The sequence below is a fragment of the Pteronotus mesoamericanus genome, unplaced genomic scaffold (genome assembly GCF_021234165.1).
Source record: "Pteronotus mesoamericanus isolate MK-2021 breed Mesoamerican mustached bat unplaced genomic scaffold, CSHL_Meso_final contig_752, whole genome shotgun sequence".
Classification (NCBI taxonomy): Eukaryota; Metazoa; Chordata; class Mammalia; order Chiroptera; family Mormoopidae; genus Pteronotus; species Pteronotus mesoamericanus.
Genome location: NW_026555251.1, coordinates 1,469,322 through 1,605,505, shown reverse-complemented (window position 1 = coordinate 1,605,505; position 136,184 = coordinate 1,469,322). Strand labels below are relative to the sequence as shown.

General features: G+C 42.4%; 1 protein-coding gene and 1 pseudogene across 8 annotated transcripts; both read right to left on the bottom strand.

The window, feature by feature from the left end:
- Positions 1 to 67,233: 67,233 nt before the first annotated feature.
- LOC129079087 (glyceraldehyde-3-phosphate dehydrogenase-like) lies at positions 67,234 to 69,591 on the bottom strand (annotated as a pseudogene).
- Positions 69,592 to 93,049: 23,458 nt separating this feature from the next.
- On the bottom strand, positions 93,050 to 129,507 carry PGBD2 (piggyBac transposable element derived 2). 8 transcript variants are annotated; one of them, XM_054584050.1, is made up of 6 exons: positions 129,371 to 129,507; positions 127,947 to 127,997; positions 127,032 to 127,134; positions 126,434 to 126,557; positions 97,785 to 97,848; positions 93,050 to 95,938 (listed from the first exon to the last, which is right to left on the bottom strand). In XM_054584050.1, the coding sequence occupies exons 5-6, from the start codon at positions 97,799 to 97,801 to the stop codon at positions 94,183 to 94,185; spliced, it is 1,773 nt and encodes a 590-aa protein (XP_054440025.1). In that variant the 5' UTR covers positions 97,802 to 97,848; positions 126,434 to 126,557; positions 127,032 to 127,134; positions 127,947 to 127,997; positions 129,371 to 129,507; the 3' UTR covers positions 93,050 to 94,182. The 8 variants fall into 8 exon arrangements, 7 of the variants coding, with proteins under 7 accessions (XP_054440025.1, XP_054440026.1, XP_054440021.1 ...); XM_054584051.1 differs by having other exon boundaries at positions 127,032 to 127,094; XM_054584046.1 differs by lacking the exon at positions 127,947 to 127,997 and adding an exon at positions 98,914 to 99,050.
- Between the last annotated feature and the right edge of the window lie 6,677 nt (positions 129,508 to 136,184).

Genomic DNA, 136,184 nt, shown 5'->3' with positions numbered 1-136,184 from the left:
AGATTCTATATATTTTTAAATAGTTATGTGTCATATTATGTTAATTAGGTACTTGATTATTTAAGAACAGATACTCTTTTTTGTAAGAACTAAAGTTTTGCTAGCCTGTGTTTATGTTTAATACCTTTATTATCACTTTGGGAATTGTGACATAAATAAATATTCATAATTTAACATTCTTTCATAATGATATATAATCTTTTGGTCAAATATGTTTGACAACCTTCCTAGGGTTTACATTTAAAGACACTTTTTCTTGGCCTAAAATTGGCTTTGGGTCATTTCAATGAGTTCTGGAATGCTATGGTGATTTGTACTTTCTTCTTATGAAGAAAAATTTTTGAAGCAATTAGGCCTATTTGATATGCTTATAGTACATGGGAGCTTCTTCAAATGAAGAAATAATAACTATGTTATATATATATATACACATATTTTTATTATTAAAATGGACGTTTAGAGATTATATAAAAATCTCTAAGCCTATAAAGTCCAGGTATAATTTCATTTGTAATTTGAAGTTATCTTAAAATGTTGTTACAGAAAAAAAATTTCTTTGTTAATCACATTGTAATCAGACCTATAACCATGTCATTTTGAACTTTTTTTCTGTCATTTAGGAACAGTCATTGTTTGATCCTGATGCATTCACAAATACATTACATCTTCAGAAAGACCCATGGGAAGGACTCTGACTTATTCTAAATTACATATTTCTGAGAATAAATTTTAAGATCATATTTTTTAATGGGATAAGGGTTACTAGAACTATGTAGTATAACTGGATTTATAGAAATACTGGCAAATAATCAGCACAAACAAAATTGATTATGGGACAATATGAACTGAAGATGATTGTAGATTTGTAACTTCTCTTGAAAATGTTGCTAATTCTTAATCATTTTGTTTTTGATTGTAAGAAAACTTGCATTTTTATTAAAGCAATATGGTAAGTTATACTTTCATAAGCAATAATAATGCATTTATGTTTTTCTCTCTACATTGCCTCTCCAGAATTTGGAAACTCGTAATGAATATTATTATTTGCATAGATCAAGCAGGAATCTGATTGATTCATAACAGGATAAATAAAGCCAGTTTCCAATTGCAGTTTTATTAAACAAGACTTTGACAGGAGTGTAATGTCTGAGAGAGACATGCCTAGACTCTAGATGAGAGCAAAAGCTTTAAGCGTTGAAGAATGACTTTAAAATTGTTTAAAAGTCCTGTGCAGAAATGATACCTTGCTTATTCAGAAGGTTCACAACAGTTTTTCCAAGCAAGGAGTAAAGATTGCTTTCCTGAGCAATGACAAAGAAGAACCTCAAGATATTTGGGGGGACCTTTAGAGCTTGAGGAACTCACCCAAAGTCATAGGTATTTCAGGCAAAGCCTAGTAGCAACTGGGTGGCTTGGCTTCACCACTTTATTGGACTAATTAAAGCTCAGTCTGGAAATTCCTTTTAAGATTCCAGCAAAGCACGTTTAAGAGAGGCTCCATGATCAATTGTTATTCTCGTTATGTTTATGCAAATAATAAGGCCGAATTGAAACTGGACTTAATGCAGTAAAGAATTAGTCTCACTTTGGATTTTTGATAAAAATGAAGTTGATTCTCTGGGAAGAAATCATGTTTCAATAGACTCTATATTATGCAGCTATGGGCACTAAACTCTGGTTCAGAAAAATTGTCTTCAGGGTTTAATTTTTCACTTATGAACAGAACTAGGTCCTGAATTTTTCTAGCTTTTGACTCAGTGATAATAGGAAGATTTGTAATACAATATGTCTCTATCAAGATACAATCTCTATTCCTACTCAGGGAACATCCCTTCAGCCACCATCACCACCCTCTTCTGTGACCAGACCTCATCTCCCCTGACATAGAGCAAGGCTCTCTTGGCTCAGAAGAAAAATGGCATCCCTTTTCAGCAGGAAGCAGTTACAGAAAAGACCCTGTGCCCCTTTTCCCTGAAGGATTCAGAGTCAAGTTTCCTGAGGTGGAAATATAGTAGGCGGTTAGACAGACAAAATCAGAGCAAGGATGAAAGGCGAGGTAGAGAAGGTCACCAAGGCAGAAAGCTCAGGTGCCCAGCAGCAGGCACACGGTAGAGAAATGAATGAAAAGAGGCACATAGACTGGTGATGAACTGGAATGGTGACTCAGATCATGGGTGAGGGGACCCAGGTACTTCTCTCAAAACCTCCAAGCACATCATTATTTCCTCACAGATGCCTTAGATACAATTGACAGTGGGAAACAAGTTGATAGACTTTGAGTTGACATGGGACCCATGTACTCTGTATCAAACACCAAATTGACTTTAAAAAATCCACATCAGTCTTGGACATAAGGGTCATGAGACAAATGCAGCAACAGTCCTCTCTCCTGCCATTAAAATTCCAGTTCAGAGATCTAAAGTTATCACATGGCTTTCTCTACTTGCCTGATGTCCCATCCCTCTGCTGGAATGGGACTTGCTCTGTCAATTGCCCACACAAGTAACCTTTTCTCCTGAAAGGCAGCAGCTTTAGCTATAGGTCCCACAGAACAGGCACTACAACCCCAGACTCTTTTAACCTGTTCAGGGGGACCCAGAGGAGAACCATGCCCTCCTGAGATCCACAAGCGAGTAAGTAAAACTGTTTGGTCAGATGGGACTCCAGGGTGAGGAATCAACATTCACCTGAATGGCCTGTGATCTTCCCAGAGAAATCCCAGATGAAGATGAAGACTTCCTTAGATGGACTCCATCACCCTTGGGGGAGCAGCTGCACATCACCATGTACTTCACAATCTCACCAAGATTTTATTCACCATGGACAATAAAACTGCCACCTCAGTTGCTCACATTCAGAAATACCTGGAATTTCTAGCTAAAGTTGAATTAGGTAATCAAATTGCCTTAGACTATATTCCAGGAGAACAAAGAGTTTGCATGACCATTGGCACCTGTGGTTGTACTTCCATTGACATTCCAGCTCAGGTGAAAATAAGCATCAGAAAAAATCAGGCAACAGGCTATATGGCTTCAACAAACATTGGACCATCACACCCCTCCTTTTGAGGGAACTGGAGGTTGGTTTATGAGTCTAGTTTCATGGACACAGCAGGGACCTAGATCTGTATGAGGGGGGATTTTTAGTTTAGGTTTAATATTCTTTTTTTTATAATGCTTGTTTTTATAATTTTAAAGCTCATTGACCTTTTTCCCATGCCAGAAAAATAAATATGCTTGGCAGGTGCCTCTAAAAAATATATCTGCTTTTAACTCATGAGATTTTGCTTTATAATAGGCTCAGAATATTCATTCCCCCTAAGAATCAGAGGACATCAATATCTCCATAGATATAAAGGAAGAATTTACAGTGAGGAATTGTAACAGGGAATAAAAGTTTTATACTACTCTGACTTACTGTGAAATAGAATAAGAGGCACTAACAAACTTTGTGAGTGTTAAAACACTCACAAAATGACAGGTTCTTTGTAAGCATATGGCATGTGCCAGCAGTTCCAGTCCTGTTTGTAAAGAAAGGGCCTTCATTATGATTTGGGGAGATGCAGATCCTCCAATTGCAGGAAGTCAGCTGGCGCCAGCCAGTTCCATGATGGTGGCATTAGAGATCTGTGTCAGAACCAGCAAGGACGCTGCCTGTACATCCATGGCTTCTCCCCACAATGCCTTTGTCCTCTTGCCAACCTCATGAAAAACCTTGCACACACTGAGATTTTAAGAAGGGGTTTGATAAGAGTATAAGAGTCTCTCATCTTCCAGGTTGCTGGTACCGGAATAAAACCACTTTTCTTTACACCGACACCTGTCTCTCTAGCATTGGCTTTTGAAGTAGCAGGAAGCTGGGCCTGCATTTGGTGACACCAGCATGGTGCCTTCTAATGAAGGACCTCTTCCTGGTTCACATCAGGCAATGCTTGCAGGGTTCTCATGGGGTGGAAGGACCAGAAAGCTCTCTGGGCTCATTGAGAAAGGCACTAACTCTTTTCATGGGGCACTCTCATGACCTAAGCATTTCCCAAAGCCCCACTTTCTTCTACCATCCTCTTTAGGGGTGAGGATGCCACTTGGCCCTGGAGATGGCTGGTTAGTCAATGACAGGGAAGACCCCTCAATGGCAGGGGCAACCTAAGACAGGCACAGTCACATAGGGGCCATCAGGGATGAACTTGGGGAACATAGAGAAGGGGCAAAAGACCCCCACCCCTCAGAGTCCGCATTCTCTCTGAAAGAAGGCTCCTTATCTCTTGGCTGCTCTGCTGCCCCAGTCTGACTCAGGCTTGAAACAATGCTAGAGGCAGGTATAGCCCTACACTGGATCAGGCGGTTCCCAGGGGCAATTGGGCCTGGAAAAGGAATGCCAGCCTTCCCTCCCCAAGCAGACCTTGAGTTGGGCACTTTCATTTCATCGGCGATGCTGGGGGACACTGTGGGATGGGGCTCCCCCTTCGCCTCCGTGCAGAGCGTGCATAACCACCAGTCGGGTTGATCCACCCCATCCAGTCAGGCCCACTCCTGGGGCCTGTCACACCCAGTGCATCTGACAGCTGGTGAGGGTGTATCCAGGAGCCTTGCAGGAGACCTTCACTGAGGCCCCAGACTGCACCTGCTGCACCTGGACATGGAATCCTGAGGAGGGGAGGCAGGAGTGGGTGGAAATCCACTGTGACTGTCCTTCGTCCCCTCCTCAACCCAGGGACTGGAGAGCCCCTTACGTGTAGCCACTGCCACAAGTGAAGGGGCTCTTCTGGCCAGGCCCATGGTGAGGGGCTGCGCCATCAGGACTTCTGTAGGGGAGGGTGTGGCTGCAGGTGATGCTCTCAGGGCACAGACAGACCCACGCTTAACAAAGTCTGCCTCTTCTCATGTGCATAGTCACGAGGCGTAGCGTTTTATAGCTGAATACTGTGACCCCACCTGAGAGAAGGTAGAGGACACAGGGACTATGCTCACAATGGGTCTGAGGGACCAAGTCCTAATTCGTGTCCCCTGCCAGTTTCCTGAGCTCTGTGCGGACATAGCTCTGCCACCGAAAAACAAGCACCAAACACAACAAGCTCCTCACTGTGAGTCCACCTTTGAGTGACATGGAGACCACCGAGACCAGTTCTGGGCTTTATACATGAATGTCTTATTGCTGAATCAGTGTGTCTCCAAAATGCTGCACTTAGTGAATTAATAAAACCATGCCTTTCCCCAGCTCCTTACAATTCAGATATAAAGAAGCCACAGAAATACCCACATTGACTGTGGTTCTCAGGTCTAATTGAGTTTGTTAAATGCCCAGATGGACTAAGATATTTACAGTGACGCCACCCCACCCTTGTTTTGGATGTTTTCACGGAAGAAGGAAGATGTAGGCCCTCAGAGGAACTCCCACCCCAGCGCCTCCCTCACCTGCTGCTGCTCTGAATTCATCATGCTCCCTCAGGGCCACCATGTGATTTGACATCTCTGGACACAGAGAACTCACCTTAGTAACCCCCTGTGATTTTGCAGAGAACCCAAAAGCCAGGGCTCCGTGAAGCCCCCTGGGATCCCATTCTCTAGAGCTGCCAGATGCACTGACACAGACAACACTCCTGAGCCCAGAAGCTCTCGGGGGCTCTGGGGGCCTCTGAGGTTCTCAGGATCCTTGGCTTGCAGGTCCCTTCTGAGTATCCCCGCATGTGACCCTCATCCCACTGCACTGCTGCTGCTCCAGAAATGGCGCGCACACTGTGATGATTTTCATGGTAATGTCTGTGGGTTTCCCTTCTTCCCTGTTCCTAGCACGTGGGCAGGGCCTACGCACTGACCCAAACCCAGTGAGTCGCCTGCTGTGACAATAGAACAAAAGCAAACACGATTGACACGAAGACGGGAGGGCGCCTGCCCTGGTGGTTTCCTGTTCTCGCAGCAGCTGGAACCTGCAGAGCCTGGGGTGAGGAGGGTCCTGGCTTCTCCTAGGAAGGGTCAGATGCAAGGAGCCCTTTTACAGTCAGTGTAGCCAACACTGACCTGACATGTAGAGGGCACAGTGATCTACAGCCCACAGGTCCCCATTCTCAGAGCTCACGGCCAGGAGCCCTGAGGGCAAGGTCATGGGGGAGAGTGGATGGGTGTCTCCCCAGTAGCAGAAGCAGGTTCTGGCATGGGAACAGGGAGCCTAACCGGCCAGGACCACTGTTCTGGTCCTGGCCGATTAGACTCCCTGCAGTACAGTAACTGGGTTGTTTTTAACTTTGGCCCCTGGAGTCCTGAGCGCCCCTGGCAGTTCAGCCCTTTTGTCTTTGCACAGGGAGGTGTGTGTCTGGGCTCACACTGTCTTTATTTCTCTGAACCTCTCACACAGTAATACTTGGAGGTGTCTGTCTGCACATTGACAATGTTCTGAATCATCCCTTTAGGTGAAGAACCTGCCTGTCACGGATCCACATAATGTATCACATGACTTTCCTTCTAATAAGACCTACCCACTCCAGTGCTTTTTTTTCTTTTGGAGCCTGTAACATGCAGTTGGGATAAAGCCAGTTAACATAAATCTAGAACATTTACAGGAGAATCTTAGAGACGCAGGGGGACAGAAACAGCAGGATATACACAGCACAGACCTGGGCACCTTTCTGCCTAAGAAAAAAGTTCAGTCCAAGGTCTGAGAATAATGCTGTCCCAGTCCCACCAGCACACTCACATCCGTCCTGTAAGAATAAGGTTGGGATGCAGCTGTCCAATCAGGAGCAGAGAGGTGCTTTGCAGGGAGGTCAGAAGGTGCTGACCGTGCTGACCCTATGCCAAGGAGGGAACGCAATCAAGGATTCACTGGAAGAATTGAATTCTCTGGAGCCAATGGCACAAACAAACCTCTGTAATGGTCTCCATGAAAACAAATCCTCCAGAAGCAGCCCTCACTGATTCACAGAGACTTCCACAGTGGAGATCTAGTGGGAGGAAGAGGGAACTCATGTATCAGCTGAATTAATTAATTGTGAACATGAAGGAATGACACCTGACCATATGCAATAGGCCCCCGATGGCTACTGTCTTTTCTGGCAGGTCTGGGTGCACCAGGAACTATGGGAATAACAAAGAGAAGGACAAGACTCTTAATGGGCATACTTTCAAATGACATTCCTGAGGGACTCAGGTATTGGGATTGTCTAACCATAAATTTAGAACAACTCTGATTACTTGTTAGAAGCTAATAGAAAAAGGTGGGCAGACTTCAGGATCATAAAGGTAATAACTGAGGTGAGTGATAGAAATGAAAGGAAAGAACCAAATGGAGAAAATGACAATGACACAGACCCAGAAATGAACACCACTATCAACAAGCCAACAAGCAGACCCCTAGTCGTTAGGAACTCAAGATCAAAGCCCCAGCAGGAAATCCCCTCACCCCTGGCAGGACAGCCATTGTAAAAGGACACAAGACTAAAGTGAAACAGGCCAATTGCTGGTGAGCGTGTGGGGAAAGGGAGCCCTTGCATCCCTGGGTAGTAAAATAAAATTGTGCTGCCATATGGAAAACAGTATAATTAGTTTTTCCAAAATAATAATAATAATAATAATAATAAATACTTGAACTCCTGCTTGATCGAGCCATGCAGCTTCTACGTGTGCATTCAAATAATAAAGACCAGGAGCTGGAAGTGGTACTTGCACTGCCCTGTTCATTGCAGCATCATTCACTATAGTCAAAACCTAGAAGCCATCTCAGTGTCCATCAGCGGATGAATGTAAATAACAGGTACTCTATACCCACAACAGAGTATTACTCAACCTTAAAACAGAGGAAATCCTGCCATAAACCACAATGTGGTTGAAATAACCTCCAACTTCATCTGCTCCTGGGATGGTCCTTGTGTTCAGGGACCCAGTGCCCCCCTTGTGGTCATGGCCCCTCTTGCAGGTAGGTTTGTGTCTGGGTTCATGCTGAATTCCTGTCACTGTGTCTGCTGTACAGTAATACATGGCTGTGTCCTTGGCTCTCAGGGTGTTCATTTGCAGGTGCAGCATGTTCTTGGCATTGTCTCTGGACGTAGTGAATCGGCCCTTCACAGAGTTAGCATAGGATGTGGTACTTCCACCAGTATTGATTTGGTAAACCCACTCCAGCCTCTACCTCACAGACTGACAGACCCAGCTGATCCAGGTGCTCCTGGACGTGAATCCAGAGGCTGTGCAGGAGGGTCTCAGAGACCCCCCCACGCCCAGGCTGCACGAAGCCTCCCCCAGACTCCACCAGCTGCACCTCACACTGGACACCTGCAAACACAAGGACCACCTGGTCAGGAAACTGTCACACGTACACTATCCTCTCAGTAATATCCACTCCCTTACTCCGTGTCTCTCGTTCTCCATAAATTACCTCTTAAAACAGCAACAAGGAAAACCCAGCTGAGCCCAGACTCCCTGGTGAGACGCCTGTGGTCTGTCCTGAGCAGGGACTGGGATCACCTGGGGACCCCGGGCTGGGCCCCCGTCCCAGAGCTGCAGGGTCGGGGCTGGGCTGCTTTTCATGAACAGAGGGGCCATATTTGCATGTCCTCCTACCATATAGGGAGCTCTGTGTTTGGACGCTGACCTGAAGAACATGGTCCCAGAGTGTGACTTGTCAAGGGCACATGTGTGTTAGGAATTACTCCCAGCCCAGGCTGGTTTGGCTCAGTTGGTTGGAGCTTTGTCCTATACCTGAAAGGTTGCAGGTTCAATCCCATATCCAGGCACCTATGATCTCCAGTCTGGGCATGAACAGAAGGCAACCAATATTTCCCACCCCCTCTTTCTACCCCCTTACTCTCCCTGAAAGCAATGAAAAATATGTCCTTAGGTGAGGGTAAAAAACAATGAAATAAAAGTGAAGAATTACTCCCTACATGTGGTCCTTTGCCGTCCCCAGAGGCCCAACTTCTCCAGGATATGGGCATATTACATAGGAGAGTAAATTGTCATAAAAATAAAGGGATTTAAAATGAGAGATGCCTTTGAAAGTCACCAGTAATGAACAAAATAAGAGTAATCAACCCTCATGAGCAGAGGAAAAATTAAAAGTTCAGGAGGTTCATGGTCAGGAGGTGGGAAGTTCCATCTGACACCATTGCCCCTATGAAGTGATCAAGCATGAACTAGATCAGAGTGTGACCATAGAGTATGTGGACCAGTGTTGGAGGAGGCAGAGCATCGGTGTGGATCATTGAAGGACAGAAACGTGGACCCTACAGAGAAGCTGACAGAGCTCCCGGGTCATGTTCTTTCAATGAAGTTTGATGCTGAAGGTGCAGCAGCCTCACTGCCTCATTTTTGTTTTTATTCTCTAGACTCTGTGGTAAAACCTGGTTCAAATACTGGGGATACAAAAGAAGCTCAGTCATGACTAGATCTGCTCAGATAGTGTAAGTGGAAATTGCCAAGGGAGTGTGTTACGGTTATAGAAATTTCATGATGGAAAACCTTGATGCCAATCGCTAATGTGAAATGACAGAAAATAAAGCCATAATTGATATGAAGAGCATTATTTTTTAATCACCAATTGAATTCACAGTGAATAAATCATTTAGATAACCCCCCATCCTGGGCCTGCTTGATCTAACTTGCTGTGAAACTGGTCAGCCACAGTGGGTCAGCCTTACTTTCACCATCACTGTCTGTGGCTCTGTGGACTTGTGACGCAGTTCTAATCAGGAATGCAAGGAGCAGGTTCATCCCTGGTTCATCAGAAATAAATTTCAGAAGCTTTGTCTCCTTATTCTTTCATCCATTTTCATGTCTGCACATGAGACTCCAGAATGCCGTCCCCTGGCCCACACCAGATGTGCATCACCTGCGCGTGAAATCACACGCTGCGTGAATCAGTGTGCAAAACTGGAAAGAGATCCTCCCAGATACATGGATGGTGGGAATAAGCAAGGCTGCAGCCAGCACTTCCAAGGCTCTTGTTCCTTGTGTTGTGATTTTCATCCTCATGTAGGAGGTTCAAGTTTTCTTATGTCACTTTCCTCAGACATAATTTCACATATAGAGTCATCTAGTCATTAATATATTGAGTTGGCCAAAATGTTTGTTTCATTTTTTTGTAAGGTACCTCTAGTAACTTTCTGTTGTCTTTAAATTCATTAAAAAACTATTTTGTTAGATTGTATTGTAACAGCTGTCATATTAGCATGCTATTAAAATGATCAAAATTGGTGAATTTTGTGTAGCCATTTTTATATTGAAGATGGAAAAAAATACACATTTTCAGCGTATTATGTTTTATTATTTCAAGAAAGATAAAAATGCAATGGAAACACACACCCACAAAGATTAGTGCAGTGTATGGAGAAGGTGCTGTGATTGATCAAATATGTCAAAAGTCCTTTGCAAAGTTTTGTGGTGGAGATTTCTCACTGAAATTTGCTCCAAGGTCAGGTAGGCCAGTTGAAGTTGATAGCGATGAAATAGAGACATTAATTTAGAACGACCAACATTATACCACATGGGAGATAGCCAAAATACTCAGAATATATGAATGAATAAAGTTATTGATGTTTCTATTATTTTATGGAAAGCATGTCTTTTATTTTAAAGAAAAAACTAAACAGACTTTTTGGCCAAACCACTGATATAAAAATGAAACCATCTTCTTACTCAGACATAAAAAAATTAAGTCTTACTATTTGGGACAACATGGGTGGACCTAGAGAGTACTGTGCTGAGTGAAATAAGTCAGAGAAACACAAATACCATATGATCACACTTACATGAGGCATCTAAAGAACAAAATAAAGTAACCAGAAGAATTAGAAACAGACTCATAGAACCAGAGAACAGACTGGTGTTCTCTGAATGGCAGTAATTTAAGAGCCTGGTTTAAAAAGGGAATTAAGAAATACTAAATGGCAGTTACAGAATAAACGCAGGGATATAAAATACAGCACAGTCAATAAAATCAATAATATTGTAAACTATGTGTGGTGCCAGGTGGGTACTGGATATATTGGGCCACAACATCACAAATTGTGTAAATGTCTGAAGACTCTGCTATAGGCTAGAAGCACATATAATATATAGAATGTCAAATGGAATTGGAAAGAAGAAAATGGGATTATCCCAAATTCCTGGGAAGCAAAGGCAAGGGCATGGGACAGAGTGCGACAGACAAGAGACAAGGCTGAACTCAAGACTGTGTTCACACATTTCATCTTTACTGGGAAAATTCTGAATATCCTGTAGGTTTATTAGAGATTCCCACTGAGGACCTCAACCTAATATAACTCACTGGTGGTTCGAACCTCAGTAAACAAACCGGGGGCTGCTAACCAGGATGTACTCTAATAACCTGACTTGCTGAAGGTCCTTTCCTGTTCCTCCCAGAGATTTCAACTCCCTGCAGGATACACATTGTGTCCCATTCGGGTGTGCAATTGTCATCAGCCTGGACAGACACACCAAGTTGACACGGGTCCCCCTGCCTCTGCGAGGTAGCGCCTGAGCTTGGTGCTGTGAGCATGATGCCAAGTCAACGACCATCATCTCTGGGGATCTTTGTCCTTGGAAACTGGGTTCACATGTCTCTGGTGCCCGATGTCCAGCATCACGTGTCCTGCTGCTTCCAGGCTTGGACACTGAGCTGTGTGGGCCTGGGCTGACTGTTGGATCCAGTCGTCTTCCGGGTAGATTCAACCAGCGTGGGTCAGAAGTTTTGGTGATTCATTGGACTTTGGCATAAGAGTGTTGGTGAAAGACTCTGCCTTTTGTCCACATGAGAATATTTTCTTCCTTTAAAACAGATTTTCCTCAGAGACTTCAGAAGTGAGTATAGATTCATGAATCCAGAGAGGTTTTCTGAGGGAAACTGTTACAGGAAGAGGAAACCATTACAAAAAGAGGAAACCAAACAGGAGACCAGCTGAAACCTCCAACTGCACCTGGTCCCTTGCTGGCCCTTGTGTTCAGGAACCTTGAGCTCTCCCTGGCGGTCACAGCCTTGGGCATGTGCAAGAGGCCACATCTGGTAACAGCGAGCCCTCTCCACTGTTCCCCAGTGCTCCTCTGACCCTAATCCAGGGCAGAGTGGAGCATGGTCAGTGAGGTTGTAGGACACCTTTTCTGTACTAAGAGCATGAATGGTCGTCTGTATCTAGTGTTACCCACAATCCAGGGGTGTATATACTTGTGGACTCAGAGTCCTCAGTACAATGGAGAAGCTTGTGCATCACCTGTGACATGATCCTAGATCAGCCAAAGTGAGTGAGGTTCACCTAGAACAGTCACAGGCAACTGCTGCTAAAGTCTGTGTTGGGCCCGGGACCACTACGATGGATCTACACAGTCCCTGTTCTGTCCCCTCTGTTATTAGGGGCCTGAAACAGTCTCAGACACTCATGTAAATGGATATCATAATGTGAATGATAGAAGGTCAAGTGTGACTATCACAGCTGCAGGTGGCCCTATGATCAGGCTTGTCATCTGTCATTGTCCCCTCCCATGCACACTCTGGATCTCCTAAGTCTGTTCCACACTGTGAAGGGTAGCTTTCCACGTGTGGCTTGTTTCTTGAGGAGACCCAGACCCAGAACACTCAGGGGCTGAGGACCTTGATTGCCTGACCTTTATTAGGCATTTGAATGATGCATGTTTTCTTCCTCTTGTTGAAGGCAATTAGAGAGAGGAATAGACTCTGCCCTGGCCAGACTGACCACTCTCTGTAACAGAAGCTGTCCAATAGCAAAATCACACGCTTGTGTAAATAAGGTCAATTCTGTTAAGGAGCAGTTTCTTCCTTTCTGTGGTGGGCTGAGTCTGAATTAGTTGATTCACCTTGCAATGACTGGTGGGTAGCCCACAGGATGGGACCCTGGCAACAGGTGGGTGTGGTGTCCATTCTGTGTCAGCTCGGGCACTGAGCGGGAGGAAGCCCTGATATGAAGTCAGCCGCAGAAACACTGGAGCAGTATTGGAAGGAACACGTCAGACCCCTGAACTCTGATCTCCCTTGACCTTTGACCCAGCAGAGCAGCCCCCCTTTACTTGGGGCTGTGGACTAACTCGAACATTATTGCAATTGAATTGGACTTTACAATGTTAGTTACTTAAGAAGACCAGGGTTGGCCAAAAAGTTCATTTGGCATTTTCTGTAAGATGAGTCTAGTAGTGCTTAGTTGTCTTTAACTTTATTTGAAAAAATTTTGTTAGGTTGTATTATGACAGCTGTCATAATACATTGACTGCGTACTTGGGCTGTGGTCACTGGGGACATGGGGGACCGTTGGAGTTGGCAGTCTACCTGACTCTTCATAGGCTGTCTTCTGCAGATACCACCCATAGGCTTGTCCATCGGGTGCTCTGCTGCCAGTCAGACCACCCAGTCAGCTCTGAATGAAGGTGTATGATTTGTTAGAGGTGCCCTGGGGTCAGCGGCTTGCTGGACTCACACATGACACAGGAGTCACCTGCATCAGGGCCTAGGACGCATGCCATCATAACTGATACCATAACAAACCTGATAGGGGATTTAAAGACAGGCCACACACTCGGAGAATACATATTCGAATTGCTTATTTGGTAAGGGACTAGTGATAGGAAAACACAATAGATTTGCAAAAAGAGAAGAAAACCAAAAACCCAACTAAACCTAAGCCAGTCATCAGAACAGACACCTGTTCAAATAATGCAGCCCCTTAGAAAGCATCATGGAGTTTCCTCCAAATCATGAAAACCAAAGTACCACATGACCAGCAACCCAGTGTCCAGGGCTCTCTTCCAAAAGAATATAATCAAAGTCTGGAAGAGAGAGTTGAGTCCCCTCGTCATTGCCACTCTACCTTTCATGGCTGAGGCATGGGAACCATCTGAATGCCCATCAGAGGATGAGTAAATGATGTGTGTTATATACTCACAATACCAACTCACTACTCAGCCTTAAAACAGAAGGGATCCCGCCATAAACCACAATGTGGATGACACTGGAGGGCCCCACGCTGTGTGCACTAAGCCCTCAGGAAGGATCAGCTCTGCGTGACCCCGCGGAGGTGAGATCTCTGAGTCAGCACAGCTCATAGACACAGGCAGCAGGATGGTGCTTGTGGCGCTGGAGGAGGAACTTGAGAAGCGGGTGTCCCTGGCTGGAAGCTTCCATTGTGAGGGTAAGTCAGGGCTGGGGGTCTGTTGTAGAGCCCAAGGCTGGAATGAGTCACACTGTGTTGTATGCTCAAGGATTTGTGGTGGACACATCACATGTGAAGGGCTCTTACTGTGAGAAGGTGACAGGAGAGAGGCTGTGTTAAAACATAGTGTGGGCAGCTGTTCCAGACAAACCACATGGCACATCTTCCTTCTCTAGCCTGTGCAGGGCTTGGACTCGGCAAAGTCACCTTGTCGCTGGGCCCCCAACACTGCATTTCACACGACTGTGTGCACAGCTAACAGGGAAGAGGCATCCTGGCTACTACGAGACTGAATATTGCAGACAACCTTCAGAATTTTCACCACCACATGCAGCTAAAGAATAACTTAGCTTGTCTGCAACGATAGCAGTTTCTCACCTCTAGTTCTATAACTACATCTGTCCCTTTCCCAAAAACGTTCCTTGCTTTCACCCCCTAGTCTGAGCAGTATTAGGGCTTCTGCCTGAAACCCTGCTTCTCAAAGAGCATTTCTTTTAGATGTCAGATAAACATCAGTTACTGTTCTTTTATATTTACAGTATCATTATAATAATTAAAATGGAATTCTTTTGCACATGGCTACATGGATGAACCTTGGGGACATCATGTTGAGTGAAATGATACAGCTGCATCTGAGCAAGCACTAAATGGTTCTTCTTACATGGGGACTCACCAGACACAGCAGCAGAGGTCAGTGTTTGGTTCCATGAAGCTGGTGGGAAGGGCACCGGGAGTTACCTTTCCAGGGAAGAAGTATCCTGTTACGCAGGATGGTGAGGTTCCAGAGGTCGGCTGCCCATCACTGTACCTGAGGTTTACAAGCAGCATGTGAATTTGGCTTGTGTCAAGTGTATGTCACACATGGATTTATCACCACAACATAAAAAGGGCAAATAGGAATTCAAGTCCAGCATGAAGGCATGAAGAGTTATAAGGGACTCAGTCCTAGCCAGAATACAGAAATCATTTGTAACAGTCTTTACCATGACTGGAGATGATCCTATTGGAACACTGACAATGAAGCACTTACTCCAGAAAAGATACAAACAATGGGTACAGCTGGAAAACAAACGAAGGTACACGCCCTCCCTCCCCCATCCTAGCACAGCAAATGAAAACTCCCCAGATGGGTGCGTTCAAGACCACCAATTCCCTGATGCCAACTACTGGTCACACACTCCCTTTCCAGAGGGGAGAACATCAGTGTCCCTCGTTCAGCCCCAAGCTGCTGGCTGCTGAGGTTGAGCTCCATGCAGGCTGCCACCAATATACAGGACTCACTCTGTCCAATCCACGCCACTCCTGGGATGGAGGCCAAGTCCTGGGCACAGCCCCCTGTGACACTGGGTCCCTGACTGCATGGCAGGGTTCATCCTCCAGGACAAGCAAGACATGGAGACAGGAGCTACCATACACTCAGCTCTGAACACTCAGCTCCCTACTGAGTGAGGAGTACAGCTGTCTTTGTCCTCAGTAGTAGCTGAAGAACCTGCCTTAGAATTTTGTCAGGAAAAGGGCTGGAAATCAGCCATCAGGTAGAGTCCGGATCTACTCCCATGTAGAGGACATCGTTTCCAGCAGTGTGTGGAGGTGCTGGAGGCCTGGGTGTGGTGAAAGGCGATTGCAGGAGATGGGGAAATCTGAAGTGTCAGCTTCTCCGGAGTCCTGCGCCTGTGGGAGAGACCCAAAGACAGAGGCACTTGGAGGAGACAGCTGTTGGAAGACAACATCAGACCAGGTCGTGCACACTGTGTATTCCCAGGAGCCTGGAGATGTTTGTTTCCCTGTGTGGAGATGCCCATTCATCAGGCCCTGCTGAGAGTGGGGGAGTGGTCAGTCTGCACAGAGTGCAGCTTCTCATCAAGACATGGGGAGAAAGAGACAGAAAGCTCAGCCTCCCACTGTCAACATAGGGTGGTCCCGTGAACAACATAACAAGCCCCTTGGCGGGCTCTGAGCCTGGCTCCTTCCATGCTGAGTGATCACTGAGACCCACCTGCATTGATTTCTATGTTGTCTGATTCTTATTTTCATTGCTGAGTAGAATTCCATTCGTGGATGTTCCCTAATTTGCTTATCTTAAAATTAGAAGGACTTTTGGGTTGTTTGTAGCTCCTAACACAAATAAAGAGGCTATAAATATTTGCATATATTTTTGTATGAACATGGAATTTGTTTTTCTGAAGCAGACACTCTTAGAAGACTGCTAAGTATATATTTAATTTTACAAGAAACTGTCAGTCACTTTGTCAAGAAAGAACAGCAGGACACAGAGGGACTCAGTGAAGGAGAGGTCCCCAGTCACTGCTCATATGCCATCTACTAAGACACAATATATCTCTTCGACCGTATTCTACACTGAGAATCTGATAAATTAGATTCATAGAGAAGAAGGAAGAAGTGTTTCTGGAAGCAGCTGAGACCTTTGAGAAAACATTCGTGCTCCCAAGAGGAAGCCCCTTCCTTCCCCATCCAAGTCGACACTTGCTCTTGTCCTGTGTCCTGTGCTCGGTGTATCCTGAGCACACCCTGGTGTTCTGGATGCTCCCGCAGCCCAGCCCTCCTGGCTCCTGCAGAGAGGTTTTTGTCTGGACTCATGCTGACTTCCTCTTATTGTGTCTCTCATCAGTAACACATGGCCATGAACTCGGTGGTCACAGAGCTCAGCTGCTGGGAACCCTGGCTCCCGGACATGTCAGCAGTGACAGAGACCCGGCTCTGGAAAGCTTAGCTGTACCTTGTGCTTTCTGCCCAGGACTTCATTCACTCCAACTCCTTCTGTGGGCACTGACAGATCCAGTTCCAGTAGTTACTGCTGGTGACTGATCCCCAGAGACAGAGGAGGTGAGGAAGAGGGTGTGTGAGGGCTTTACCGGTTCTGGGCCCAACTCCTGAGCCTGGCACAAGACACTTAGGGACAAGGAGCATCAGGCCCTGTTGGACACATACAGTCACCACCATCCCATAGACCCATGTGTGATATCTGAAATACTCACCCGGGGGGCTGTCACCAGGCACAGGAGGAGACCCAGCAGTCTCATCTTCTTCTAGAGCACAGCTCTCCCTTCCCCAGAGACCTTGGCCCTGTGTGAGGAGAGAGCTGGGAGCCCCCACTGCCCAGGGAGCATTTACCCTGGAGCTGGGAGAGAAATTTGCATGTGGGCCAGATCTTCTGATATACGTGGGGTGGGACTGAAGTCAGTCACCCAGATCATTCTGGGACCTCTGTGGGGACATCTCCTCTCATTAACTCACTCATGATGTGGACCAGGGATAAAGGACCCCCTGGTTTATGAGACAAATTGGAATTAATTCAAAGGACGGCCTTGCCTTTCTGACCATAAGAAGAAATGGTGGACTAGAAGAGTTGGTGACAATTTTTAAATTTTCATGCAACTTTCAAGCATATTTAAGATGTTTTAGTAGCATGTTTTTCAGATACTTCCTGGATCCCAAAACTCTAGATTGTCCACAGTTTCCAAATATTTATATCATAACTTAAATACAAATAATATATATTTTGGCATATAAAATAAAAAATAAACCAGAGTCATTTTCAAAGTCTTATTCCTCTTTTCATTTATGACACCACTTTGATCTGAGTAACTACCTCCCAAGCACAGGCAGGTGGGACATTCTTTACTATTGACATTGGAAATGGCATGGTTGTGCCTACAGCTCCCTGTGCACACTCCTCCGTCATGCAAGCCCAGGCACCATGCAGAGACTCCAAACTAATCACATCAGAAATAACCACATTTTCACATGCAGAAAAGACTGGAAACGAGAAGAGTGAGTACATATGTGTACAACTCAGAAGTCTTCATGTCAAAAGATAGTGACAACGGATTAAATGACCTGTTTTCTCAGCCCCGGCACAGATTGGCTCACAGGAAAAGGAACTTCAACCCTGACAGGAAACCCTCACTCCCAGCCTCCCGCAGCCTTGTTTCTGTGGATGGTCACTGTGGTCAGAGGGTGCTGGGCTCTCCCACACAACACATAACCTTCTTAATGTATAATAAGCATTTTATCCCATCAGGCATGTGATTTGGAAATACATTCTCCATATTCACATTGGTCTTTTCAATGGCTTAATGGGCCTTTGTTGGGACAAATTCATTTAATTTTAACAAAGTCTAAGTTATCAATATTTTAATGGGTTCTCTGCTGAGTGTTTTTACAAAAACTCCCCAGAAAATGACCAATTTCCATTTCCCACGCTGATTGGTTATAACAGTTATAGGGACCAGGACAGGCTCTGGTACCAGGAGTTGAGTGCTGCTGGAAAAATTACCCACCCACAAATGTGGGAGTGACTTTGGAACTGCGTAGGGGGAGCATGCTCTAGTTTTGTGTCACATGACTGATTTTCATGAATAGAGTGTTACTAGACATATGCATTTAAAGACTTTTTAAATGAGGACCCAGAAGGAAGTACAGGGCACGATAGAGGCAGGTTATATAATCTAAAAATACCTAAATATTTATGGACATGAGTTATTTAAAAATAGAAACTTTAAAGATTCTGCAGGTAGAAATCAAGGGAAATAAGGACCATGTCATTGCGAACAGGTGGAAAGGGAATTTCTTGTTATCTATATTCTCATTTTCACAGTGTTTCTGTTGTATTTGGAAACAATATCTCATGCCCACAAAATTAGGGGTTAGACGCCTTTGAAGTCATTACTCATCTGGTCACACTATGAATCACCGAAGCTGCATAAATCACTGGGGCCTCATTTATGAAATCTCTCAACACTTACAGGGAAGAGAGGATGCCCCTGACTGGTGGAGACCTAGTCATGGTGTGTCTGTGAGAAGAGCTGTAGTTTCATGGGACCAAGAGCCCTGTCTCAGTCCATTGTCATCATTATCATCACCATCAAAATCACCATCGTAAACATCATTCACTTACTTATAATTGTTCATGTCATTTTCTGTATGTATGGTGGCTGTCCACATGCAATGACCCTTTATTTGAAAATAAAGCAGATGTCTCCTCTCTAGATGTCATTGGAAGATTGCATTCACAAATGCCCTACCTATTGGTTGGCCCAAGCCCTCCAAAAAGCTTATGACCCTGAATAATGATCTGATTCAACCCAACAGGTTGAATCAAGACCACTTGTACAATTCTATTGTTATCATATTTTTACCTATAAATATTACTTTCATTTTCTGTATACAAGATTGTTATCCACTCATAATGGATCATTATCTCTTGATTTTTTTTTTTGGCTAATTTTTATGCTTTTAAAGTGGAATAGGTATCCAGACTATTTGACCTTGTGTTTAACTGTTGACAAAGAATGGGTCACTCCACCTCTTCTCCACCTGACCCACTCAGGAAATCCTTTAAGAAAGGCTGGGTCTCCTCTTTAGATGCCATTAAGAGATGGAAACCACACAAAGCCCTCATAAGTAGAACCCCCACCCCCACCACCTTGGCAAAATAAAGCCCTCAGCCCTTCTCCTTTCCTGGTTCTGTCAAAGTGCATCTGGCTTGCTGCAGGGCCTCTCCCGTTCCTCTGAGACATTTCAACTCTGTGCGCTATCAACACTTTGTGTCCCTTTGGTGTGTGTGTTTGTCATCACTGTGCAAATCCACACCAGGCTGTCATGCATCCTTCTGTCCTGTGTGGGGTCACCACCTGTAGGTGCTGTGAACATGATGCCAAATGACCATCACCACCAGAGGTCTTTCTCCTCAGGTGTAGAGTTCCTATGACTCTGGTTCCCCCTGTCCAGCATGTGCATGCCCTACTGCTGGCCAACTTGGACACTGAGCTGCGTGGGGTAACTGCACTGTTAGGTCCAGCAGAGCCTCTGGTTGGATTCACCTGATGTGGGTCAGGAGGTTTAAAGATTCACTGGAATTGGGCACAAGAGTGTCTGAAAGAGACTCTGTCCTTTGTTTATTTAATAATGTTGTCTCCCTTGACAACAGACTTTTCTAACTCAGAGACTTCAGAGGTGAGTGCAGAATCAGGAATCCAGAGAGGTTCCCTGAGGGGAACTGTTACATGAAGAGGAAACAAGACAGGAAATCAGCCCAAACCTCCAACTGCACCTGCTCCTGAGATTGTCCTTGTGTTCAAGAACTTTGAGTGCACCCTGGTGGTCACAGCCCCTCCTGCAGGGAGGTTTGTGTCTGAGCTCACACTGATGTCCTGTCACTGTGTCTCTGGAACAGTTATAAATGACCATGTCCTCGGCTCTCAGGTTGTTCATTTGCAGGTACAGCATGTTCTTGCTGTTCTCTGGATTTGGAGAATCAGCCCTTCACAAAGTTGGCATAGAGGAGAATCAAGATGGCAGAGGAGTGAGTGGAAGTCACACTGACCTCCTCTCAGGACCAACCTGGAATTACAAGTAAATTGGGGATAAATCACCTGGAACAAACAATGGAACAATAGCTAGAGAGGAGCCTTGTAACTTTGGAGACAGAAGAATCAGCTTTAGCGCCATCTAACAGCCACTTACCCTGGCCTCTGGCAAAGACGGGGACAGAGTGGGCTAGAGATGCCTGAGGAGAGACTGGGACAGGATGCTTTGGGGAGAGAACTGAGAGAGTAGCTGGCAGGATCTCAGTGCTGACTTATCCCCCATGTGGCAGCAGCCATCTTGCTCAGGCAGAGACCGCTCCCTCTGAGCAGCACCAGTGTCCAAGGACCCAATAGCCCCACCCCAAGGTGGGAAACCACCCCACCTGGTGCTGTCTAAGCTGCCTGCTGAGTGCAGAGTGGGAGCCACAGACAGTAGATCCCTGGATAAAGAGGGCACAGAGAGGTTTGGAGACACTTGAGGAGAGACTGGGGACAGAAGCTTTGGGGAGAGAATGGAGAGAGTAGCCAGTGGGATCCCAGTGCGGACTCCTCCCCTTTATGGCAGAAGCATGAGAGGATCCAATAACCTCACCCCCAGGAGGGACTCCGCCCCGCTCTGAGCTGTCTAAGGCAGCCTGCTGAGTGCAGAGAGAATAGATAAACAGCTGAAGGAGACAGCCACAAACAGTATATTCCTGGACGTCATGAACAGACTGCCTCAGGTCAGACAGGGTCAACATCTGACATCGTCAGAGGCAGATCTAGAAAGTAAAAACAGTGGTTTCCAACCATAGAAGTTCACACCACAAAGTCAGGAAATCAAGACAGATCAACTTAAGAATCAGAAGCAAAAGAGAAGAGTCTCACAAATAATGGGAAGACAAAGAAATATGCCCCACTCGAAGGGAAAGGAGGAATCCCCAGAAAGAGAACTAAATGAAAGAGAGTCAAGTAAACTATCAGATACTGAGTTCTAAACAATGGTTCTAAGGAAGCTCAATGAGCTCAGTGAGCTCAGAGAGAATTACAAAAAACTACAGGGAAACTACAAGGAACTTACTGCAAACTATATCAGCATGAAAAAGGACATAGAAACTATAAACAAGAGACAAAAGGAAATGAAGAATACAATTCTTGAATTGAAGAACACAGTAGAAGGAATCCAAAGCAGGCTAGATGAAGCTGAGGACTGAATCAGTGAGCTGGATGATAAGGTAGAAAAAAGCTCCCAGAATGAGCAAGAAAATGAAAAAAGACTCAAAAAGAATGAAGAGGCATTGAGGGAAATGCAGGACAACCTGAAACATAATAATATCCATATAAAAGGGATACCAGAAGGAAAAGAGGAGGAAGAAGGGATAGAGAACCTGTTTGAAAAGTCATGATGGGAAACTTCCCTAGCTGGAGAAGAGAAAAAGTCACACACGTCCGGGAAGCACAGAGAGTCCCATTCAAGAGGAACCCAATGAGGTCCACTCCAAGACACATCATGATTACAATGGCAAATAGCAAAGACAAACAGAGAATCCTAAAGGCAGCAAGGGAGAAAGAGGTAGCAACATACAAGGGACCCCCCCCCCCCCGCAACCCTGCAGTACAGCTAGCAGTTGCCTTATCAACAGAAACACTACAAGCCAGAAGGGAATGGCAAGAAATATTCCAGGTAATGAAAAGCAAAGGCCTACAATCAAGACTGCTCTAACCAACAAGGCTCTCAATTAAAATGGAAGGCAAAATAAGGAGTTTCCCAGACAACAGAAGGCTAAAAGAATACACCTCCACCAAACCAGCACTGCAAAATATGCTAAAAAGACTGCTTTAAGATGCGGAAAAAGTTTCTATGAATACCCAGTTCCTTTCAGAGTTGCCAATACTTGATATTACCAATATTTTTAATAGTCATTAATATGATTGTGACAATGATGTTATTTTAATTGTTCCTTTATTATTTGTTGAAACGAAACATGTTTTTGTATATTTCTTTCCTATTTCTATTATTTTTTTTAATAAGCTTTAAATGACTTTTTGGTATTCTTTATCCATTTATTGACTAACAGTTTGTAGAACGTTTCCCCTCCCCCCCAAAAAACAAAAAAAATAACCTATTAACCATGTTTTAGATGTGCTGCAAGTACTTTTCTTTTCTATTCCTTGTCCTTTAACTTTTTTTATAAGTATATTACTATATAGTTACATGTTTAATATAGTCATATTGTCAATATTTACTTTAAAGCTTATGGGTTAGAATATTTTTTCAGGTCATGACAAATATTAGTTCTATTTTCTTCTAAAACTCCTTAGATTCTACATATTGATTTTTAACCCACCTGAACATATCTTATATAATGTGTGAAATAGGGCTCTATATTTGTTTTATTTCAAGTAATAGTGGTCCATGCATGTTATTTGTTGAATAAGCCTTATTTTACCCATTGATTTGAAATATCAACTTAATCATGCATATATTAATCAGATATATATGTTTGTCTCTAGAATGTTCATTGTATTTCATTGATCTACTTGATTATTTCTGTGCTGGTGTCATGTTGGTTTAATTGCTGAGACTTTATAATGGTCTTAAATTTTTTTAATATTTTATAACTTTTGTCATTTAAAAAATAAATAAAATCAATCTGCATTTAAGAAAGAAAGAAAAAGAGAGAGATGGAACTCCTACTTATTGCCACAACATGGATGGAACTGGAGAATATTAAGCTAAGTGAAATAAGCCAGTTGATGAAAGACACCTACCATATGATCTCACCTATAAGTGGACTCTATTGAACAAAATAAACTAACGAACAAAATAAACCACAAGCACAGAAACATGGAGCAGACTGAAAATGACCAGAGGGGATGGGGAAAGAAGACAGCGGTGGGAAAAAAGGGAAGAGACTAGACAAAGAACATGTATGAATGATCCATGGACACAGACAACAGAGTGGGAATTGACTGTGGGAGTGGGGGGTGGGGGTGGGATGTGTGAGGGGGTACAGGGGAAAAATTGAGAAACTGTAATAGGATAAACATGATTTATAATTTTTTTAAAAAGTTGGCATATTATGTGCTACGTCCAACAGTATTGATTTGATCAACCCACTGCGGCCCCTACTCTGAAGCGTGGTGGACTCATGCATCTAGTTCTCACTGAAGTTGAATCCAGAAGCTGTGCAGGAGAGTCTCAGAGACTCCTCAGACTGCACCAAGCCTCCCCCAGACTCTACCAGCTGCACCTCACACTAGACACCTGCAAACACAAAGATGTCAGGTCAAGGAACTTTTAGCTGTCCTCTGGTTTTCTCAGTAATATCCACTCCCTTACTCCGTGTCTCTCGTTCTCCATAAATTACCTCTTAAAATAGCAACAAGGAAAACCCAGCTGAGCCCAGACTCCCTGGTGAGACGCCTGTGGTCTGTCCTGAGCAGGGACTGGGATCACCTGGGGACCCGGGCTGGGCCCCCGTCCCAGAGCTGCAGGGTCGGGGCTGGGCTGCTTTCCATGAGCAGAGGGGCCCCATCTGCACGTCCTCCTGCTCCATCGATAGGGAGGCCTGGGGTTGGAGGCCTGCAGAGGGGGCTGTGCCTCGCTGCAGGTGAGCATCTGGCAGGGGGTGGTCAAGGCAGCATTTCAATAGCTAAACACAGAACTCTGAGCAGGTCTGGGTCATGTCCAAGAGTCCACATTTGGTAACAGTGAGCCCAGCTTCTGGGCCTGTGCCCTCCCCAGTAGTCTGACTGCTTCCTTGAACCTCATTCAAGGCAGAGCAGGGCATGACCCATGAGGTTGAAGTACCCCTTTTCTGTAATGAAAGCATAAATGGGTGTCTGTGTCTAGTGTTACCTACACTCCAGGGCTAGAGACAAGGGCGTACCTTGGGGAGAGACCATAGGCTCAGGTCTGGTGGGAGAGAACCTTGTCTACTTGGTGATGTCAGTGCCCTCAGTCCTGAGTGACTCTGGCTTCCCACCTTCTAGGAGACAAAGCAGACTGGTGAAAAGAAGCTTTTCTATCACTGGGACACAGAGACACTGAGAAGTTAGAGATTCATGGAGCTTATGGGGAGGCTATGATTCCAGCAACTGGAAGAGCCATTTACAGAGGGTCTCTCTGCATAGACAGTAATGCAAAACTTGAAGATAATAAAATAATAATTAGTAATAAATATGAATTATAATCCCTATGATCAGTGAGGTTGGCTGTAGTAGTCTGAACTATGCTTGGTACCTGTGAATTTTATATGGCAAAGGGACATTGTCATATTTGATTAATTTTTATATCTTGGAATCCAAAATTCTCCAGGGTAAACTGGGTGGGTCCTAATATGGTAAGTGTCTATATCAGAAATAGGCAGAGGGAGATGAAACTCCAGGAGAAGATGAGAGTGAGTGACCACTGATATCAGGTGACCTGTTCCAGGCTGTGGAGAAGAAGGAAGAGGTCATGGGAAAAGGAATGAAGTTCTGGAAGCTGGAAAGAACAAGAAAACAGGCTGCCCTGTCAGAGTTTGTTCAGGCTGCTTTAACAGTGTTCCATGGACTGGGAAGCTGATAAAAAAAAAAAAAAAACACAAACATTTATGTCCAACAGGCCTGGAGGCTGCAAGTCCACAGTCCAGGTACCAGTGTAACAGGGAATAAACTTTACACTAGTCTGACTTACCATGAAATGGAATTACATTAAGACGTACTGACCAACTGATGAACAGAAGTCACACACAGACAGTTTCTTTGTAAGCATATTGCAAGCTACAGCAGTTCCAGTCCTGCTTGTAAAAGACTCATCCTTGACCATGATTTTGAGTGACACAGGTCTCACAGTTGCAGGAATTTGGCTGTCACCAACCAGCTCCAGGATGCTGACATTAAAGATCCATATCGGGACCAGCGAGGACACTGTCTGCACATCCACAGCCTCCCTTCCTGATCTCTTTGTCTCCATGTCTTTCTCCCTCCTTATAAAATCTCCTTCCTGAGAGGAGATGTTAAGAAGGGGTTTGAGATGAGAGTCCCTCATCTTCCAGGTTGCTGGTGCCTATAATAAAACCACTTTCTGATCTGACTTCTGACCAAGATGGAGGCATAGGCAGATACACTTTGCCTCCTTGCACAACCAAAAGAAGAATAACAAATTTAGACACAAAAAATAACCAGAATTGCCAGAAAATCAAACTGTATGGAAGTCCAGCAACTAAGGATTTAAAGAAGAAACATTCACCCAGACCTGTAGGAGGGGCGGAGACGGGCAGCCAGGGTGGAGAGACACTTGGCTGGGTGGCAGCTAGAGGCCCAGGCAGGTGAGGTGGCATCTGGCAGACCGGGCAGTCCCACATTTGTGTGCAGATAAACAGAGGGACATCTGGGGAGTGGGACAGACCAGCAACCCAGGGTTCCAGTGCGGGAAAAGAAAGCCTCAAAACCTCTGGCTGTAAAAAAACAGTGGGGGGTGGGGTGTGGCAGTGGGAGAAACTCCCAGCCTCACAGGAGAGTCTGTTGGAGAGACCCACAGGGCCTTAGAACTTACACAAATGCAACCATTGGGAATCAGCACCAGAAGGGCCAAATTTGCTTATGGGAAGCAGGGGAAGTGGCGTCGTTCCCTCTCAGACCCCTACATACAGCACCACAACACAGCAACCTGGGTTACCCTGCCCTGGCAAATACCCGAGGCTCCGCCACTTCCAATGTCACAGGCTATTGAGACAAAGAAATATGGCCCAAATGAAAGAACAGATCAAAGCCCTAAAAATAGAACTAAGCAATGAAAAGATAGCCAGTCTGTCAGATGCAGAGTTCAAAACACTGATAATCTGGATGCTCACTGAATTCGTTGAGTATGGTCACAAAATGGAGGAAAAAAGCAAAGACTACACAAAGTGAAATAAAGAAAAATATACAGGGAACCAACAGTAAAGGGAAGGAAACCAGGACTCGAATCAACAAATTGGAGCAGAAGGAAGAGATAAACATTTAACCAGAACAGAATGAAGAAATAAGAACTTAAAAAAATGAAGAGAGCCTTAGGAAACTTTGGGACAACTTTAAATGTTCCAACATCCGAATTATAGAGGTGCCAGAAGAAGAAGAGGAAAAGCAAGAAATTGAAAACTTATTTGAAAAAACAATGGAGAACTTTCCCAGTCTGGCAAAGGAAATTGACTTTCAGGAGATCCAGGAAGCACAGAGAGTCCCAAAGAAGTTGGACCCAAGGAAGCACACACAGAGGCACATCATAATTACATTACCCAAGATGAAAGATAAAGAGAGAATCTTAAAAGCAGCAAGAAAAAAGTTACCTACAAAGGAGCTCCCATAAGACTATCAACTGATTTCTCAAAAGAAACCTTGCTGGCAAGAAAGTGCTGGAAAGAAGCATTCAAAGTCATGAAAGGCAAGGACCTACATCCAAGATTACTCTATCCAGCAAAGCTATCATTTAGAATGGAAGGGCAGATAAACTGCTTCCCACATAAGGTAGTTAAAAGAGTTCATCGTCACCAAGCACTTATTATATGAAACGTTAAAGGGACTTATCTAAGAAACAGAAGAAGATCAAAAACTATGAACAGTAGAATGACAACAAACTCACAACTATCAACAACTGAACCTAAAAAAACAAAAACAAAAATAAACTAAGCAAACAACTAGAACAGTAACAGAAATCACAGAAATGGAGATCAGAGGGGAGGGGGGCACAACATGAAAGCTGGTGCAAGATTTCATGTTGTTATATCATAAGGATTCTACTCAGAAAGGATTTAAATTGATTATTCGAATAGGGGGAGAAGATCTCACTCCCCTCCCAGATTGTAAACTCAGAGAGAAGAAAAATGAGAAAATAAACCTTTTTAACACTCTGAATCCTCATGGTGGAGGGTTGGGAGCTATGGTGGTCCTGGGAACAATTAAAAAATTAACGCCCCCACTGAACTCTGTGCAGGTGCAGAAGCAGCAGGGGTGACGGCTTCCCTTCAATGTGAAGGAAGAAAATGGCACTTTTCAACTCAAACCACTCTCTACCCAGGCCTGATATCTCCCCTGCCTCTCCTCCAGCCTCCTTAAAGTTGTCAAGGACAAATAAAAAAAAATAATAAATTCTTGTCTTCTCTGTGATTATTAATAATACTGTTTATATGTATGAAAAAAGAACTATCTAAAATGTTATTTTTCAGGTTTATGTGGGCTGGAAAAATAATTGATATTAAGGCTGGTTTAAATTTAATTGATATCTTTAAAGTTTTTAACATGAGATATCTGCTTGTTTTCCTGGGTTAGCAAGAATAAGTTCATGTTATTTATCTTTGTGATAGAATTTGTCAAGAAAATGGTTTGGTTGATTGACTTAAAAATCTTATAAAGTTGTTAAGAACTAATAAATAGATAGTTCTTGGTAAGCCATGAAAGGTTTTTGATAAGGCTTTTCAGTAATATATTTATTAGTTTTCCAAAGTTTTGGTGACTTGAAACTTTAGGGTCTTGCTAAGTTAAATGGTGAAAATTATTAAATATCTAGATATTTTGAAGTAAGAAGATACTAAAATATTAATTGATCTGAGTTTGCCTACTTTGGCTTATTGTTAGACAATCTAGGAAGTAGATTTGGATCTGTTAATGGATATATCTTGTACTTTTTTTGAAGAATGCCTCTTGAAAATATGAATGTTTGCCAGTGGAGGGAAAATCTGTTTCTAAAAGTTATGAATTGTTCATAAAAGTATCATTCTAAAGAATGCTAATTACTTATTTTTATTTGTCACTATAAATTAAAGTTTCTAAGATTTCAGAATTCTAATAAATTTGAAAAGAAATTGTATGGTTTGATAATAGAAGGTATAAGGTATGGAAACACTTGTTCTTTCTTCTTATGAAGAAGAAATTTTGAACCAATTAGTCCTACTTGATATACTTAGAGTACATGGGAAGCTTTGTCAAATAAAGAAAGAATAGCTATGCTATATTTATATACACATATTTATTATTAAAACGGATGTTTAGAGCTTATATATAAATATACAACAGTCTAAAAAGTTCTGATATAATTTCATTTGTAATTTTAAGATATCTTAAAGTGTTGTTACAGAAAGTCAAATTTCTTTGTCAATCACATATAATCAGCTCTATAATCATGTCATTTTAATTTTTTTCTTTCATAGAGGGACAGATCCTGATGCATTTACAAATATGTTCCATCTTCAGAAGCACACATGGAATGAACTGTAACTTACTCTAAACTGAAATTTTTCTGAGAATAAAGTTTCAGATCATATTTTTGAATGGGATAAAGATTACTAGAACTCTATGGAATAACTTGGTTTATAGAAATACTGGCAAATAATCAGCACAAGCAAAATAGATTATGAGATAGAATGCACTGAAGATGGTTGTAGTTTTGTAACTTTTGTTGACAAATTGCTAATTTTCAATATTTTCATTTTTGAGACATAAGATAATGTGCATTTTTCTTAAAGCAATTTGGTAAATTATACTTTCATAAGCAATATTGAGGCATTTATATGTTTCTTACTATCTAATCCCTCCAAAATTTGGAAGCTCTTAATGAATGAAAATATATTTGCTTGATCCAGCATGAATCTGAATTATTCATAACAGAATACAAAAAAAAAGTTTAATTGTGGTTTTATTAACCAAGGGTTTGACTGGAATGTCATGTCTGAGAGAGTCATGCCTAGATTTTGGATATCAGCAAAACATTTAAGAAATGAAGATTGAATTTGAAGCCTATTAAAAGCCCCACGCAGGAATGGCTCAGTGCCTTGCTTATTCAGAAGGTTAATGACAGTCTTTCCAGGCAAGAAGTGAAGGTTGCTTTCCTGGGAGATAGAAACAGAGGATCTCAAGACATCTTAGAGTAGCTCAATAACTTGAGGGATTCACCAAAAGATATAGATATTATATAGATATATAGATATAGATATATAGGTATAGATACAGATATTGCAGGAAAAGCCTAAAAACATTCGGGTGTCTTGGCACCTCCACTTCGTGCTAATCAAAGCTCAATCTGGAAATTCCTGGTAAGATTCTGATGAAGCAAATTTAAGAGAGCCTGTGTGATCAATTGTTATTCCTGTTATGTTTATGCAAATAATCAGTGCAAACTGAAACCGGACTTAATGCAGTAAATGATTAGTCTTAATTTGGTTTTTTAATAAAAATGAGGGCGGTTCTATGGGGATAAATTATGTTTCAATAAACTGTAATGCACAGTTATGGACATTAAGCTCTAGTTCAATGAATTGTCTTCAAAGATATATTTTTCACTTATGAACAGAACTAGATCCTGAATTTTTCAAGCTTGTGCCTCAATCATATTGATATTAGTAACACAATTTTACTCCTCCAGGTTAAAAGTCCTACTCCTCTCAGGGACACCACATGTAGGCACAATCACCACCCTCTTCTGTGCCCAGGCCTTTTCTCTCCTCTGACAAAGAGGAAGGATATCTTGGTTCTGGGGAAGAAAAAAAAAGAAAGAAAGAAATGACAGCTTCTTTAAGCAGGAAGCAGTTAAAGAGAAAATCCTGTGCCTCTTTTCCCTGAAAAAATTCAGAGTCAAGATCCTTGAGGGAGAAATATTGTAGGTGGTTAGACAGACAAAATCAGAGAAAGAATGAAAGGCCAGGTACAGAAAGTCACCAAGGCAGAAAGCTCAGGTGCCCAGCGGCAGGCATGCGGTAGAGAAATGAATAAAAAGAAGCACATAGGCTGGTGTTGAACTTTAAAAATGTCTCAGACCATGAATGAGGGGTCCCAGGGGTTCCTCTACTTATTTCCTATAATTATTTCCCAACAGGAGCCTCAGATACAGTTGACAGTGGGGAACAAGTTGGTATACTTTTAGTTGACGTGGGAACCATGTACTCTCTATCAAACACCAAATTTACTAAAAAAGAAAAAAAGGAAAAAGAACAAAACACAGCAGCATTGGTCATAGAAGTTATAAGACAAAGGCAGCAACAAGCCTCCTTCCAGCCAACAAAATACCAACTCAGAGATCTAAAGTTATCACACAGCTTCCCCATTTTTGCCCAAATATCCCATCCTTCTGCTATAACAGGGCTTGCTCAGTCAATTGCCCACCAAAGTAACATTTTCCCCTGAAAGGCAGCATCTTTACTTTAAAGTCCCTCTGGACAATGCACTCTGACTTCAGATGTCTTTAATCTGTTCAGGGAGACCCAGAAGAGAACCATTTCCTCCTGAGATCCACAAGCAAGTAACTAAAACTGTTTGGATAGATGGGACTCCAGGGCAATCAATCAATGTTCACCCAAATGGCCTGAGATCTCTCCAGAGAAATCTCAGACGATGAATATTTCCTTTGATGTACTCTCTCACCCTGCTGGGGAGCAGCTTCACATCAGCATGTATTTCAGAATCTCTCCAAGACTTTAACCACCATAATCAATGAAGCTGCTACCTCACTTGGTAATCTTCAGAAATTCCTGGACTCTGTAGCTAATATTGTCTTAGATATTCTAATTATCTTAGACTACATAGAAGCAGAACAAGGAGTTTGCATGACCATCAACTCCTCTGGTTGTACTTACATTGACACCTCAGCTCAGGTGGAAACAAGCATCACCCAAATCAGAATGTATGCTACCTGGCTCCAACAAACATTGGACCATCACATTTCTCTCTTTGAGGGAACTAAAGATTGATTTATGAGCCTGTTTTCATGGACACCACAGGGACGCAGGTCCATATTAAGAGGAATTTTTAATTTAGGTTTAACCATTCTTTTCTTTTTTAAAAAAGATTTTATTTATTTATCTTTAGAGAGAGGGGAAGGGAGGGAGAAAGAGATGGAGAGAAACATCAATGTGTGGTTGCCTGTCTCATCAGCCAGGGCTAACCATTCTTTTCTTTATAATGCTTGTCTCTAGTGTTTCGAAGCTTTTTATGACTTGTTTTTTTCCATGCCACAAAAATAGAACCTGCTCTACATGCACCTCTGAAAATTTTATTTTCTCCTAACTCAGGAGACTTTTCTTTACAACAGGCTCAGATTTTTTATTATCCCAGAAGATTCAGAAGACATCAATAGCTCCATAGATATGAAGGAAGAATTGGCAGAAAGGAATATAGGGAATAAATACTTTATGCTTCTGTAATTTAAATGGAATGGAGTTATAATAAAATATACTAACATCTAAAAACTCACATATTGACTGGTTCTTTGTAAGCATATGGCAAACCTCAGCAGTCCCAGTCCTTCTTATATGAGAAATGGCTTTGACCACAATTTCAGGTGACACAGATGGCACAGATGCAGGAATTTGTCTGGCACAGACCACCTCCAGGATGCTGGCATTAAAGATCCATACTGGGACCAGTAAGGACACTGCCTGCACATCCACAGCTTCTCCACCTGCAGGGTGATCCCTTTGGGTGGGTGTGTGTGTGTGTGTGTGTGTGTGTGTGTGTGTGTGTGTCCCTCCCCCTCCTTACAAAAAATAAACTGCCTAGACTGAGATACTAAGATCAGCTTTGTGATGAGAGCCTCTCATCTTCCAGGTTGTCAGCACGTGAATAAAACCACTTTTCTTTAACATCAGCACTTGACTTTGAGCAGCTGGCACCTGGACCTATATTTGTTTACACCAGCAGGTGCTTTTTCTAATGAGGATCCTCTTTCTAGTTCACATCCTATAACTTCTTGCTGGAAAGAAGTGGGAGGACCAGCAAGCCCTCTGGGTTCATTGGGAAAGGCACTAACCCCTTCCTGGGGCATTCTCATGACCTAAGCATCCCTTAGACTCCACCTGCTGGTACTATATTCTTTGGGGATGAGGGATTAAACATATAAATTGGAGCGAACACACATGTTCAGACCACAGCACTGCCCTGCAGTCTCTGGAGAAAGGGTGGTCTTCCCACCACCTTGACCTCAGTCCAGTGAAGGGATCTCGTGCTCTGACCTGCAGGATGTACAGGAATAAATGCGTGGAGAGTGCAGCCCCAGGTTTGCACGAATTGATTCAGTTGTCAAAGGAACATATAACAGGCTAGATGTGTGTCCTCCATTCTCAAGGGTGTCCCCACCCTGCTCCCTGCTGTGTGATGACATCATTTCTGCCACAGTGACAGGGACACTCACAGGGCCGTGGTCTAGGTGAGGAGACTCCTTAGAATCTTACCCCGAGGCAGGACTGAAAGAACGCTGTGATGTTGTAGACTGTGCTGGAACCTGGATCACCTGTCAAGCCTCGACTTTGCTGCCACAATGTCATCTCGGTGATGCTTGGCCAGAGACAAGGACATAGAATTTCATCCTTGACTTCCACGTACTTACTTTTCCCAAGCACACTCCATTGTTCAGAAATTGGGGATGTCGTAGAACTTCCTGGGGAGACACTACAGTCCAAATCCCCAAACCTGACCCTGACCTAGTTTTCCAAGATGATGCCTCCATGAACACACCTCATTGAGAGGACAAGGAGGTTCCCAACAGGAAATAACAGGGTTCCTTTCAGGAGCATCTTCCCTGCCTCTTCCTCACAGAGCATCTGGTGCCCTGAAATACTTCCCTAGATTTCTGATGTGCCCGTGGCAGCATCAGTCCTGGTCTCAGGTCCCTGACTGTGTATGAGGAAGTCAGGGGGACCATCGGCATGTCATCTCCTTAGGCCAGTCCAGCTGCCCCGCTTCTCAGGGTTTGTGACACACTCAGGAAGTGGGTCATCACACTGTGTCTCTCACACAGTAATACATTATCATGTCCTAGGACTTCAGGCCATTGATCTACAGATAGACCGAGCTGACAGACGTGTCCATGGAAAAGACAAATCATTCTCAGAAGCCCTGGGCATACGTGGGTTTCCCAGCATTTATGTTGATCCAGCCCATGTATTGCAGGACTCTTTCTGAGGACTGTCACACCAGGAACATAGCATATCTGGTGAAGGTGTATCCAGAGGCTTTGCAGGAGACCTTCACCGAGGCCCCAGCTTCCTCACTTCAGCCCCAGATGGCATCAGCTGCACCTGGGAGTAGACAGCTTAGGAGAGGAAGCATGAGTGCGTGAAATCCCTCTTGACTGTCTCTGGCCCCCTCCTAAACTCAAGATCTAAGGAACCTGTTACCTGTAGCCAATGCCACCAGAAAGGAGGTTCTCCAGCTCCAGTCCATGGTGAAGGGCTGTGCTATCAGGACTTCTGTAGGGGAGGGTGTGGCTGCAGGTGATGTTCTCAGGGCACATACAGACCCACATTTAACCTCGTCTACCTCTTCTCATTTGCATAGTCATAAGGCAGAGTACCTCATAGCTGCATATATGAGTCCACTTGAGAGAGGGTAGAGGACACAGGGAACATGCTCAGTGGGAGACTATGGGTCCAAGCCCTAATCAGGGTTATTAGATATATGTCCCCTTCCAGGTCCCTCAGCTCTGTGCAGACATTGCTTCTCCCACTGAAGAACAAGCCCCCACAGGACATGCTCCTCATTGTGAACCCACCTTTGAATGACAAAGAGACCACCTGGACCAATTCTGGGCTTTAACAGATGAAGATCTTGTTCCTGAGATCAGGATGTCTCCAAAATGCAGCATTGAATAAAGAAAAAAATCCCTGTCTCAAGTTCCTCAACATTCAGATATAAAAAAAGCCCAAGAATTACCCCCATTGACTGTGGTTCTCTTGTCTTATTGAGTTTGGTAAATGCTCCGACAAAACAGGATATTTACAGTCATCTCATGTCCAACCCTTATTTTAGACGTTTTTATGAAAAAAGGAAGCTCCAGACCCTCACAGGAAGTCACTCTCAAGTTCCCTCTCCACCTGCTCCTGGGGAAGCGGCCTTGGATCACGGGTGTCCTGTGTCCCCTGCTGCCCAGCCCACACCTGCAGGGGAGGGTCTTCTCTGGGCTCACAGGGCATGGGCCTCTCAGCATGTCTAGTCCAGAATTAAAGGTGAAGCCCAACTTCAGGACACTCCCTCAAGGCTACCATGCTATGACATCTCAGGATACAAAGAACTGGCCTTTCTAAACCCCAGCAAGTCTGCAGGGCGCCCCCAGCCCAGCGTTCTGTGAAGGCACCAGGGGGCCCCGTCCCTGGAGCTGCCAGATGCACTGACTCTGACAACACTCCTGAGTCCACAAGCTCTTGGAGGCTTCTGGGGCATCTGATGTCCTCTGGTTGTTCTGCCTGCAGGTGCCATCTGAGTATCCTTGTATGTGGCCCTAAAGCCACTGCATTTCTACTATGCAATAAATCGCGCGAGCACACACATGAACATGCGTACAGTGATGATTTTCATGGTAGTGGCCCTATGTCCCCCTTCTCCCCTGTTCCTAGTACATGGGCAGGATCCCCTCTCTCACCCAAACTAAGTGAGTGACCTATTTATGACAGAACAAAAGCAAACAAGATGGATGTGAAGACTGGAGAGAGCCCGCCCTTATGGTTTCCTGTTCTCCCAGCACCTAGAACCTGCAAAGTCCGTGTTAAGAAGGTCCTGGCTTGTCCTGGGGAGGGTCAGACCCAGGAGACATTTCTCCGATCAATGTGGCCAACACTAACCCAACATGCTGTACACTGATGTACAGCCCACACTGATGTACAGCCCACACTGATGTACAGCCCACAGGTCCCCATTCTCAGGGCTCACAGCCAGGAGCCCCGAGGGCAGGAAAACAGGGAAAACTGGACAGGCACCTTCCCAAGTGCATAATCAAGGGCTGATGCAGGGAGAGGGGACCCAGAAAAGTGGTCCTGGAGTGTCTGAGTCTGTGGACCAGTGTCATTGTAGTTTTCCTCTATGCTGCCTGGTGTCCTGAGCTGCCTGGTGTCCCCCTGCAGCCAGCCCTCCCGTGTCCCACAGGGAGGTTTGTCTCTGGGCTCACACTGACGTCCCATCATCGTGTCTCTCACAGAGTAACACACAGCCATGTCCTTGGTGCTCACAGAGATCAGCTGCAGGGAGAGCTGGTTCTTGGTTGTCTCTCTGGAGATGGAGGTGCAGCTCTTGAGACAAGGGCTTCCAGCATAATTTATAGCACCGACCCACTCGAGCCCCTTTGCTGGGGCCTGATGAATCCAGCGGACATCATTACTCATCCAAGAGAACCCAGTGACAGTGCGGGCGAGGCAGAGGGTGTGCGAGGGCTCCTCCAGTTCTGGGTCTGCCTCCTGCAGCTGCACCTGGGACAGGGCAGCTGGAAACAAGAATCGTCGCTCCCTGTCAGTCACGTGCAGTCACCACCATCCCTGAGACCCATGTCTGACATCTGAGGCACTCCCCCTGGACCCAGAAGTCCCATCTTCTACAGCACAGCTCTGCCTTCCCCAGAGACTTCAGCCTCATGTGAGGAGAGAGCTGGGAGCTCCCACTGCAAAGGGGAGGACTTACCCCGGTGTTGGGGGCCGCTGTGAGTGGTACTGGGGGCTGTAGTACCCCGTGAGCTGGGGCCTGGGAGAGGCCACCTAAGTCTTGGCTGGAAAACTGGTCATGCGGTCGGTAGGCAGGACCCGATAATAGTTCCGAGGGCCCCGGGGGAGATCAGGCCTGGAAGTAAATTACACTCCGTGAAGCCTGCTTGGTTCTCCCTCCAGCTGTGTCCTTCTCACACCAGATAACTGGCTCAGGCTGGGAAGGAGGGTTACATTATTCATGGACTCTGACCCTAAACCATTTGGTGTCATTATGTTTACACTCATTTTGGAACCAAAGAATTTGCTGTGTTTCCTGCCATTTGTCTTCTTCAAAACATCACCTATTCTCTGTAAACATTAACATACTGATATAATGAGATGACCTATACATTCCTGCTACCCATCCCCTGCTGGTAACCCTCTCAAAAAAAGCCATTGAGCGCGAAGGCTCAGGGCATTCCCCACTAGAGGGAATCACCATCCCCTTTCCTTGACAGACAAACAGTGTCTGGAACGATTCTTGTATCCGCGGGGAATCTGGGGACTTCGCAGGCCGGGGTCCTCCATATCTGGCACTCAAACAGGAACCCCCATACCCTGGAGCTGGGAGAGAAATGAGCACTCAGGGGCTCTGTCCTCTCAAGTGGGCAGGGACTGAGGTCACTGCCCCATGTTCTTCTGGGTCCCTAACATATTTCTTCTGTTGGACTCGATGGCCTGGGTCAGTGATGGGAAAGCAGTTGTGTTATGAGACAACTTTGAACCATGTCCATGAACAGCCCTTCTTTCTACATTTAAAAATTAAGGCTGGACTAGATGAGTGGATCACACTATTTTAATTTCATGGCTTAATCAAGTGGATATTAAAACAGAGTAATGTTATGCTCAAAAATCTTCCCAAGGCCAAAGAAACACATGAAGCAGACTCATCGTTCCCAGATAGGACAATCATAATTTGACATAAAATAATGTTTGATGTAAAAGTCATTGCAAAGTAAAGATCAGTCTTTCCCTTGCATTGGCTGAGGACCACTAGGCCTGCAGGGGGCGGTGCGGGGGCAGCGCAGGTGCAGCCTCTGTCTCAGACCAGCCCCAGGGAATGGGCCGCATGGGCTGGAACCTGCGGCCCGGAGTCCGTGCCGGGCCCTGCACTGGGAGAGGCGTCAGACACGCGGCGCCCTTCCTTCGGCCTCACTCCTCTCAGGGCAGCGCAGCCCCTCCCCTCAGGCGAGCCGCTCAGGAGGCCTCCCAGGTTCCGAGACCACATGAGGCCCCGAGACCCTGGAGGCACCTTCTCCCGGAGACACGGGCACTGACTCAGGGCCAGCAGGCGTCCCGAGAGGGGAGAGGACGACGGGACCTGCTTCCTAGTCACAGCGAGTCGGTGAGGAACCCGCCGTCCCTGCATTCACCTGAGACCCTGGTCCGGGATCTGGAGGCTGACGTCCTGGGAAGGGGACTGGGAGCTCATGATCGGCCAAGGTTACAGATGGAGGGAAACTAAAGTGCAGAGTAGGTGCATCTGTTGTTAAATCACTAAACTGAGGTGGAAAACACCGGGTGTTCTTCCCCAATCCTCTCATGCTCTCCACACGCAGAAAATCCCCCCGCAGTCCCCATTATTTAATAGTGCACGGTGAGACCTGGGGCACATCTGACATACTGAGGACATCCAAGGACCAGGCGTGGGATTTCCGCAGGTGACAGTTGTCTTAGGAGACTCCCTTCGTTGACAAGAGAGCTGAGAGCGAAGGGTTGGTGCCCCCACAAGGAGTCGAGGTGGAGCCTGTGATGGGGGTGGCACCACTGTCCTGCAGGTGCTGGGGGACACCTGTGAGGGGCCCGGGGCACTGGCCGGCAGTGACCAGCATGGTGGAGAGGGAGGTGGACACTGAGGGAGAGAAGCGGTGAGAACGCCTCCTCCAGAGCGAGCAGCACACCTGCGCCCCAGGGGACGCCTGTGCTCTGTAACCTGCTCCCGCCCCCTCCCCCAACATGGAGGCGGAGAACTGAGCCCCATTCATGGTCCTGGCCAGCCCCGTGATGTGTGTCCTCACCTGCCCCAGAGGGACCTCAGACTGGGCATGCCCTCCCCTCCTTCACCTGTCCTCGTGATGTTGCCCAGAGACGCATTTCAGGTGAGCACCTGTCTCTGTGTATCAGTTTCGCAAGACTTTAGAGACCATGAGACCCTGGGGGCACCTGTTGAAGGTCCTGTCATTTTCCTCACTCCTATGCCAGGTGAGAGCAGAGGCAAATGTTGGTTGGGTGCCTGCTTGGGCAGTGCTGCACAGTGAAAATTCGGGGGGACAGAGGTCTCCCGGGGAGGGAGAGTCCGACCTGTGCAGCACAGCCCTGTGTGAGGTGAGCGTCAAGAATGGCCGTTAGCCCCCTCCGTCACCCTGGTGACACCATGAGCCAGAGACTGCTGAGCCCTAAGGCCGCTCCACTCACGTCGCGTCCCCCTCAGAGAGACACCCAGTCCTTGGAGTGCCCTTCACCCTGTCAAGGCGCGGCTCACCCGCGGTCGTCCCCGCACACCCACCTCACACTCTGCTCTCAGCCCAGGGACCCCTCGGCCCAGAATCCTGCACCAGTCTCCCCTCTTCCCAGATTCCACTTCCCTGGAAACACCCACGGGACAGTCACAGCCCTTCTGAGGTTCTTGCCCAAAAGCGAGCTCCTCAGAACGACCTGCGGCACCAGCCCCTGCCTGCGGTCCTGACTCCATTCGGGCCCAGCAGGGTCAGGAGGCAGCACCTCTCCTGGAAATCACGTGCTTGCCTCCCATCAGCGCTGCCGTGACCTTTGTGGCGAAGCACACACACTAGCTGACATTCACGGGCTAATCGACTGTAAACGGACACAGCGATGCTGACCGAGCACATTCACACCGTTGTGCAGCCGTCACCACCATCCGCATCCAGAAATGCTCGCTTTCCCAAACTGGCTCGCTGCCCGTCAAATAACTCCCCGTGCTCTCCCCCACCCCAGCCTGGGTTTACCCTGGAGCTGGGAGAGAGATTTGCATGGGCAGCAGCCTTTCCTATGTAACTGAGGTGGGACTGAGGTCAGGCACCCTGGTCATTCTGGGACCCCTGTGGGTGCATTTCTTTCCTTGAACACACTCACTACGTAAAGTCAGGGATAGGGGATCCCTTGGTTTATGAGACACATTGGAATTAGTTCAAAGGACGGCCTCGCCTTTCTGAGCATAAGAAGAAATGGTGGACTAGAAGAGTCCATCATACTTTTAAATTCTCATGGATCTTTTAAACAGACTTAAACAGTTTAATACAATTTTTTCCAGCCATTTCTGAATCCCCAAACTCTAGTATACTGACAATTTCCAAATTTTCACATTATAACTTAATATACAAATAATGTCTATTTTAGTGTATAAAATAAAACATAAAGCACAGCAATTTTCAATATATTGTCTACATTTCTGATGCCATCTTTATCTGAACAGCTACTTCTCAATCCCAGGCAGGTGCGACATTCTTGATTCTTTTTTTTAAAAGATTTTATTTATTTATTTTTAGAGGGGGGAAGAGGGGGAGAAAGAGAGGGAAACATCAATGTGTGGTTGCCTCTCATGCGCCCCCTACTGGGGACTTGGCCTGCAACCCAGGCCTGTGCCCTGACTGGGAATTGAACCGGCGACCCTTTGGTTCACAGGCCAGTGCTCGGTCCACTGAGCCACACTAGCCAGGGCACAGTCTTGATTCTTGATGTTGGAAACTTTGTTATTGTGCCCAGTGCTCCTGTAATCTCTTCTGTCACACAAGCCAGGGGCACATTTCTATAACTTCAAACTAGTTACATCAGAAGTAATCATGTTTTTACATGAAAAAGGATTAAAAATTAAAAGAGTACATATCAGTGTCTATAATCAGGATCTTCATATGTTGAAGTATGTATGGCAGTGGCTTCACTGACCTGTTTTCTCAGGCTGGTGCTGTCGGTGAGGTTGGGGCTCAGAGGGAGGGAGGTGAGGAGAATTCCCATCATAGGTTCGCTCACAGGAAAGGGAACTTCAACCCTGACAGGAAACCCTCACTCCCAGCCTCCCTGTTCCTGGGAATGGTCACTGTGGCCAGAGGGTGCTGGGCTCCACACAACACATAACCTTCTTAATGTATAATAAACGCTCTCTTCCATCAGATATGTGATTTGGAATTATATTCTCTGTCTAGGCTTGTCTTTTAATTCCCTTAATGGAAATTTTGTTGCTTCATGGCACAAGTATTTTTAATTTTAATAAAGGTCTATTCATCACTATTTTAATGGGTCCTCTATTGTTTTTTTTCCTCTAAAAAACTCCAGAGAAAATTGCCAGCCTCCCTTGCCTGTGTTCATTTGTTACAGTAGCCACAGGAACCAGGACGGCTCTGGGACCAGGAGCAGAGCGCTGCTGGAACAATTACCCACGGATCCGGGAGGGATTGTGGAGCTGGGTAAGAGGAAGTGCTAACTTCTTTTGAGTCACATGAGATAAGTATATCTGATTTTAATTAATAGAGTGTTACCAGAAATATGGATTTAAAGACTCTTCCACTGAGGAAGCAAAAGGAAGTACAGGGCATGAGACAGATTATGTCATCTTAGAAAACACCTATATATTTATAGACAGGAGTCGGTTGGAAATAGAAATGTTTAAGATTAATCAGGTAGAGATCAAGGGAAACAAGGAACATGTCTTTCCAAATGGACGGAAAGGGGATCCCTTGCTCACATGTTCACAGTGCCTCTGCTCATTTGGTAACAGTTTCACAGGCCCAGGGGATTAGGAGCTGGACACCTCGAGGTCATCACTCATGTGGGCCCACCATGACTCGTCCAAGCTGCATACTTCATTGGGTCTCCACTTAGGAAATCTCTCTCAGCACCTACAGGGAAGAGAGAACTCTCCTGACTGGAGGGGTCCTGGTGATGGTGTGTCTGTGTGAGGCGCCACTGTGACTTTGGAGAAGCTCATGGAAATAAATCTGTCAAAAATTTGAGGTGCTATATATCAGGTATTGGTTTCTGTTCCTGATTTGTCAGGCTAGAGAGAGACCTCTGGCAGCAGCAGAAAAACTTCAGGCCCAGTCAGATACTTGGGGTAATTCTGAGTGGAGTTCATTCATGAAACTATGTATTTAATACACCTGCTACCTTCAGGCACTTTCTGTGACACTTAGCATAACCCCATAAAAGGTGAAGACACAAGTCTAAACCTAAGTTTTAGTCAGAGGGCCAGACAGTCACTTTAGAAATCTTTAGAGGTCTCTTTTGCATATGTAACAGATGTTATTTTCATAGTCTTCTCTGCACCTGGAAACATCTAAAAATGCTGGCCAGGATGATAACTCACAGGGCCATAAACATGTGGGTGATCTTTGTGTCCAGGAGAAGCGCATCATATTTCTAAGAACATCATCATGGGGGAATTAGCCTGAGTTCTCAGCGAGGAGGCACTGGCATAAACTTAGTTGCAACCCAATCCTGCCTTAAAGTGTGGACCTTCTATTCTTTCCAGTAAAACTGCCTGTCCTGTCCCGGTGCCCTTCGCCCTCAAATTCATCATCACCTGCATCGAACGCGATGCAGAAGACGTGAGGCCAGGCTCCGTGCAAGTTCTACCCTACTGAGTCAGTTGTAAAGACCTGGTGAGAACACGTGATAAAAGCTCCCCATTTTTTCAGCATTCCCTCTCCTCTCATTGAATTTTCTTTCTAAACTTTATGATGATGTGGATGGATAAGGAACAGACAGTTTCAGGTTCAAATCTGGAATTGCCACAAATAAGTGATGTGCCATTAAAATAGAAAACTTGCTTTTTGGATTCCTTATCAGTAATATTGAGAGTTACAAAGCAATTATCTTGAAGTGTCATTTTTTTTGTAGTTAACTATGGAAAGAGTATTTTTTATTTTAAAATATTTTATATTAAAAATTAATAAGAAAACACTGGCCTTAACTGCCATGTTAGGTCATTTTGCCTTGATAGATGTTTTTAGAACACCTCATCCAAAAACTGCATTTTAAGATGTTTTCCTGGTGCACAAGGAATATTCCCAAAATAGACCACTTACAAAGTGAAAAAAACAAGCCTCAAAAAATTCAAGAAAATTGAATTATATTAATCTTGTTTCTGAACACAGTGGTAACTAAAATTCAACTATCGGTAAAACAAAGGAACAACAAAAATTATGAGAAAATTACAAACCATGCTTCTAAATAACCAATACCTCAAAGAGGAGAAAAATTTTTTAAAAACCAAAAAATTCCCTGAGACAAATAAAAATTAAAACAACCTTTGTAAACCTGAGATGCATCATAAACAGTTATTTTTTAAAAATTACAGCTATGCAGGTCTATCACAAGAGGAAAAAAAATGAGACAACTTAAAATTACCAGTAAGAAAAACAGACTAAGAAAAGCAAACAAAATACAAAGAAAGAAAAAAAAGACATTAAAAATCAGAACAGAAGTTTAAAAACTAGAAAATACCCAACAACTATAAAGGATAGTTATTTCAAATTATAAATACAACTGATAACTCCTTTTAAGATTCATCAGACCAAAGGAAGAAGAACACAAATGAATAAAACCAGGAATTAAAAAGGAAGAACTGCAACTAAGACCAAAAATAAGAAAAGAACCATTAACACACACCATGATCAGGAACAAGAAAGGAATGCTCACTCTCACCACTATTATTCAACACAGTACTATATTTTTCTAGCCATAGCAATCAAACAAGAAGAACAATTTAAAGACAATGAAACTAGGGGGAAAAACTCATTTTTGGCAGATGACATTACATTATATATAGAAAACCTTAGATAACCCCAAAACTCAATATAATTATTAGAAGAATTCAGTAAGTAGGAAAATAAAAATTAACATCTACATATCTATCATGTGTGTATACAATAATAACAATCAGAAGAAGAAAGAAATCATTCCATTTACAATTGCATGAAAAAGAATTAAATATTTAGGAATTAACATATGCAAAGAGGTAAAAAAATGTACTCTCAAAATTATAAGATACTGAAAAAATATATTGAAAAAAATTGCAGGCAAGAAAAAATGAAAGGATAAATTGTGCGAAGTGATTGATAAGGTTGAATTGTTAAAATGACTGTATTCCCCAAGGCAATTTACAGGTTCAATGAAATTCCTCTCAAAACACAAATGTTATTTTTCTCAGAACTGGAATGAATAATTTTCAAATCTTTAAAAAACCAAAAAGACCCCCAATTTTCAAAGCAATGTTGAGAAAAAAGATTAAAGTTGAAGGTACAACTTTCCATGGGCTCAAAATATGCTGCAAAGTTCTAATAATCAAAACAGTGAAGTATTTCCATAAAACACAGACACATAGAACAATGGATCAGAACTGAGGGATCATGTTCTTTATCCACTCATGTACTAATGGTCACTCGGGCTGCTTCCAAATTGTATTGGCTATTGTAAATAACATTGCAATAAGCACATATATATTTTTTTTTCAGGATATATCCAAAATGTGTTTATTGGGAAGGTTCCTCACTCCTCTTGATTCAGGGTGCTTTTAGTGCTGCTTCATTTTCTAATTAGGGTTTCAGCTTTTTTTCAGATACATTTTCAGAAGTGGAATTGCTGGGCCATAGGCAGCTTCATTTTTAATTTTGTGAAGGAACTACATAGTGTTTTCTCTGGTTGCTGCACTAATCTGTATTCTCAACAACAGTGCCTGAGGATATTTACACAACTGAATATTCTGCAACCATAAATATAAAGAAAACATAACTTTTGTAACAATGGGGATTGCCTCGGGGTATATCATGCTAAGTAAAATAAGTCAGTCAGAGAAAGAAAAATACCATATTAATTTACTCATATTTATAATCTAATGAAAAAAACAAACAAACAAAATACGAAGAGTCATAAATCCTGAAGACAGACTGACAAATGTCAGAAAGGATGGGTTTGGAAAGGTGGTTATAAAGAGTAAGTAAAATTAAGCAGAAAAAACCTCATGAACAAAGACAAAAATACAGTGATCAAAGCAGGGAAGAAGGGTGGGGTGAGGTAGAAGAGGGTAAAAATAATTAATTGTTGATAAAAAAGATGACTTTGGATGATGAACACACAATATAGTCAGATACTACATAATAAAATTGTACACTTGAAATCTATATAAAATTATTACTGAATGTCAACCGTATACATTTAATACTAAATACATACATACATACATACATACATACAACTCTGCATGTTCCTTGGTTCATGGTCTGGAATTCAAAAACAAGCACCTGAGGTACAATAACTATCCCTGAAAATACAGGGTTCGGCAAAAACACCACCTGCTTGAGTGTGGTTGGTAGGGTAATATGGGTGTAATAATATGGGTATAATAATTTACAATTTTAATTTGAACATTGCACCTAAAATGCCATATGGAGTGCTTGCGTGTGGTATTGCTCTGTCACAGTAATACATGCTTATGATTTTGTGATAGATTTTGTAATTAAAAAGGGGCATTATTTGTGCCGGACCCTGTACTTTGTGTTTTCAAAGAAAACCCCTAAAACTTTTTAGACTCAGTTTCCTCCTCAGTGAATTGAAACCAGAAATCTCCAAGGTCAGTCCCCGCAATTCTGCCGCCTTTGAGAAGAGACGGGGTTTTCTTTTTGTCTTACACAGGGCTTCTCAGGCTAATCACTTCCGATCGGCCACAGCTGCCCCTAAGTGAGAGCAGCTGCCCCGCCCTCTCTGAAGCCCAGCTCCGCGAGGACTCATGGAGGGCTTCCAGTGCCTTGGCTCTTTATTTTCTCTTTTGTAAAATAGAGTCAAGCATACCTATTGCTCAGGTGTGTGATGAGACTGTCTGCCCATGTGTCATTTGGACATGTCATTTGGAGTATCTCTAATTATATACCCTAGAATAGATATAGGGGAAGCCTTTAAAACAGCAATCATAAGGGAAGAACTGGGCAAGAGAGGGAGTGGGGAGTGTAGCTAGGTGATCATGGTTGGTCTGATTTGTGCCCAGTTAAAAAAGACCACGTAAAAGCTATATAGAGAACACTCCTGAGACAAGGCTTTCTCTGTCTGGCAGTCGGGGGGGAACACATACAGCTAGACATTTTATTTCTTTTGATGTTAACATCTTTCTGTTTTGTTTGTAGAACTGGTTTCAGATCTGACGTGCTCAGCACTCAGAGCAGAGCAGGAATGGAAAGCTGCATTCTTGGCAGGAATACCTGGCCCTAATGCCACTCTGCTGTTATAACAAACTATTCATACAGCTAAGAAAAGTCCTTGAAGAAAATAACTGTATCGGTCTCCCCGACTCACTGAACTCAAATTTGGCATCTAAAGCTCGGAATTATTTTTCAGCTTGTGCATTCTAACCCTTCACATACATCTTGGAAACGCTAGCCGTTCTTAGGTGAGATCAAAATACTGCTCCATTTGGTGGTTGGTGGTGATGGTGCTTACAGTGCGTTCCTACTTGTTTTACACAGTGAGAAGAGGACACCAGCTGGTCCCTGAAGGGGGATCTCATTTTGAGGACTTTCAAAACATCATAATAATAAAGTGTCCCACAGTGTTTATAGTAGTAGCTTTCCCATGTGGAACCATCGTTCACATGACTAGGTACCACATCACCTACATGGCATCCAACAGCATCCAACACATCCAGCCCAGCTTTATACTAGGTGAACTCTGGCACCTTCTTGACCAAAAGTGACCCTACCCTAGTCTATGTTGTCTCTTAGGAATATCTGCTCATCTCTGTGAGCCTCAGATTGATTCTCTGAAAAGTAAGTGTTAGTATACAGATTTTGTGAAATTAATTGCATCGTCCATGACAGGTTTTTACCGGCTGCCTGGTTCTGCAGAATATGCTGCCGGACCTGCTGTGGTCGTTGAATTTTATAAATTTCCACTCCTATGTGGAAAGCCGTCTGCCTCTTTTCTCAAGGCCTGGTGCAGTCCCGAGTTTGGAAAAGCACATGGAAGTGAACTAGTTTAAGGTGCAATCTATTTTGGCCAGTTTAGAGATCTCTGGAAGTAGCAGAGAAGCCCCAGACCAACTCGAATATTTGGGATGAATTTAGATGGAGTTCCTCCAAGCAGCTATGGATATGATACACCTACTACAGGCTGGAACTTTCTGAGACATTTAGCATAACTCAGTGAGAGGACGGACACAACCCTGAGCTTAAGCTTCAGGCAGAGAGTCAGTCACATCAGGCATCATTTGAAATTTCCTTCCCGTGTCACAGACGGGGTGTTCACAACCTTCTGTGCACCTGGAGAAATGTCCCCAGTGCCGACTGGGATGATTGCTGACAGGACCATGTAAAAATGCTAGTGACCTCTGCGTCTTTAAAAGGGGTTGGTTATTTATTTATTTATCTATCTATCTATCTATCTATCTATCTATCTATCTATCTATTTATTTATTACAGAACACGGGTTGGAAAGGCGAGCATGGGGCTGTGTGTTGGGGGGGCCGGCATCACCCTGGATCTGGTTCACATCTGCCTGAAGATGTGGCTTCTTTTCTGTCATTTCCACCTCGGTGGCCGGCCTTGCAGTGGTGCCCTTCAGCCTCCACTCCACCGTCAGTAACCCGTGCCGCACGGGAGACAGACGGCCGAACTCTGAGAAGGGCAGCCCACAGAGTCAGTTGTACTAGCCTGGTGAGAGTTCCTGCTGAAAACAACCCTTTCTTTATTTCCAGCCTTCCCTTCAAAGTTACAGGAATAATTTTACACCTGCCACTGGTAATTTATTTAAATTCAAAATATCGAACTTGTATATTATTTTCTCCATTGTAATAAAGCAATTTAAAAAGAAGCACTTGCCTCAAAAGACTTTTTTAATTTTTTAATTGAATTTATTGGTGTCACATTAACAAAATTATATCGATTTCAAGTGTAAAATTTTAGAATAAGAAATACGTATATTGTACTGAGTTTTTACCACCCAGTATTTAATGGTTAAGTGAAATGTGATATCAGATGTTTAAAAAGCATCATTTTATTTTTAATATTGTACTGAAAAAGTTAATAAGAAAATATGGCCCTAACTGGCGCAGTGGATTAGTTTTACCCACACACATTTATAAAGCATTTAATGCAAACACTGCATTTTATGACATTTACTCTTAGTTCACATAGAACATTTTCCAAGATAGATCCTGTATTAGGCCATAAAACAAGCCTCAAGAAGTTCAAGAAACTTAAAGTATATCTCCCATGGTATCTGACCACACTGTTAAAAATAATGAACATTAAGTATAAAAAATAAAAGAGAAAAAAAACACATGTGTGCGAAGATGAAACAACATGCTTCTAACGACCAATAGATCAAAGAGGAAAACAAATTGGAAACTAAATCTACCTCGAGACTCACAGAAATTGAAAAGCAACCTAACAAAATCTGGTATGAAACAAAAAAGCAGTTAAAAGAGAAAACAGTATAGCTATATAGGGCTACCAAAAAATCAGGAAAAAGAATCCAAACTATCAGTTTAATTTGCCTGTGAGGAAACCAGAGATATAAAAACAAAAACTAAGTAGAAGAAAATTTATAACAAAGATTTGAGCACAAATAAGTAAAATAAAAATACAAGAGAAAAGACTAATACAATAAACACTGATTCATTGAAAAATAAATAAAATGGACAACCCATTGGTAAGACTCATCAAAAGGGGAAAAAAGAGGGAACAAAAATGAATAAAATCAAAAATAAAAAGGAAAATCTCAGCTGATGCCACAGATTTAAAAAGTCATTAAAAATATTATGAACAATTACATACAAACACATTTGACAATCTAGATAAAATGGACTTTCCTCAAAAACATAGAGCCCCCCAAAACTCACCCAGAAAGAAACAGAGATCCTGCATAGACCAATTCCTAGCAATGAAATTGAAGCAGTAATCAAAACTCCCAGAAAACAGAATCCTAGGACCAGATGGCTTACAGGAGAAGTCTGCCAAATAGTTAAATAACAATTAGTACATTTTCTCTTCAAACTATTTTTAAAAACATAGAATAACACTTCCAAATTCATTTTATGAGGCCGGCATTAATCTGAAAACAAAACCAAACAAAAACACACCAAAGGAAAGGATTTACAGACCAATATTCCTGACAAACACAGATGCCTCCATTCTTAACAGAATAATAGCAGACTGAATGTATCGGTATGTTCAAAGAATTATACATTACAATCAAGTAGGAATTAGACCAAAAATACACACCTGGTTCAACATCTTTTAGAACATTAAGGTGACTTACGAAGTCAACAAAATCAAGAATTACAGTCATTTGATTATCAAAAAGATGCAGGAAAAGCATCTGGCAAAATTCAATATCAATTTATGATTTTAAAAACTCTAAACAAAAAAATACAATGAAAAGCCCTCAACTTGATAGACACAATGCATGACAAGCCCCCAGTTATTATCATACTCAATTGTGGAGGAGAGAAGCCTTTTTTTTTTCTTTTAAGATCAGAAAAAAGAAAAAGAAAATGTCCACTCTTTCAACCCTAATTCAACCTAGTGCTAGAATTTCAAGCTACAGCATACTAAAAAGAAAAAGAAACCAATACATTTATTCAACAAATAAAAAAGAAAAACTGTCACTCTTTGCAGGTGATATCAGAGTACATAGAGAAACACAAGACAATCCAACAAAAATGGATAGAATTAATGAAACAAATTTATTGAGGTATCAAAATACGTTAATATGCTCAAATTTGTCACATTCGTATACCCAAGTAACAAAAAATCTGAAGAAGAACCCTCACTAGCATGACTCAGTGGGTTGGGTGTCATCTTGCAAACCAAAAGGTCACTGATTTCGCTTCACAGTGAGGGCTCGTTCCCAGGTTGAGGGCCAGGTCCCAGGTTGAGGCTGTGTTTGAGGCAACTGATCAATGTTTGTCTCACACATTGATGTTTCTTTCCTTCTCTCCCTCCCTCCCCTCTCTATAAGTAAAATAAATAATATCTGGTCTTATTTTCCTGCATCTTTGTATTGTTGGTTAAGAAATCAACAGAGACAAGAGGGAAGGAGGGAGGGGGGCGGGGAAGAGGAAGGGAAGGGGAAAGTCAAGGAACATATAGCAAGGACTCATCGACAAAACCAGAGGGGAAGAGCTGAGGGAGGGAAGGAGGGAGGGGGCAAGGGAAAGTGGTGGGGGGTTGGCAGAGACAAATGTATTTGAAAAAATAAATTTAAAAAATAATAATAATTTAAAATAAAGAATAATTTAAGATAAAAAAATAATATCTAAATAAAAAACCCGAGGAAGAAATAGAGAAAATAATCCCACTTACAACTGCATTAAAAAGAATTAAATGTTGGGAAGTTAATGTAATTAAACATATGAAAGTCCTGTACAATCAAAATTTTCACACAATGAAGAAAAAGGACACAGAGAACACACAGAAAAATCCATGCTAGTAAATAGGAAAGGCTAAATTGTTGAAAATGACCATATTTTCCAAAGCAATTTACAGGTTTAATGCAATTTCTATCAAAATACTAATTTTATTCTTCTCAGAACCAGAATGAATAATTCTAAAATTTATATGGAACCAAAAAGACCCCGAATTGCCAAAATAATCCTGAGGAAGAGGAACAGAGTTGGAGGTGTCTGGATCCTAGCTATCAAACTACAAAGAAATAATAATCACAACAGTATGGTACTGGTGCAAAAAACCCACAAAGATTAGTGGAAATAAATAGAGAGCCCTGAAATAAACCCTCACGTATATGGACAAGTAATGTGTGACAAAGGATGTAAAAATATACACTGGAGTAATGACAGTCTCTTCAACATGTGGTCTTGAGAAAACAGAACAGATACATGCTAAAAATAGACCCAAACACCCCCTTAAACAGTATGCAAAAATACACTTAAACTGAAGCCAGCCCTACACAGCTTTCCCAGGATTCCAACAGACACTAGCCCCATCCACCTCTTTTTGTCTTTAAACTGATTGCAGATTTCCCACATCTGTTTACCTTCCAGCTGACACCAGCCACCCCCCCTTCACAGTCCTGGGATCCACTGATACCAGCCCCCCTTAGGTCTCCTCACCTTCCAGCTGCTGCCAGCCCTGCCTGTCTTATCCCAGACCTGCCTCTGCTCTTAAAATGTGTTTTCACACACCTCATTTTCTCAAAAGCTCAACACCTGAGATCACAAGTGTTAGAGAGCACCAGGGCTGGGACATCCCTATGCTGGCTGAAGCCTGACATGGCTCGTGAGAGACCTTCAGAGACCAGGCCCCAGAGAAGCCCGTTGGAGACTCTTACAGTTTTCTAAGACTGGGTCTTATGGATAGTCTCAGCTCTTCCCAGCTCTCCACCGGGGCCAGCCATGGCTCTCTGGTTACTGGCCCCTGGGCCCTGCTACTAACCTTTCTATTCTCCCGGGTCTCATGGCTTTCATGCCATATTTACTAAATTCAAAATGACAAAATGTAGCAACTCAGAAAGTGACCGAATTCCTCATAGAGGATACAGCTTTGATCCATCACAGGGCCACATCCACAGCCTACAGTGCCTTCAAACGCACACCACACGTACATATTATTGAAGACTAAAGAGCAGCAAGCACACAGTATGCATCCACATTGGGGCTTTTCAAGTATGGCAACTATTGACATTCTAGGTCAAAGTGTTCTTGTTCTGGATGGCTGTCTTCTGAGTCAAATAATGTTCATTAGCGTCCTGTCCTCTACCCTCCCAAAATGCTTGTCGTCCCACAACTTGCAATAGAGATATAAAAAAGGAGAGACAGGGAGACAAAATAAGAGATGGAAACAAAAATAAAATGAGAAAAAAAAAACTTGAAAAGTAAATAAAAATGACTTTATCTTTAAACATAACTTTTGTGTGACTTCGCATCGCCTTGGCTGTATTTTGTTGTGGAGGATCGGGTTAGTGGCAGCGCAAAGATGTGCATCTCAGGAGGCAGGTCCCACTGGGAGCCGTTGAGGAGGCCGCCCACCGTGTAGGCCCACATGAGGCACAAGGCCTGATGCTACGTATAGCAGCATAACACAGAAGGTTGTATGAGATAAATGATATCCTTGTTTTCTTAATTTGAACCTCTTCAAGGGGAAGACCTAAAAACTTGGCCCGGAGCAGTGTGACTCTCTCAGGATCACACTGCTGAATGCCAGGCCTAACTCCTTCTTATAATTTCGCCATCTCTCAGTTTTTGCATCAAGCACATGTAGCAATGGGCCACAGATAGTGTAGGTTTTATGTTATATGCACCTGACAATGTCTCTAGGAATTGGTTTTTTGCATCATCTCCACTGGGCAGCTATGGTTATTCAGGAGGGCCGGGAAGACACATGGATTATGCAGGAAACTAAATAAATCAGAAATCACTGCAGAGAACTGCAGTTCTCTCTCCTGAAAGCCAGGACCCTGGCTTCATTATCAAGAAGTTGTGGGGAGGGCAGTGTTGGGTATATTTGTATATTTATGGGGGTGTTGTAGGTGAGCAGTTGAAAGCGCTGAGGCGTTTACAGGTAAGTCTGATGAAAGGAAAAGGCCCATGAAATAGAACGTTGAAGAAGTTGTTTCACTTCTTTGGTGACCAAACAACACAGACACTGGAACTTTGGTAACCAGGCACCCATATTTCTGAGACAGGCCCCTATCTATCTTAGTTGACTAAAGAGAGTTGAGAGAACACGATGTTTCCCCAGTACCTCCAGACTTTCTTAGACTTTGGAAAAGCTATAGTAAAACGGTTTCACTCGCCATAGACAGTGGCTCCAACCGCTCCTTTAAGGCCTGTGGTCAGTCAGCAGTGAGGAGCCTCAGCAGCCCAGGGCAGGCCACCCGAGGCAAGGCCACAAATGTGATCCCATGTGGGAATCCTTCTAGTCCTTGCTACTTCTGTGTGTGTTGGAGTGGATGAAACTGCAGGTAATTGTTCACAGCATTCTTTAATGATTCGTATCTGTGGTGTCAGTTAAAGCCTTTTTTGATGAATTTTTGTTTGTTTTTCTTCCTGCTTGATGAGTTACAAGGAGCTAGTCAATTTTAAATATTTTTTTTAAAGAATCAGCATTGAGTTTTATTAGCCTTTTCTGTTGTATTTCAATTTTATTTATTTGCACTCTGATCTTTGTTATATTTTTTTCTATTACTTAATATTTTCCTGGTTTCTTCAAGAATAAATTGAAATGTTTTATTCATATTTTGTCCTGTTGAGGTAGCCCTTTATAGCTATGAGTTTTCCTCTTACAAATGATTTTATTGTGTCCCAAATTCAGTGAGCTTGTTTTCCTATTTTCATGTGTCTCAAGATAGTTTTGTTTTGTTTTTTTTTGTTTGTTATTCTCTTTGATCTATTGGTTGTTTACAAACATGTTGTTCAAATACTTGTGTTATTTTTTGACCCTTTATTTCACGTTTCTTACCATTGAGATCAGACAATACAGTTGATTCAATTTAACATTTTTTGTATTTATTTGGGCTTGATTTGTGTCCTGATACAAGACTTGTCTTGGAAATGTTCCATCTGCACTAAAAAATGCATTAAATGAAGTTTTTGCCTTAAATGCTCTATAAATGTCTCCAAAATCCATCTGGTCTAATGTTGTAGGTAAGATCATTAGTATCTTAAATGTTTTTAGCCTCACCCGAAGATGTTTTTCAAATTGATTTTAGACAGAAAGGAAGAGAGAAGAGGAGAGAGAGAGAAAGAGAAAAAGAAAGAGACAAACATCGATGTAAGAGAGAAACATTGATGGGTTGCCTTTCCTATGCGCCTTGACTGGGCAATCATGCCCACAACATAGGTATGTGCCCTGACTAAAAATTGAGCTCACAAACTTTTGGTGCAAGGGATGATGCTTAAACCAACAGAGCAACATAGCAAGGGAAAAATATAGGATTTTAAAATAACTTTACTTTTTAAAAAACATATCATACCACATTTAACTTTCAAAGGAAACATTAGGAGACTTGCCTTTGGTTGGTGAACACATAATACAATATACATGTCTTATTAAAGAATTGTACACACAAAACCTATAGAATTTTATTAACAAGTGCCGCTCTAATACATTCAATTAAAAATGTTAAAAACCACATTATTATGTATGAGAATACACACAAGTTCATTAGTTTAATTTCATATCCCTTATGCGTGGCAGGTTCAAGGTCAGACCCTTGACCCTGAAATTCTCTGCCTCACCAGCCCTCCTTATCTTCCAATGGTGTAGCAGTTAAACTCAGCGAGAGTGAAAAACCTGATAAAAGTAAATGCTGTGTTCTCACCGGGGGGCTCTCATCAGGCTTCGTCCAACTATGTGGAGCTCACTTCAGAGATTCTGGCCGTGTGTTCTCTGTATGGCACACGTAAGTGATGGGAAAGTTGAGGGTGAAGGGCACCAGGGCTAGACCAGCTGCTGCAATGGGAAAGAAGAGGAGCTCACACCTACAGGTTGGCTTGGACCAAGTGCAGGGTTATGCCAGGCCCTTCTCATATACACTTATATGCTCTTTCCAAAGCCATGTCCTGCAGATACGTGAGAAATTTCTTATGGATCTAAAGATCAATTAATTTTGTACACGGTCTTGTGACTCATCCTTTGGGTCAGCATTTGGAAATACCTCCAGATGCAGAGAAGGCTAAGAGGATACCATCTGTGACATATAAAAAAGAGACTTCACATGATGTCTGGGGTGACTGTCTGACTGTGAGTTATGCTAAATGTCTCAGAAAATGCCTGCATGTAGCAGGTGTATCATACACATAGTTGCAAAGGGAATTAATCCGAATTTATCACAAATACTTGTGTTGACCTGGGGTTTCATTGTTGCTTTCGGAGATCCCTAATGGGGCCACAGATAGGAAAAAAATCAGGACTCCATGGATAGCACCTCAAAATACATGACAGGTTGCTCTCAATGTGCATTTCCAGACTCAGAATGGCTACAGGCCCATGAAGGAAAAGACAGATGACTTTTCATGTGTGAGTATAAATTCACAAACTTGCACAGGACAGCAGGTCCAGCCATATATTCTGCAGAACCAGGTACCTGGTTAGCACCTCTCATGGCTACAAAGATAGTGTTATACTAGACTTATTTGTCTGGTGTTACACTAGACTTATTTACTAACACCCACTCTTCATATAAGCAAATTGAAGGCCATGGAGATGAGGGGATATTCCCAACACACAACCTGGAGGTGGACAGAGTAACTCTTTGTTGATAAGGTGGTCAGTGGTCACCTAGTAAAAATGTTGTACCACGATATGTTGGATGGTGTTGAGTGCCATATAGGTGACTAGATAGCTAGTCATGTAAACAACAGTTCCACATGGAAACCCAGTACCATAGACAATATGGGACACTTCTGGTGGGCCCCAGAGGAGACAGCCTCCTTTAGGGACAAGCTGGTGTCACCGTCACACTAAGTGAAACTATTGTAAACAACATCACCATGAACCACAAAAAAATTAGTATCTTGAGCTCACCCCAAAACTCCCAGTCTTTAAGAACATGTGTGGAGGGCCAGGTGGACACAAGGTTAAAAACGATTGTATTTTAAATGTATAATTTGAGTGTAGTGGGTGGGAGAGAATTATGCAATTATGATTCTCAAGGATTTTTGTTAGATGTATTGATAGTCTGTAATAAGAACATTGCCCCAAAAGTCCAAAACAAAACCAGAGTTTTCTAAGTTGTTCTTGTTTCCTTGCTTTGTCTACAGTTCTGGAACTTGCCTAGCAAAACAATCATTGGTAACAGCATGAAGAATTCATGTTTGTTATGACATCTATTTGTTTTGTTATTCAGAGCTTAGAGAGGGCAGCTACTGTTCGGTGCTTATAGTGCTACTAGAAGACCTGTGGGGCTTGGGGCTTGGCAACAATTATTGAGGAGATAAAGTGCAACATACAAAATAAAGGTGAAAAAAATTTTGCTGAAAAAATTTTTCATGTGATGGCTACATCCATCAGCTTTGGTCTTGCTTTAACACAAGGTGTGTGTTCCAAGGTCCTAAAACTTTACTGTTAGTATGGACTTGCACCCCCTCCTCCATCACACCACTCAACTGTTTTTAGGTGGAAATAATTATGCTTTTCTCATTTTAAATCCCAGTTTTGATAACTTTACAGCATGTTCACTAGAGCCTAAATTTGTTTTGTTAATGACAGATAATATTTGTAGTGTTAAAGTCTCATTTTCCTGTGAGTATATATTTAGAAATGTTTTTCTCTGGTCCTGTAGCAAGGTGGATGAGATTTTTTTTCTAGGATCATCACAGTTTCTGCATAACATCCCAATGTGGGAAGGCTGCAGAATTGTCTGTTACCCAGTCTTCATTTGCATTGATAAGTTTTAGGCCCTGGGAGCACCATTGCACACAGAGTCTTGCAAAGCCAAAACTGCTGTGCTAGAGTGCTGGTTGTGTGCAAGGACGTGTTCGGGTTTTTTTTTGTTTTTTTGTTTCCCCCTCCAAGTGTCAAAAAACACTCTAAGTTAGAAGCTTCTTACTGTCAGTCCAGTTTGACAAGTGGTTCCAATGTTTCATCATTTCACTGCATAGCCTGTGTGTCCTAGACAGAATGCTTCACCATGTCACTTCCTAAAGGGCCTCAAAAACAAGAAAAATAAGGAAGAAAAAAGGAACTGTTGCTGTAAAAATGAGTGTATCCTATAGGAAAAATATAAGGGAGAAAAATGATGTGAGCTGTTGAGAGCCATCAATAGAGTTTTTTGTTTGTTTGTTTGTTTAACAGAAGTGACATTAGAATTAGAAACATGCGAAAAACATCTAGGTTCCCCATCTACCCTGCTCTGCATCCTGGGCGCTTCCTTTCTGTAACCATACGTAGAATAAAAACATAAAGACATGACTATCAGAAGAAATAAGAATCCAGCTCTAGATGGTTCAATTCCCAGTCAGGGCACAGGCCTGGGTTACAGGCCAAGTGGGCCAAGTCCCCAGGAGGAGGTGCTTGAGAGGCACCTACACATTGATGTTTCTCTCCCTATCTCCCTTCCTCTCTCTAAAAATAAATAAATAAAATCTTTATAAGATAAAAAAAGAGAAAGAACCCAGCTCTATATCATTTACCCCATGCTGCCAGACAGAGGGAAATGTCTCTAAAGTGTTATCTCAACAGTATTCTCGCTACAGCTTTTACATGGTAACTGGAAGCAAACTAGAGCAACTCTGAGCAAGTAGGTACAAATGGATTCAACATTGTTCAGTTAGAATGATAGCGAGTCACATTCCCCATGATCTCTCTTGCCTAGTCCTTCCATTATAATTGTTGTTTTAATGACATTTTCTTTATTTATTCTATGGCACATAATTGAAAGTACTTTTCCTTTCCTACCGTCAATATTTTAATTCAATATTCAGGCAGTTATCCAAACATTCTCTGTGTCTGCTGATGGCTGTCACCTAAATTAAAAAAAAAAAATTAGCATCTGTGGCACAGATTCTGTTTCTAATTCAGAAATATGATAGACTGAACTTTCCACTGTATGTGTTTATTTAATTTGCCTAAAAGCATATCACACATGGTAGAAGTTATACTCACATTTCAGTTAAGGAGTCTAGATAAAAACACATAGATTAAAATTTTTCCCTCTACATTTAAGGCTGGAATAGAAAAAGAGATCTTGATCATGTCGATGTTGACAAGCCTTCTTAAGCATGGAGAACACAGAAAACCATGACAGCGGTTCAGCAGCCATATAAAGCCCTGTTTAGGTTTGGGATCCACATGAGTGTCCTCCAGAGACACTGTCTCAATGGAACTATAAACTAGCTTCATAAGAAATAAACATAAATCACAATATAAACAACAATTAAAAATAAACAGTTTGCAACCTAGGGGCATTGTGGTCCTACCACAAACACAAAATATAACCAAATATCTGAAATTATAAGTTTCACCAAAGGGAGTAGGTGGAGAGGTGGCTTCTGGGCAGTGGCTGTACGGGACCAAGGTCAAGTCCTAGCTGGTTGATACACATGCCCCCAAACAGAGGGCAGTGCTCCACTATAACACAGACTTCTATGTCCAAGTGACAGATAGGCACAGATTCTCATCACACATCTGAGAAATAGAAATGCTTGTCTCTGTTTTACAAAAGAGGAAATAAAGACCCAGGGCACTGGAAGCCCTCTGTGAGTCCACAGTTCCTGGGTTTCGGAGAGGGCGGGGCTGCTGCTCTCACTTAGGGGCAGCTGTGGCCGATCAGAAGTGATTAGCCTGAGAAGCCCAGGGTGGGAGGGAAGGGAAATGCCTCCTCTTCTCAAAGGCAGCAAAGTTGTGGGAATTGACCCTGGAGATTTCTGACTTCAAGTCACTGATGAGGACAGAGCCTCAAGAGTTCCAGGGTTTTGTTTTTTCTAAAAACAATGTATTTTGGGAGATAACTATTTTACCTCAGGTTTATGTTTTTGAATTCCAGAACAAGAACCAAAGAAACATGTGAAGGAGTTTTTATTTATTTACTTTGTATTGAATTTATACGAGTGACACTGGGTAATAAATTTATATAGGTTTCTAGTGTACAGTCTTATTGCACATTATCTCATTATTGTGTTTCCATCGCCCAAAGACAAGTGTTTTTGTATCAATAATTATTTTATTTTATTTTCTCTTCTACCTTATTCCACTACCCTCCCTTTTTTTGATCTCCACGTATTAGTCTTTGTCTATGAGGGTTTTTTTTCCTAATCTTTTTATTGTTTATGAAGAGCTTTCAAACCCACCTCTTCTGACATCTGTCAGTCTCTGTTTAGTGTCTATGACTCAGTTTGTATTTTGTTTGTTTATATTGTTCATTATATTATACATATAAATGAATATATGTGGTATTTTTCTTTCTCTGACTGGCTTATTTCACTTAGTATAATACACCCTATGTCCATTGACACTGTTACCAAAGATATGTTTTCTTTTTTATAGTCGAGGAGTATTGAATTGCGTGAATGTTTTCATGCACTGTTTTTGAGAATGTGAATTACTGCATCAACCATGGAAAACACTATGTAGTTTCTTCAAAAAATTAAAAATTAAGTTGCCTAATGACCCAGTATTTCCATTTCTGGAATTGTACCTGAAGAAACTTGAAACACTAATTGGAAAAAATATATGTGCCCCTGATACAGATCGATCTGACTAAGATAACTCAGATCACTGGGGAGTTAGGGAGGGGCTGTAGGAGGAACAGCTGAAATGACAATGGTGGGATTGGCTGAGAAGATGAAAGCCTCCAGAGGCCGTGGAAGTAAAAAGAGGGCTAGAGCTCTCTGGCTTCTGAGCTGGCTCGCTCTCAGGCTCGCTCTCTCAGTCTGGTCTCAGGCTCTTCTTCCTCAAGGATGACTGGGTGATTGTGCTGCAGCTGCCTGCATCTCCCACTGGACTGTATTTTCTATGGGTAGGAACTCTGGCACAGCCTGGGGTTGGGCTGGCCTGGCAGAGAGGGGCAGGTTTGTTCTTTGGGTGGTCTACAGGGAACAGGCTCTGGGGCAGAAGCCTGCCATTCTTCAAGAACTGTGTAGTTTCTGTATGTTATGTTGTCTTTATTTTGTAAGCTAACGCTATAGAAACACGATAACTATAGAAACAGGGAAAAACAGAACTCAGGGTTAGAGTTTAGCCTTAATTGATAGGCTTAAGTGATTAAAGCTGTGACGTGGTAGGTTTCAGTAACTGCTTTTGAATAGACTCCTTTCCTTTTTCATCAAACCTCCCCTCTGAACTTTTTGCCTCTGGAGAGTGGCAGTGGGCAGCACAACCCAAAGTGCTGTTTGGTAACACCCCCACATTATTGCAATGTGATTTACAGCAGCCAAGGTTTGCAGGCAGATCTAGAGCCCATCAGAACCTGAGTGAGGGGAAAAAAGCCTGAGAAACTCTTTTTAACCCATTCTCCTTAACTTATTTTGTTTACAGTTTTGGGGATCCCCAGAAAATGCAGTTTGTGGTAATAAGAGTGATTTTGAATTTTTCTTTTATTATATGGTTGATTCTAGTTTCCTACAATTTTGGTCAGAAAATATACTTGATATAATTTCAAATTTTGTTAATTTATTAAGGCTTGCTTATGGCCAAGCACATGATCTATTTTGGAGAATGTTTCATGTGCACTAGAAATAAATGTGTAAATTGGAGCTTTTGGATGAAATGCTCCATTCATTTCTATCAAGTCAAACTGGTCTAATGTGGCAGTTAAAGCCATTATTATCTTAGTAATTTTTTTTAAAACACAGTACTTTAAAATAAAACTATTGTTATTTAACCATTTTATATCACACTTAACTCTCAAAACAGCCCTCTGAGATAAAAGGGTTTTTTAAAATCACATTATTAGAGAAGAGAAAGGCAGAATGCAAGTTCTGTGCCCTGTGGTAGTTTCAAGATTCTAAAGTGAAATTTTCTGCCACATTGTCCCTCAATATCTTTTAAACATGTAGCAAAAAACAAACAAACAAACAAAACAAACCCTCAAAAGAGTGCAGAAAATGTAGGGGAAAATAGGTGCATTCTTAAGGATCTCATAATGTTTTGTACAACTGTCTTTGTGGAGCTGAACTTCAGAGTCTGGCCTCACAGACTCGTCGGCGTAGGCCGGTAATAAAGAATCTGTGAAGGGCACAAGGACAAAGCCATCAGCTGCAGGGAGAAGGACAGAAACAGCCCGCACTTTAAGATGGGCTTGGACAAAAGCCAGGGCTCTGCTGAGACATCCTCACACACAGCACTATGCTTTTCTTTCCAACATATGCTCTGTAGAAACATGAGGCCCTTTTTCTAAAGTCAAAGATCACTCACATTTTATATGTTCCTGTGATCCATCATTATGGTCAGTGTTGGGAACATGCCTCCAGATGCATAGGAGGCTCTAAAGATACCATCTGTGACACATGGAGGAGAGAACCAAACAATGTCTAGTCTAAATTTCTACTGAAACTGAAGCTCCAGAATTGCGTGCAATTTTTTCAAGAGTTATCCTCTGTCATAGAAAGTGCCTGCAGGTAGCATAAGGTATCATATATATGTAGTTTAATAAATAAACTTCATCCAAATTGTACCAAATATCTGGGTAAACCTGGGGCTTATCTACAGCCTTCAGCATTCTTAATCTGGCCACAACAAGGACAAACACCATAACCAGCTAAATAGCATATACAATTCCTTAACAGGTTGCTTTCCATGTGCTTTTCCAGTCTGAGTGGCCACAGACCAGTGAGAAAAGAGGCATAGAATTTTTCATGAGAAAGTGGAAAATTATAAATATGAAGAAACACAGTAGGTTCAGCAGTGTATTATGCCCAACAAAGCACCATGTATGCACCTGTCATGGCTGATACAGTTGCCCACTAAAAATTATATAAAATTTATTTTTCACTACCCACTTTTCAGAAAAGCAAATTGAGGCTCAAAGAGATGATGAATATTTCCAGTATAGAAGCTGAAGGTAGGCAGGTTCACCTTGTGCCAAGGAGAAAGCCTGTACTAATATCAGCAAACTCATATCAATAAGGACACACTTTACATGTTCCTGACAGAGCTACTGACATAGCAACTGAATTAAATCACATTTTCTAAAGACAATGAAAGAGTTCATCACTGTAGCAAATGGTCCCTGTATGAAACATCATGAAACTAGTGAGGCAACAGCTCCTGACCTAGGGGGATGCAAGCTTGTGAGTTAAAAAGTGGCACAGAAACCTGTAGAATAGCTTGACTTTTCACTCCCCATTTCCCTGGATAAACCTTTCTATTAAATGTGATAATGTGTAAGTCTTGAAGACCATCTAGACTTATGCTGGAGCTGACTTATCTGGGGCAGGCAGTTCAAACAATCAACACCAAAGCAAAATTCAAGAGACATAAGGCCTATTTTGAGGTCAAAAAACATAGTGTTTTGTTTAGCATTTCCACAAAAAACCTGAGGACTGAATTATACTTTTTCAAATATTTGGTGTTGGAGAAAATGGGGATTATCTTTCTGGAGACATTGGGACAGTGAGCAACATTTTTGGGAAACCCAGGGAGAGTCCCCAGTTGCACCCACATGGCAGTCTGAAATCAGGCCCTCCCTGTTCATCTTAAGGTCCTGTGTGCACAGAGCACCTTGGGTCCACTCTCACCACTGACCAGCTATGAGTGCTGGGAGCTGGGTGCACCTCCCCTTCAAAGTAGGCACCCTCCTGCTCCTAAATAGTTTCTTGTGTGCAGCTCTGAGTAGACAGTCTTGGTGCCCAGGCCATTTGTCATCAGAAGGAGTGCTTGGCATCACCGCAGAAGGAAACACCAGCATGGACATTCTTCTTTCTTGATCAGATACACCGGGGCATCTGCATAAATCTCCAGCCATGAAAAAAAAATGACACCCCCAGGCCCCAGGATGACAAGTGGGTAAAGAGGTTGCTCCCCATCACTCACTCCTAAGCCTGTGAAGCATGACCTGAAATACACGAGGACAGACCCACTGACTTCCAATGCCTAGCTCACTGCTCCTGTGCAGGAAGGCCTACCTCCCTTTAACCCTTTTCTTTCTTTCTTTTTTTTCTTATTTTATTTTAAATTTATAAATCATGTTTATATATTACAGTTGTCTCAATTTTTACCCCTTTATCCTTCCACCCATCCCATCCTCACCCCCGCTCCCACAATCAATTCCCACTCTGTTGTTCATGTCCATGGGGCATTCATACATGTTTTTGTCTAGTCTTTTCCCCTTCTTTCCACCATTGTCCTCCTTCCCCATCCCCTTTGGTCACTTTCAGTTTGCTCCATGATTCCGTGCCTGTGGTTTATTTTGTTCGTTAGTTTATTTTGTTGAGTTCACTTATAGGTGAGATCATATGGTATTTGTCTTTCATCAGCTGACTTATTTCAATTAGCATAATATTCTCCAGTTCCATCCATGTTATCGCAAAAGGTAGGAGTTCCATCTTTCTTTCCTTCTTTCTTTCTTTCTTTCTTTCTTTCTTTCTTTCTTTCTTTCTTTCTTTCTTCCTTCCTTCCTTCCTTTCTTTCTTCCTTACTTTCTTTAATGCAGATTGATTTTATTTATTTTTTTAAATGTCAAAGTTAATGATAAAATATTAAAAAATTTAAAACCATTATAAAGCCTCAGCAATTAAACCAACATGATACCAGCACAGAAATAATCAGGTAGATCAATGAAATATAATGAGCATTCTAGAGACAAAAGTATATATCGAACAATATAATATATGATTAAGTTGATATTTCAAATCAATGGGAAAATTAAGGCTTATTCAACAAACAAGGTGCATGATCCACTATTACTTGAAATAAAACAAATAGAGAGCCCTATTTCATACATTATACAACAAATTCTCAGGTGGGTTAAAACCAATATGTAGAATCTAAGGAGTTTTAGCAGAAAATAGAACTAATGTTTTTCATAACCTGAAGTAAAATATTCAACCCCAGAAGCTATAAAGTAAATATTGACAATATGACTATATTAAAAATTTAACAATATATAGTAATATACATATAAAAAAAGTTAAAGGACCAGGAATAGAATAGAAAAGTATTTGCAACACATCTAAAACATGGTTAATGGGTTGTTTTTTTTTTTTTAAATAGTTCTACAAACCTTTCATCAATAAATGGGTAAAGAATACCAACAAGTCATTTAAAGCTTATTAAAAATAATATAAATAGGCAATAATATACAAAAACAGGTTTAGTTTCAACAAATAGTAAAGGAACAATTAAAATAACATCATTGTCACAATCAGATTAATGAATATTAAAAATATTGGTAATATCAAGTATTGGCAACTGTGAAAGGAACTGGGTAGTCATAGACTCTTTTTCTGCATCTTAAAGCAGTCCCTTTAGCATATTTTGCAGTGCTGGTTTGGTGGAGGTGTAGTCTTTCAGCCTTCTTTTGTCTCGGAAACTCCTTATTTCGCCTTCCATTTTATTTGAGAGCCTTGCTGGGTAGAGCAGTCTTGGTTGCAGGCCTTTGCTTTTCACGACTTGGAATATTTCTTGCCAGTCCCTTCTAACTTGCAGTGTTTCTGTTGAGAAGTCAGCTGCTAGCCATATTGGGGCTCCCTTGTATGTTACTACCTGCTTGTCCCTTGCTTCCCTTAGGATTCTCTGTCTTTGATATTTGCCATTTTAATGATGATGTGCCTTGGAGTGGGCCTCATTGTGTTCCTCTTGAATGGGGCCCTCTGTGCTTCCTGGATGTGTGTGACTTTTTCTCTCCTCCAACTGGGGAAGTTTTCCATCATGACTTCTTCAAACAGGTTCTCTATCCCTTCCGCCTCCTCTTCTCCTTCTGATATCCCTATTATACAGATATTATGACGTTTCAGGTTGTCCTGCATTTCCCTAAACGCTTCTTCATTCTTTTTGAGTCTTTTTTCATTTTCTTGCTCTTTCTGGGAGCTTTTTTCTACCTTGTCCTCCAGCTTGCTGATTTGATCCTTTGCTTCATCTAGCCTGCTTTGGATTCCTTCTACTGTGTTCTTTAGTTCAGAAATTGCATTCTTCATTCCCTTTTGTCTCTTATTGATAGTTTCCTTCTTTTTTCTTTTTCAAATTTTTTTAATTTTATTTTTTCAAATACATTTGTCTCTGCCAACCCCCCACCACTTTCCCTTGCCCACTCCCTCCTTCCCTCCCTCAGCTCTTCCCCTTTGTTTTGTCCATGAGTCCTTGCTATATGTTCCTTGACTTTCCCCTTCCCTTCCTTGTCCCCGCCCCCCTCCCTCCTTCCCTCTTGTCTCTGTTGATTTCTTTTCCTTTCAGTGTTGCTGGTCTTATTTTCCTTACATCTTTGTATTGTTGGTTAGGTTCCACTTATAGGTGAGATCATATGGTATTTGTCTTTCGCCCCCTGGCTTATTTTGCTTAGCATAATGCTCTCCAGTTCCATCCATGCTGTCGCGAAGTTTAGTAGTTCTTTTTTTTCTTTCTGCTGCGTAGTATTCCATTGTGTATATGTACCATAACTTGATAGTTTCTATATTCTTCTTCATGCTGATATAGTTTGCAGTAAGTTCCTCGTCGTTTCCCTGTAGTTTTTGGTAATTCTCTCTGAGCTCACTGAGCTCATTGAGTTTCCTTAGATCCGTTGTTTGGAACTCAATATCTGATAGTTTACTTGCCTCTGTTTCATTTAGTTCTCTTTCTGGGGATTGCTCCTTTCCCTTGGAGTGGGGCGTATTTCTTTGTCTTCCCATTACTTGTGAGACTCTTCTCTTTTGCTTCTGATTCTTAAGTTGATCTGTCTTAATTTCCTGAGTTTGTGGTGTGGATTTCTATGGTTGGAGACCACTGTCTTCACTTTCTGGATCTGCCTCTGATGATGTCAGATGTTGACCCTGTCTGACCTTAGGCAGTCTGTCCGAGACTTCCAGTAATCTACTGTCTGTGGCTGTCTCCTTCAGCTGTTTATCTATTCTCTCTGCACTCAGCAGGGTGCCTTCGACAGCTTAGGGCGGGGCGGAGTCCCTCCTGGGGGGCGGGGTTATTGGGTCCTCTCATGTTGCTGCCATATGGGGGAGGAGTCCACATTGGGATCCTGCCAGCTACTCTCTCCGTTCTCTCCCCAAAGCCTCCATCCCCAGTCTCTCCTCAAGTGTCGCCAGACCTATCTGCGCCCCCTTTAGCCGGGGATCTACTGTCTGCGGCTGCCACTCTGCACTCAGCAGGCAGCTTAGACAGCAAGGGGTGGGGTGGAATCCCACCTGGGGGTGGGGCTCTTCAGTCTTTTGATGTTGGTACCGCTCAGGGGGAGTGGTCTCTGCCTGAGCAAGGTGGTTGCTGCCACATGGGGGATGAGACAGCACTGAGATCCCGCCGGCTACTCTCCCAGATCTCTCCCCAAAGCCTCCTTCCCCCGTTTCTCCTCAGGCATCTCTAGCCCACTCTGCCCCCGCCTTTGCCAGAGACCAGGGTAAGTGGCTGCAAATAAAAATTTGTGCGTTGACCCTTTAAACAGTTCTTTGCATCTCCAGCTGCCTATCTCTGACAGTGAGCAACCCTGCCAGGTTTTGCAGCTGGCTGTTTTCTGTGTGCTTTTTGGGCTCTGGTGCTGTGGGCTAGAGATCCCCGCTTTTGGTTTGAACCCTGCTCTCCTCAGGGGGATCCAACTGCCTGTTTCAGTATCCTTCTAGTGCTGCCACCCATGGGCACCCTGCCCTCCTTCTCAGGTCTCTCCCGCACTCCATACCAGTTAGATTGCACTAAAGCCGATTCTTCTTTCTCCAAGGTTACAAGGCTCCTCTCTTGCTATTGTTCAGTTGTTTGTTCCAGGTGATTTCTCCACAATTTAGTTGTCATTCCAGGTTGTTCCTGGGAGGAGGTCAGTGTCACTTCCACTCACTCCTCTGCCATCTTGATTCTCAAAGTTCATTTTTAATTATATTTTAAATGTGTAGAATTCCTGGACAATCCCAACAATAATTGTTTTTCATTTGCATTTGAAGAGAGAACCAACCCATTCAAAACTCATAAGAAATTATCTTTGAATTAAACACAATTTCAGGTTATATATGCAGCTCAACCCTTGAATTTTCTCCAGAGTTTGAGAATTTGGCAATATTATTTCCTCAGTAAGTTTAACCCCTTACAGGCCGCCCCTTCTTCTAATTCTCCTCCATGTTAGGACACTTTTGGATAGAGAAGAAAAATAAACAAAGCGGGCCTGGCAGTAGGCTGGCTGCACTGACATACAAATGTGTTAGCAGGTTCAGAAAAAATGATTTTGGGCAGTGGAATTGGCCAACATAGACAGGGGATTTGGTTAGAAGAGGGAGTTAAGTGATAGCAAATGTCTGGAAAAGCCATGATCAATAAATGTAAAGTTCAACCTCACTGGCTTTTTGCCGCTAAGAGGTGCTGAGCCCACTTGCCTCCCCACTTCAGGTGTCAGGCTGCCTACTGTGCAGCTGGTGGATTCTGCATATGAGGTCCTTGGCCTCAGAGAATGAAATCCTCTAAGCCTGAGGAGAGCTCTCTCTGAGGCAAAGAAGGGCAGACACACAGGGTCTGCTTTATATCTCCTTGTCCATTCCTAGGCAACCATCTTGCTGTTTTGATGACTATGGCTTATGAGGGTGGACCCTCCAAAAAACAGAATTATCTTCTAGAGGGTGGGCCCCTTGAGTCCAGCCTTCCCTCCTCGGTGAGTGTTCCAGGAACCCTTCTATATCAGTGCACCAGCTGGCGTTGTTGTGAGAGGCTGCTTTCAGCTTCAGTGAAATTATTTTTGAAGACTCTTTCAATGTGTTTGCACATTTCATGATGGGGGATTTACAGTGAAGCTGCCCACACTGTGCTGAGTGTTCAGCAGTTTTTTACCAAAAACAGCATGATCCCCACGCCCCACTCTCCCTATTCACCTGATCTCACCCAAGGGAACTTTTTTTTTGTTTCCCAGATGAAAAAAGTTCTCAAAGGGAAATGTTTTGCCATTGTGGAAGAAATGAAACAAAAAACAGCAGAAGCACTAAAAGGCATCAAAATTGATGAGTTCAAAACCCATGTTGAGCAGTGGAAAAAACATCTCAATAGGTGTATTGCAGCAAATGGAGAGTACTTTGAAGGTGACTGAAGTTTAAACATGTAAGGATAAGTACACAATATTTTATAAGTAAATTTTGTTTTTTGGGGGTCCGCCCTCATGCAATTATATTTTATGCTAGAAGGGTAGATCCCTCTTAATTGTACTTTTCCTTCAACAACTGCGTGGCTATTCTTACTTTTTTTCTCTTCCAGATGAATTTAAATTAAGTTGATCAAGTTTTATGAAAATCTGTTGGATTTTGACAGTGTTGCTTTGAACTGTGGGAGAACTGACATCTTAAAAAGGCTGAGATACTAAGGAAGTTTAGAAACGTTAGCTATCTATCTATTTACTTATATCCTTGGTACAGTTTTGTAGTTTTTGAATAAACATCTTGTTCATATCTTACGGATTTGTTCTTTGGAAAAGAGGCACTGGTTATTTGTTTTGTTTCTCTATTTTGATTTTTTTAAATTGCCATGGAGGGAAGCTTTGATATTTCATGGTTGTTCTGATATTCCACTATTGCACTGAAGTTGTCTTATTTAACACTCTCATTTTATTCTTTTTTTTTTTTGGCGGGGGGTACAGTGAACTTAATTGATGGCGCATGACAAGGCAGGGCTCCCTAATCCCCTCCATTCTTCAGGGGGTCTAGGATGGAAACTGGAGGTCAGGAGATTCTCAGTGTGTTGGGGAATCGATTTGGAGCAAGGACTCCCCAGCAGCTGAGGGCCTCTCCTCCTGTCTCTGGGGCTGGTGGTCAGTGGGGCTCTTACTCCTTGGAGGCCACGTGGACAATAAGGTCCACCACCCTGTTACTGTAGCCACATTCATTGTAATACCAGGAAATGAGCTTGACAAAGTGATCATTGAGGGTAATGCCAGCCCCAGCATCGAAGGTGGAGGAGTGGGTGTCACTGTTAAAGTTGCAGGAGACAACCTGGTCCTTGGTATAACCCAGGATGCCCTTGAGGGGGCCCTCTGATGCCTGCTTCACTACCATCTTGATGCCATCGTATTTGGCAGCTTTCTCTAGGTGGCAGGTCAGGGGTCCACAGCTGACATATTCGGGATGGGAACACAGAAGGCCATGCCAGTGAGCTTCCCATTCAGCTCAGGGATGGCCTTGCCCACAGCCTTGGCAGCACCAGTCGAAGCAGGGATGATGTTCTGGGCAGCCCCTCAGCCACCACACCACAGCTTCCCACAGGGGTCATCCACAGTCTTCTGGGTGGCAATGATGGCATGGACTGTGGTCATGAGCCCCTCCACAATGCCAAAGTTGTCATGGATAACCTTGGCCAGGGGAACCAAGCAGTTGGCGGTGCAGGAGGCATTGTTGACAGTCTTTATGGAGCTTTCATACTTGTCAGTTCACACCATCACAAACATGGGGGCATTGGAAGAAGGGGCAGAGATGATGACCCTCTTGGCTCCACCCTTCAAGTGAGCCCCAGGCTTCTCCATGGTAGTGAAGACACCAGTGGGCTCCACAACATACTCAGCACCAGCATCACCCCATTTGATGTTGGCGGGATCTTGCTCCTGGAAGACGGAGATGGACTTTCCATTGACGACAAGCTTCCTGCTCTCAGCCTTGACTGTGCCTTTGGACTTGCCATGAGTAGAATCACACTGGAACATGTAGACCATGTAGTTGAGGTCATTGATGACGACAACATCCACTTTGCCAGAGTGAAAAGCAGCCCTGGTGACCAGGCACCCAATATGGCCCAATCCATCCACTCCAACTCACCATTACGTCTCAGGGTTGGAGGTGGCCCTGAGCAGGAAGACGTGGCTGCCTGTCGGACTGGAGGAGCAGAGAGCCTATTCTTTTGTATTTCTATGTAAATGATCGTATTATTGCAAATGGTATTTTTCTCTTTCATCCTTCTTTTATTTATTCTCCCTCCTCCTTTTTCTCCCTTTGATGCAGCGGCCAGCACCTCCAGAATCATGTTGAATAGATGGGCACTTGAATATTATTTCCAGGCAGAATGGGTATTTTTTAAAAATGTTTTTTGGAAGTTATAGAATTAAGAAAGTTAAATTTTTACTGCTCTGTTGATGCTTTTTAAAAAATTTTATCAAATGCTTTTTTTGGTGCGTGGTGGGATAACCACAGAATTTTCCTGTTTTATACAGTGAACTGTATTAACACATTTTATAAAGCTGAATCAGCCTATATAATTGGGAAAACCCCAAACTGATTTTGAGGCACTATACTTTTAATCACTGCTCAATTTGATTTACTAATATTTTATTTTGGATTTAGGCAGCTAGTCTTTGTTGGTTCGTGCTCTCCTTACCTGGTTCTTCTATCTCACTGGCCACTGTTTCTCAGTATCTCCTGCTGCCCTATCCTGGAACTTCCAGGGCTCAGGTCTTGACTCTTCTCTCCTCTTTCTCTGCACCCACTTGTAGGTGATCTTCCCCGGACCTTAATACCATCTATATGCTGACAGCTCACATGTATATAATGTTAACTAGTCTTGATTCTGATCCCAGACTCATGTAACTTACATCCATATCTACTTAACATGTCTAGGATAGAATTGCTAATTTTTCTTCTCAAAGTTTTCCACCCGCAACCCTTCCCAAGTCTGCAAACAGCAACAGCATTCTCTAGTTGCTCAGGACAAAAACTTTGAAATCCATTTTAACTTTTTTTTGTCTTTCATATCTTATATTCAATCCATCAACAAATCCTTTGATTTTACTGATCATTTATTGCTCCTTATTACTTCCAGCCAGTCCAAGCTATCATCTCTTACCTATATTATTGCAATAGCATCTAACAGTTCTCCTTGCTTTTATTCTTACCCTCTTTCCATTCATTAACACAGCAGAATGGTCCCTAATTTCTCTTAGTCACTCTTTTCTCTCCAGGTTGGCCTTCATGCTCTTTCTCCAACATGCTTAATGAGCTTCAACATTAGAGCCTTTGCACCTGTTGAGTGCAAAGTACTCTTGAGTGGCCATACCTTTTTCCTAACCCCCTTCAGGCTTTTGTTCAAATGATTTCTTGTCCTGAGGACTTCCTCAGCCACCATCCATACAACTGCAGTCCTCACTTCCAGCATCCCTTACACTCCGTGTCCTGCTTCTTTCCCCCCACAGCACTCATCTCCATTTGATGCACTGGTTATTGTTTGTTCACTGACTCCTTCCCCAACTGGAGTGTAATCTCCATGAAGGCAGAGACTGGCCTATTTTGTTTGTTTTTGTGTCTCTAGCACTAAGAATAATGCCTGCACATAGTAGTTTGTCTCATAAACATTTATTAAATTAAAGAAAGATTTTTCTCTTGCATTTGTGGGTTGATATTAATGCCAAAGACATTATCTCGCTTTTATCCCTTTTTTCCATTACAAAAGTATTTTTGTAACAGGAATACAATCATGCCTTTTCCCTCCCTCAAATGTAAAAACTGAAGCTCAGAGAGGCCTAAGGGATTTCTCAAGGTCAGAAGCCAGTTTATGGTTGAATTGGATTAGAATCTGCACCTTACGGAAACCTGAGGGACCACAACAGTATCACAGGCTGGGGAGCTTTCAGGGATTGGAAGCTCAGACCAACTGAGTTAAGAAGATGCTGTGACCCATCCTCCTTTGCAGCCCACTCTACTCTTCTGGAGATAAGACATTAGACAAAAGACATTAGAGAGTACATGGGCTTAGGATCAGCTCTGTAATCAGAGGGCACTAGTAAAATGGGATCATTCCATGCTACTCTTGTGTGCTGACCACCTGCTGTTTGCCTCTCCAGGTCCACTCCAGCTGTCCCTACTCTGTTCTTCCTCCACCCTCAGTATTACCTACTTGCATCAATGTGCTTCAGTCATCAGTCATCATCAATGTGACTGATTACCTACAGCATCAATGAGCTTCATTGCTTTCTGACCCTTGATTGGGTTGGGCCCATAGATAAAAATTATAGAACAGTCAGATTGCAGGTTTATTTCCTTAGCTCCCTCCCTGTAGGATTCCCACAAGCTGGCCATGTCTTTCAGTCCAGGGCTACAACTCCTATTAGGCAGCTCCCTACCTTCTGCCACAAAAGATACTCTCAGTGCCTGTAACTGCTCCTTCTGTGGTCCCTTCAGCCCAGGAAAGATAAGATTCCCAGCTGTTGCCTATCTAATGACACTGCACATCCTGCCCACACTTTGTGAATCATTCTAAACTTTCATTATAGTGTAGAATTTGAGTGTGTCATCGTCCCTCTGGGGTCCCCAATTGACATTATGACTCTAAGGATTCAATGAGGTGACATAGTGCCTGACACAATTCAAATTTACCAGCCACTTTTCTATTTTAAATGCATGATCTCTCTTGAGTTTCACAACACCCTTGCAAGACAGAAATACTGAGCTGTTTACTACAGTGGAGGAACCAGAAGCCAAGGAAAGGTTAAATCTAGTGTCCCAGAGTCAGAGAGAGAACTCAAATCCAACTTGACTTACTCCATAACCAGACAGTCCCTACCCCACATCCCGAAGGTTATAATGAGATTATTCATTGTCTTTATCTTCTTTCTCCTCTTCAGCTCATTGGTTGTTGGTAGCATAGAAACCAAAGTTAAGTCAAGGTTTTGGTTTGATTTCATCTAGGTCAACTTCCTGAAAGAGGAAGGAGGGAAAAGGTGCCTTTGAGAGTAACACTCTCTGTTGACAGGGGAGCTTGAAGAGGAAAAACCTTTCTGAAGGCTGAAGAACTGTCCCAGAGTAGGCTGTGGTCGTTCTGAAGGAGCCCTTTTCAAGGCACTGCCTCTTCCCTTGGCACACTCATTGCTTTCCTTTCTCTCATCCTTTTGGCGCCTTGGCAGCAAAAAGAATTTCAGTTAGACTTTGAGAAGTACTTCTATAATCCTCCTTGAGAAGCCACTTGGACATGTTTATATCCTTCCATGGAGACCATGATGTGGGTCAGGTTGTTATCTTGCTATTGTATTTATCAATAGACGGAGCTACTTCCACTCCTCTGTCTTACGTTTTTGCTATTCCCCCTAGTTGTCTATAAGCTTCCCTAATGCAGAGCAATCACCTCACAGTGGCTGGCCCTAAAGCTATGGGATGGAGTGGAAGTTGTGTTTGGGAGTGTCAGTAACATAATTCTGAAAAAACTCCATATTTCATTTATGACCTTTTATTGTTGTAACAGCACTTACGGTCCCAGCCAACTGCTGAGAAATCTGTCTATGGTTTTTTTTTTTTAATTCTTTATTTTAAAATCATGTTTACTCTATTACAGTTGTCTCGGTTTTTCTCCCTTTGCCCTCCTACCCATCCCCCAGTGCCCCACCACAGCCAATTCCCACTCTGTTGTCCATGTCCATGGGTCATTCATACATGTTCTTTGTTTAGTCCCTTCCCCTTCTTCCCACCATTGCCCTCTTTCCCCGTCCCCTCTGGTCACTTTCAGTCTGCTCCATGTTTCCATGCCTGTGGTTTATTTTGTTCGTAAGTTCATTTTATTGAATAGAGTCAACTTATAGGTGAGGTCATATGGTTTTTGTCTTTCACTGACTGGCTTATTTCACTTAGCATAATATTCTCCAGTTCTATCCATGTTTTCACAAAAGGTAGGATTTCCTTATTTCTCTTAAATACATGCAGATTGATTTTATTTATTTATTTTTGAAATGTCAAGATTCATTATAAAATATTAAAAAATTTAAATCCATTATAAAGTCTCAGCAATTAAACCAACATGACACCAGCACAGAAATAATCAAGTAGATCAATGAAATAAAATAAGCATTCTAGAAACAAACGTATATATCTTTCTAACAATGTAGTATATGATTAAATTGACATTTCAAATCAATGAGGAAAAAGGCTTATTCAACAAATAAGGTGCACAGACAACTATTCCTTGAAATAAAACAAATATAGAGCTCCTTTTCACACATTATACAAAAAACATTCAGGTGAGTTAAAAATCAATATGTAGAATCAAGATGGCGGAGAGGCGAGTGGAAGTCACACTGACTTCCTCCACAGACCAACCTGATATTACTACTGAATTGTGGAGAAATCACCTGGAACAAACAACTGAACAAGAGTGAGAGAAGAGCCTTGTAACCTTGGAGAAAGAAGAATCGGCTTTAGTGCAATCTAACTGGTATGGAGTGCGGGAGAGACCTGAGAAGGAGGGCAGGGTGCCCATGGGTGGCAGCACTAGAAGGATACTGAAACAGGCAGTTGGATCCCCCTGAGGAGAGCAGGGTTCAAACCAAAAGCGGGGATCTCTAGCCCACAGCACCAGAGCCCAAAAAGCACACAGAAAACAGCCAGCTGCAAAACCTGGCAGGGTTGCTCACTGTCAGAGATAGGCAGCTGGAGATGCAAAGAACTGTTTAAAGGGTCAACGCACAAATTTTTATTTGCAGCCACTTACCCTGGTCTCTGGCAAAGGCGGGGGCAGAGTGGGCTAGAGATGCCTGAGGAGAAACGGGGGAAGGAGGCTTTGGGGAGAGATCTGGGAGAGTAGCCGGCGGGATCTCAGTGCTGTCTCATCCCCCATGTGGCAGCAACCACCTTGCTCAGGCAGAGACCACTCCCCCTGAGCGGTACCAACATCAAAAGACTGAAGAGCCCCACCCCCAGGTGGGATTCCACCCCACCCCTTGCTGTCTAAGCTGCCTGCTGAGTGCAGAGTGGCAGCCGCAGACAGTAGATCCCCGGCTAAAGGGGGCGCAGATAGGTCTGGCGACACTTGAGGAGAGACTGGGGATGGAGGCTTTGGGGAGAGAACGGAGAGAGTAGCTGGCAGGATCCCAATGTGGACTCCTCCCCCATATGGCAGCAACATGAGAGGACCCAATAACCCCGCCCCCCAGGAGGGACTCCGCCCCGCCCTAAGCTGTCGAAGGCACCCTGCTGAGTGCAGAGAGAATAGATAAACAGCTGAAGGAGACAGCCACAGACAGTAGATTACTGGAAGTCTCGGACAGACTGCCTAAGGTCAGACAGGGTCAACATCTGACATCATCAGAGGCAGATCCAGAAAGTGAAGACAGTGGTCTCCAACCATAGAAATCCACACCACAAACTCAGGAAATTAAGACAGATCAACTTAAGAATCAGAAGCAAAAGAGAAGAGTCTCACAAGTAATGGGAAGACAAAGAAATACGCCCCACTCGAAGGGAAAGGAGCAATCCCCAGAAAGAGAACTAAATGAAACAGAGGCAAGTAAACTATCAGATATTGAGTTCCAAACAACGGATCTAAGGAAACTCAATGAGCTCAGTGAGCTCAGAGAGAATTACCAAAAACTACAGGGAAACGACGAGGAACTTACTGCAAACTATATCAGCATGAAGAAGAATATAGAAACTATCAAGTTATGGTACATATACACAATGGAATACTACGCAGCAGAAAGAAAAAAAAGAACTACTAAACTTCGCGACAGCATGGATGGAACTGGAGAGCATTATGCTAAGCAAAATAAGCCAGGGGGCGAAAGACAAATACCATATGATCTCACCTATAAGTGGAACCTAACCAACAATACAAAGATGTAAGGAAAATAAGACCAGCAACACTGAAAGGAAAAGAAATCAACAGAGACAAGAGGGAAGGAGGGAGGGGGGGCGGGGACAAGGAAGGGAAGGGGAAAGTCAAGGAACATATAGCAAGGACTCATGGACAAAACAAAGGGGAAGAGCTGAGGGAGGGAAGGAGGGAGTGGGCAAGGGAAAGTGGTGGGGGGTTGGCAGAGACAAATGTATTTGAAAAAATAAAATTAAAAAAATTTGAAAAAGAAAAAAAAAGGAAACTATCAATAAGAGACAAAAGGGAATGAAGAATGCAATTTCTGAACTAAAGAACACAGTAGAAGGAATCCAAAGCAGGCTAGATGAAGCAAAGGATCAAATCAGCAAGCTGGAGGACAAGGTAGAAAAAAGCTCCCAGAAAGAGCAAGAAAATGAAAAAAGACTCAAAAAGAATGAAGAAGCGTTTAGGGAAATGCAGGACAACCTGAAACGTCATAATATCTGTATAATAGGGATATCAGAAGGAGAAGAGGAGGCGGAAGGGATAGAGAACCTGTTTGAAGAAGTCATGATGGAAAACTTCCCCAGTTGGAGGAGAGAAAAAGTCACACACATCCAGGAAGCACAGAGGGCCCCATTCAAGAGGAACACAATGAGGCCCACTCCAAGGCACATCATCATTAAAATGGCAAATATCAAAGACAGAGAATCCTAAGGGAAGCAAGGGACAAGCAGGTAGTAACATACAAGGGAGCCCCAATATGGCTAGCAGCTGACTTCTCAACAGAAACACTGCAAGTTAGAAGGGACTGGCAAGAAATATTCCAAGTCGTGAAAAGCAAAGGCCTGCAACCAAGACTGCTCTACCCAGCAAGGCTCTCAAATAAAATGGAAGGCGAAATAAGGAGTTTCCGAGACAAAAGAAGGCTGAAAGACTACACCTCCACCAAACCAGCACTGCAAAATATGCTAAAGGGACTGCTTTAAGATGCAGAAAAAGAGTCTATGACTACCCAGTTCCTTTCACAGTTGCCAATACTTGATATTACCAATATTTTTAATATTCATTAATCTGATTGTGACAATGATGTTATTTTAATTGTTCCTTTACTATTTGTTGAAACTAAACCTGTTTTTGTATATTATTGCCTATTTATATTATTTTTAATAAGCTTTAAATGACTTGTTGGTATTCTTTACCCATTTATTGATGAAAGGTTTGTAGAACTATTTAAAAAAAAAAAACAACCCATTAACCATGTTTTAGATGTGTTGCAAATACTTTTCTATTCTATTCCTGGTCCTTTAACTTTTTTTATATGTATATTACTATATATTGTTAAATTTTTAATATAGTCATATTGTCAATATTTACTTTATAGCTTCTGGGGTTGAATATTTTACTTTAGGTCATGAAAAATATTACTTTGTATTTTCTCCAAAAACTCCTTTGATTCTACATATTGATTTTTAACTCACCTGAATATTTCTTGTATAATGTGTGAAATAGGACTCTCTATTTGTTTTATTTCAAGTAATAGTGGTCCATGCACCTTGTTTGTTGAATAAGCCTTAATTTTCCCACTGATTTGAAATATCAACTTAATCAAATATTATATTGTTAGATATATACGTTTGTCTCTAGAATATTCATTATATTTCATTGATCAACCTGATTACTTCTGTGCTGGTGCTATGTTGGTTTAACTGCTGAGATTTTATAAGGGTTTTGAATTTTTTTAATATAATTAACTTTGATATTTAAAAAAATAAAATCAATCTGCATTTAAGAAAGAAAAAAAAAAGAAGTACAAGTTGGTAGTTACAGAATGGCCATGGGGGGTGTAAAGTACATCACAGGAAATGGAGCAGCCAAAGAACTTATATGCATGACCCATTGACATGAGCAACTGTGGGGAGATTGCCTGAGGGAGTAGGGGGTGCTGGCTGGAGGGGGGCAAAGGGAGAAATGTCAGGACAATTGTAAAAGCATAATCAATAAAATATAATTTTAAAAATTTTTAAAAATGAACTCTGAATAGAAAATAAATAATAAATAAAAGAATAAAGTCACAACTGAAAGGCTAATTTTCCAATGGTCCTTCCCTCACCATTGCTTGGACCCCTTCTTTCTGGGAGGGAATTTTCAGGCAAAGAATCACTTAAAGAAATAGCCTAAATGGATGTGTCTTCTCTCCTTCTAAATTCCATTGGTGTCTAATTTATCCTCCAATGAGGTTAAAAAATGTGCTATATCTTGATTAGGAAGAAATCTGAAGGCCCTCTTTCCTCTCTTGCTGACCTCTGACTTACATGGATAAGGCAGACTGGTGCTGGAAGGCCAGAAGACTCAGCACCCATCTGCAGGAGTTGCTGCAAACCCTCCCTCTTCCACCTCCTCGGGACAGTGTGTTTCCAGGCTTCGCCAGAGCACACCAGTAGAATGCAATACAATCTGCCGTTGCGGGAGCTTGACTTGATAGGTACAAACAGAAAGCAACTCCATTCTTTTATTCTACCATGGTCCCTTCACACACATTCTTTCCTGACAATTGAAGAAGCTTTTAGAAAAACCTCATGGCTTTTGGGGTAAATATCAGATTTAAAAAGAAAAGTCCAGAGCAATATAATACTAGAGCCTCCAATTCTTATCCTCTTTGAAAGCCCTGTCCCCCAGCCTAGGTCTGCACAAGTTGGAGCCCTGAGGAGCGAGGAGCAGGGGCAGTCAGTGTGTCACTGTGTTCTCAGTCCACCTCTTCCTCCACTCATTGACTCTTGTTTGGACCACCACTCCCACAGACAGACAGGTTAGAGATGGGGGAGAAAGAAAAGACAGGAAGGTCTAACCTGACATAAAGGTACTATGACATCTGTGCCCTCTGAACATGGCAGACCCCAACAAAATCTATAGTTCTGTTGATATGGATGACATCTACTCTACTAGTTGCTTATGCCCTTGACTTCCTCCAGTCTGCAGCTGAGGAAACACTCCCTCCTGGCATCCCTTCATGCCCTGCCAGACTCTGGGAGAGGAGCAGCTGGAGGACACCTTGTCCCTCTCTAACCATTCTCCTCAGGCCTGGCCAGCCACAGCCTCTCACCTTTAGACCTTCTCAGACATTCACTAGGTTATTGAATGATTCTCTTCAACTCCCACATTGGGTTAAACGGGAAGGGATCAACCCCTTTTTCTTTCTCATGGGAGGAGGTGGGCTGTCTGTCCACTGACAGCTCACTCTAGAGAAAGCCTCCCAGTCACCTTACCAACTTCTCTGCATCTTATTTTTACACCTTTGAGATGGATGAGAAACTAAGGGTCATGCAACCAGTTTAATACATGTTTATGCTAAGTAGAGGGATAGGCATAGTTCCCAGTTCTGGAGCCTCAGCCACACTCTGCTTCACAGGAGACCTCACCTAGGTTCACCACTGACCCCAAGTGGGTGAGCACCAGACTCAGAGCCACTCACCCATTCACCCACAAACATTCTTTGAGAACTTAGTTCAGATTGCCATGACAAAATACCATAGGCCAGGGGGCTCCAACAATAGAAATTTATTTCTCACAGTTCTCGGAGCTGGGAAAACTAAGGTCAAAGAGCCAGCAAAGTATGCTTTATTCTGAGGCCTCTTCTCTTGACTTGCATGGGGGGGCTGCCATCTTGCTGTGTGCTCACATGCTGAGGGGATGGGAAGATAATCCCACCATGAGGGCCCCAGTCTCATTACCTCATCTAACCCTAATTATTTCCCAAAGACCTCAGCTCTGAACACCATCATGTTGCAGGGGTAGGGCTTCAATATATGAATTGGGTCAGGGGAGACGAAAGCATTCAGTCCATAATGAGCATCTACTGAATGTCAGGCCCTATGCTGGGCCATGAGGATAAGAGCAAACACGAAACATGCCAGTTGGGACAGAAAGACCAATTATAGATACATAATTGCACCACAGTATGAGAGATGCAAAGTGACAGCCCAGAGGGAGGGTTAATGGAGGCAGCTGCCCAAAAGTCTCTGTCCTAAAAAGGATGACAATGATGTGGGGGGACACCAGTGGGCACACAGACGGGTGGGTGTCCAGCAGACCTGTGGGGACCACTCACCCAGCCTTGCTCCTCACGTAGGGAAGGGTGCCCTTGAATGCCAGCTTTTTGGTAGGAACATATGTACAGCCAGTGTAGGCATCCTGATACAAAACCAGGATGAACTTCAATTGATAGTGGATTGGCCAAGTGGATTGAACACTTGACATCTGGTTGGACTGTGCCAGGGCTTTCCCATTCTTTCCCAACAAACCTGGAAATAGGGAACTGTACTTCTACTTTGTAAGTAAATAAACTGATATTGAAATACAGAAGTGTGTATCTGCGTACAGGAAGCAAATACACTCACAGCCCAAGAGAAGGCTGCATGCTGCTTGAAAAGAACAACTCCTTAACCATGAGCTTCCAGCACCTATTAGTATCCCAGCACACAGGTGTTTCTATCACTTCCAGCTTTTTCCTCAAAATGTCATAAAGGAAAGTTCATCTAACTCCAGGTTCTTTCCATTTTTTTTAGAGGCCAAAATAAAAATAGGTTTATCATCCCATCTGAAGTTGCTCAATAAAAGTGGTTCTGAATCAAGCAACACAGATGACCATTTTTTTAAATGGAACCTTTTCACTTCCATTTAAAAAACAAAAAACAAAAACAAAAACATGAAGGCAAATTTACCAGGATGCGTCTGTGACAATCTGAAAATCAGGAAGTCCTCTTTTACTTTCCAGTTTATTTACAGGCACAGCCTAGTGACAGCAGCAAATATTTTTCCAGTGCAGTGACTTGGAGGGGCCATGGGAGACAAAGCAGCAAACAGATGCTCCCATGTCCCTAAAAATGAGTGTGGCACTGCCACTATCACACAGTCCCAAAGCAGGTCCCAACCTGCTTAGGCCATCAGCAGACACAGTCTCTCAGTGGACTCTGCCTCCCAAGGGAACAAGCTAGGTCTCTCCTGGCTCCCCTTCTATTCCAGGAAGAGAGGAAAGAAATCGGGGGCTCCTGTTAGGAAATGGATTGAGTGATCAGAAGAGAAGACATCCAGAAAGACTCTGTTTCCAAAAATCTGCTAGATACAACAGGCCCTAAGGTAGCTCTGACTTTATCATCTTTCCCGGAAATTTTAGAATAAAAAACCTGTTTCTCTGGGGTGGCTTTCAAGTTGTCTTCACAGAAGATATCTTTTTACATTTTTATGGAAACCCTATCCAGGAGCCTCTGGGCACTGCTCCAACCTTTTTCTAAAATTTATTTTTAATTTTTCAATTACAGTTCAATTTTTTTACTAGTTTACATTAAGTATTATATTAGTTTTAGAGGTACAGCATAGTGGTTAGACATTCACATCACTTATAAAGTGATACCCTGATAAATCCAGTACCCCCCAGGGACCACACAGTTATTACAATATTACTGACTTTATTCCCTAAAGCGTTCCTGTGACTGCTTTATAACTGCCAATTTGCATTTCTTAATCTCTTCAAAGCCCTTTTTCACCCAGCTCCCCACACCCCTTCCCATCAGGCAACCATCAGTATGCTCTATCTATGAATTTGTTTCTATTTTGGTTGCTCATTTATTTTGTTTTTCAGATTAAACACGTAAGTAAAATCACAAGGTAATTGTCTTTCCCTGTCTGACATAGTTTATTTAGCATAATACCCACTAGATCATATATGTTGTCATAAATGGTAAGATTTTCTTATGGCTGAGTAGTATTCCATTGTATATATGTACCACATCTTCCTTATCCAACCATCTATTAATGGACACTGAGGTTGCTTTTATATCTCAGCTATTGTACATAATGCTTAGTGAATATAGGGTATTGGTGGGTCATTTGGTATAGTTCTATCTTTTTGTTGTTGTTGTTATTGTTGTTCAAGCACAGTTGTCTCCATTTTCCCACCACCACTCTCCCCTGCCACACTAACCCCCACCTCCCACCCTCAATCCTACCGCTCTTTGGCTTTGTCCATGGGTCCTATATAGATGTTCCATAATGACCCTGCCCCTCCTTTCCCCCAACATCCCCCTCCCCTCTGGTTGCTGTCAGTTTGTCCTTTATTTCCATGTCTCTGGTTCTATTTTGCTTGCTTGTTTGTTTTGTTGATTAGGTTCCATTTATAGGTGAGATCATATGGTATTTTCGTTCACCACCTGGCTTATTTCACCTAACATAATAATCTCCAGTTCCATATAATTCTATTTTTAATTTTTTGAAGAGTCTCCATACTGCTTTCCATAGTAGTTGCACCAATTTAAAATCCCACCAACAGTATGGGAAATCCATACTGCTAGGGTTCCATTTTCTCTATGTCCCTGCCAACATTTGCTGTTTGTTGATTTACTGATGATAACCACTCTCTCAGGTATGATTTCAAATGTGGTTTTAATTTGCATTTCTCTGATGATTAGTGACCTTTGCCATCTTCTCATATGTCTATCGGCCTGTATGTCATCTTTGGAAAAATTGCTATTCACGTTTTCTGTCAACTTTTTAGTCGAATTGTTGTGGTTTTTTTTTTTTTGTATGTGTTAAACTGCATGAGTTCTTATATTTTTTGTATGTTAGCCCCTTATTGGATGTGTCATTGGCAAATATCTTCTCCCTTAAGTAGGTTGTCTTTTTGTTTTGTTGATGGCTTCCTTTGCTGTGCAAAAAATTTAGTTTGATGTAATCCATTTGTTTATTTTTTCTTTTGTTTACATTGCCTAAGGAGACATAATCAAAAAAGTATAGAGCTAAGAGAAGCTCTAGGGGTTTTACAATTTTGATTCTTACATTCATTTTGGGTTAATTCTGTACATGGTGTAAGAAAGTGGAATAGTTTCACTTTTTTGGCATGTTTCTCTCCAGTTTTCCCAAAATCATTTATTGAAGAAAGTGTCTTTACCCCATTGTATATTCTTGCCTCCTTTGTCCTAAACTAATTGGCCATATAGGCAAGGGTTTATTTCCAGGCTCTCTGTTTTGTTCCATTGATCTATGTGGCTGTTTTTATGCTAATACCATGCTGTTTTGATTATTATGTCCTTGTAGCATAGTTTGATATCAGCTAGTGTGATTCCTCCAAATTTGTTCTGCTTTCTCAAGATTGCTGTGGCTATTTGGGATCTTTTGTTATTCCATATAAATTTTTTGATTATTGGTTCTAGTTCTGTGAAACACACCATTGGTATTTTGATAGGAATTGCACTGAATCTATAGATTGCTTTGGGTAGTATGCACATTTTAAGGATAATTATTTCTATCCATGAACATGAAATATACTTCTATTTATATCTTCTTCAATTTCTTTCTTTAATGTCTTATAATTTTCTGAGTACAAGTTTTTTACCTCCTTGGTTAACTTTATTTCTAGGTTTTAAAACGCATTTTTTTAAAGTTGCTCTTCAAGTACAGCTCTCTCCATTTTCCCTTCTTAATTTCTCTTTCTGATGGCTCATTACTGGTATATAAAAAAGCAACCAATTTCTAAATATTAATTTTATATCTTGCAACTTTACTGAATTTATTTATCAATTCTTATAGTTTTTTAGTGGAATCTGTAGGATTCTCTGTATATCATATTATGTCATCTGCAAATAATGACAGTTTTACTTCTTTCCAATTTCAATGCCTTTTATTTCTTCTTTTTGTCTGATTGCTTTGGCTAGGACTTTTAACACTATAATAATAATAGTGGTAAAAATAGGCATTATTGTAAGGAAAATGCTGTTAGCTTTTCACTGTTGAGCATGATGTTGGTTGTGGGTTTGTCATAGGTGACCTTTATTATGTTGAGGTGTGTTCCCGCTGTCCCCACTTTCCTGAGAGTTGTTATCATAAGAGGATGCTAAATTTTGTCAAATGTTTTTTTCTGCATCTATCGATATGTTCATATGATTTTAATGTGTATGTAGTGTATCACATTAATTGATTTGGAGATATTGAAACAACTTTGCATTTTGGGAATAAGTCCCATTTGATCATGGTCTATGATCTTTTTAATATATATTTGTAAAGTTGGTTTGCTTATATTTTATTGAGGATTTTTGCATCTATGTTTATCAGGGATATTGACCTATAATTTCCTTTTTTTGTAATGTCTTTTTCTGGTTTTGGAATCAGGATAATGCTAACCTTATAAAATGATCTTCCCTCTTCAATTTTTGCAATAGTTTGAGAAGGATTGGTGTTCAGTTTTCTTCGAGTGCTTGGTAAAATTCACCTGTGAAGCCATCTAGCCCAAAACTTTTGTTTGTTGTGAGTTTTTTGATAACTCATTCAATTTTTGTTAGTAGCTGTCAGTCTGTTTTCCTATTTCTTCCTGATTCAGGCTTAGCAGATGGTGTGTTTCTAGGAAGCTGTCCATTTCCAATTCATTGGCATATAATTTTTTGTGATATTTTCTTATAATCCTTTGTATTTCAGTGGTGTTAGTAATCAGTTCTCCTCTTTTATTTTTGTCTTTATTTATTTGGGTCTTTTCTCTTTTTTTCTTCAAGAGTCTGGTTAAATGTTTGTCAATTTTGTTTATCTTTTCAAAAAACCAGCTCTTGGTCTCATAGCTACCTTGTATTGTTTTTTAGACTTCATTTCTTTCTGCTCAGGTCTTTATTATTTCCTTCCTACTACTCACTTTGGGCTTTGTTTATTCTTCTATCCTTTGATGTTAATGGAGTGTTAAAATCCCATGCTATTACTGTATCACTGTCTATGCCTTTATGTGGGCCCATATTTACTTTATGTATTTTAGATGCTCTTATTTTTGGTGCTCAAATGTTTACAAAGGTTATATCCTCTTGCTGGATTGATCCCTTTATCATTACAAAATGTCCTTTGTTTTTTGTTATAGCGTTTGTTTTAAAGTCTATTGTGTCTGATATAAGTATTGCCACCCAGTTCTTTTTTTGTTTCCATTTGCATAAAATATATTTTACCTTCCCTTTACCTTCAGCCCGTGTGTCTCTTTTTATTTGAAGTGAGTCTCTTGTAGACAGCATTTATATGGGTCATGTTCTTATCCATTCAGATACCTATGCCTTTTGATTGGAGCATTTAATCTATTTACACTTAGAGGAATTATTGATATATTTAATTATTAAAATTTTATTATTCATATTTTTAATTTTTTATTTCTCCTTTTAAAGAAGACCCTTAAACATTTCTTGTTATATTGGGTTGGTGCTGATGAACTCCTTCAGCTTCTTATCTGGAAAGCTCTATTATCTCTTCTTTGATTCTAAATGATATCATTACTGGGTAGAGTAATCTTGGTTGTAAGTTTTTGTTTTTCATCATTTGAATATTATGTGCCAATTCCTTCCGGCCTGAAATGCCTCTGTTGAGAAATCAGCTGACAAGTTTATGAGAAATCAGACCTCCCTTGTAAGTAACTAACTGCTTTTCTGTTGCAGTTTTTAAGATTCTCTCTTTGTCTCTAAACTTTGGCATTTTATTTTATTTTATTTTATTTGTTTTTTTATATTTTATTTTATTATTTTTTTTAATTTTATTTTAATTTATTTTTTCAAATATACTTGTCTCTGCCTTCCCCCCACCACTTGGCATTTTAATTATGATGTGTCTTGGTATGTGCCTCTTTGGGTTCCATCTTGTTTGAGACTCTCTGCTTTCTGGACTTCTGTGTCTATTTCCTTCAACAGGTTAGAGCAACTATTATTTCTTCAAGTAGATTTTCAACCCCTTGCTCTCTTTTTTCTCCCTTGGTATCCCTATAATGTAAATGTATCATGTTTAATGTTGACCCAGATGTCCCTTTAACTATCCTCATATATTTTATTTTTTTATTTTCCCTTTACCTTTTTTCCTATTGTTCCACCTGGGTGTTTTTCACTACCATGTCTTTCAAACTGTTGATTCGATCCTCTGCTTCATCTAATATGTTGTGGATTCCAACTGATGAATTCTTCGTTTCAGTAATTGTATTGTTCATTTTTAACTTTTTTAATAGTTTATATCTTTTTGTATATGTTCTCATGAGTTTAACTATTCTTCCTCTCTGTTTATTGAGCATACTTATAACCACTGTTTTGACCTCTGCATCTGATAGGTTGTTTGTTTCAATTTTATTTAGTTACTTTTCTTGAGGTTTTTTTTCCCTGTTCTTTTATTTGGGACCTGTTTCTTTGTCTCCTCATTTTTGTTGTTTTCCTATGTTTGTTTCTACACTTCCCAGTCCTGGCAGAGTGCACTTATCTGGCAGTTGTATATCCCAACATGAAATTAAACACAAATGCCAGGTCTTAAACTCCAACTTACCACTTCAGTTATCATATTTCACAAAGATACTGCAACAGATCTTTGCAAAGAACAGTATTTTCTCAGAGAGCACTAGCATTCATCCCATACTGAAATATGTATATCTGGCCTAGAAGCTCTGTTGAAGTGCTTGCCAAAAAAGAAAAAAACACATACTTGGTATGAAATAATCTCAGTACAAACTGATCTTGGAATGTTCCAACACTTCATGACAGTTTTCTCAAAGAAAATGCAGGCAGAGGACTGTATATGGACTCTTGTGTATATTCACTTTGATATTCAGAAACCTGTAGTGTACAAGTCATGTAGTAGACTGTACATGGAAGTTCTAGGTGGGACACATTTTTCTGCTTGAAAGAATACTTTACAGAAAACTGTGTGCAACATGCTTATTCTATTTCAAAACAGACACGATCGTATGAATGCCTTGTTTTCTACATAGAAAAGTGTTTCTACTCTCTCTTTAAGAACATATTCATTCCTGACTTGCACTCTTTATCTCAGACAGCACTAGTACTCATCATATACTGGAATGAGTATGTAAATTTGCCTTAGAAACTTTGTAGAAGTGATTGCCAAAAAATCCACTTGGAATGAAATAATCCTAGTAAAACAGGTCTTGAAGTATTTGAACACTTTAGTACAGTTTTCTCCAAAGGAACTGCACATTGAGGAGTATAAGTGGACTCATTGTTATATTCACTTTGATATTCAAAAACCTGTAGAGTATAAGTCATATAGCAAAATGTACATTCATATCCTAGGTAGAGTACATTTTTCTCCTTGAAAGAATGAATACTTTACAAAAAACTGTGCATGATACCTTTTCTATTTCTAAGCAGACCTAATCATATGAATCAACTAACTGTTTTCTATGTAGAAAAGTGTTTTCAGTAGCTCTCTGAGGATGTAGTCACTCCTGACATACATGCTTTGAGAACACAGTGTTCACATCCCTTACATAGTACACACTCAAGAAACTCATTGCTTAACCTACACAAGAACCTGCAAACAAACAGTAATTTCTAGTCTTACATCTCGTGCAACAGCAAAACTAGCTTTTACAATTAACCCTCAGAAAACTTTAAGTGAAACATCATCATATCAAAGTGTTACTTTTTATTCTGAGCAGAACATTCATCCAAATACTAACTTCAACTCAAAAGGAACAGGACAGCTTATATACAGTAGCAATTCTAATGTTATAACAGGCAATAGCTCTAAACAAGTGGGACTCTTGTGTTACTTTAGGTCCACACTTAATCTTATACCTGAGACTAACACTCTGTCAGTGAAGAGACCTTCTCATGTCCAAAAGTAACCACAATTTCACCTACACTCACTTCTGTCCTCTAACTTTTTAACATAGAAAAGTGTTTTTAAGTTACTCTTATAAAGAGTAGTTTTCTAAGAATGTACTCATTCCTAAACTTCACTCTTTATCTCAGGCAGCACTCATATTTGTCATATACTGAAATGAGGATGTATAGTTCACCTACAAACTCCACAGAAGGTTTGCCTAAAGACACGCTTAGTATGAAATAACCTGAGGACAAATGGGTCTTGAAGTGTTCGAACACATCACTACATTTTTCTTGAAGGAACGGCACATTGAGGACTGCAAGGTGACACTTTTGTTGATAAGCACTTTGATACTGAGAAACCTGTAGTACAAAAGTCATGTAGTAGACTGTACATTCCTGTTCTAGCAGGAATATTTTTCTGCTTGAAAGAATACTTTACAGAAAACTGTGCGCCAGAAGCTTATCTATTCCAAAACAGACATAATGTGATTAATCCACTGACTGTTTTCTACATAGAAAAGTGTTTTTAGTACCCCTATAAGAATGTATTCATTCCTGACCTGCAGATTATCTCAGACAGCACTAGTATTCATCACCATAGTGAAATGAGTATGTATATTTGGCCTAGAAATGTCATAGAAGTCTTTGCCAAAGAAACAAGCTTGGTACAAAAAAATCTTAGTACAAACAGGTTTCGAAGTGTTCAAACACGTCACTACACTTTTCTTGAAGGAAATGAACATTTAGGACTGTAATGTTGAAGACAATGTTAGCCTTGGTTTTGAGCTTTTGGTTACACAAGACAATTAACACACAGTTATACTCAGTTTAGTGCTATTGGTTGTGTTGACATCAGAATGGATATTGTGGTACATTTGTGAAGAGAATAGTTATGAGTGTTTGTTTAGAAGTTAAAGCAGATTCACCTTTTAAATTCCTGGTTATGTGCTGGCAGACCAATGTTAACAATGTTCTTTGAACAGTGAAGGTCAGGAATAAATACATTCCTAAAGAGCTACTAAAATCACTCTTACCTGCATAAACAAAGAATTTGTATGACTAAGTCAGCTTTGAAATAGAATAAGCTTCTTGGTTTCCTGTAATGAATTCTTCAAGCAGGAAAACATTCCCCACAAAGGACATTAACCTACAGTCCACTACATGACTTGCGCTCTACAGTTTTGTGAATACAAAATGGAATATGAACATATCAGTCCACTTCTCATCCTCCAAGTACATTTCATTCTGGGAAAACTGTAATGAAGTGTTTGAACACCTCAAAACATCTTTGGACTAGGGTGATTTCATACCAACTAGGTTTTTCTGCAAACAATACTGCAGCATTTTTAGTTTTGTAGGCATACCTGTTTCAGTACATGTTGAATTCTCCTTGTGGGCGAGATAACTACTGTGCCATGAAAAGATCTGCTCAAGTATCTTTGTGAAATCTGATTGCTTCAGTACTAAGTTGCAGTTGACAACCTGGCTTTTGTGCTTAACTTAATGTTGGGGTGTACAACGGATTTAAAGTTAAAATTCAAGTTATTTCTTAGACATGAGACCATTCTCTGACAATAATGTTGAAGACAATGTTAGCCTTGGTTTCTAGCTTTCGGTTACTAAAGAGAATTTACTAACAGTTACACTTTGTCCAGCGTTATTGCTTGTATTAACATTAGAATGGAGGTTATTCCTAGCTATATGGTCCCAGTTCAAAGTCTAATTGAGATTTCAGTGAATATTATAGTATGGATAAGCATTGGGCACCTGGATATTGGTTACCCTTTGCTCAAATGATGGCTTACAGGTGAGTGGAGGAGCAAAGTTTGGGGTGCCTTCGTGAGGATATGAGTGTTTGTTTAGAAGTTAAAGCAATGTCACCTTTTAATTTCCTGAGTAGGTTCTGGCAAACCAATGTTAATGGTGTTCTTCAAAGACTACAGGGGAGAAATGAATACATTCCTGAAGAGCTACTAAAATCACTGTTACCTGCGTAAACAAAGGATTCATATAACTAAGTCAGCTTTGAAATAGAATAAGCTTCTTGCCCAAGGTTTTCTGTAATGAATTCTTTCAAGGAGAAAAGTGTTCCCCCATAAAGGGCATGAACGTACAGTCCACTACATGACTTGGGCTTACAGTTTTGTGAATATCAAACAGAATATGAACATATCGGTCCACCTCCATCCTCCAACTGCGTTTCATTCTGGGAAAACTGTAGTGAAGTGTTTGAACACTTCAAGGCTAGTTTGTACTGAGATTAATTCATACCAAGTGGGTTTTTGGCAAACACTTCTGCAGAGTTTCTAGGCCGTTTATATATACTCATTTTATTATGTGATGTATATTAGAAGTTTCTGAGAGAATAAAAACTGTTTCAATAAAATGTGCTTTAGTATCTTTGTAAAATATGATAACTTATGTTGTAATTTGGAGTTTAATACCTGGCATTTGTGTTTAACTTAATGTTGGCTTGTATAACAGATTGAATATTAAATTCAATTTTGTTGTTTTCTTATACAAGTTAAAGACAGTGTCAGTCTTGGTTTCAAGCTTTAGGTTACACAAGAGAATTAACTAACAGTTACGCTTTGTCCAGTGTTACTGCTTGTCTTACCATTAGAATGGAGGTCATCCTTAGCTATACGGTGTATTTTGGAGTCAGGTAAGATTTCAGTGAATATTATGGTATGACTAAGCAGTTGAACGTGGATATTAATTTCCCTTTAATCTAATGAATGCTTAAAGTTGTGTGTAGAAGCCAAGTTTGGCATGTATTCATTAGAGGAGCAGATATGAGTGTTTACCAGTTAAAACAGGTTCAGCATTTAAATTCCGGAGTATATATTGGCAACACAATGTTAACTGCACTTTTCAATGAGTGCCACTAAGTAATGGGGAGTTCCCTTAAGGGTCAAGAAGAAACCATGTTTGCTACTGCAGTACACTCTTTTCATTAGCTGATATTTTGAAAGATATTACCTTAACTCTTGGTTAAGTAGCATATATTATGTTATGTTTAAGTCTTAGACTTAGTGTTAGCTTAAGGTTAGTATACAGAACTGAGTGGAGGTGTAATTCTGATTAGTTCTGCACAGGAGAATGATTATTGACTGACAAAATAGCTTTAGTCTCCAGTATAAGATTAAGTGTGGACCCAAATTAACTAAGGTGTTCCACTTTGTTTACTGCTATTTCTTGTTTTAACATTAGAATTGCCATTATTCTAATAATGCATAGTTCTCCTATTCCTTTTGAATTGAAGTTACTATTTGGATGAATGTTCTGCTGAGAAACCAAAGTAACATCTATGTTCATCAGAGATATTGGCCTGTAGTTTTCTTTCTTTCTTGGGTCTTTATCTGGTTTTGGGATCAGGATGATGCTGACTTCATAAAAAGGGTTTTGAGTCTTGCGCTTCTTGGATTTTTTGATACAGTCTGAGAAAGACAGGGGTTAGCTCTATCTTAAATGTTTTGTAAAATTCTCCTGTGAAACCTGCCAGTCCAGAGCTTTTGTGTGCTGGGAGTTTTTTGATTACTGCTTCAATTTCACTAGCTCTTATCAGTCTGTTCAGGCTTTCTGCTTCTTGATTCAGTTTTGGAGGATTATATGTTTCTAGAAATTTGTCCATTTTACCCAGGTTTTCAAATTTCATGGCATGTAGTTTTCATAGTAATTTCTTACAATTTTTTGTATTTCTGTGTTATCAGTTATAAATTTCTCCTCTTTCATTTCTGATTTATTTGGGTCATCTCTTCTTGATGAGTGTGGTTAAAGGCTTGTTGATTTGTTTATCTTTTCAAAGAACCAGCTACTAGATTTATTGATCATTTGCATTATTTGTTTCATCTCTATGTCATTTAATTCTGCTCTGATCTTGATTATTTCCTTCCTTCTCCTTTTCTGGGCTTTATTTGTTGTTGTTCCTCCACTTCTTATAGATGTATGGTTAGGTTGTTTATTTGAAAATTTTCTATTTTTTAGGTAGGCCAGTATTGCTATGAACTTCCTTCTCAGGAATGTCTGTGCTGTGTCCCATATTCACCCCAAATAAGCAAAATATGCATTCTTTTCAAATGCACATGGAACATTTTCAAGGTAGGCCACATGATAGGACACAAAACAAGCTTCAAGGAATTGAAGAAAATTGAAATCATATGAAGCATCTTCTTGGACCACAATGGCTTATAACTAGAAACCAACCTCAAGGGAAAACTCAAAGACACTCCTATTCATGGACACTGAATAACATGCTATTAAACAAAGAATGGGTTAACAGATCAAGAAAGAAATCAAAAAGTTTCAGGAAACAAATGAAAATGAACACATAACAGGCCTCCATTTTGTTCAGTTATTCTTCTGGAGATTTTCTCTGTTCTTTGAGATGTGTTTCCTCATTTTCTCATTTTACCCTCCTCCACTTGTTTGTTTTTATGTATTAGGTATATTTTTATGCCATCCAGTTTTGGCAGAGAGGCCTGATGTAGTATTTGTACTATGTGTTCCAGTGACACAGTCTTATTGATCACCTGAGCTGGATACTCCAGAATTGTCCCCTGTGTGGGCTGTGTGCGCTCTTCTGTTATAGTTCAGTCTTGATTGCTGTTGACATCAGTGGGTGGAACTGACCCTCAAGCTGACTGGCTGTGATTATTGGCCTCAACATGACCGCATTATATAAGTTGCTGTGCATGAGCTGACCCAAGTGGAATTTGCTCCAGCTGGGTCTCATGTCTGCTAAGTCCACCCTTTTGATATGCCACTTGTGGAGTTCACCAGGTAGTATCTTGTTGTGATCTGAAGCCAGCCACCAGTGTGTAGTTTCTAGAGCCTCTTGGGAGGGCCTCTGGTGCAGGCCAATATCAGATTCTGCTGCTACCTGTTAGGGTTACAAAGTGATCCATGGTTGGTAGCTGCCTGTGTTGGATCTGGATGTGTGTGGGAGAGGCCATGCTGCAAACTAAGGCTGGCTGCTACCAGTTCCAGTCCTGGAGCAGATCAGCAGAATACACAGGGCCCCCTAGGTCTGTCACCACTTGCTGCTGCCAGTAAGGCTCAGCCACTGAAAGATACTCTGGCTGTAGGAGACTTGGGTGAAGCATGGCTTCAGAGAGTCAACAGTGTGGGGTGAGTGGTGTTCAGGTTAATTTGGATTCAGACATGGTGGCAGTATTGAGCCTGAGGCCACTCAGCAAAAGTCACAGGGTATACTAAGGCCAGCCAACTCCCCTGAGTCCTGCAGAGCTTTCAGAATTTTCTAAGAACTGCAGCGCAGGCCAACGCTGACTTCTTGCTGCTGAAGGAGCCTTGGGCAGTGTACAAGCTGGGTGGGGATGGATCTCACCAGGTCATCAGAATGGAGTGAGTGGACTTCACAAGGCTACTGTAGATTCAGATTTGGCAGTGTGGAAGAGGGCTCAACACATGGAGTGGCAGCCAACCCTTCAGCCCTCAACCTGAAGCCACGCAACACACAAACATAGAGTGTTTCTTCCTCTATGTCTCCAGCACCCCTGAGCTGCTGTCCCTGTACCAGAGCCCAGACTGATGGCTGAGAGTCTGTGCATGGGCCCTTTAAAAGGATGCTTGGGTTTCCAGCAGCCTTCCATCTCACCCAGATGGATAGAATCACCACTGATTTTTGCAGCCAGGTGCTTTGTGGGCTCCTCTTCTGGGCAGTGGTGCTCCAGGCTGGAGAGCCCAGTGTGGGCTGGGACCCCTTGCTCCTCAGGTGGGGCCTCTGTAGCTGAGATAGCCTTCCTGATTCTCAAACACCACACCTGGGGCCACCTTGTTTTGAGTCACCACCTCTCCAACCAGTCTCAGCATGGCTTCTTTATATCTTTAGTTGTAGGACTTCTGTTCAGCTAGTCTTCAGATGGTTCTTCAGGTTGATAATTCTATAATTTTGTTGTAATTTTGATGTGGTCGTGGGAGGAGCGAGCACAGTATCCACCTACTCTGCCATCTTGACTAGAACTCCTATTTGGAGGTTTTCTGGAATCTGGCATGTTCATGCAATCGGCTTCTCACAAGTTTCAGAAAGAGAAGGCCGGTGACGACCTATATCATTTTGCACCTGGAAGTCCTCTTCTGAGTATGCCAACAAGGAATGTCATCTGACCTGAGAGCAAGCTGTGATGCTTGACATAGTCCATAGTCATCTACTGTGTGTGTGTGTGTGTGTGTGTGTGTGTGTGTGTGTGTGTGTACACACTTCAGTTATTGACCTGGTAAAGACTGCATATTCTCCAACATCTACTACAACAGGAGACTAGTCATCTGTCTCACTGGCAAGATTTTCTTCAGCTCTTAAGGGAAAAGTCATAATTGGCTATTCTGTAGCATCTGGAAGCTGTAAAGACTATTTTCACAACCAGTTTAATTAAATTGGACCATCAGTAAAGCAAAATATTTCTAGACCATTGTGATTCAGGAGATAAAAATCAAAAAGTAGAATTTGCTCAACAAAGTCTTCTTAGGACAAACACTTTAGAGTGCCTGCGATAGATTTCTAAAGATGGAAGTAGTACACCAAAGGTATGAAGATTTTTTAAGCTTCCTTTTGAAAGTATTTCAGACCTAGAAGTTTTCAGTAATACAAAGTTCCTTTCACCCATCTTCCCCAGATGCTGACATCTTGTATAACCATAGGACAGTTATCAACCAGGAAATTAAAATCTGTAGAACAGTATAAACTGCAGACCTTATTCAGGTTTTATCAATTCTCCCATTAATGTCCTTTTCGAAAACCATTTTCATGGAACCTAGCTCAGAATCACACACTGCATTTTGTTATACCTTCTTGATCTATCTAATCTTCAACAGTTCCTTATTCTCATTGATTTTTACAAATTTGACACCTTCAGAAAGTGCATTAGTCAACCATTTTGTAGACCTTCCCCCATTTGGGGTTTGTCCTAGGTTTCTCATGATTTGGAATTCAGCTTATACATTTTGGACACTAATACCAGTGTATTATATACTTGGTGGACACATATCTATGTTTCATTGCTGGTGGCTTTAACTTTGCTTGGCTGAAGTAGTGTCTGCCTGATTTTTCCACTAAGGAGTCACCAATTATTCCCTTTGTAACTGATAGGTGTTTTGTGAGGAAATGCTTCACCCTAACTTTAGGATCCACTAATACTTCTTACCTGCAAAATTATTATTCATGCACCATAAAATGTCATCTTAGCTGACAGAAAGCATATACAATGGTGGCCCCACATGATAATGAAGCTGAAAAATTCCTATTGCCTAGTAACACTGTGGCAGTCCTCATGTTATGGCACATTTTATTACTCATGCATTTTGTGGTAATAATGGTAAAAAAAAAAAAAAACCCTACTGTGCAACCAGTTATATAACAGTATAGCAGATATATATGGACTGGACATAATACTTCATAATAAGTATTTATTTACAACAGAATGGAGCCACTTATATTTATCTTCACTGTTCATTTGTTTTACATCTTCCATCATTTGTCTTTTTATATAACATTGTACATTTTACCTTTGTCATCTAGGTTTTTATGAAATCTCAATTCACTGAGGATACTACTACAAATGTAACAATTTGGAGTGTTTTCTCAATTTCGTTGCATTTTAACTTTGATAATGAAAGTCAATTTTATAGTTTTATACAGTCAAATATACTGACGTGTTCCTTTTTGATTTGTGCTTATAGAAAGTTCTTTCCCAAACAAAGAGAAAAATATTCAACATGCTTTCTTTGATTTTTGATAGATCCAAATTATTTTGTATTTTTTTTTAAATATTTTTAATTTTTTATTTTTCTGCAATATATTCCATTAGGTTTTCCAACAAAAAATATTTCCTAGATTTCAATAGTTTTCCTGATTTCAGAAACTTTTAAAGATAGAACTTACATCAGTGGCCAAATAATTATGCAAACCACCCATCTGAGGGGGAAAAAAACAGATCCTTACACCTCATACTATTTATAAAAAGTGAATTCCACATGGATATATATTTATTAGGAAAATATTTTTTATCAAGAAAATACAAACTACAAATGTAGCCCTCTGGATAAATACAATGCAGATTATCTATGCCTGGACAGTTTGGTAGCATTGAGTTAAAGTGAAATAAGTATAACTAACATATCCTTCATTATATTGATACAGGATTTATATACTATTGCCTATATCTTACATTATAATCATTACAACACAATTGTGAAACCTATTTTATTGTTCATGAAAGTTTCTCTAAAGGATTTTGTTACATATGATCGTCCTTACTAGGATGCAGCTATATCCCAAAGCAAGATTTTTCTGAATAAGAAAAATACATAAATAACATAATGTAACAAAACATATAGATTTCCAAACATTTATGATTATTAATATAAATGTTAATTTATATTATATGTGGGCATAATAAACTTAAAGGAAAAGATAAGTGTTACGGAGATGGGGAGAAAATACCACATCATTCATCACCTGTTTAGGTCTCTTTTTTGCAATTCAAATAAAACACAAGTGCTCCAACTGCTGTACATCTCACTATACAGCAGACACTGGAGCTCCCCCTGCCAGGCATCATCAGGGGTCTCTTTGCCCACACATCACCGGACATGGTATTCCCGGAAACACTTGGCATGCACACCCTTCTGGCACTTCTCGCAGCGGGTGTTGGTCTGTGAGTGGCAGAGTGCACACCGGGTCCTCTTGTCCTGGTGTACAATCCAGTGCCCAATCATGTCAAACCTGCTCTCAGTTTCCAGCCGCCGGCTCCGCCTTCCCTGGGACGTCATGTTGGCATTGCTCTCCAGGTATACGCAGGCCACATACCTGCGGAACGCAAGGAGGTCTACCTGTGAGTCACGGCAGCAGATCCTGTGCAGCTGCCATGCGTTGTTGAGAGCAGCATCAAGGATGTAGCCCATAAAGCTCGAGTACCATTTCATGCCTCGTATCTTCACCCTATACCTGGCCATGTTCTGGTCCATGCGCCCTACACCCCCTGCTTTCTCTTGGTACAGCCTCAGCAGGGACGGCTGGCAGACCTGGCTCTGTACCCTGGCTGCTCCAGATGGACGGCTGGACAGCCCCACCGGCTCTATGCCGGTGGCATTGGAGCAGATGTTGATGACACTGCTGTCATGCCAGCGGCACACAATGACCTCCTCATGCTCTTCCACTTTGTAATCAAAGGAACCCCTCTTCATTTTCTTGAGTTCTTTGGGATCTTTAAGGGGACATCGCTCAGTCCTGTATTCACATACAGTTCCTGTGGCCTTCACCCCTTTTTTCCTCAAAATGGACATCAGTTTCACACTTGTAAAAACCTTGTCAAAAAATATGTGGTATGGCAGACAACCACGTTCCTGAAGTGCATCTACAAATTTTATGACCATGCTGCCCCTCAGGTCCAGGCCCCGGTCTGGCTTGGTGAACAGCGTGGCCTGCGAGGGTTCAAACCACACCAGATACCCCCGGCTGGTCGTGCCGCACCACATCTTACAGCCCAGCAGCACGGATCTCCCTGTGGGCAGCTGCCTAGACCCCCTGTGCCCGAAGTATTCGCACATGGACTCGCCAAAGCTGTAGAACTCTTCCAACGGTGCATGCTGCCGGAAATTGCGATTCATTCGGACAATAAGAGGCCTAACCTTGGCAAACCGATCACTTTCATCCAGCTCATTGTTATCTGCAAAATGCAGATATGAAAATATCAGTTCAAATCTGTCCCTTCTAATTGCATCAGCTACAAGATGGTGATGTGAATCAGGAGATGTTTCCCAAAACATTCTTCTCCTGGGGTAGGATATATACCCACTTAAAATCAAAATGCCCAAAACACACTTAAGTTCCTGAGCTGTGAGACCCAGATTGACATTTTTCTGGCAAGCATAACGATTGGTTTCATTAACAATAAAATTAATTGTTCCTTCATCAAAAAACAACTCAAAGAGGCCTACAGGACTCAGTTCCTGGCTTTTGAGATCCTCCATATGAGGATCTAACCCCATCCAAAGGCTAAAGTCTGGTCGGATATCTCTTTTGGTCCAAACTCGCTGAGGTTCCACTACTGCCTTCTGCTTCTTCACAGCTGGTTGTAGCAGCAGGTCCTCCTCCTCCCCTGGGCTGTCACCCTCAGGCACAACAGAGGCATGCAGGACACTGCTGGGCAGATGGGCACCTTGCTGGCCATCTTCATCACCGGAGTCCTCATCCGTGAAGTCCCCTGCAGCACTGTCAGGTGGGGAGATAAAGATCTCTTCCCTGATGCAGCCAGGTTCCTCCTCCAGAGCTTTCAGAACCTCAAGCACCTTCACAGACTTCAGCTTTGGGCTGACACCTCGCCCAGCAGTGAGGCCACTGCAATAACAGGAAACAGAATGGGGAGAGTCCACGTCGGGGAGACAGTGCTTCAGCAACAACCCTGTTAATGCAATCCTTGCGAAGCAGGCGCTGCCACTGCACAGCCCCTGGGATTAAACAGCATCGCAAACATGGCACCCCAGACACAGTGCCAGGTAAGGGAATTTCCCAGACAAACACAGATTACAACTATTTTAATAATGGAAGACCTTCCAGACTTCCTTCTCTTCTTAAATAAAGTGTCCCAAATACAGGATGCCCTCTACCAGTGAGTCCAGATGCAACGCCATCACCTGGGTAGTAATCAGTGGACTGCTGAAGGGATACCCACTCAGTGGCCCCAGCCGCTATGCTTCATGCTCCAGTCTTACCTGTGTTTTCCCTTTCTCTTATTTTTTGGGGAAATGACAAGTCTCACTTCCCAAATTCTGAAACTTCCACTACATGAACTCTTACTACCCGAGCTTAGGACCTGAACAGACTGAGACACATCTTCAGATGACTCCTCAATATGAGGTATCTCACTACACACTAAATGCACTTCAAAACATAATGCACTTTGAAAACATGGATACCTTTATATACCAACTATCCCTTGGCTGATAGGAAATACTATTCATGAGCAGGCACTGCTCAGAGACAGTGGGAATACTCCACTCCCAACCTGCTTAGAGCTTGTAACTGGAGGACACAGATGACAGATCAGCAACCAAGCAGCCTGCTAAGTGGTATCAGGTCGTGTCAAGGGTCATCCTGGATCAGGACGGAGAATGCAGTGAAGAAGGGGGGCTGGCAGTGCAACTTGAAGAAGGAGGGCTGGCAACGAAGGCTCACAGGGAGGATGATCTGAAAGTTACCAAGTGCATCTTGCAGATAACTGGGAGCAGAGTGTCAAGCAGAGAGAAAGAACTGCAAGCTCAAGACCCTGAGCCTTAAAGGACTTGATCTGTGAGGAGCAAGGAGGCCGGCGAGGCCACAGATGCAACGAGGGGAGAAGAGGAGAGCAGAGGCAGCCAGGCCTGGGTCACACAGGGCTTCAGGGGCCCTGATCAGGACTTCAGATTGTGTTCAGTTGTCACAGGAAGCCTGCCAGCAGGTGAAGCAGAATAGTAAGGGGTCAGACACATCACTCTGGCCTTTGTGTCCTTTCTGAACCCCATACGTACATAAAAGAGCCGTGCCCCAGAATGAGGATGTAGGTTTTACCTTGGAGGCTATTTCTCTGCAGACCTGCCCTTAAGCTCTGGAGTTCAGGTTTCATTTAAGACTCACTCCAACCTCCCTTCCCAGACACTGTATCAGCCCCCATGACGGAGGTTACAGAATAGGTCTGACCTCTAGGGCAGTAAGATATTCTTCGAGCTGTGCATGAGCCAGGTTCTCAGGGAACAGCAGCCATTATCATGCCTTCTTTGGCCTTGCTCAGTTCGTAGCAGTAGACCAAGGTCCAGTCAAGGTGTCTGCCAGTCTCAGTAAGTGAGCTACTGCTTGCCCCAATGTCTTCAAACAACTTCTGCACATGGCTATCTAACCCTTGGAGTCGGGAAAGCCTACACTGAGGTGGCCCCAGGGGCAACTGTCTCTGTCTTATAAGTAAATCACATTTTTCGATCAAGTGCACACAGTGGAGTTACATAGCCATACCTGCACCATGCGCACTTCCTCATCTGCCCCTTCTCTCTAATCTTCTCCCTTCCCATCTCACTCTCCCTGCTTTGTGCTTCCTGGACACCAAGTGCTCAGTGAGGCTAGCAGGGTGAAGGGCTAAAACACCATGGGTTGGCCCTTTCAAAAACTAAGGAATAATCACTTTCATAAGTCTTTTATCAAACAGCACTCCTACCTTGAAGTTGAAGCCATGATGAACGGGGAACACGGGTTTGTCTTTACGTATAGAGTCTAAGAATCTGTAAGACAACAGAAGTTGATTTTCTAAGTTGCATCTTAATTAGCAAAGTATTAAGATCTCTACCACTTAAGGCAAAAACATCTCTAGCTTAAGGTTCACCGTCAGCCAGAGGGAAATGGATTGAGCACCCACAGAAAATGGTGCCTAGTTGGCTAGTTATAAGGAAAAGAACAAGCTCCCTCATCTCACACGTCACCACAAAATATATTCTACGGCAGGATTTCCCACGGTCAAAAACATTGGATTTTGGACTAAATGAGTCTTTGTTGTAGAAAGCTGTCCTGTGTTTAACAGCATTCCGGGCGAAAACCAAAAATGTTTCCAGGCATTGCCAAGTGTCCCTGGGGGGCCAAATGACTGACAAATACTGAGTGTTACTGATGCAACTCACAGGAATGAAGAAAGTGTGCCACATCCACGCTGTCCTGAATGGTAGCCCTGAGCCACACACGGTTATAAATTAAGCATTTAAATGTGACTAGTGTAACTGAGAAACTGAATTTTTAATTTTATTTAATTTGAATTAATTTACATTTAAATAGTCCTGTGTGGCTGACTGTTGACTACTGTAAAGTCTTAAATGCTTGAAGGACTAATTGTGAAAAAGCAAAGCCATTACACTTTTAAAGTATATTAATGCCACAGAATAGTGTCTTTTTTTTTTTTCTGATTTCAGGTTAGCTTTTTATTTTTATTTTATTTATTTTTTTAATTTATTTACTTTTTAAATACATTTGTCTCTGCCTCCCCCCTACCACTTTCCCTTGCCCCCTCCCTCCTTCCCTCCCTCAGCTCTTCCCCTTTGGTTTTGTCCATGAGTCCTTGCTATATGTCCCTTGACTTTCCCCTTCCCTTCCCTTTCCCTGCCCCCCCCTTCCCTCTTATCTCTGTTGATTTCTTTTCCTTTCACTGTTGCTGGTCATATTTTCCTTGCATCTTTGCAATATGACCAGAATAGTGTCTTATAGAAAACACAAAAACTTAAAGATGGATAAGTTTTAACATCAAACTTCTAGCAAATCTGTAGTACACAGTCTCTACAATGTGCCCCAAAGATCCTTACCTCCTGGTGTTCACTCCCTGGTACTAGGCTACAAATAGACTGGGACTTGGGTCTTCTGCACACCATCTTCCCCCTCTCTCATTCACTGACTCCACAGGAGGCTGGCTACAATGTTCTGAACTCTCCAAGGGAAAAGCCTAAAGGGCAAGAAATTGATGGAGGTTCCTGGCTAGAAGCCAGAGGGCACCAAGCCCTCAGTCCAACAGCCCAGTCATGACCTGAACCCTGAGGAACCAACCCCTCCCTGTCAAACCTCCAGGATACCACAGTCCCAACTAACAGTTTCACTGCAATATTGAGACAGAAAGCCAATGGAACTCAGCTAAGTCATACCTGGACTCCTAACTGGAAGAAACTGAGAGATAATAAATGCTTGTTGTCTTAAGCTTTTAAGGTGTGGGATAATTTGTGATGCAGTAAAAAAGGTAACTAAGATAGCATCTACATAACAAAAGAGCAAAAACAAAAGTCAAAGCCAGAGCTGTCACAGGATAATCAAAATCCATATAACCAGCAAAGAAACAGTATCCAAAATATATAAAGAATTCCTACAAAACAATGAGAAAAAGATAAACCACCATAACCAGCAAGTTAACTCATTAACTAGCATTTACCGTGAGGAACTCTCATGAAGTCTGGAGGTACTGAGTTTCAAATCTAAAGACAACATAGAATGTGAAGACTAAAGGACACTGGGAACAGACCTACAAACAAGGGCTAATAAAATAGGACTGGATAAATACCCTGTAGGGTGCAGCACAAGGCTATCTCAATGAATAGTGCACATCCTCACTGCACAGAAATGGCCAGCAAATCAACATGCTGATGTACCCTTACCACTGAATCAAAGGGGCAGGGAGAAGAGTTTTCCTAAAAACATTTAACTGTGAAGGTTCATATGGTCAGTTCACACTTCAAGTGAGAATTCACCAGCACAGCCCCAAATAGGAAATCTGCTAGCCCGCCCTCTGAACTCCTGGTGGTCCTGCCCTGCTAAGCTCAGGCCATACAGAAGAGGCAGCTGGCAGTGGCCAGCCTGGGCCCTCAGCGAGGACGCCCTCAGAAGGCACTCAGGAATGAAGAGACTGTGGTGTCTCCAGGGCAGGGCCCATTGTTCCCTCACAGGCCAACCTGGCACTACCACTCCTGGGCACAGCCCTCCCTTTACACAGCCAGATTTTGGTTTGTTTAGGCCTGGTATACTCTGCTGCCCTCACCCTGATAACTCCCAGAAACCCCACCCTACTACAAAGGTCTGAGGGCACCCACAGGGTGGCTCCCCTGAGGCTTTTGCTGCATGGCCTCAGTCCCATCATTGGTGCCAGATCTGAATCTGTATCAACCTGGTGTATGCCACTGGTCCATACCTGGTAACACCGTAAAACCCTAACACAACTCACATACCACGAGAGGCTCTTTCAGTGACTAAGTCTAATAGGCAGCCAGCAGGAGAGGATAATCTTGGGTGCCTTGTGCCTTCTGATGACCTGTCCCTGGGCTTGGTGCTGGTGGAAGCTAACCTGGGTGCAGAGTTTGGCCCCTCCCATGCACACCCAAACACATCAGAGGCATCCGAAGACTGTGGATTGCTTTGTAGTTCTAAGCAGGTAGCCAAGGGACCAGCCACAGACAGTGCCTATGGCTGATCTGCACCCGAGTTCCTCCCAAGAGGCCCCAAAGCCAATACACCTGGTAGCAGGATTCAGACCACATCACGGCATGACCCAATTAGCTCTACTAGTGGCACACCCAAAGGAAGATCTCAGAAGATACCAGACCCTGAGGCTTGAACCTGCTTTGTGGGGTAAGCCTCTGCACAGCAGCTCACACAATAGTCAGAGTCTATGCAGAGAGCTCGCCTAAGGGCCAAGCCCATCCACAAACAAGCCGGCAGCAGTCAAGAGTTAACTATAACAGGAGGGTTCACACAACCCACGAAAAGGACATTCCTGGAGCAACTAGCTTAGGTGATCAGGGAGATCCAACCACTGAGCCCCCCTACACACACACACCTATTACATAAGGGCACCATACCAAGGCTGGGAAGCATAGCAGATCTGCCTGGCACACAGAAACAATTACAGAGAAGCAGCCAAAATAGGGGGAAATAAACATTCCCTCAATGAAAGAACAAGAGAAGTCCCCAGAAAAATAACTAAATTAAATGGAGGCAAGAAGTTTACCAGACACAGAGTTGAAAACAATGGTTATAAGAATGCTCAAAAGGGATGGAAGTTGGCGGCCAAGTAGGTAGAAGCCAAGTCCAATTGCTCTTGCCCGCAACTTGGACACTTGGCTTATCTTCTGAAAAATAAACTGAATATTCAACAGAATCCTAACTGATATGAAGTTTGGAAGCCAAGGAGTAGAGAAGACACTTCACAATAGGTGGTAAGGAGATTTCATAGGTTGAAGGGGAAATACCCCATGCGTGGCAACCTGCAGCTGCACAGAAACTAGTCAAAAATCAGTTTTGCAACTCCTTCCCCTCACCGGGCAGAGAACCCCCAGACCTGGGTAGGGGTGACTTGGATACACAAAGTTGGGGAGCTCCAGGCCCCCCCCCACCCACACACACACAGTGAGCAGCACACCTATAGTTGCAGCGGCAAACACTGACTGGGAGAGAGTATCATTCTAGCTGCACCTGCATCTGGCAAGGGAGACTGGTTGCAGCCAGCCATGACTGTGAGAGACTCTTGATTTTTTTGAGAGGGGGTGTGTACAGAAAGCCAGATAGTGACACAGTGCTGCAGTGGGAGTGCCCAAAGAGACTTTTTCAAAGAGAAGCTGAGGTGTGCTGGGCATAACCCTGCATGCAGCTGCCCTGCCAGCAAGGGGAAAGGACTGAGGGTGTAGTTTGCTCCCATTAAGTGCAGTTGGGCAGATTAATCAGCAAGATGCAAAGTGACAGGGTTTCTTGGCCCAAGCCCAGCGCAGCTGGCAGGGCAGAGGCTGCACAGAGTGGAGAGTGAAAGACTCTGTCTTCTGGGAGGGCAGTGGGTTGGGAACTGGATGAGCAAGAGTTGAGCACCCAAGATTATGTAAAGCCAGAGAGAGCCCCCTGCCCTGGTGAGATCAAACCTCTGGAAGGAGAAGACACACCCAGCTCCCACCTCCTGCAGGACTGAAAACACCTCCAGTAGGGAATATCAAAATAGGCAGGTCCAGCTCAAGAACCCCCTGAAGGGTGCATTTCCGCAAGAAAAAGACAGCAAGAGAAACGCCTAAAGGGCCCATGTTGAACTTCTCTCAGGGAAACAAAATACATTGGTTCCTAGGGCCCTATTTCACTGAGACCAGCAAAGCAGCAAGGGAGAAACAGGGTCCTGCCTAGCCTCAGATCGTACACAGAGCTGCCATCAACACCAAGCAGGACAGAGCTGACTCTCTTACACAGATTGGTCCTGCCCTTGAAACAGACAGGTAATTCATCAGAAACTATACATTATTGGAAATAAGCTGAAACAGACCAAGAAGAATGGTGCAGGAGCAGGAGGAAGGCACCCATAGTTTCACAGAGGACTGAACAGGGCCTCCCAGGGGAGGCCTAGGGGTCCCACGCCCCTCCCCAATTGTAACAGAAGCTCCCTCTAGAGGCAGGTGAGTATGATACAGGCAGTGCTGTCAAAAGTTGGACAACACACTCCGGGACCCTGAGCAGATAAAAACCCCAGAGGTGGATCCAGAAAAGAGAAGTCAGAAGGTGAACACCGAACTGCTAAGATGAATTTCACCTCATTGTTGTTCAGAATTTGCATTTTTTCTTCCCTTCACATAGGCTTTTAATATTTCTTCTCTTGTTTCAACTGCATTCAAACTAATTCGCTATTCTTTGTCTTTTTTTATTATTTTTATTTAGAATTTATATTATTTTTTACTTTATTGTTATTTCAAATCTCACATTGTACCCTTCCCTTGTCTTACTCCATTTTGCCATCTTCCTGCCCTTTCTTATTTTCATTGTAAATTTTATTTTCCCCCTTGCTATGCCTTGTTTCTGTTCCTTACTCTTCCTATTTCTACTCCCTCTAGCCTCTCAAAAATATTCTTCCTTCATTCAGTCATCTCATATCCCTTTGTCCCTCATAATATTATTTCCTTTCCACCTTTATAAATTGTGGCTTGTTTGGCAAGGATATTACAGTTATTGCTGTTTATCTTCAATGGTATTCCTATTTACTTTTTTTTAATTTCATATCTCACCCTTATGTTACTGTATTTTGTCTTCCTCCTGCCCTTGCTTATTTGAATTAGGAATTTTATTTGTTTTTCCTTTCTTAGGCTGGACTCTATTCCTTACTCTAATTTTTTTCTTCCCCCATCCTCTCAAAATCATTTTTCTTTACTATAGTCAACTTATATTTCCTTTTCTCTTTTGTAAAATATTCTCATTCTCTCTCAATCTTTATTAACCTCTGCTCAGCTGTTGTTGTTATTGATGCTGCTGTGGTTTTTCTGCAATTTTTATTCCCTTTGGTTCACTACCTTTTCAATTTTATTTCAAACCACATAGTATACTCTTCCCTTTTCTTACTCCATTTTGCTGTCACCCTTTCCTGTTTTACTTACATTTTAAATTTTATTTTCTCCCTTTCTTTGCCTTGTTTCTATTTCCTATTCTTACTATTTTTTCCTCCCCCATCCCACTCAAAATCACTTTTCTCTCCTTTAGTCATCTCATACTCTTTTTTTTATCTTATAAAACTCTTAATCTCTCTCCACCTTTACTAATCTTTGCCCAATTGCTGTTGATATAGCTGAAGTAGTAGGGGGTTATTTTTACTGGTGTGGCTTTGGTTTTCTAGGTAGCTGCCTTGTTCTGCCAGCACCTGTATAAAAGCATACAAGATGTGGCGGGAGTTGTGACTCCATTTCAGCCAGCTGGAGAGGAGAACCCACCAATGAATGAGCCACTAATAATCAAAGCCCAAGTACAACAAGAGAGCCCACATAAACTGAATAAAGGCATTCCTAGAGCATCCAGATCAGGTGATCAAACAGACTGCACCACTGAGTCCTAAAGAACTCCTACCACAGAAGTCCACTCCACAAAGACAGGCAGGCAAAGCAGAAAAACCCAAGATGCAGAAACAAAAAAAAAAAAAAAAGAGTCACCTAAAATGGAGAGACAAAGAAATAACCCCCAAAAGAAAAGGAAGAACCCCCAGAGAAGGAGATAAATTACATTGAGACAAGCAATCTGTCAGACATAGAATTCAAAATAATGGTTATAAGGATGCTCAAGGTACTCAGTAAGGAATACAAGGAACTTAATGGGAGCTACAAGGAACTTAGTGGAAATTACAGCACCATGAAAAGGGACATAGAAACTATGAATAAGAACCAGGAAGAAGTGAAGAACACAATATCTAAAATGAAAAATACATTAGAAGGAATTAAACACAGGCAAGATGAAGCAAAGGTCCGATTCAGTGAGCTCGAAGACAAGGTAAAAAGAAATACCCAGACAGAGCAACAAAATAAAAAAAAGATTCAAAAAGAATAAGGACAGTTTAAGGGAGCTACAGGACAATGTGAAACATAACAACATTTGCACCATAGGAATAACAGAAGGAGATGAAAAGGAGGAAGGGATAGAAAACATGTTTGAAAAAAGAATTACAGAAATCTTCCCTAACTTGGTGAGGCAAAAAGTCATGCAAGTTCTGGAAGCACAGAGGGTCCCAATCAAGATGAACCCAAAGAGGCCTATTCCAAGACACATCATAATTAAAATGGCAAATTTTAATGACAAAGAGAAAATCTTAAAGGCAGCAAAGGAGAAACAGATAGTAACATACAAGGGAGCTCCAATAAGGCTATCAGCTGATTTCCTAACAGAAACACTACAAGCCAAAAGGGATAGGCATGAAATATTCCAAGTAATGAGAAGGAAGGACCAACAAGCAAAAGTAATCTATCCAGCAAGGCTGTCATTTAAAATGAAAGGTGAAATAAAGAGCTTCCCAGACAAACAAGGCTAAAAGGGTACATCTCCATCAAGCCAACACCACAAGAGATGCTAAAGGGACAGCTATACAAAGAAGAGAGAGATGGAGTGGAGGGAGAGAGAGAGAGAAACACAGGTACAGAAAAAATAGCAATGAATAAGTACCTATCAATAATAACCTTGAACATAAATGGATTAAGTGCTCCAATCAAAAGACACAGGGTAAGATGAATAAAAAAACACAACTGGCACATATGTTGTCTACAAGAGATACACCTGAACACAAAAGACCTACACAGGTTGAAAGTGAAGGGATGGAAAAAAATACTCCAAGCAAACACACACAAAAATAAAGCTGACAAAGCAATACTTATAACAAGACAGACTTCAAAATAAAAGCCATAAAAAGGGACAAAAAAAGTCACTACATTATGCTTAAAGGAACAGTACAACAGGAGGATATAACCCTAGTAAACATATATGTACCCAATAGGATAACACCTAAATATAAAAAGAAAATTTTGAAGGACTTCAAAAATGAGACATACAGCAACACAGTCATCATAGGGGATTTTAACACCCCACTATAAACAATGGATAGATCTTCCAAACAAGAATCAACAAGGAAATTGTGGCACTGAACCACACTCTGGACCAATGGACTTAATTGATATACACAGAACATTTCACCCCAAATAAGTAAAATATACATTCTTTTCAAATGTATATGTAACATTTTCAAAGATAGACCACAAAGTAGGACATGAAACAAGCCTCAACAAATAAAAAAAAAAAAGAAATCATATCAAGCATGTGCTCAGATCACAATGTATTGAAACTAGAAACCAACTTCAAGGGAAAACTTAAAAACATTCAAATACATGGAGACTGAATAACATGTTATTAGGTAATGAATAAGTCAACAATGAGATCAACGAAGTAATCTAGAAGTACCTGGAAACAAATGAAAATGAACACACAACAACCCAACACCTATGGGGCACTGAGAAGGCAGTTCTGGAAGGAAAGTTCATAGCAATACAGTCCCACGTAAAGAAGATAGAAAAATCTCAAATAACCAACCTAACCTACATCTACAAGAACTAGAGCAACAACAACAAACAAAGCCAAGTGGGAGTAAAATGAAGGAAATAATCAACATCAGAACAGAATTAAATGACATAGAGAAGAAAGAGACAATTCAGAGATTCAAGATGACAGAGGAGTGAGTGGAAGTCACACTGACCTCCTCCCAGGACTAATCTCGAATTAAAACTAAATTGTGGAGAAATCACCTGGAAAACCATTGACCAAGAGTGAGAGAGGAGCTTTAAAACCTCAGGCAGACAGAGGAATCAGCTTTGGCGCAACCTAACTGGTAAAGAGTGTGGTAGAGTCTCAAGAAGGTGGGCTAGACACCCACAGGCAGCAGCGCCAGAGGGATATTGAAACGCCACTTGGACCCCCCTGAGAAGAGCAGGGTCTAAACCATAAGCGGGGCTCTCTGGCCTACAGTACAAGTGCCCAAAAAAGCACACAGACAACAGCCAGTTGCAAAAAGCATAGGGGTGCTCTCTGCCTGAGACAGGCGGCTGGAGACACCAGGAGCCATTTAAAGGGCCAAGCAAAAACTTGTAGTGGCAGCCACGTACCTTGGGATCCAGCAGAGGTGGGAGCAGACTGGGCTGGAGCCAACTGAGGAGAGACTAGGGAAGGAGGCTTTGGGGGGAGGATGAGAAAGTGACCGGCAGGGTCCTGGTGCTGACTTGCCCCCATTCCACAGCTGCCGTCTTGCTTAGGTGGACCACTCCCCTGAGTCTCAGCAGCATGAATGGACACAATAGCCACACTCCAAGGGAGCTTGACCCTGGCCTGGTGTTGTACAGGCCTGGGTTCTGAGTACAGAGCAACAGTCACAGATAGTAGATTCCAGGCTAAAGGGGACACAAAGTGGTCTAGGGATGCTTGAGTAGTCTGGAGACAGAGGCATTAAAGAGAGAACTGAGGGAGTAGCCAGGGAGACCCTGATGCTGACACCTCTCCCATAGGACAGCAGCCATCTTGCTCAGGCAAACCACTCCCTTGAGTGGCAGCAGTGTGAAAGGACACAATAGCCCCACTCCCAGGACAGACTCAGCCCGGTCTTGATTGCTGAGGGCAAAGTGACTAGATTAACAACTGAAGGAGACAGACACAGACAGTAGATTACAGGAAGTATCCTAAAGACTGCCTAGGGTCAGACAGGGTAAACAGATGACATCATTAGAGGGAGATCCAGAAAGAAAGAAAAAAAAAGTGGTCTCCTACCATAAAAGTTCACACTACAAAGTCAGAAAGTCAAGACAAATCAATTTAAAAAGCAGAAGCAAAAAAGAAGAGTCTAACAAAAAAATGGAAGACAAAGAAACACCCCCCAATTGAGGGGAAAGGAGGAATCCCCACAAAGAGAATTAAATGAAATAGAGGCAAGTAAACTATCAGATACTGAATTCAAAACAACAGTTCTAAGGAAGCTCAGTGAGCTCAGTGAGCTCAAGAGAATGACCAAAAACTACATGGAAACTATCAGGAACTTATTGCAAACTATATCAGCATGAAAAAAGTCATAGAAACTATCAATAACAGACAAGAGGAAATGAAGAATACAATTTCTGAACTGAAGAACACAGTAGAAGGAATCAAAAGCTGGCTAGATGAAGCAAAGGATCAAATCAGTGAGCTGGAGGACAAGGTAGAAAAAAGCTCCCAGAAAGAGCAAGAAAATGAAAAAAGACTCAAAAAGAATGAAGAGAAATTTAGGAAAATGCAGGACAACCTGAAACATAATAATATCCACATAATAGGGATACCAGAAGAAGAGAAACAAGGGATAGAGAACCTGTTTGAAAAAGTAATGATGGAAAACTTCCCTAATTGGAGAAGAGAAAAACTCACACAAGTCCAGGAAGTACAGAGGGTCCCATTCAAGAGGAAACCAGTGAGGCCCACTCCAAGGCACATCATCATTACAATGGCACATATCAAAGACAAACGGAGAATCTTAAAGGCAGCAATAATGGAGAAGTAGGTAATGACATACAAGGAAGCCCCAATACGGCTAGCAGCTGACTTCTCAACAGAAACACTACAAGCCAGAAGGGAATGGCAAAAAATATTCCAAGTAATGAAAAGCAAGGGACTGTAGCTAAGACTACTCTACCCAGCAAGATTCTCAATTAAAACGGAAGGCAAAATAAGGAGCTTCTCAGACAAAAGAACACTAAAAGATTGCACCCCCACCAAACCAGCACTACAAGATATGCCAAAGGGACTGCTTTAAGAAGATGAAGAAAAAGGGTGAGAAAGAGAGGAACACAGATACAAAATGAAAAAATTAATAAGTATCTATCAATAATAACTTGAAATGTAAATGGATTAAATGTCCCAATCAAAAGACATAGAATAGCAGAATGGATAAGAAAACATGACTCACACATGTGCTGCCTACAAGAGACCCACCTCAGAATAACATACAAAGACTGAAAGTAAAGGGATGGAAAAAAAATATTCCAAGCAAATGGAGAAGGTATTCCAAGCAGGGGTAGCAATACTCATATCAGACAAAATAGATTTCAAAACAAAGGCCATAAAAAGAGACCCAGAAGGACACTCTATAATACTCAAAGGAAGAATCCATCAAGAAGACATAAACATTGGAAACCTATATGCACCCAACATAGGAGCACCCAAATATATAAGGAAAATCTGGGATGACTTCAAGAAAGATCTAGACAGCAACACACTGATAGTAGAGGATCTTAACACCCTACTGTCAAAAATAGATAGATCTTCTTAATAAAATATCAGCAAAGCTATTGTGAAACTAAATGACGCATTAGATCAAATGGACTTAAGTGACAATATATAGAACCTTTCATCCCAAAGAAGAAAAATAAAATTCTTTTCAAATGTACACAGAACATTTTCAAAGACAGACCACATGATAAGACACAAATGCAGCCTTAAGAAATTCAGGAAAATCAAAATCATAACAAGCATTTTCTCGGATGACAAAGGGCTTGAAACTAGACACCAACCTCAAGGAAAAAAATTCAAATATATTCAAACTCATGGAGACTGAATAGCACGCTATTAAACAATGAATGGGTCAATAATGGGATCAAAGAAGAACTCATAAAGTTTCTGGAAACAAATGAAAATGAACACATGACAGTCCAAAACCTACGGGACACAGCAAAGACAGTCCTGAGAGGGAAGTTCACAGCAATACAGGTCATCCTCAAAAAGATAGAAACATTTCAAATAAATGACCTAACCCTCCAGCTTCAAGAACTGGAGAAACAACAAAAAACAAAGCCCAGAGCGAGTAGAAGGAAGGAAATAATCTAGATCAGAGCAGAACTGAATGACATAGAGACTAAAAGAACAATTCAAAGAACCAGGAGCTGGTTTTTGAAAACATAAACAAAATCGACAAGCCATTAAGTAGACTCATCAAGAAAAAAAGGGAGAGGACTCAAGTAAATAATATCAGAAATTAAAGAGGAGACATAACAGCTGATAACACAGAAATACAAAGGATTGTAAGAAATTACTATGAACAAATATATGCCAAGAAATTTGAAAACATCAATGAAATGGACAAAATTCGAGAAAAATATAACCTTCCAGCACTGAATGAAGAAGCAGAAAGCCTGAACACACCAATAACATCTGGTGAAATTGAAGCAGTCATCCAAAAACTCCCGGCACACAGACGCCCTGGACTGGATGGTTTCACAGGAGAATTTTACAAAACAGTTAAGGAAGAGCTAACACTTGTCCTTCTCAGACTATTCCAAAAAATCCAAAAGAGGGAAGACTCCCAAACTCATTTTATAAGGCCAGCATCATCCTAATCCCAAAACCAGATAAAGACACAACAAAGAAAACTACAGGCCTATTACCGCTCATGAACATAGACACTGAAATCCTCAACAAAATATTGGCAAACCTCATCCAGCAATATATTAAAAAGATCATCCACCATGATCAAGTGGGATTCATCCCAGGTATGCAAGGATGGTTCAATATTTGCAAGTCAATAAATGTAATATATCACATAAGCAAAAGGAAAGACAAAAACCACATGAGCATATCAATAGATGTGGAAAAAGCATTTGATAAGGTACAACACTCATTTTTGATAAAAGCACTCAGCAAAGTGGGAATAAAGGGAGCATACCTCAACATAATAAAGGCCATATATGAAAAAACTACAGCCAATGTCATACTCACCAGGCAAAAACTAAAAGCTTTCCCATGAAGATCAGGAACAAGACAAGGATGTCTGCTTTCACCACTTCTATTCAACATAGTATTGGAAGTCCTAGCCACAGCTATCATTCAAGAAAAAGAAATAAAAGGCATCCAAATTGGAAAGGAGGAAGTAAAACTATCATTGTTTGCAGATGACATGATAGTGTACATGGAAAACTCCTTGACTCCACCAAAAAACTACTCGACCTAATAAGTGAATGTGGCAGAACAGCAGGAAAGAAAGTCAATATTCAGAAATTGAAGGCGTTTTTGTACACCAAAAATAAAATATCAGAAGCAGAAATCAGGAATAGAATCCCCTTTGCTATAGCAACAAGAAAAATAAAGTACCTAGGAATAAACTTAACCAAGAAGGTAAAAGACCTGTATGCAGGAAACTATACAGCACTGAAGAAAGAAATTAAGGAAGCATAAATAAATGGAAGCATATACCGTGTTCATGGATTGGAAGATTTAACATCATCAAAATGTCCAAACTACACAAAGCAATTTATAGATTCAACACAATCTCTATTAAAATACCAATGATGTATTTCAAAGACATAGAACAAACATTTTAAAAATTTATATGGAACCATGAATGACGCCAAATATTCGCAGCAATTTTGAGAAAGAAAAACAAAGTAAAATAAAACAGAAAAAATAAAATAAAAAAAACAAAGAAAAATAAAAACAGACACAAAGATCAATGGAACAGAAAGAGAGACCAGAAATAAATCAACATTATAGCCAATTATTATTCGACAGAGGGAGCAAGCACATACAATGGGCTAAAGGAAGGTTATCCAATAAATGGTGTTGGAAAAACTGGAAGATATGTACTGAAAAATGAAACTAGATCACCTTCTTACACCACACAATAATGAATTCAAAATGGATTAAAGATTTAAATGTTGGACTCAAAACCATGAAACTTCTAGGAGAAAACACAGGCAATAAAATCTAGGCCATTGCTCATAGCAGTATTTTATCCAATATACCTCCCCAGGCAAAGAAACAAAAGAAAACATCAACAAATGGGACTACATCAAAATAAAAAGTTTCAGCATAGCAAAGGAAACCATCAACTAAATACAAAGGCAATGCAAGGAATGGGAGAACACATTCACCAATACATCTGATAAAGGGTTAATATCCAAAATTTATAAAGAACTTACAAAACTCAACACCAAAAAACAAGCAATCCAATTAAAAAATGGGCAATAGACCTAAAGTGACACTTCTCCAAAGAGGACATACAGATGGTCAACAGACATGAAAAGATGCTCAAGGTCTCTATTCGTCAGAGAATTGTGAATCAAAACCACAATGAGATATCACCTCATACCTGTTAGAATGACTATCATCAATAAATCAACAAACAATGAGTGCTGGGAAGGATGTGGAGAAAGGGGAACCCTTTTGCACTATTGGGAATGCAGACTGGTACAGCAATTGTAGAAAGCAGCATAGAGATACCTCAAAAAATTAAAAATGGATCTGCCTTATTTTTTTAAGATGATTTTTTTAATGTTTTATTTATTTAATTTTAGAGAGAGGGCAAGGGAAGGAGAAGGAGAGGGAGAGAAACATCAATGTGTGGTTGCCTCTTGCACACCCCCAACTGGGGACCTGGCCCGCAACCCAGGCATGCGCCCTGACTAGGAATGGATCCAGCGACTCCTTGGTTCGCAGGCCAGGACTCAATCCACTGAGCCACACCAGCCAGGGCTGGATCTGTCTTTTGAGCCAGCAAACCTGTTAGCAGCTAAGGATGAGCTGCTGGAGGGAAACAGAGCAGGGACCCTGCCCAGTGCAATCTAATAAAGAACCTAAAACAGGAAGCTAGAAACAAAAGGAAGACATGTCTCACACATTAATTCAGGAGTCCTTTTATCCAGGTCTGTGAAGATTGCCAGGTGTTCTGAATGACACAAGCAGAACTACGATAGCACAGAGGAGGGGAACCCTTGAAGTCCTGTGTGTTTCATCTCCACTAGATGGGAAGAAAGCCTTTAAGATGGCATATCAATCCCAAGGTTTGGAGAGGGGATAGGGGGAACCTACAAACTGACTGAACTACCATATTTTGCCATGTATAAACGCACACTTTTTTGCCCACATTTTTGAGAGAAAAATAAGGATGTGTAGTATATATGGGTAGTACTAATTCTGTATCTCCATACGATAAAACGGAAGATTTTTTATCCTGAAAGTATGGGCCTAAAACATTGGTACACATTATACATGGCAAAATACGGTGCGTAACTACTGAACCCCAGGAGTCAGTGCACCCGTATTAGCTGAGTGCCCAAGTGCAGCTTCTGGCTCAGGTGCATAAAACAAACTTACTAACAAACTTAAACCTTAATTTCCTCTGCATGTGAGGCATTCAGACTAGCTGGATGCCTGCCTATAGTTTCATGCTCATGTGTATTTCATAACTGTATTTGGCTATCTGATTTCCACTGTACATGTTTGTCCCTCGCCTGAATTCTCTCGCAAACAAGGCAAGACCAAGGAAGCGGAGTCCCTGACTCAGGTCTCCCCCGTAACATCTTTTGGTGCAGTGACTTGGATTGCATCCTTTGCCCCCCACCTTCCTGGAATGCAGTAATTAACGACCAGCAATGTTTTGTTGCCTGTTTCACCTTTGGGGTTAAAAGGGAAATGCAGTAGTGGGAGCAGTGGTATTCAAACAACCTAGGACTGTGTTTTGGAGGCACAGACAAGGATGAAATCTAAAGTGAGTGCTCAGGTTCGCCTGGGCTCCAAAGGCTGAAGAGGCACGTCCTCCCTCTGGTCCAAGTTCTCAGGCATCCCTATGTGAGTGAGGGCCTCAGGGAGGTGTCGGGGATTTAACCCCTAAGATGCACAGGGGTCTCATAGGGACCTCCCATCGCTGTAATGTAACTCTGGCTCGTCCAGGGACCTGCAGAACAGAGGTCAGTCACCCAGCACTCTGAGCCCCTGGCTGTTTTAGATGGCCAGGGGAGAAACTGAGGCCTGTAAGAGAGCTGGGGATGACGAAAGGTGTAAGGGCCTTTGGAAGCCCCACTCACAAGCAGCTCCCTTGGACCCACCACACAAGTCCCTAGTCTTTTCTGCCCCTAAGCCATGGCCAGCTATAGGGGGCTGGTACTGGGAGCTGTAGGCCCACGCAAGCTGCAGCCTGGGAAAGGACCCGTAAGTCTTGGCGGGAGTGCCGGTAACACTGGAGGCAGGCAAGACCCAATACTGACTCTGCCCCCGGCGGAAATCAAACTTAGAAGTAAATTACACCCCTTGAAGCATGCTTTGTTTCTCCCGCAAGCTCTGCTAATCTTATACCGGATAACCAGCTCAAGGCTGGGGAAGGAATTTACAAAATTCCTGGACCCCAACCCAAATCCCACCTGGCACCACAACGTTTGCTCAACTCAGACCCGAAGCAGTTTGGTGTGTTACTGCCACTGTCTTCTTTAAACAACACCTATTCTCTATAAGCTTAAGTTACTGATGTCATTAAATTATCTATACATTCCTGCTACCTATTCCCCCGCCTGCAACCCTCTCAATACAAGCCACTGAGCACAGGAGCTCAGAGCATTCCCCACTACAGGGAATCACCATCCCCTTTTCTTGACAGGTAATTGGTGTCTGGAATGACCCGTTATTTCATCCATGGCAAACTGGAGGACCCTGTGGGACAGAGTCCCCCACAGCCAGGGAACAGTAAGTTTGAATCATTGGCCTGCTGCATCTCTCCCCAAGGGGCAGCGTTGCATTTGCCAGGGGTCTTGCTCCCTACTTCTCCAGAAAGAGCCATGCCCCTGCGTAGGCACAAACTTTAATTTCCTCCTAAATTCTAAGAGACTCCACGAGACTGGCAGCCAGGAAAGCAGTGGCAGCTGACGGGGGCTTCCCCCTGACCCTGTCTCTAGGGCCCTCTTTATTTCTAACATCCAGGGGAGCCGAAGTAGCCCCACCTTGGCTCACTCCTGTTACTTCCTCCCCCCTCAGCCTTCCCTTTGTTTCACTGTCCCCAGAAACAATAACCCCACCATAACATAAAAGATAAAAACTAGTATTTTTAAAACTGAAGCAACTGAAGGTCTCCCAAGTCTAATATCACACCCCTTCTCCAGCCTCCTTGCCATTGTTAAGGTCACCAGATAATAAAAAAGCTACTTTTGAGCACTGTGTGTACCTTCCAATGGGGGGAAAAAAACTGTTTCTAAAAGCTATAAAATATACTCTTTAATTTATTAATCTAGAGAATGCTAATTAATTACTTTCGGTTGTCACTAAAAATTGAAAATTCTGATCAAGTTGGGAAAGAATATATGGTTTTGGTAATAAAAGGTAAGTTATAAAACTAAAACTGGGTTGATGATTTCCAGGTGAGTTAAAAGAGACTAGGAAGGTTGTAGGATTGCGTATGTTGCATAGGATCTGTGCAAGCTGCGAAAAGATTATGTAGATGGAGGAAAAAAGGTGAGAAAGAATAAAGGAAAGAGACATACAGGAAGAAAGGACACTGGAGTAGGAAACTCAGGAAGGGAAATAGAAATGAGGAAAATTAAGAAGAAAGAAAAGTAAAGGTACACAATAAATAATAAAGGTAATTTTAATGACAAATGAAAAAGCCAAGGTCAATTGTTATTTCCCAACAGAAACCTCAGGTACAATTAGACAGTGGGAAATGAATTAATTTGATTCAAAATTTTGTTACAAAAAACAAAATCCTCTGTCAACTGTAGTTACTGACTTATGACCTTAACTTGGAGCGATGTACAAATTGACCTCTCCCACAGCCTCACTGCAAATAAAAAGCAGCACATAGCAAAGGCTGCTACAACTCAGGCTGATAAACTAGCTGGTTGTCATGCTCGCCATTGTGTAATGAACCAGGGGGAGTAGCAGTCAATCAGGGCTGCTAATAATTCAAAGATCTATTGCCTATGTAAGAAAGGAACACACCCAGGGGATGTAGAAGTTCTCTTTGAAATCTCCCACAGGAGAAGACTAAGATAAAGGTTTCCCTTCTTTATAGAATAAAGAATAGAGATGCACCAGGGGCCTCCTGAAACAAGGCAGGCCAGGTATGGGTTACACAGTAACATTGGTTAAGTCTGAAATCCCAGGTGAGGAGAAAAGGTTCCCCCAGCCTAGCAGATTTGGGTTACACAGTAAGGTTATCTATTCTGAAAACCCTCCAGCCGGCCAGGTTTGAGTTATGTAGTAAGACCAATTAAGTCTGGAATCCAAAGGTAAGGAGAAAATCCTCCTCTAGCCAGGCAGGGCTGGGTTACACAGTAAGGTTAAATATTCTGGAAACCTAGTGTCTGAGAGGGGACACCGTTAAAACCTCATAAATTGTTCCCCTCAGGAGGCCGTCTGCACACTTTTCCAAGATCCCACTGATAGGTAAACTCATTCTCAATGACCAAAGGAAGGTATGGACCAACACTCTCTTCCCCTAGAAGGGTCCATCCATAATAGAGATGTCTGTGCTGACTACTCAGGGCCTCGGGTGCTGAGATACCAAGCCCTCAGGTCATGACCCCAGGATGCTGGACTCTCTAGCCTTCTGGTGTTTCTCCCTTCCATATGGGAAATCAGGATACTGTTCCAGACGGGACCCCACTGGGCTGCATCCTTTCCAATTGGTCACAGTTTCACCCCCAAACTCTAAAGAAGAACAGACTAATACTCTTTTGCAACACCCCTTGGCCTCAATGTCAGAGAGCTGACAGGGAATCCTGGCCACTGCATGTAAGCTTCCAACTTGATCTCTTTGCAAACGACTAGGCAGGTGGTCAGAAACTACCTATATACACGCATTCTTCTATTTAAGGGGCAAAGGTGACCTATGCTACAAATGTAAGCTAATTCCTACCACAACGCCATCTAGTGCTCAGAGAAGGAAAAAACAAAGGAGGTTATACTCGTACAGATTCTAGCCACCCTTGCCAGAGAGCCACATCCCATTAGCCCTTCTAAGTCTACTACCAAGGACACTAAGTATCTTATATGTCAATGGAAAATCAAGATGGTGGAGAAGTGAGTGGAAGTCCCATTGACCTCCTCCCAGGACCAACCTGGAATCACAACTAAACTGTGAAGAAATCCCCTGGAACAGACACCTGAACAGCAGCAAGAGAGAAGCTTTAAAACTTCGGAGACAGAAGAATCGGCTTTAGCGCAACTTAACTGGTAAGAAGTGAGATAGAGACTCGAGAAGGCGGGCGGGGCACCCACGGGCGGCAGCACCAGAAGGATACTGAATGGGCTAGGTGGATCCCTCTCAGAAGAGCGGGGTCTAAACGAAAAGCGGGGATCTCTAGCCCACAGCACCAGAGCCCAAAAAGTACACAGGAAACAGCTGTGAAAAGCGGCAAGGTTGCTCTCTGCCAGACACAGGTGGCTGGAGACGAAAAGAACTGTTTAAAGGGTCAACGCATAGATTTTTATTTGCAGCCACTTACCCTGGTCTCCAGCAAAGGCGGGGGCAGAGTGGGCTAGAGACGCCTGAGGAGAGACTAGGGAAGGAGGCTTTAGGGAGAGAACTGAGAGTAACTGGCAGGGTCTCTGTGCTGACTCATCCCCCATGCGGCAGCAGCCATCTTGCTCAGGCAGAGACGTTCCCTGAGCGGTACCAGCATCAGAGGACCCAATAGCCCCGCCCCCAGGTGGGAGTCCACCTCACTCTGCGCTGTCTAAGCTGCCTGCTGAGTGCAGACCAGCAGCCACAGACAAGTAGATCCCTGGCTAAAGGGGGCGCGGAGAGGTCTGGAGACACTTGAGGAGAGACTGGAGACAGAGGCTTTGGAGAGAGAACAGAGAGAGTAGCCAGCGGGATCCCAGTGCGGACTCCTCTCCCATACGGCAGCAGCGAAAGAGGACCCAATAACCCCGCCCCCAGGAGGGACTCTGCCCCACCCTGACCTGTCTAAGGTGGCCTGCTGAGTGCAGAGAGAATAGATAAACAGCTGAAGGAGACAGCCACAGACAGTAGATTACTGGAAGTCTCAAACAGATTCCCTAAGGTCAGACAGGGACAACATCTGACATCATCAGAGGCAGATCCAGAAAGTAAAAACAGTGGTCTCCTACCATAGAAATCCACACCACAAACTCAGGAAATCAAGACAGAACAACTTAAGAATCAGAAGCAAAAGAGAAGAGTCTCACAAATAATGGGAAGACAAAGAAATTCACCTCACTCGAAGGGAAAGGAGGGATACCCAGAAGGAGAACTAAATGAAATAGAGGCAAGTAAACTATCAGATACTGAGTTCCAAACGACGGTTCTAGAGATGCTCAATGAGCTCAGTGAGCTCAGAGAGAATTACAAAAAACTACAGGGAAACTACAAGGAACTTACTATATCAGCATGAAAAAGAACACAGACACTATCAACAAGAGACAAGAGGAAATGAAGACTACAACTTCAGAATTGAAGAACACAGTAGAAGGAATCCAAAGCAGGCTAGATGAAGCTGAGGACTGAATTAGCAAGCTGGAGGACAAGGTAGAAAAAAGCGCCCAGAAAGAGCAAAAAAATGAAAAAAGACTCAAAAAGAATGAAGAGGCATTTAGGGAAATGCAGGGCAACCTGAAACCGAGTAATATCCATATAATAGGGATACCAGAAGGAGAAGAGGAGGAGGAAGGGATAGAGAACCTGTTTGAAAAAGTCATGATGGAAAACTTCCCCAATTGGAGGAGAGAAAAAGTCACAGAAGTCCAGGAAGCACAGAGGGTCTCATTCACGAGGAACCTATTGAGGCCCACTCCAAGACATGTCATCATTAAAATGCAAAAAGCAAAGACAAACAGAGAATCCTAAGGGAAGCAAGGGACAAGCAGGTAGTAACATATAAGAGAGCCCCAGTACAGCTAGCAGCTGACTTCTCAACAGAAACACTGCAAGCCAGAAGGGATATTCCAGGTAATGAAAAGCAAAGGTCTGCAACCAAGACTGCTCTACCCAGCAAGGCTCTCAATGAAAATGGAAGGCAAAATAAGGAGTTTCCCAGACAACAGAAGGCTAAAAGACTACACCTCCACCAAACCAGCACTGCAAAATATGCTGAAGGGACTGCTTTAAGATGAAGAAAAAGTTTCTACGAATACCCAGTTCCTTTCACAGTTGCCAGTACTTGATATTACCAATATTTTTAATACTCATTAATCTGATTGTGACAATGATGTTATTTTAATTTTTCCTTTACTATTTCCTGAAACTAAACCTGTGTTAGTATATTTCTTCCCTGTTTCTATTATTTAAAAAAAAAAAAAAAGCTTTAAATGACTTTGTGGTATTCTTTATCCATTTATTGATTAAAGGTCTGTAGAACTTTATTCCCAGAAAAAAAGAAAAAAAACAACCTATTTACCATGTTTTAGATGTGCTGCAAATACTTTTCTATTCTATTCCTTTTCTTTTAACTTTTTTTATATGTATACTACTATATAGTTAAATGTTTAATATAGTCATATTGTCAATATTTACTTTATAGCTTCTGGGTTTCAATATTTTACTGCAGGTCATGAAAAATATTAGTTCTATTTTCTTCTAAAACTCCTTAGATTCTACATATTGATTTTTAACTCACCTGAATATTTCTTGTATAACGTGTGAAATAGGCTTCTATATTTGTTTTATTTCAAGTAATAGTGGTCCACGCACCTTATTTGTTGCATAAGCCTTATTCTACCCATTTATTTGAAGTATCAACTTAATCATTCATACATATATTAATCAGATATATAATGTTTGTCTCTAGAATGTTCATTGATCTACTTGATTATTTCTGTGCTGGTGTCATGTTGGTTTAATTGCTGAGACGTTATAATGGCTTTAAATTATTAAAAATATTTTATAATTAACTTTGACATTTAAAAAAATAAATAAAATCAATCTACATCAAGAAAGAAAGAAAGAGAGAGAGATGGAACTCCTACCTTTTGCAACAACATGGATGGAACTGGAGAATATTAAGCTAAGTGAAATAAGCCAGTCAGTGAAAGACAAATACCATATGATCTCACCTATAAGTGGACTCTATTCAACAAAATAAACTAACAAACAAAATAAACCACAAGCATGGAAACATGGATCAGACTGAAAGTGACCAGAGGGGAGGGGGAAAGAGGGCAATGGTGGAAAGAAGGGGAAGGGACTCAACAAAGAACATGAATGAATGACCCATGGACACGGACAACAGAGTGGAAAAGACTGTGGGAGCAGGCGGTGGGGGTGGGATGGGTATAGGGGAGAAACGGGGAAATATTGAGACAACTGTAATAGAATTAACATGATTTATAAATAAAATAATAATAATTAAAAAAAGAAAAAAAGAATTAAAAAAACATAGTGTCATTAGCCTCTGGGACAACTTTAAGAGGTCCCACATTTGCATCATAGGGGTCACAAGGAAAAGAGAAAGGGCATGAAATTAGAAATCTATTTGAAAAATTAATGAAAGAAAACTTTCCTAATTTGGTGAAGGAAATAGACATGCAAGTCCAAAAAGCACAGAGAGTCCCAAGCAAGTTGGCCCCAAAGAGGACCACACCAAGACCAGCATAATTAAAATGCCAAAGGTTAAAAAGAAAGAGAGAATTTTAAAAGCAGCAGGGGAAAAGCAGTAGTTACCTGCAGGGGAATCCCCGTAAGACTGTCAGCGGATGTCTCAAAAGAAACTTTGAAATCTAGCAGGAATTGGCAGGAAATATTCAAAGACATGAATAGCAGGGACCTACGGCCAAGATTGCTCTACCGAGAAAGCCTATTATTTAGAATCAAAGGGCACATAAAGAGCTTCCCAGACAAGAAAAAACTAAAGCTGTTCATCATCACCAAACCATTACTTTATAAAATATTAAAAGGACTTATTTAAGAAAAGATCTAAACTATATACAATAAAATAGCAGTAAATACCTACCTGTCAACAATTGAATCTATAAAACAAACTAGGCAAACAAGAGGAACAGAGACAGAATCATGGATGTGGAAAGCATTTTGACGGTTGCCAGATGGGAGAGGGGTATAGGGAAATGGGTGACAAAGTGCCAGGATTAAGTACAAATAGGTAGTTACAGAAGAGCCATGGGGCTGTAAAGTACAGTATAGGAAATGGAGTAACCAAGGAACTTGTACACATGACCCAGGGACATAAATAAGGGGGTGGGATTGCCTGAGGGACTAGGGATGCAGAGTGGAGGGAGGCAAAAGGGGAAAAATTGGGACAATTATAATAGCATAAAGAATAAAATGTAATGAAAAATAAAAATGAAAACTTCAATTAAAAAAAATGAATCGCTTAATAATGAGATGAAGAATCAAAGAGTTTCTAAAACAAATGAAAATGAACACACAACAGTCCAAAACTTATGGCACACAGCAAAGGCAGTCCAGAGGGAAGTTCATAGCAATACAGGCCTACCTAAAAAAGACAGGAACTTTTCAAATAAACAACCTAACCATACATCTACAAAAACTGGAGGAACAACAACAAACAAAGCCCAGAATGAGAAGAAGGAAAGAAATAATCAAGATCAGAACAGAATTAAACGACATAGAGACTAAAAGAAACATTCAAAGGATCAATAAATCCAGGAACTGGTTCTTTGAAAAGATAAACAAAATCAACAAGCTTTTACACAGGCTCATCAAGAAAAAGAGAGAGAGGACCCAAATAAATAAAATCAGAAATGAAAAGAGGAGAGATTACAACTGATATACCCCAGAAATACAAAGGATTGTAAGAAATTACTACAAACAACTATATGCCAAGAAATTTCAAAACCGGGGTGAAATGGACAAATTTCTAAAAAACTATACTTTTTTTTAAAAGATTTTATTTATTTATTTCTACAGCAAGGGGAAGGGAAGGACAAAGAGAGTGAGAGAAACATCAATGTGTGGTTGCCTCTCATGAGCCCCCTGGCCCACAACCCAGGCATGTGCCCTGACTGGAAATCAAGCCACTGACCCTTTGGTTCATAGGCCAGCACTCAATCCACTGAGCCACACCAGCCAGGGATTAAACTATAATCTTCCAAAACTGAATGAAGAAGCAGCAGAAAGCCTGATCAGACCAATAACAGCTGATGAAACTGAAGCAGCAATCAAAAAACTGCTGGCACACAAGAGCCCTGGACCAGACAGTTTCACAGGAGAATTTTATAAAACAGTTAAGGAACAGCTAACCCCTGTCCTTCTCAGACTATTCCAAAAAATACAAGAAGAGGGAAGACTCCCAAACTCGTTTTATCAAGCCAGCATCATCCTAACCCCAAAACCAGAAAAAGACACAACAAAGAGAAAACTACAGACCGGTATCGCCGATACACATATGCTAAAATCCTCCACAAAATATTGGCAAACCACATCCAACAATACATTAAAAAGATCATACATCATGACCAAGTCGGATTCATCCCAGGGACGCAAGGATGGAATAATATTCACAAATCAATAAGTGTAATACATTACATAAACAAAAGGAAAGACAAAAATCACATGATCATATCGATAGGCATGGAAAAAGCATTTGATAAGGTACAGCACCCATTTATGATAAAATACTCAGCAAAGTGGGAGTAGAGGGAGCATACCTCAACATAATAAAGGCCATATATGAAAACCTATAGCCAGCATCATACTCAATGGGCAAAAACTAAAAGCTTTCCCACTAAGATCAGGAACAAGACAAGGGTGCCTGCTTTTACCACTTCTATTCAACATAGTATTGGAAGTCCTAGCCACAGCGATCAGACAAGAAAAAGATATAAAAGGCATCCAAATTAGAAAGGAGGAAGCAAAACGGTCACTGTTTGCAGATGACATCATAGTATACATAGAAAACCCTATAGACTCCACCAAAAAACTATTTGACTTAATAAGTGAACTTGGCAAAGCAGTGAGATACAAAGTCAATATTCAGAAATTTAGGCATTTTCTATCCCAACAACAATATATCAGGAAAGAAATCCGTTTTGCTATAGCAACAAGAAAAATAAAGTACCTAGGAATAAACCTAACCAAGGAGGTAAAAGACCTGTACTCAGAAAACTATGCAACACTGAAGAAATTAAGGAAGATACAAACAAATGGAAGCATATACCATGTTCATGGATTGGAAGAAGTAACATCAACAAAATGTCCATACTAATGACATTAAAATAACAATGACATATTTAACAGGTATAGAACAAACACTTCAAAAATTTATATGGAATCACAAACAACCCTGAAGAGCTGCAGCAATTCTGAGAAAGAAGTAGTAGGAGGGATCACAATACCTGATATAAAGCTATATTACAAGCCACGGTAATCAAAATAGTCTGGTACTGGCATAAGAAAAGACACATAGATCAATGGAACAGAACAGAGAGCCCGGAAAAAAAACAAAAGAAAAACCATGTCTCTATGGTCAATTAATATTTGACAAAAGGGGCAGAAGCATAAAATGGAGTAAAAATAACCTCTTCAACAAATGGTGTTGGGAGATTTGGACAGTTACATGCAAAAAAATGATACTTGACCACCAACTTATACCATACGTAAAAATAAACTCAAGATGGATAAAAGACTTAAATATAAGTCGTGACACCATAAAAGTTCTAGAGGAGAATATAGGCAGGAAAATCTCAGATATTCCATGCATCAATATTTTCATCCTTATGTCTCCTAGAACAAGGGACATAAAGGAAAGAATAAATAAGTGGGACCTCATCAAAATAAAAAGCTTTTGAATGGTTAAAGAAAACATCAGCAAAATGGAACGTGAACTAATTATATGGGAAAATACATTTGACAATGACACCTCAGACAAGAGTTTGATCTCCAAAATATATAAGGAACTCACATGACTCCACTCCAGGAAGACAAACAATCCAATTAAAAAATGGGCAAAGGACCTGAACAGACACTTCTCCAAGGATGACACACACAAGGCCCAGAGACCTATGAAAGGATGCTCAGCATCACTAGCCATCAAAGAGAACCAAATTCAACCCACAATGAGATGCCACTTCACACCAGTCAGAACGGCCATCATAAACAAATCAATGAACAAAGAGTGCTGGCGAGGTTGTGAAGAAAAGGGAACCCTAGTGCACTGTTGGTGGGAATGCAGACTGGTGCAGCCACTGTGGACAACCATACGGAATTTCCTCAGAAAACTTAAAATGGAACTGCCTTTTGATCCGGCAATTCCACTGCTGGGGTTATACTGTAAGAATCCTGAAACACCAATTCAAAAGAACCTAGGCACCCCAATGTCCATAGCAGCACAATTTACAATAGCCAAATGCTGGAAGCAGCATAGGTGTCCATCAGTAAATGACTGGGTCAAAAAACCACGGTACATTTACACAGTGGAATACTATGCAGCAGAAAAAAAGAGCTACTACCCTTGATGACAGCATGGATGGATCTGGAGAGCATTATGCTAAGCAAAATAAGCTCAGTGGTGAAAGATAAGTACCATATGATCTCACCTATAAGTGGAACCTAATCAACAAAACAAACAAGCAAGCAAAATACACCCAGAGACATTGGAATGAAGAACAAACTGGCAGTGCCCAGAGAAGAGGGGGAAGGGAATACCAGGGGAAGAAAAAGGGGGGGTGATGAGGAAGCATGTATAAAGGGCACATGGACAAAGCCAAGTGGGGATGGGATCAAGGATGGGAGGTGGGGAGGGTGGGTTGGGGAGGCAGTGCTGGGGGAAGAACGTAGACCACTGTGCTTGAACAATAAAAAATTAATCAATTAGTTAATTAAAAGTTCAGAAAAAATGAAAAGAAAAATTACATCAAAAAGCATTGGGAGATTCAAATAAAGTGATCTATGTAAACTGCTCAGCACCTTGTCTTATTACATAGGGCTCAATAAATTATTATTATTTTTAACAGATTAAAATAAATAAATTATATTTTTTTACAATCATGTATAGCATAAAGTTTAAACAGAAACAGAAGCATTTTCAGAAAAAAAAGAAAGTCACTTCATAGGGAAAGAAGCTTAACTCACCAGAAATACATAATTTTAAACTTTATGCATCTAGTAATATAACTTCAGAGTAACAGAACTATAGAGATTGACCAATCCAAATTAATAGTGAGAGATTGCAACACATCTCTTTCAGTAATTAATGCTCAAACAGAGTTACTGAGATGAGCAGCAGAGCTGACGTTTTGATCTGTTCTGAACAAACAAGACAGGCAGTGACATTAGTGAGATGGCAGAACAGGGGCTGGAGGCCCCCAGCCTGCAAACCCCCACACAGAAAATGACATGGCAGCTAACCATGGCCCAACATGCCTTTGTGGAAGCTTTGGGATCCAGGTAGGAGCCTGCAAGACCACAGGGAACCCAAAGACCAAGGAGAGCTGCTTTGAAAAGACAAGCGTGCACCCTGGTAGCAACCTCACCAAATGTGGTCCCACCTGCAAACCCAAAGCAACCCGCACTCCCTACGGACTCCCATCAGGCTGGCCTGGCCAAGGTTCTACAACAGGCACCATGTGCCAGGGGCCCCAGAGGAGCCACACTGCCCCTGCCCTTGGCCTTGTGAATAGGTTTGCCAGTCTGGACCAGATTGCAGATCGTAAAGCAGCCCTGCGACCCAGTGCTACCCCTTTTTATCCTGGGACACAGCAACGCCCCTCTGTGCCCATGGTGGCAGGCTTGGCGATGCTAGTGTCAGCTGTGGACCCTGAAGCAACACTCAGACTTGGTTTGGCACCACTCTGCTACACTCTAGGGGAAGGACTGCCTTCCAAGGGGGCCAGCGGGAAACATACCCGACCAAGCCCTCGGTGGCCAGGCGGGGCTCTCAGGCACAGCTGGGGACCCTGGAGCAGCCCCGTGGCCCAGCCCTGTGGCCCAGCCCCGTGGCCCAGCCCCGTGGCCCAGCCCCAGCCCTGCTCAGGCACCTCCCGGAGGCCGTCCCGTCCACCTGGGCACCTGGCAGTAACCACATCTGCCTACAAGAAGCATTAGCCATAAAGAAAATGGTAAATTCTACCACATTTATATTAAGAACTTTTCTGTTCATTAGAAGAAACTCATAAACATGAGAAGTTATCTGCGAAAAATATAAGGGATTGGTATCTAGAATATAGGACAAAATCCAGGAACAATTAAGAACACAAATAAACACAACAGGAAAATGGGCAGAAGTATATCAGCAGGCACTTCTCAAAGGAAATACAAACAGCAAACAAACTGGAAAAGATGTTCAATCTCATTACGATTCAGGACATGAAAATTATAGAGTACAATGAGTACTGAGAGAGGCCCCACGCTGCTGCAAGGAACACCGACAGTACATCAGCAGGGCTGGACACATGCAAACTGTCCTCCTGGCAGCTCTCCCAAGGTGTCTGCCCCAGACAGGATTCTCAGCAGGCAGTGGTGTTTGGGGTCAGCCAGTGCTCTGGTGTGTAGGAAGGCAGGCGGAGCTGGGAGGCTGTCCTACATTGTAGAATGCTGGCAGCATGCTCGGCTCAGCAGACAGTAGCACCCTACCTCCCACTTACAGCAGCCAAAAGGCATCTTCCTGTTTCCCCCTCAACCTCCTCTTCCCAACCCATTTGACAGCCAGTAGACCTAGAAAAACTACCACCCCTGTGCACCAGGAGACCCAGACAAAAATACCCACTGTCTCTTTACAGAGGTAAAAAGCAGAGAGAACTCCAATGGCCACCAACAGAAAGAGCAATGAACTACAGCAGGGAAGGTGAAGAAGCACTTCAGCCACGCACCACTGATCCCAAATAAAACACTGAACAAAAAACCAGGGAACTTGCTACATGATTTCATGAAGACCAGAGTGAAACAAAACTAATACATACATGCATATAGGGTGGGGCAAAAGTAGGTAGAGTAGTTCACATGGAAAACAATACACTTAATAAAGAATAACAATACACTCTGTGTTTTCTGTATTTACAATTTGGAAATCTACTTTTGCCCCATCCTTAGATATATATAAAGAATCTGCAGATGCACACATACAGGTGGTAGGGCTATAAAGAAAAGCAAGGAAATGATTAAGAGGAACCTCACGATAGCGGTTACTTTTGAAGAGAAAAGATGTAGTTAAGACAGATGAATGGGACGTCCAAAGTTTTGATAAGGTTCTACTGCTTAAAATGAGGAGGATATTAAAACTGTTTCATTATTCTTTAAACTGTTCCTATGTCTTCTAGATATCTCTGAAAGCATATTTTGCACACTCACAGAGGGGAAGAGGAGATACTTACACACGTGAGCAAATACTATCGGCCCCCTCAGTGTCCCTCAGGAAGACTGCTGTCTACAGTGAGGAAGAAGTGGCAGGCAGAAGACACTTTCTGTGCTGTTCCAGAACATATGTGCCTTGAACACCTGGTGGAAAAAGTTTAAAATACTGTCATCTCCCCACTCCAGTCTCATGAACAACCTCATGAAACTGTTTATCTGAATATTTTAAAGCCCAGCCAGCCAGCCAGCATCCCAGCTTGTCCACACAGCAGCTCTGCCCACCCACCTACCCCTCTGGTCCACTTGGCACCGCCCTTTACTTCCTCTACAGCCGTGAGAGGAGCTCATCCCCGATCAGACCACAACTCCAGGCATCTTGGAAACCAGAGTGCATGGACTCGTAGTGAATCTGAGTATGTGACCACAACCTCCCTTCTCTTTTGACCTTCCTGGGCACTCAGGTGGACCGGCTGAAGATGTCAGGTGTCAGAAGAGCAGGGGGAGGATCTTGGTCCTTCGAATCCCCACCACAGCCCATTCATAAGTCTAAAGCCTGGTAAGAATGTGGACTATAGAGCTACCAGTGACAAGCTGTGTGACTCTGGGCAGAGCACATACCTTGTCTGTGTCCTCATCTGCTCGCCTGTAGAATGAGATTTCCATTGTACCTTCATAGTCTTGCTGTGATGGGAGTCAATGCAGGTGAAGCGCACAACAGGCTCTGTAAGAGTTAGCTATCATTTCACATCCACAGCCCCACCCGCAATGCTCAGAATTCAAAAATGCTGTGAAAATTGAACATTTGTCAAAATTTGGCAACAAACTCTTTGGCAGAAAAATATGAAATGATCTGAGGTTCTTTATAATCTCTATTTCTTTTGCTTAATGTAAATATTTATACATTTTGCAACGGTAATATGTTTGATTAAGCGGTGCTTCAGTATGACTGACGTAATTCAAACATTCTCATTTTTTTTTACCCACATGTGGCCAGGTTTGGGTCAGGGAGTGTGACTTGTGTTACCACTTCAGTCACTCTGACCCTCAGCAGCTCATCTCATCCTTGTCTCCTCTGTTGTGCCCTAGGCTGTCCCTTGTCCACTCATCTCATCAACATTCCGTGACGGCCCCCAACCTGTCACGCCAACACCGGCCCATCCTCAGAGCCTGCAGAGAACCTCCCCGGGTCAGAATCCCACGGGCCCCTGAATCAGATCAAAGGCCACTCACAGCCTTGTCCCCAACCTTCCCCCGCCCTCAGTTCCGGACCTCAGTTCAGTCCTGCCCCTGTTCTGCAACGTCCTCCAATGCAAGGACCCCTCATTACAGTTCTCACCTCAGTTACCACGCACCCACCCCACCACACGCCCCGCTCACAGTGCGGGTACAGAACGTATTCACCTGTGTATCCCCCAAAGCCAATGTAACTCCTAGCATGCAGGGTGCACCCAGCGAATACTTGCTGAACCGAGTAACTCAGGCTGCGGAGGAGCCACGTCTAAGCGCCCACCCCGCCCCTCCCCGCCACCTCACCCTGCAGCAGGCCTGCATTTCGACCTCCCCTTCTCGGCCATCCGTCAGCTACTGAAAGTAGAATTAGGAACTCTTGATATATATTGATCCGAACAAATACATTCCTAAAGATCCTCTGAACCCCTTCAGAGCACATATTTGTCAATCAAGAGTCCAATGAGTGGCTGGGGTAGGATGGTGCCATTCGCAGAGGCTTTGAGGACCAAAAAGGAAACCAGGTGAGGGTGAGCTCCAGCTATCTTTTACACATACGGAGATGAAAATGCTTTTGAGATAATCCAGAAAGTCAGCAGGTAGGCTCTGTGGATCAGGGGCAGAGAAATGGCCTGGGCTGGAGTCACAAACGAGTGCTTTCTCCGATGATTTGTGGAATGCTCAAAACCACAGAATCCTTGAAGTCATAAAGGGTTACCCGGGGAGGAGGCCCAGACAAAAAAGAAGATGGCCAAGTAGGCATCTTCAGAGCTATGACAGCAGACATTCAGCCTGACCATAGCAGAACCAGGAGAGGCTGAGTGGCCAGGGCCAGGTGGCTCAAGGTGCAGAAGGCGACCACCTGTGCCGAAGCTGCCCAGAGGCCCTGCTGGAAGTTCTTAGCTGGCCCCAGCATCCAGGAAGAAAAGCCTCTTTCATTTGAGACCTGGTGCTCCCAGGGCCCCGCTCAAGAGTCTCGGGGGCAAGGGGGCTGGGTCTCCACTGTTGAAAATGTAAAATTTTCCAATGAGACAAAACTTGGATCCTACACCACAAAAAGGAAACGTGTGAGGAGAGCAAATCTGAGTGAGACTTGTAGAAATGTTCTGTTAAATAAATTGTTAACATTTGGGGGAACTTGGTGAATAAAATCTAGGAACTCTTTGCACTAGTTTTTGAACTTTCTTAAAATTATTAAAAATGAAATTTTTAAAATAAGACACTATAATTGTAAATGCCTCAAAGCTGAACCAGATGAAAAAACGGCTCAACAAAGCCCTTGGTAATATACGGACCCCTCTCTTTTTCTCCGCATGTAAGTAATAAACGAAATACACGAAAAGCACAGCACAAACACCCCCTGCGACCCTGGCGACCCCAGACGCAGGCTGAATCAGGAGAAATGCCAGGACCCCAGTAGCCAGCGTGACCTAGGGTGGAGCCGCCCCGTCCGGGGAGGTGTGGCAGGGGCCCCGCCCACAGGTGTCAGCCCCCTCCAACCCTAACCTCGGCCAGACTCGGCCCGCCTCCCGCCCCACGGCCGGAGCTCGCCGGTGCGGCCCTTGGCGCCCAGAGGCCCATTGTCCCTGGCCTGTTCCCACCCGCCCACGATCCATCGGGTGTGCGCGATGAAGGCAAATACCTCGAGCGCCACTGAGAGGACCCACGCCAAAGCGTGCCTTTCTCGCAGCCAAGCCTCCGCGCAGAGGCGCGAGTGGGGCGACGCCTACCTGCGCCGGCTGAGCCGGACACTTGCAGGGCCGCGCCAGACACCGCGAGCAGCAATGACCTCTCGTTACACCGCGGCCGCGCCGGCGTCAGGCGTCTTGCCCGCGCAACGTCCCGCACGAGAGCATTCGCTGTCTCTCGACCCGCCCTCCGCCCCCATCGCCGCCCGCCCGGAGCCGGGCGACTATCGAGATGTCCGGGCCTCCGCGGCGCCTAGAGGGGACCCGGAAGTGCCTCCGAGGCCCGGCCCGGTCGGCCGAGGCGTCTCCTGCCGCCGCCTGTAGGGCGCGCCTGCGCGCACCCTAGTTTTTGCCACGTTAGCCTGGGCCCTTTCCTCCTCCTCCTCTCTTTTCCTCTCTAGGACGGCGGTTCCCCGATGTGAGCCGTCAACAGCAGCGGCACGAGGAAACCTGACGGAAATGCACTTGCCGGGCCCGCCGCAGACCCGCCGGACCGCACTGCTGAGGGCCCACCCAGCGCGGTGAGCCGGCCGCCCCCTGGGGCCTGCCGCGCCGACCAGGGTTCCGGCCCCGCGGCCCCGTGCTGGGCTCTCCGTCTCCACAGCCTGGGTGTTCTGGCCTGGATCATTGTTTGAGGGGCCTGCCCTGCGCTTCGCAGGGACGGTCCCCAGAGTGAATACAGAGCACCGCAGTCCAACTTGAATTTCAGATGAACAGTGCTGTTACCTGGTTCACATATAACCGGGCGTCCTGTATTTAATTTGTCCGCTCTACCCACATACATTTTTATTTGCTAGAGCTGGCAATCCTGATCGGTATTGAGCATCCCTGGCTTCTCCCTACCAGTAGCACACCACTGCCCTTTTCCTTCAATAATGGCAATTAAAAATGTCTCCAACCTACCCATGAGTGGAGATAGCTAAGTATAAATAAAGGAAGGGAGCAAAAAAGCAGACATGATTGAGCCTAACCAACTCGGGAGTATAGCCTGGCTTCTCCGAGGAAGTCACAGCTTCGCCCACTCCCCGGGGAACCGCAGGTCTGTTGCCGGAAGCTCCCTGGGGGGAGGAGCAGGATGAACAGGGAGGGGAGCGCCGGGCGCCAGGAGCCAGAATGGCGACCACAGAGGCCTGTCGGCCTAGCCTCTCCAGAAAGATCTAGAAAATGGATAGGTTAGGGGTAGGCCCAGTGCAAGCTCACAAGAGCCTGGGAACTAGATTGGTTAGTTTAGAGAAAACACCTGGTCCTTCCCAGGTCTGAGAATATAACCCAGTTTAACAACGAGCTTCTCTCTCTCTCTCCCCCCTCTCCCTCTCCCCGTCCTTTCCTTCTTCCCTCCCCCTCCTCCCCTCTGCCTGTCTTCTCTCCCCTTCTCTTTTCTCTCTCCCTTTCTCACCGGGTAGCACGTGGCCCTGGCCCTTCACTCAGTGTGTCCTCTCTCCTTAGTAACCATATGGCCCTGGCAGCCTTAAGGACTCGAGACGCAGGCTTTGAGGCTGGTACAGCAGCACAGCAGCTGACCAGCTGGGAACAGCTCTAAGCTCCCTGGAGGAGAGTAAGGCTGCTGGCGCCGCAGCAATGCCGGCGTCTTTGGACACAGGCCTTTGTTTTGGCCTTGCTGAAGATGACGTTGGACTTTTTCCATGGCGAGAGGGATGGAAATGGGATACTGAGAACCCAGGGACAGCCTTCTATTTCCACGCCCATGAATGTTATCACTAAACCTCATTCCCCTACTTGTCTTTCCCAAAATGCTTTTCTTAGGACTCTGTGAAAGAGCCCCAGTTCCACCAGCAGCACTGCCTCCACGCCAGCCCACCCCACCCTCTCCGCGTACATACCTTGATACACCTTATAGAACAGTGTACTTCACCAAAAGGGCCCCTTGGCCTGGGAGCTTTTGTCTGGAAAAAAAAGTCCTTGGAGCCAAACCTTTACACATTCAAGAGGGCCAAGGAGCAAACACTTGGCATTTGTGTCTCTGTGCTGGCACTTCTCCACAAGGGTTTTTGGTCACTGTTGTCACCACTTCAGTGCCAACAGAAGTCCCCAATTTGGGGTAAGGTGAAGGGGAATCAGACTTTATTCACTGCCAACAGCTCAGTTGTAAAATAGCACAGTTGTCTCAGCTCTGCTCTGGTATTATATCTCCAACCAGAGAAAACACAATCTGATGGAAACTAAGAGTGTGACTCACTGAAACAGAGGTGAAGCTGACTTATGGTATATAGAAAAAAGTTCCCACCCCCATCCCTGACTGGTATGTTCTCATACAAATGAAGACTCCAGATCTTCAAGACTTGATTGGTCAAAAAAGCACTGTCGTGCTTGATCATAATGAAGCTAGTCTGACTGGTTAATAAAAATGCAAATAAGAATATAGCTTTGTAGCTCTGATGGAATTGTTGGTGGGCGACATTCTCAGTTGTATTAGTTCCTATTCGTCAAAATGTGATCCTGGGGGCTCACTTATAAGGATCAAGTCAGATGACAGGAACGCAGTGCAGGAGGTTTAGCAGCCCAGTCTGTGGATTTTCCCTGAAAGGCAGCAGGAATGAGGGACCTCTGCAAACAATAGCTGCTAATATCTGGATATAATTTGAGCTCCATTGACCACAGAGTCCTTTTTTTTTTTTTTTTTTTTTTTTGGCAGATATATTCTTCTTGACATGAACACTAAAGTGTGTTCAAAAAATATCATCATCTCTGCCTGTGAGATTCAAGTTTGTCGTTGTTCATTCCACATGTATGTAGCGAAGCTCGGCACCAGATACAACAGAACAAACAGTTCTTGTTCTGGAGGCTACCAAAATGAGAAGACAAAGAAGCATGGCCCAAATGAAAGAACAGATCAAAACTCCAGAAAAAGAACTAAACAAAATGGACATTAGCAATTTATCAGATGCACAATTCAAAACAATGGTTATAAGGATGATCAGAGAAATTAGTGATTACCTCAACAGCATAAAAAAGGCCCAGGTAGAAATGAAGGGTATACTAGTGGAAATAAAGAACAATTTACAGGGAATCAATAGTAGAATGGATGAAGCAAAATCAAAGCAATGATATAGAACATAAGGAAACAGAAATCAACCAATCAGAACAAGAAAAAAGAATCCAAAAAACTGAGGATGCTATAAGGAACCTCTGAGACAACTTCAAGTGTACCAACATTTGAATCATAGGGGTGCAAGAAGGAGAAGAGAAAGAGCAAGAAATTGGAAATCTATTTGAAAAAAAGTAATGAAAGAAAACCTCCCAAATTTTGTGGAGGAGATAAACATGCAAGTCCAGGAAGTACAGAGAGTCAGTCCCAAACAAGATGGACACAAACAGGCCCACACCAAGACACAACATAATTAAAATGCCAAAGATTAAAAATAAAGTGAGAATCTTAAAAGCAGCAAGAGAAAAAGCAGTTATTTACCTACAGGGGAGTTCCATAAGACTGCCAGCTGATGTCTCAAAAGAAACTTTGCAGGCTAAAAGGGATTGGCAAAAAATATTCAGCCCTGGCTGGTGTGGCTCAGTGGATTGAGGGTCACTGCAAACCAAAGGGTCACTGGTTTGATTCCCAGTCTAGGGCACACGCCTGGGTTGCAGACCAGGTCCCCAGTAGGGGGTACACAAGAGGCAACCATAAATTGATGTTTCCCTCTTTTGTCCACCCTCTTTCCCCCTCTCTAAAAATAAATAAATTTTTAAAAAAGAAACAAAGTCATGAAAATCAGGGACCTACAGCCAAGATTACTCAGCAAAGCTATCATTTAGAATCGACGGGCACATACAGAGCTTCCCAGACAAGAAAAAGGTAAAGGAGTTCATCATCACCCTACCATTATTATATGAAATGTTAAAGGGATTATTTTTAAAAAAGATCAACACTATGAAAAATAAAATGGCAATAAGCACATACCTATCAACAATTGAATCTAATAAACAAACTAAGCAAACAAGAAGAACAGAGATAAAATCATGGATATGGAAAGCATTTTGATGGTTGCCAGATGGAAGTGGTGTTTGGAGGAATGGGTGAAGAGATGGGAGGATTAAGAAGTACAAATTGGTAGTCACAGAGCAGCCATGGCGATGTTAAAGTACAGTATTGGAAATGGAGCACCCAAAGAACTTGTACACATGATCCATGGACATAAACAAGGGGGTGGGATTTCCTAAGGGAGTTGCGGGGGGGTGCTAGGTGGAGCATGGCAAAGGTGGAAAAACTGGAACAATTTTAACTGCATAATCATTAAAATATAATTTAAAAGAAAAAAGTTCTTGTTCTCATGGGACTCACTTTCTAATAAGGAAGACACTCAAGGAACAAAGATTATGTAATGTTTCAAAATGTCTTTGGATGCTGTGAAGAAAAAATAAAGCTAGTTAAGAGATTAGAGGATGAGCCCTGAGAGAGTACTATTTGAGGCAAGGTAGGGGCAGTGTTTCTTAGCCTGTTTTGTTCCCCCAGAAACTTCATATCATTCATTCATTCATTCATTTGTTCATTCAGTGAGTCCTTCATGAGTCACTGCTGTAGGAATTGCTGTTAGAACAATGCAGGATAGAGAAAGAACAAAAATATTTTTTAAAACAACTTTTGCCTTTACAGGGCTTACATTCCAGTGAGAAAAATGGACAATAAGAAAGTAAAATAAATGGTTTGTAAAAATGGAAAGTGCTATGGAGTAAAATTAGTTCATACCCAAACCTTCATTCTAATTAATAGATAGGATCCAACCTAAGCCATATTCTCCTACACAAGTGCTCATTAGAAAATCTGAGGTCTTGCTTAGATGACAGGACTGTTCCACTCAGATTCAAAGGTTCCTCAGTTTCATATGAATAATAGGAGTATTCACAACCTTTAGCTAATTCATAGCATTTAACCTGGAGAGGGATTACACTGAGCCCTCCATACTTCCTTCTCCTCAGATAATAGAAAGGACACATGGAGGGACTTTACTTCAGTCATGCACAGCATAACAGCATTTTGTTTAATGACAACCACATATAAAATGGTGGTCCCATACCCAGGCAGGGGCCACATCTGAGTCTCCATCAACCTGGCTAACACTGTCCGACCTGCCCTGCTGATTCCATGAGACCTCAGTGCACCCAACTTGTGGGCCCACCAAAGCCATTTCCGGTGGCTTTACCATTCAAACAGACTGCCTTGGTTTATGTTTTGGACATTCCTAAAGTCACTCAAAATTTCACAAACCCCAAACAATCAGCATCTGTCCTCTGCATGCCACATACCTCTTACTAAGCAGCCCAAGCCTGCCACTAGTGGCAGCTGTCCTCAGTTCCCAGCTCAGCCTCTCCCAGGCACCTCCACACTCAGCACAAGTGATAGCCATCTGCAGATCACTTTCTAGCTCATACCAAGTGACCCTGGGCAGAGCACAAGCAGCAGCTGATGGCCCGCACCGCAGGCCCCACCAAGAGGAATCAAAAACAATACACCCAATGGACAGCTTCAGACCATATCAGAGTACCACATGACCACATTTACACTCAAAGGGCAAACTCAGCAGGCACCAGAGCCCTGCTCACATGACTCTGGCTCCTTAGGGTCAGTTTCTGCACAATAGGTTCTCTACTGTAATTATGGCCAGTCCTCACAACCAATCAGCCCAAGGATCAGTTGCTCCCATTTATGTGCCAATAATCAAGGCTCAAATACAACAGAGGCACATACAACCCACACAGGGGACACACCTGGAGCACCTGACTTGTGTGACCAGTGAGACTGCACTACTGGGCCTCACAGAACACCTATTGTATAAGACCACTCTGCCAAGATGAGGATACATAATAGATCTACCTAATACATAGAAACAAATAGAAGGAGGCAGCCAATATGAACTCTACTAAATGCAGAGTTCAAAATACTAGGTATAAGAATAATCAGTGGCTCAGTGGATTGAGTGCCAGCGTGCGAACCAAAGGGTCACAGGTTCAATTTCCAGTCAGGGCACATACCTGGGTTGCAGACCAGGTCCCCAGCAGGGGGCATGCAAGAGGCAAACACACATTGATGTTTCTCTCCCTCTCTTTCTCTGCACCTTCCCTTCTAAAAATAAATAAATAAAATCTTTAAAAAAATAATTAATCTCAGTGAGTAATATAGTCAATAATGCTGTAATAATTATGCATGGTTTCATGTAGGTAATAGATTTATCAGGGTGATCGCTTAGTAAGTTATGTAGTGTCTGTAGTGAGTTATACACCTGAGACTAATAAAATGTATGTCAACTTTAATTGAAAAATAAAAAATTACAAAAATAATCATTTCAGTGAGAACTTCAACAAAGATACAGGAAACATAAAAATGGAGATAGACAACATGAAAATAGTCAGAAATGAAGAATATCATAACTGAAATGAAGAACATACTAGAAGGAATCCAGAAAAATTAGATGGAGAATCAAATCAGTAATTTGGAAGACAAAATAGCAGAGAACACCCAATCCAAACAATAAAAATTTAAAAAATAAAAACAAATGAGGATAGTTTAAGGGACCTTTGGGACAACATCAAGCATACCAACATTCACATCATAGGGGTAACAAAAGAAGAAGAGGGAGAACAAGGCATTGAAAACTTATTTGAAGAAATAATGACCGAAAACTCCCCTAACCTGGTGAAGGAAATAGATATAAAATTTGAGGAAGTACAGAGAGTCTCAAACAAGAGGAATCCAAAGAGGCTCTCACCAAGACACATCATAACTAAAATGGGAAAGGTTAAAACAAGAGAATCTTATGAGCAGTAAGCAAAAAGTCACTACCTACAAGGGAGCCCTCGTAAGACTGTCAGCTGATTTCTCCACAAAAACTTTACCAGGTAGAAG